This window comes from Pelecanus crispus, chromosome 4 (assembly GCF_030463565.1).
Source record: "Pelecanus crispus isolate bPelCri1 chromosome 4, bPelCri1.pri, whole genome shotgun sequence".
NCBI classification, from domain to species: domain Eukaryota; kingdom Metazoa; phylum Chordata; class Aves; order Pelecaniformes; family Pelecanidae; genus Pelecanus; species Pelecanus crispus.
This window is the reverse complement of record NC_134646.1, coordinates 80,777,121-80,915,410: the sequence shown is the minus strand read 5'-3', so window position 1 is coordinate 80,915,410 and position 138,290 is coordinate 80,777,121. Positions and strand designations below refer to the sequence as shown.

General features: G+C 43.4%; 5 protein-coding genes and 1 long non-coding RNA gene across 9 annotated transcripts; 4 read left to right on the top strand and 2 right to left on the bottom strand.

Annotated features, from left to right (window-relative positions):
- Positions 1-7,309: 7,309 nt before the first annotated feature.
- Positions 7,310-13,828, top strand: CD8A (CD8 subunit alpha). Its single transcript, XM_009492630.1, has 6 exons — positions 7,310-7,355; positions 7,940-8,308; positions 8,916-9,005; positions 9,575-9,691; positions 11,310-11,340; positions 13,774-13,828. Exons 1-6 carry the CDS (start codon positions 7,310-7,312, stop codon positions 13,826-13,828), a joined length of 708 nt encoding a protein of 235 aa, XP_009490905.1.
- A 10,577-nt stretch (positions 13,829-24,405) lies between these two features.
- On the bottom strand, positions 24,406-50,228 carry RMND5A (required for meiotic nuclear division 5 homolog A). The gene is made up of 9 exons (XM_075708958.1): positions 50,061-50,228; positions 44,752-44,894; positions 37,505-37,639; positions 37,233-37,333; positions 31,874-32,040; positions 30,963-31,128; positions 28,193-28,295; positions 25,870-26,024; positions 24,406-24,496 (listed from the first exon to the last, which is right to left on the bottom strand). The coding sequence occupies exons 1-9, from the start codon at positions 50,200-50,202 to the stop codon at positions 24,433-24,435; spliced, it is 1,176 nt and encodes a 391-aa protein (XP_075565073.1). The 5' UTR covers positions 50,203-50,228; the 3' UTR covers positions 24,406-24,432.
- A 766-nt stretch (positions 50,229-50,994) lies between these two features.
- Positions 50,995-55,331, top strand: LOC142593416 (uncharacterized). Its single transcript, XR_012831008.1, has 3 exons — positions 50,995-54,155; positions 54,281-54,396; positions 55,129-55,331. It is a non-coding gene; the product is annotated as an uncharacterized LOC142593416 (long non-coding RNA).
- A 654-nt stretch (positions 55,332-55,985) lies between these two features.
- Positions 55,986-74,158, top strand: RNF103 (ring finger protein 103). 3 transcript variants are annotated; one of them, XM_075708955.1, is made up of 5 exons: positions 55,986-56,211; positions 58,327-58,466; positions 69,815-69,930; positions 72,060-72,470; positions 72,798-74,158. In XM_075708955.1, the coding sequence occupies exons 1-5, from the start codon at positions 55,986-55,988 to the stop codon at positions 73,636-73,638; spliced, it is 1,734 nt and encodes a 577-aa protein (XP_075565070.1). In that variant the 3' UTR covers positions 73,639-74,158. The 3 variants fall into 3 exon arrangements, with proteins under 3 accessions (XP_075565070.1, XP_075565069.1, XP_075565068.1); XM_075708954.1 differs by having other exon boundaries at positions 72,060-73,212; positions 73,252-74,158; XM_075708953.1 differs by having other exon boundaries at positions 72,060-74,158.
- A 3,397-nt stretch (positions 74,159-77,555) lies between these two features.
- On the top strand, positions 77,556-91,955 carry CHMP3 (charged multivesicular body protein 3). Of its 2 annotated transcripts, none has more exons than XM_075708957.1 (6): positions 77,556-77,634; positions 82,340-82,400; positions 86,708-86,820; positions 89,554-89,643; positions 90,808-90,922; positions 91,783-91,955. In XM_075708957.1, exons 1-6 carry the CDS (start codon positions 77,590-77,592, stop codon positions 91,914-91,916), a joined length of 558 nt encoding a protein of 185 aa, XP_075565072.1. In that variant the 5' UTR covers positions 77,556-77,589; the 3' UTR covers positions 91,917-91,955. The 2 variants fall into 2 exon arrangements, with proteins under 2 accessions (XP_075565072.1, XP_075565071.1); XM_075708956.1 differs by having other exon boundaries at positions 86,708-86,887; positions 89,522-89,643.
- A 3,899-nt stretch (positions 91,956-95,854) lies between these two features.
- Positions 95,855-128,162, bottom strand: KDM3A (lysine demethylase 3A). The gene is made up of 25 exons (XM_009479743.2): positions 127,975-128,162; positions 125,209-125,364; positions 122,877-122,987; positions 121,138-121,240; positions 120,034-120,158; positions 119,464-119,536; positions 119,291-119,379; positions 116,931-117,082; positions 114,258-114,829; positions 112,782-112,983; positions 110,363-110,577; positions 107,174-107,326; positions 106,901-106,996; positions 106,449-106,576; positions 104,308-104,494; positions 103,664-103,833; positions 102,613-102,849; positions 102,030-102,201; positions 100,987-101,077; positions 100,274-100,404; positions 99,366-99,485; positions 99,139-99,278; positions 97,449-97,625; positions 97,232-97,366; positions 95,855-96,691 (listed from the first exon to the last, which is right to left on the bottom strand). Exons 1-25 carry the CDS (start codon positions 128,146-128,148, stop codon positions 96,611-96,613), a joined length of 3,990 nt encoding a protein of 1,329 aa, XP_009478018.1. The 5' UTR covers positions 128,149-128,162; the 3' UTR covers positions 95,855-96,610.
- Positions 128,163-138,290: the final 10,128 nt, after the last annotated feature.

The window sequence follows — 138,290 nt, the reverse complement described above, 5'->3', positions numbered from 1 at the left end:
AAAAAAAAGAAACAAAATATTCCTGGGGGCTGGGACTGTATATTCCTGCCCTGAGCAACAAGCTGCAAATGACACTGCTGTTATTAAAATATATGTCTCAAGTCATCTTGATGCAGGAGGAAACGAGTCAGAGCAGCAGTGGAACAGCCATCACTAAAATATATGCTTTTCCTCAGGTCATTTCATTTTAATCTGAGTCTCCCATTGCCACCATAGCCAGGATAATTTTGATATAATTTAGAAATATGGGTCCCAGCCTACTGCGCAGAGCCCAAGCTGCCATCCCCAAGGAGATGCCAGGGGAAGGCAGCTGCCACCATGCAAATTCCCCTGGTGCCCAAACCTGGGTCTCTCCTCACCTCCCCGAAGCTGGGACACAAACTAAGCCAGTTGGCCAGGGTCAAACATCTTTGCTGGCCATTATCCCTCTTCCAAGAGGCATCCAGGGTACCCTGGACTGTAAAATAGAGAAAGGAAAAAACTCACCTGCCTTCTCTGCCCTCTCCCAGCACCAAAGTTGTCTTGTTCGAGGTCCCAGGTGACCACAGAATTGCTCCAGTGCTGCCTGCTGGAGGGGTGAAGGGGTGTGATGCACCGAAGATGGCCATAGCATCCTCAGTGGTGTCACTTATGGGCGGACACACCGTGGAGGAGTTGATGATTTAGCCCTTTCTCCCTTCCCCGTGCCACTCATGGCTGCGAAGCGAGCAAGGGAGAGTCCCAAAGGGCTGTGAAAAGAGCCCTGTCCCACCACGAGCAGACAGGGATGCAGACACAGCGCCTGCAGGGCTGGGCGCTGCTGCCCTGAAGGGCTGGAGCCACAGGAAGCTCAAACCATCTCCAACCCATCATCTTCCAGCTCACACAACTGGAGACACAGGTTGGAAAGCCATAAGCAGTTCATGTGTATGTATCTGCTATACCCTGAATGTATACACACCCAGAAACCGTTTCTTTCTCTATGGTAACCACACGGAAGTGCTGGAGCCTGCCCTTTTCTCTCCCTGTCTGGGGTGCAGAGGACAAACATGCTGGGAGAGCTATGGAGGACCACAGGATCTGCTCTTGGGATAAATGTCCATGTGCAGGGCCAACAGCTAAGGAAGATTTAAGTGTTCTGCATTAAAGAATGAGATAATCAGAAAATTAATAGTGTTTCAGAGGAAATGGATGTGGAGCTTTGTAGCGAATGTCTTCCTGAAAATGACACATTGCAATGAAATCTCATAGTTAAGAATATGAAAATGACTGGTTTGGTTCAGAGCAAAGGTCTGTCTAGATGACTATTCTGTCTCCAACACTGGCTACAAGCAGATGGCTAAGCAATAATAAGGACAAGATAATCATATATGACACCTTAATATTCATCTATTTTTAACTAAAAAGTTTTCCTGAGCCTGTTGCTATCTATTGAGTAACCCACAATGGACATCTCTTCCAAACATTTGTCCAGGCTCTTGCATCCTCAGAGTCCTTTGGCAGGGACATCCATGGGTGAAGGACGACTTCATTCACTTTCAGCCTCACCAGCATCAGCTTCATCTGCTGCCTCTTACTTTCCATACTGGAAAAGGCAGCAAATAATCAAACCCTCTCCACTCCTTCCCAGCCACTCACAGTTCTGGAGACGTTTAGCGTATATCTACTTAAATCCTGTTTTCAAGCTAAAGAGTCCTAGCCTGCCTACAAAAAAAAAACATCTCAGACCTCTGATCATCCATTTTGCCCTTCTCTGAACCTTTTCTGGTCCTACTACTTCTTTTTTGAGTCCCCTCTTTGAGATGAGGGGGTGAGACCAAGACACAGCATTCAAGGATTTACACAATGCATTGGACCATGCACGGACCATGGATTGGAGCATTGGACCATACGATGACATAGCTGTGTTCTCTGTTTTGTACCCAATTTCTTTATACCTAATTGCTTTTCCTGCTGGGCACTGAGTTTCCGTGGTAATACCTGTCTTAACCCAAACTTTCACCCCGAATGGCAATATTTGGCTGCTTATTTTATAGCAAAGCCAGGACTGGGTTTTTTTGCATGCATCACTTCACATTCACCTACTCCAAATTTCACCTACCCTGTATTACCCAGTCTTTGAAAGATCTGTCTGCAGTTCTATATTTACAACACATAAATGCAAGTAAATTAAAGTGCATAAAAATAAAATTTACAGGTTATGTTTTAAACATTAATTATTATATGGCTACTGAGTCCAACACTCACAAATAGGATGGGAGTGGTACCTCTAGGAGAACAGGTATGGAAAGAGTAATCACACACTTCTCTTCACAGTCATGGTAGGGATCAGGCAGTTAAAAGTGAAACTCTTAACACCGAATTTAGTTTTTGTTGATGACGGGAGAGCATTAAACCAGCTGCTGCTTTTTGATGCAGCCATCTCTCCTCCCCTCTGTCTCTTTTGAACAAGGTATCGTGGCTTAGGGTTGTGTCTTACAGGTCTAATTCTACAGTGAGGGTTTGTTTTTTTTCAAGTGAATGAAAAATTGGGAAGAAATAACAAGTTGTACAAGCCAGCCAACACTATTAATATGACCATGAAACGGATGAAGCAAGTAATCTCAAGCAAGCCACGGGTTCCCATACTGCCAGCACAGTCAGCAGGAGGGGTGGATAATCAGAAAAGGGAACACTTCCTCCCTTCCACTAGCTTAACCAACTATGGAAATTAAAGTTCCCTCTCAAAGAGGTTAACAGTAAAGATGCACAGCAATACCCTGCTCTGGGAAAGTCCTCCTGCACCACACAGATGGGCCCAAAAACTCCCTGGGGTATGTCCACCAGGCTTTCCTGCCCAAGGTCTTCAGGGAAGAAGGTGAACGTGCAGCAAGGAAGGAGACCAGACGTGACAAGGCTCTGGATTGATGGAGACAGAAGTCAGCTCCCAGGGTATGAGACCCTGGGAGGGGGCTGAACTAGGAGGACAACTGCCAAACAGCTCCTCAAACCCAACAGAAATTTGATTGTCAAACTTGGAAGTGAGGTAACAAGCCTGGTTGACCAATTAAAGATGACTGGAACTGCTCTTTGGACAAAAAATTATACACTGGAGCTATACAGATGATTTTCCTTTTCCTAAGGGAAGCCCATATTCCGTGCTAGAAAATACAAAGGTTTCTGTAGTTCTGGACTAAATCTCTGTGGTATTTAGTAGATTGGAGCTGCAGAAAACCCAACCTGTCTACTGCCAACTCCAGCTGTGGCACTGGCAGAGTAAATTGTCACCGGTCCCCAAAAGATGCCATCACGGATTGCTGCCTTACCAAATGTCTGCACAAACCAGCTCTGCAACATCACGAGAGAATGTGCAAGAAGCCCGTGGAAGGAAAACCCTCAACACATTCCAGTTTTCTTGTATCAAACTTTCCACCTAGGTATCAACAAGCATGGAGATTATGGAGATTTTTCGACCCAGCAATCAGGTTAAATGTCCACACCATGGAGAGATGAGAGCGCAAAAGTGTTTGTGGTTTGTATACTGTATTTCAAGATATGTGAATTTTACACTAAGAGTACCCAGAAGAGAGTGCAGTATTGGAACTGCAGAGCTGGAAACATGCGGCTACAGTGAAAAGATGGCGTGTGAGTATCTGGTGCGTGACAATCACACTTGACATTCTCCAAACCCCTACAATGCTGCGGCTTTGCAAAGAAAAGGGGGCAGCAAGTTGCTCATAAACCACAGCTTCATTTCACAACGGAAAACTTGTATACTATAGTCTCAACATTTTTTCCCCTCTGTTTGAAACAGAAGTTTGTGATTTGTGACTAAATTTTGAAATCTTCATTAGAAGTTTCCATTCCTCCTTACAAAAGAGACCCTTCAGAGGTGAAGAACAGGAAGAATTGGCAATGCTGAAGCAAACACAACTCGGTGTCGCTCCCTGAGTTACCACTCACTGATCACTTGCAGGGATCAAGCAGCACCTGCTCATCGTCAGTGCCACTGCATCACTGCCTAGCAATGGGAAGTCCTTCCGAAGCACTACGAGGAGATACCATGGGCGACAGAAACAATGGACCTGATAGAGCACCGTCGCTTTGATGCTGCTTTTGTGTCTACCAACCATCACAGCGTAACACCATGTCCTGAGACGTGCTCCTGCTGGCAGTCACACAATGCTGTGAGACATCCATGCGATGTCTGATATTACTGATACTGAGAAGCTGAAGAGTTCCTCACCACTATGCAAGTCACTGATCCTTCCACAAAATGACTGCAGAATCAATCATATCTGAAACTCAGCACCTCCTCCAGCTCTCATGCCCCAAGCTCCCTCTCATTTCCCATGTCTTCTCTGCTAAATGGATGTAAATAAGCACAGAGAAAATTAATCCTAAACTCACCTCCTGCCAAGCCCCATTCCAAAAATGCAGATCCTTGTCAGTGTGTCTCTTCTCTGTGTGGTTTTGTCTCTTCTCTCCTTGCTCCTGTCTCCTCCTGTTTAATTGTTTGACATTAATTAAATACAGACCTAGGCTTGCCTTAGCATATAAAGATAAACCTCGGTCATAAGTGACTTAGGTTGGAGTTCACCAGCAATCAGAGCCCTGCAACCTTAGCTACGAGTAAAATGAAACTCATTGGTAGGTTTGGGAGAAAAAAGAAATTACCTTCTATTGTCTAACCAATCTGTCTGGTCTCCTGACATCTCTTATACAATGCTCTGCAGAAGTAACTGGTTGTCTGAATTTTTTCTTCCTTAGTCATATTATCACTGTGGCACTACAATAGAAATTACTAATAAAACATGTTAGTAATGCCAGTGTTTCACTGATTTGACTTAGGTCCTCAGTCTAACAATGACAAGTGTACTGCAAAATACCATCTAGAGGACAAACTGCCAAAACAGAGCATGCGAAACTCAAAGGGATTTCTTAATGAATCTCATTAACCACCTACCCCTTCCAGTTTTGGAGTAGGTCACCAGTGTAAAACATACATATGCTGATCTAAATGATTTATACAAGTGTTGACTTTAAATCAGAGCTTTTCCTGGAGGTCTTGTTTATGCCTGGAGCTTTCTGTAGTCAAATAATTGCCATTGCCACTGTTTTAGTTGTTTTACTATGTGAAATAGAAACAGCTTTGTGCTAAGCGATACCTAAACACAGAAGCCAGAAAAAGATGATCCCTGCTGCAGCTAATTTATTATTTAGGAGACATGAGATGGGGGCACAGGAAAAGGCCGGTTTCATCTGATCACACACAGAGGTCTCCATTGGAGCTACACTTCCCTGGTGCCCTCCCTGGCCAGCAAAGGGTGTGCACACTGAGAAGAGATGCAGGACAGCCCACTTACAGCTGTATCACTCCACTGACAATAAGCTTTTGTCTTGCCTTAAAAGGATGTCTTCATTCGCAGTTTATTGCAGGCAGCAGAAAGGAATAGCTCCCCCTGAAGCCGTCTCCTGTGACTCCCCCAGCCTCACCCTTGTCCAGCGCAAGGGACAAGTGTCGGAAGAGACAGGGGCTGGTGGTATCTTTCATTAAGTGGCAAGTCACAAAGCACTTCAGCAAATAAAAGCACAGAGGAAAAGGAGACCTCTGAACGGTGCACAGAGCCTGGGGTCTGAACGTGACACAGGAATCAGTGGCCTCGCATGGAAATCAGCTCAATCCGTGAGCCACGAGGACCAAGATCAAGGACACCTCTACTTCCAGAAGAGGAACCTCTGGGCTCCAGTTTGGTACCTGGGACTGATTCATAATAAAATTTACCGTTATTCAGAGGCAAGAGAGAAGTAAGATGCCCCTACTAAGAAAGTCAATAGCCCTTCATGGATGATCCGTTAATTGTATAGGTTCTCCCTGGTTCTCCCTTCCTTAAAAAGGGAGGAAGAATTCTACTTAGGATAAGGAGAATAAACTGCCTACTGAAACCAGGAGCCTATGCAAGTAGCATCACTTGATGTCTCATCTGGAGACGGCTGGAGAACCTTGAAAGAACCTCAAGCCTAATGTTCACATTTGCTTGATGGGATTTGGAGATCCAGATACTTGTAATGTTGTTTAATTAACAAAACCTATTTTCTCTTTATTTTACCAAAACCTGGTCCATTTCAGGTAGACATCAGAAGTATCACAGCTTCATGAAAGTATGAATTTCACATATCTCAGCAGCTTTCCTCACTCACCAGCAAGCTTTGATGCCCAGTGAAATAAACACAGTTCCTAAAACATTTTCCATAACACCTCTCTATTTAGCAGCCACAATAGCAATGGCATCAAAGTCAGCAGCACCTGGTTTCTGCTATGCTCAGGAAAAGGAGCTTTCTTTGCAAAGGAGTAATAGAAAAACGCCTCGCATGGAAAAATAATCAGCAGGAAAGCCAGGAAGTGCCAACCAAATAAATAAATAATACATCAGCCCACCGCTTGCAGCCTGGTGAAACTGTTGCTGTTGTATGTGCAAAGCTCCAGGAAGCATCACCCACACCCATGTGCAAGTGGTCACCTGGAGGCAGCAGCAAGGGCCCTCTCCGTTGAAGCACACACAGGCATTTTTAGCAGGGCGGAAGCCCCTGTGGTTAGAGAAGAAAACCACAAGATGTTAAAAAAAAAAAAAAAAGCATATCCCTGGGGCATGGGGCTTTCTCGGTGGGTTTCAGATCACAGACCACCTGCCTTGCACAAAGCAGCTTTTGCAGAGCAATTGCAAAGAAGAATTGCAAAGAGACCAATGGAGCACCTGAAGAACTCAGCTGCGTGTCAGCAATGCATGTGCTTAGAGATAAAAAATACACATGGATATATGCCATGAAACACCCGTATCTTGCTTGCTGGGTAATAAAATATGGTGTGCTCTGCCACCTGCACGAGACCCCTCGAGTGGGCGCAAGTGAAGGCAGCAGAAACCCTGCCTAGAAGCTCAACCTGGGGCCTGCAGCCAAAGCATGGGGCTTGTCCGTGTCTTCTGCAGAGCTGGAGCTGCTGTGAACCCCCAGATGGCTGGGAGACAGCGGGCTGCAGTGGCTGATCCTTCCTCTAGGCACAAGCATCATCAGTCTGAATGTCTAGGGAAGCCATCGAGGCAAAATCCTTGAGGCACTGTTGAGGACCAATAACGATAAATGAGCCCAAATTCTGGATCTGAACTTAATTTCTTCAGAAATCTTTTTTTTTCCCCTTCATTTTGCCTCAGGTGCTGAACACTGTGTCTTTACCCAAGAGGGTCCTGATGACATCACATCCTCTCCAAAGAGCGACACAGCCTCTTAAGTCAAGCGAGAAAGATCATCTCTGCTCCGCTGCACCATCCTGAAGGACAGCCACCCCTAGGAGAAGATGTCCGAGTGTCCTGCACTGCTCCTTCTGCTCGCTCTGGGGCTCTGTGAGTATGGACACAGGGTTGTGCATCACCTTCACTGGGGGGCGGGGCGGGGGGGAGGTAAACCTCTTCCAATAAATCCAAGAAATTGGGCTAAATAGTTAAAGGGAAATAAGAATCAAACCAAAAAGGCTGACTTTGAGATTTGCTCAGTAATTGTGGAGGTAAAGGTGGCATCAACTCAGCCAGCGTAGGGCAGAGGAGTGGCTGCAGCACTATACGCACCGGGAAGGGAGCCTGGTCAGAGAAGTTGTTCTGGAGGGGAGAGGGAAGGGGGAAAAAAGAGGATTTAGCAGTCAGTGTTTTTAGGGAGTCATGTCAGAGAAGCTGAGAAGGGGTGCCATCCCCAAGAAGGCAGCTGAAGGGACTTTCTGAAGGGCAGCACACATCTTTAAAGCCCGTGTGGCTGACTGCCGAGCACCCTCCACGCACGGTCCCAGCGAGGACGCCAACAGAACCTTCAAGGCACCCAGACAGCACAAGCAGCCTTTGCGCTTGACCTCACACCCCACGGACTGGGAACAAGGCTTGCCAGGAGGGAACGTGGCTCTTCCCAAGCAGTTCCCATGCGGGTTTCTCTCCTGCAGGCTGCCCTGGGATCTGGGGCCAGAGGTACAACATGAAGACCAAGTTTCGGGACAGCAGCATCAAGCACCCGCGGGTGGGACAGCGGCTGGAGCTGGACTGTCTGGCTGCCAAGGAGGACAGCGGCATGTTCTGGATCCGCCTGGACAAGCATGGGACCCTTCACTTCATCGTCTTCATTTCCTCCCTGTCCCGGACCACCTTCGAGAGGAACGAGAGGACATCCGCACGCTTTGAGGCAACAAAAAACGGAAAGCTCTACGGGCTGGTAGTGAAGTCTTTCACACCACAGGATGAGGGGAACTATTTCTGCCTCATGAACAGCAACCAAATGCTGTACTTCAGCTCTGGCCAGCCTGCCTTCTTGCCAGGTCAGCAACACCTCCACCCAGCCTTGCTTAGCTCTGCCAAAATGTCCAGCACCCCCTCCCCATGCCTTTTTTAATCAGCCGCCTTTCCCATAAACCCCATTTCCCTGCTTGCTTGCCCAAGGCATCTTGTGACCAACATACCCATCCTCCTGCCAGAGGCTCCCTGCTTGCCCTTTCTTCTCGTGGTATCACCCCCGTCCAAAGGCAAAGATGAACAGGCAGACCCAGCATCACCTCCCCATCCCCACTTCTCCATCCCATCCATGACTCTGAAGGGATGAGACTAAAGCAAAGTCCACCACCACCCCCTCCTTCCTCACCACACGTAGGTCCCCAAAGTCCTACCAACCTCAGGGTACTCAAGCTTTCTGAGAGTGGTGGCAGAAAGCAAGAAATAAGGAGCCTGCAGCTCCTTATTTGGGTGTTAGGAGACCCTCCTTGGGGGAGTCGCTATCCAAAATGGGCTCCATGGATTCCCCCCGGACCTGAGCCCTACACTGGCCACAGGAGCAGCTGTGCCACGGCAGGGGTGGGAGAGCAGAAGCGCAGGAGAGCGCTATTTTATTTTATTTCCCCATATGCTGTATTCATCCATTTTCACTTCTAGTCACCACCACTGCAGCACCCACCACACCAGCACCCACCGCCCAGCATAGCGTCACCGAAAAGGACCCCTGCCTGAAGACCCTGGATCCAGGTATCCCAGCTGCGGGGAGGGAGAGGGGGAGAGCTGGGCTCTGGTCCACTGATACCGAGGGGGATCCTGCAGGCATTTTGGGATGCGGGGAGAGGGAAAATCATTAGAGCTTTATCAGAGTCGGATACATGGGTATGTGCAGCTGGGAGGGCTAAACCCCAACGTTTCATCCCACTTAGGAAAGGCTAAGGATGACTTAAAAAGCACGAGCATGTCTCCTGGCTGGGCACACTGGGAGGAGGTGGAGGGAGGGCAGAGCCTTGGGGGCTGTGCTGGTTTTAGCCTTGGGAGGGGACATGAGAAAACTTTTGGCTGCGTGTCCTCCCTCAAGTCCCCAGGAAAGCACTGAGAGCAGCAGCACTAGCGAACACTCACCACTGGGCATGACAGCCATGCTGCGCTTGTGGGCATCCCTGGTGCCCACCTCTGCCTTTGGGGGCCGGGGGAAGCCCTCTGCCTCACCACCAGCCTCGCCCAACGCCAGGCGGGGGCCCCTTGGCTCCACCTGAGCTGGCCGTAACACCAGCCGCGAGCAGCTGGCAGACCTCTCCTCTTCTCTATTCCTGCAGACGCCAGCAAGGAGAAAGAGCTGAATTTCTTCTGTAACATCTTCATCTGGATTCCCTTGGCAGGCGCCTGCCTCCTGCTCCTCATCGCGCTGGTGGTCACCATCATGCTGTGTCAACGTAAGGCTCACCAGCAACCCCCTGTAGATACTCCTCTAGCCGAAAACAGCAGCCCTGTCCTTTAGGGGAGCGGATCTTCCAGCTATCCCCTTTATGTAGGCACCAGATAACCAGGAAACAGTTAACCCAAGAGAAGGACCACTGTTTAAAAACAACAAAAAAAAAAAAATCAGTGTCTGTATTTTCCTCATCAGTAGGCTTAACCTAAGAAACAATTATCAATTTCTATGCTACAAGGAAGCAAAACAGATTTTAAATAAAGAAAACTTACTTTATCAAACTGTATTGCTTCTACCATCGTTAAATTGGTGTATTGGGGGTAAAAGTACCAGAACCTGAAACACTTTGACAAAATAGGATAAACGTGCTCCAGCACAGGGCTTGCAAATTCAAATGCCAAGACTCCCATTAACAGCTTGAGCTGTAACCAACCAAGCAACTTAATTACACAGGTTCAGAGACGGCTATGGTTAAGGCAGTAATGCAAAATCTCTGGGTAGGCAAAAGTCCTCTGGTGAAATTTCATGTTTGAAATGTCTTAAATTACCCTGAGCAAGCAGTGAGTGCAAATGTATTTAAATCAATTTAACGCTCACTGAAATCAGTTTAACTTTCCTTCGGGGAGTTTCCCGGTACCCCCAGAAGTTATACCAATTTCATTAAACTGGCTCAGCTTGTTTTCCTGTAACACCAAAGTGTTTTGCTGCTGAATTAAGCTAGCTAGATCCTCACTGACCCCACAGCCTGGAGCTGATGTGAGATGAATTTGCCAGCTGACCCAGTTAAAAAAAAAAAAAATACAATTTTTCAACACCCTTTAGCCCTGAAAAGTACTAATCACTACGGTCTGGAGCAATAGAAAGGAATAAATGAAAAAACATTGATAAGTCACAGTCAGAAATCATTCTTCTCAGGGGAAATAGCTGATGATGCAGCAGAGCACCCAGAGTTGGTCCAAACTCCCTCTGAAGTCACCAGGAGCCCTCCACATGCACTAGGATTCCCTGGTGACCTGCAATGTCTATTAACCTACAAACGCCACTCAGTGATTTATTTCTGCTTTTTAATGCTGATGTGAATGATCAGTGAAAAGCCATTAGCTGCAACTAATTTCTGCAGCAGGCAGCCCGAACCCTCAAGGACAGGTTTTTACCTTGTGTTAAAATGAACGGCTCGACGTTGTATTTCACCGAATACATAACAACATAGATGCTAAAATGGGGAAGAGCATCGTTCAACTTGGTTGCGTGCTGCGTGGCATCATTGCCACTCATCTGTTGTAGAAATTAATTGCTGCCAGTGGATTTTCAGCAACATGCCAAAGTCGCTGGAGGCAGCAAAACAAAATAATTCACCATCAGTGTTCCCAGGCTGACCCTGCTGCTGTTACTCACATGCAAATTTAATTCATTAAAACACTTAAGTGGACTTCCAGGGAAACGTGAGCTGCAGCACTGCTCACTTGTATGGCTTTCCTCAAAAATAAGCTTGGTTTGTCTGTTGTTCGTCTTAAAGATAGCAAGGAGCTAGGAGTGCCAGCCTTACCTTACTGCAGCGTTTCTTTACTGAGCTGAGACTCGGTATCTTTGAGCTAAAAAGATTTCTTTTCTAATTTTAGGAACCAGAAGACGAAGATGCAGATGTAAGAGGTTAGTACGTGAAAGGTGTTGACACCTTTCTCTTAAACTCAGCAGCATCTCACCCTCGAGCGATGAAGCAGGCAGGTGCCAAAAAGCGACCTAAAAATACTTCATCCGATATACGGTGGATGGAAGGGGACTGTGAAGTGAATTAAGGGCAAAAAAGAGAGATAAGATTCTCTTCTCCTGCATTTGTTTTTTTAGTATCAAGTAATTCAAAGCACTGACACTGCAGGAGGTACTAAAGAGAAAGACAGGAGGTGTTGGTGGCAGCCTAAAAACTTTGGGCGTCACCTGGTGCTTATAGCTGACATCACCTTTGTGTGACGCGCTGCTCCAGCTCGAGCCGGGGCTGACCGTATTTCATCCCTCCCCTTCCCCTCCCCTCCCCAAACCGTTCCTTTGATTTCATCACTGGACCTTCAGCTCGTGCCCGTGGATTAGATGCAAGTTATTGCATCCCAAATCCCCGTCTGCGCAATTTCGGACCACCGCCACCATGGCTTTCGCCTCTATTTCCCCGACAGGCGCTAAGTGACAGGAGCAGAGAGGCTGATGCAGCCCTAGATGACTTTCCTCAGAAAGAGCAACGCAGATATGTGTAGCTTGAGAGTTAACCTATTTTCTGGGGCACACAGGAATCCTTTTTTCATGCTTTCCCTCCTGCCTCCCCAGCTCAGGATGATGGGTGCATCATCCTGAGTCACAGGAAAACACTATCGAATAAGAATTGCAATTTGCCAGTTTGGAAGAAGAAATCCTTTTGCCCGCGAGTAACACGCATTTTGCTTCCGCAAATCAACCTCCCTTGCCGCAGTTTCTTCACCTTGTCTGCTCTGCAGAAACCCACTTCTGCGCTTTTGCAAGCCTTGTGCCGAGAGTGCACCCTAGGGCTTGCGGCAGGAGGGTGCTCTAGCACCGAAATCCCCGCTACTGCTCCGGCCAGGCCAGCGCTGGGCTAGCGCTTGGAAAAGCTGGGTTGCAAGAAAGTTTGGAACAGCATTGCCACACCTCTGGAGCCTTATTCTTTGCAAATCGAGCATCTTTTAAATCAGACAAATTCAAATTCCTTGTTATACCTGCATGGGTTTCATAGTAAAAAAGTTAATAATTTTTCAGTTGTCCAAATTAATATGATCATTCAGAAGGAAGTGATGACTAGGAAATGCCTCCCTGCCCTTACAGTAACAGAAAATGGATCCCTATAATTTTTTTTTTTTTTTCCAAGGCAGAACGCCTCAGAAATCAGTGCTTGAATAATAACAACATTTAAGGGAAGAGGCACCGAGTGGCAATGCCTTCTGCCCTTTGGGTGCAACCTTTCTCTGTTTATGTCAGAATACAGCCGCCCCCACAGACCTGCTTTTTCTTTTACCTGTCTGAAAAAGGCAACAGCCTGTCATTTTTACATTGGATATTTATTATACCCAGCACTCTTCTGATCCTCGCCTGGCGTTCCAACGGCTAACCGATAACGAAGAGCTCTTCGTGCAGCCTTGTTTAGGACAAAGCCTGCATTCTTTGCTTATCTCAATTCCTGTTGCCAGCCCTGGGCAAAGATGTTCTGTCCCTGAGGGGAAAAACACGCTGCAGAGCTCTTCAATTTTGCACTGATGGAGCAGTTGGGTTACAAATGCCTCAGGAAATCATCTCATCAAGGACAGCTTTCCTTCGGCAGCGCTAACATGACAGGGTCCTGGTTTAAGCAATTGTAGCATATTTAAGCTTTTATTTAGAGAGGAAATTCCTGCTGCTGTGAGCTGTTCCCACTTATTGAAATGAAGCTCTTTGGAAGTTAATAGTGCAATTCACTCAATTAAAAAGTGCCTCAGGATCTGGCCTGGGATTCTTGCTGGCAGCTGAAGGATTCATTTTCCACCACAAATTAATCTTCAGTGAAAACAGGTGCCAAATCTCCAACTCATTAAATCAGCATAAAACTATCAGTTGCTGGAGACCAGTAATTTCTATCATTTTGGGAACACACTGGTATTCTAGAAAGCCCCCATTTAAACTCCTCTGCAGGAAACCAGTTTGCAACAAGACAAAGTCCTTATGAATTGATAACAGCTTCCCCCACTCCAAAAAAGCCCTGAGCTCTTCTTTCTTCATTCATTTCTGAATGTGGAGAAAGGCTTGATGAGAGGACAGAAGTGTGCAGAAGTCAGAGGAAAATTTTAAAAAAGCCCTTTTTTTTTTTTTAAATTAGCGTAACAATTGATTAACAGTGTATCTTAAGAAAGTCTTGCTACTACTGGCTGTCACCAGTTGAAATGTTGGCAGATCCTTCACTAGCACGAAGAGGCTTTAGGAACACTTTTCAGCCGGCTCTTGGAGGTCCCTGGCTGCAGACCAAGGCTAAACAAGCTGATCAACAGCCATACGTTAATTGCCTTCTTGCTCCTTTCACAACATAAATCAAAACCTTTTCTCTCTCTCTAGACCTGTAAATGGGAAGCCCGACGTGAAACCTAGCGTGCCAAACCGACACATATAAGCATCTGCACCTTCTGGCTTCTGGATCGTCTTCTGGGAGCTGTCACCGCGTAAGCCCATCACCTGCATTATCCCTAATGCTACTACTCCTCGTCTACTTTACCTTGACAAATTGAAAAGACAAGATGGAGCAGACACATGGACAGCAAACAGGCACTTTTTGTGTGAACTGGACGCTAGAGCACAGCTCCTTCCAAAACCTGTGGTTTTTCAAATTGATTCCCAAGGCCAAATGCCATCGCTATTCGCAGTGACAGAGCTCTGCGGTTCAGGCAAAAGAAACAGGTCAATCCCAATGCTGACATGTATCAGTGATAAGCTAATGAGAAATTAGGATATTAGCTGGACCTTTGCTCAAGAGTGAGCAATAATCCATTCTAAAATGCAGCCAAAATTTGAATTTGCTACAAAATTACTTAGAAATAAATGCCCTCACTTAACACACCCTCTTTTTGTGGTGCCACATATGTTCTAGGGGCTTTACTGTTTTGCAGACAATACCAAGCTGGGCAGGAGTGTTGATCTGCTGGAGGGTAGGAAGGATCTGTAGAGAGATCTGGACAGGCTGGATCGATGGGCCGTGGCCAACTGTATGAGGTTCAACAAGGCCAAGTGCCGGGTCCTGCACTTGGGTCACAACAACCCCATGCAACGCTACAGGCTTGGGGAAGAGTGGCTGGAAAGCTGCCTGGCTGAAAAGGACCTGGGGGTGTTGGTCGACAGCCGGCTGAACATGAGCCAGCAGCGTGCCCAGGTGGCCAAGAAGGCCAACAGCATCCTGGCTTGTGTCAGGAATAGTGTGGCCAGCAGGAGGAGGGCAGGGATCATCCCCCTGTACTTGGCGCTGGTGAGGCCGCACCTGGAATGCTGTGTCCAGTTTTGGGCCCCTCATGACAAGAAGGACATTGAGGTGCTGGAGCGTGTCCAGAGAAGGGCAACAAGGCTGGTGAAGGGTCTGGAGCACAGGCCTTATGAGGAGCGGCTGAGGGAACTGGGGTTGTTTAGCCTGGAAAAGAGGAGGCTGAGGGGAGACCTTATCGCTCTCTGCAACTCCCTGAAAGGAGGGTGTAGTGAGGTGGGTGTTGGTCTCTTCTGCCAAGTAACAAGCGATAGGACAAGAGGAAACGGCCAGGGGAGGTCTAGATTGAATGTTAAGGAAAATTTCTTCCCCATGAGGGTTGTCAAGCACTGGAACAGGCTGCCCAGGGAAGTGGTTGAGTCCCCATCCCTGGAGGTATTTAAAAGGTGTGTAGATGTAGTGCTTAGGGACACGGTTTAGTGGTGGACTTGGCAGTGCTCGGTTAACAGTTGGACTCAATGATCTTAAAGGTCTTTTCCAACCTAAACATTTCTATAATTCTAACATAACACAAGGCTGCACTGAGGAAGTAAATACGGATTAAAGGGCCTTACTTTTTAGGGTTTTACAGTCCTGGGGGCACAGGTTCACTGTTTCCCTCTTGCTATCCTTGTTCTGCTGCTAGCCCCATTTCCACCAATTTAAGCAGAAGTTTTGCTTGAGCAAGGAAGGTGGGATTTTTTTTCTGGAAGAAATGGTTGAGTGGTAAAAAAAGGAAAAAAAAAATGTCACTTGCTTTGGTTAAGCAGGACTTTTAGCATACCAACTTGGGACATGTTGATTGACTACAACAAATTCTGTTTTTTCACCTCTGTATTTGATGTATTTCCCTACTACACTTGTAAATCAAGAACTGAGAAAAAAAATAAAACAAATATTCTTGAGTCTGACTAGAACCATTTCTTTCTTCAGTTCCTAGCTTCAGAAAAGCTAAAATCCTTCGTGAAGATAATAAATGAGGGTTTGAGGAAGTCTTGGGTAAGGGAAGAGGCAGTGATTCACACACCAGCCTGAGCTTTAGGATGCCAGAGTTCAGCTTCCAGCTTACCACACTGCCTAAAATGATGTAAAATTATATTCCCAGGGACTTGCAAGATGGGCCCCGTAACACTCCCCCACCCCAGGGGAGTGCTGTGAAGGTGGATGAGATAAAGATTCTGGAGGTACTCGGGTATTCTTGCCAAGGGGCTGATAAAAACCTGGGAAAAAAAAGAATGAAAGAAACCCTTTGCTAGTCTCCTCCTCTGCAAACAAGCTGGGAAGGAGAGAAATTCAGAGAGAAACAAAGGTCTTCCAAACTTAGTTCCCTGTTATACTTAATAAAAAAAAAAATAATTAGGGACTATGTAAGTGTATCTAAACAATAGCAGGCAAATACTGAATGACAACTAGATAGATGTGTGTGTGTGTAGATACATAAGAAAGTCTTAACACTGAAATTCCTATGAATTCAAAGGCATTAAGAAACACTAATCTATTAAGGGGGCCTCGCTCAAGCCCCAGGTGCGATGGCAGGGAGAAGCAAGGCTCTCGCCACACCTGCAGTGCCAGAGCCTGCCCCGTCGCAGTCGGCCTCACGACCAACGTGCAGCTGCATTTTTACACCACCACGAAGCAGATCTACTCACCAACCTGTTTCTAGGCAGACTAGGTCCAACCTTTAACCCTGTTTTAATACACTACGGTTAACTAAACCAGTCCAATCTCATCCTATGGTCAGCTCTAACCACGCAGGTGAAAAGTTCATACCTTTTGTCTCTCTCCTATGAGCAATTTTATAATCAGCTCATCCTGGAGTCTCTTGTTGACCTAGTTTGAGCTAAAAGCTTTCACTTAATTCATAAAGCATTTCTGCAAAACAGCTTACAAGAGGTAGAAACATCACCGCCTCACTGCTAACATCCTCTACAGCTGTCTCCTTGTTCTCAATCATCTATCCTGGGTTCCCACATTACACTGGAGCTTTGGTCTGCATCGTGCCACGTTCCTGTGACCCAGGCTGTCAGGCATCGCTCCTCCTGACCCAGCCCTATCCCCTGAACCTCAATCCTCTTCCAACAACTTAGATGGTCTCCCCACTTCCACAGTGACCTTGCCCTCCCACTCAGGCTCTTTTAAATGGTTTTGTAGAAAGAAGGTGAAGTGATCTGACTGCACGCATCTGTTGTTGTTTCCCCACAAAAGGCCACGTTATGCATGGGAAGCATTTCCTTGAAAATGCATCTTCTCTAGCACAGTGGTTGAATGTGGCATGTGACACACACCACAATTAAATGTATAATGTTAAACATTGAACAGAAAACCTAGCAGAAGTATTTTTCTGTATTTTACTCCTTGTAAGCTATGCTATTCTTTCAAATGAAATTGTTATTTCATGGTCCACAGGTTAAATATTTATTGCTAGTTCTATTGCTATACAGCCTACAGAGGTAATCCTGTAGTGAAAACCAGAATATGGGTATTTAAAATCAAAAAGCATTTCAGTAAGATGAACACATGTACAACAAATTCCTTACTACAGAAGCCACATGGAATCCCAATGCAGGACAAACAGAGCAAAGTAACACCCTAAGCAATGTAAAGTGCATCTATTTGGGTATTACTAACGACTGACATTAGCAAGAGCGATGCTCCACCATGCAGCGCTGCACTAAGACGCTGGTCCTGCAGCGAGATCAATGCAGCCAAAGCGCTCCGGACACCGCAGATGAATGTAGCAAAGAACTGAAGCGGTATGCATGTGGGTTTTGTTTGGGGGTTTGGTGTTTTTTTTAGTAGTCTCCATTTGCACAGGAAGTCAACGTCTAGAACAAACCATTACAACACTGGCAGTTGTCATTACCCTCCTGAGTACAGCAGAAAATCCACTGCACGATGGGGGCTGCTGACTCCTGACCTGTCGTTCAGAATCACAGAACATCACTGATCTCTTTTAACCCCGATGCCAAACTCAGGAGGCTTTGGGATGCCTCCCGCCTGCCTCCGCGCGCTCTCCGTGCCGAGCCCCCAACCTGCACTCCGCAGGCACAGTTCCCACGGCGCCCGGGGTACGCCCTGCTCGGCGCAATCCTGGGGACCCAGCGTGCATCCAGGTATCCCAAACGCCGGTAAATACTGACCGCCACGCAACTGCCTGTGGCAACTGGTATCTACTGGTTCAAGCCCTGGTTGCACAGCCAGATGCCTTAAGAGAAACCCCAAATGAAATCTCATCTTTGAAGATAACTGGAGCCTTCATTCGTAAATTCATGAATCTAGCAAGCTCCCAGCAGTTTCAGCACGGCAAAGAAAGGACTTCCATTGCAGCAGTACTGCCTATACAACACATTCCCTCTTTAGGGGGTATGTTTCACATACAAAGAAAGTCCAGTTAATGCACGCATTACAAATCCTCCTGCCTGCCAACTTCTGCACAATGTCATCACAGCCCTAAGCTGTGAGGGCATGGCTTTTTACTGGGTATAATCAAGCTATTAAAAATACATGACTGTTCACTGAACTCTATTAGCAGCTTTCAGCTTCTTGCTACCTATCAGCCAGGTGTCATCTTCAATTCTTTATCTTCATTCGTATCTTTGCATCTCTTTAAAACACAGATCTTGGTGGGCTCCGGTTTTGGTTCCTAGATCTGTAGACGACCTGGGATACATCTGGGATGTATCACCCAAACTGCATATTAAGCTTGGCTGCAAACTGCATATAAAGTATCAGTAGAAATATTATCCCTCTACCACTGTAACAGATATCATGAGTTACTGTAAACCTATTAAGGAATTAATTTTAAGAGCATATCCAACTCTCCACCTGCGGACTTTCTGTGAGATACTACAAGTACATGTTCATGGACTGCTGTCCATCCCAAGATACCCAGGGGTAAAAGTTGTTCATCTCTTCTTACATGGGCTTTTCTATTTGCAAACCACTGCAATTTAAATGTGTTTTAGAAATACACTGAACTGCTGTAATTCAGCATTTGCCACACACCCAGCAAAGTCACCTCTGCAGAAGGTTAGAAGGCTGAGGGAACCAGAAGCAGCAGCTTGGGGCATGCACCAGAATAAGCACTTAGTCTTCTTTAGTCGCTGCCCCGAGTTTCATGTTGAATACCCCCAAAATGAGAACACCGCACGGGCAGACACATCTGTGAGAAGTTTGCTTCAAACCACCAGACCGACTTCAGCGAGAACCCTCCAGCAGAGGCAGTGGCACAGCACAGCTCTCCAAAGCAAGAGTTTCCTTCGCCAGCTCTTCCTTCCACGCAGTCCCACGATGGATTCACCTTCCAGCGCAGGTCAGCTGTAGTCAGCACTGTGTCTCAGGTTTAAACCTAGAGCTCAAGGAGGCCTGTTAGGTTTTCCATTTACATGTAGACCTGTTTATAACCAGCTTAATAAGACCTGAGCTTTCTTCACAAGACAAAACATTTACCTCTGCACCCCTACTGATAAGCTACTGATAGAAGGCAAGAACCAAACCACACCTTTTGCACCAAAACCTTAATAACCAGATGCAAATATCAGCGCAGCAGTGAGAAGGGAAGGAGCCGAGAGCAACTCCAGCCCCGCTGCAGAGGTGAATGACTAACACAGCATCAAGCAAGAAGGCACGTCCTTGCCTCCAGCAAATCAAACAGGTTCGAAGCAAACTGGCTGAGTTTGTGGTCAAGTAGCAACGTCTGGGCAGAATTTGTTGCCTTTGCTAGACACCTGCTTCTCCCCCATCCCGTGCTTCACTTACTCTAAAGTATTTTCTGAGTGATAAAGGATTTTGATGAGTTAAATAAGCTCCAGATAAATAATACAGCCAAGATGACCCCAGAAGAGCCAGTAACTGGGCTGGTCAGTTAAAGTCACTTTGTCTGTCCAAGCCTGTATTTGGCAGATGACCAAATGTCACAGTGAAGGCACCTAAGCTCAAACCCAGACTCCTCAGACTGATGCTGTGGTGCATGCTGTGCAAGTGCTGGAAGCCACGCCAAAGAAACCATACCCGTGCTGCTGCTTCTGCAGCATTCAAGACAGAAAAGCAGAGTAAGGTGAGGAAAGAACTACAGAAATCTCTGGAAGAACGGTAAAGAGGCAGTGAAATGGGACCTTCCTGTAACTAGGTTTCTTCCTTCTGATTCATCTGAAATCAAATCTATTTGACATGCAGGGTCAGCATGACCCATCCATCACTGGATTCCCATCCTGAGCTGCGCTGAATAAATTGAATACATCCAATTTTTGTCGTGGGAGACGTATCACATCTGCTTGTGCTCCATGATCTTGGAAACCTCGTGTAATTTAGAAACCCTGGAAAACACTGAAATTTACTCTCAGTTCTGAGGGGGAAAAAGTCAGACAAAATAGCTGCGTTTGTACATTGAGTTCCTCCCTCCACATGCAAATGTCTCATGGATGATGCTTAAGACTTGAACTGAGACACTATTTGTGTCTTCCCCATCCCTTTGTTTCTTCAGCCAAAGTAAAGGAAAAGCCACAGCAATAACTTGATACTTAGTGAGAAGAAAAAAAAAACAACAGCAGTGTCACTAAGTCTGCAAATAAACAGGAGGCAGAGGAAATGCAGGAGAAAAGGGGATATCCATTTCAAAGGCTGAATTTGGGAAACCTTTGCTCACTCCAGTCCAGGTCACAGCGCCCACCAGCTTCAGCACCGAGTCTTCGTTCCAGTCTGCACTGGAACTGTGCTGTCTGGCTACATTCAAAATACGCCTCTAGAATGTGAAAAATTCTTACTTCTAAAGTGGAATAGGAACTAGGCCACACTACCAGGGCTGTTGCATTTGAATACACAGCTACAGCTGTCCTGTAAAAATTACTCCAAGTCAGTGTGATCCGAAGACACCAGTTCCTGCATATAGGCCCAGCAGGATTCAGCAAGAGCTTATACTAGGCTATAAACAACTCCAGTTTCTGTTATTTCCCCATAGGACTGCTGATTTAATGCAAACATGAAGTCATTAAGCAACATTAAGTCACTCCTCTCACATATATACATTTTTGTAAACGACTCTTTCTTTATATATATTAGGGCTTGAATAAAATTCAGAATAGTGACACTACATCACAGCTCTACTCACTACAGATCATTGCTGCCACACACTCTTTTTTTTGTTGCTAAAGTGCCTCTCCCTACACCACACTCTCCTGTTCACAGAAGGAAAAGTGCAAGAGTTGGGATGGATTAAGCAGCATGAATTTTTTTCCCCCCCTAGAGACAAATCAACCCCTGCAGCGATAAGCATAGAAAGGAAAATAGGATCTTCCAGTAGGCAAACAAACCTTGCAAGGAAAAATGTAACCCAAACTTACTGTGTTAAACCTGGCAAGTTGGCTCCGAGTAGTCATAAATAACTTCAACCTTAAGTTTTAGCACCAGCCATCCCGTAAAACATTAAGAAGAATGAAAGCAACAGGATGGAGACAGGTCTAAGTTAACAGGGGTCAGAAGCTCTAACTCATTACTTGTAACACAGCTTTCACTGCAGCTTCTACACACGTTGATTAACCTGACTTACAGATAGAAGGCTGAAATCAATACAGTATTTCAGTAGAGAAACACTGATTTTTAGCAGGGAAGATTGGTTGTTCAGCCATGTCTACTTGCAATGTGTAGTGCTGAAGTCACTGCAGGAAAAGACTCTACTTACTGCAAAAATACTTCACAGAGCACCCAATCATCAAGAGTACTAACGGGAGGTGAAGACATGAGCTTTCTGTTAATGACAGTCATAGTACTAAGAAAATGATCAATACCTTTTGAGATCAAAAAGGCTATGTACTATTTTTATTTCCTGCTATGTTTTTAAGGTTTGATTATGTTTTATACCACAAGTCAGACTTGAAACCCCACAAGAACATAACACAATAGATTTCCTATTTAAGACATTTACAAAAATTGAAACTCATTCTACTAATAGATATAGAACTAACACTACTAACAAGCTGCCGCTACAGAAATCGTATTTATAAACAACCATTACTTTCAGAGCACCCATACACTAAACTAAACCTTTTATGTAAGTGTGGTCAAAAAAAAGAAAAAAAAAAAATCTTGGCTTAAGGCCCACCTGCATTACTAGCTGGTGCACTTGTTGCCACAGAGCTGCTGTTCTGACACATTTTGCAAAGGAGGGAGGAAGAGTTGCAAGCCCGATGCAGCACACAGAAGCGACACGGTGATCTCGATACAGACATAAATATGCTGAGTCTCTTTACTCTCATTATGCAGTAGTGTCATGAAAAGGCGCTTGCTGCACAAAGGGACTGGTTAAAGGCTTTACAATCTGGTCCAAAAGTGTAACACAGACAGACCTCAGATACCACCACAGCTTTAAAATCAAATATTGGATATTCCCAAACCCTGCTAGAGAAAACGTACACGTACGAGGTGCTAACTATATTTTAAGTATGAGAACCTCAGAGTATTATTCACTTTTCCCTGGGCAAGCACCTTCTCTAGCTACCAGAAGCGTGTCAGGCAGTAGTAGGAGACAACTTGCATCACCTCAAAGGGCAAACTGGATAGCTGTAACTACTAAAATGTAGACGTGTTCTACAAACACCCCGTACAACATCCCGTTACTGTTAGCACATAAGCATTCTATACTAAACTGCTAGCATCATCTGTTGGTGGAGCTTCAAAACTGCAAGCAATTATTTTTAAGTAAACAGACAGCTAGGAAAAGAATTGCACTTGCCCAATGAAAACAGCTGAGTTTTTGAATTAGCTATGGATCTATAATATGCACTATTTAAAAGGGAAAACACGACCGCTTTGTATTAAAAACATTCTAATATGTTAAGTTGAATTTGTACCCTATTGCCATTTAATAACTGTGCCATTTCTGTACTCTAAGCAACTGCATTAGAGGCACTATCAACACTAACCGGTGTTCACACCAACACCAAAATACCAGCAGTGTTAACACAGAAAGAGATGCAGCGCTTACTCTTCACGGTGGTTTTGGGGGGGGTTTGTTATTATTCTTTTTTAAATACTTCATATGCCATTTCATCTAAATCCAAAGCATTCAGCAATTCCACTCAAAAGAAAAGATAAAAAGCAATTTCAGCAAGACTAGGAAACCTACATGGAAAATAATATCCTCACCCGTTTATTGTTGATTTTACCACTTGGTAACGCGGTTGTTTTGAACTCAGTGTGAATACAATTTAAGTTTTGCAGAAAATCACACACCTGTATTTTTCACATGTATCAAACACATTTAAAGGTTAAAATTTGCGTGCCTTGACTTGCTCCTCTTAATACCTCTTCAGGGATGTCCACTGTCACTGATCCGATAGAGTCCAACTCAGTCTCTCAAGTCAGGTGACATACAAATTCAAAAGGTGTAGATTTCTCAAAGACGGTCTTCTCTGTAGTGCATTGTGCTAGTGCATTCACCCAGTGTGTCAGTATTCAACCATATAAGCTTGGGTTTTTTTTTTTTAACTACACAATACAGAAATATAATTTTACATGTAGCTTCGCATGCCTTATGGCTGCTTGCCCTACTATAGGACAGTGCAATAAATACAAATATATGCACACTAGAAAAGATTTAACTGCCATGATCTACATCTCATTTATGAGTACAAATTTACCTAGTCAACAATATGACAAATTTAGCAGAAAAAGTGGCAATGGCAGTAATAATCTACTACAAAAACAAGGCTAGAAGCAAAGTGTTCTCAATCTACAGAAAACTTGCTACCTCCTAATATATGACGTAGGGCCCAGTTCTGCCAAGTGCAGAGTCGTGATCAGTAGATTGCATCAGAACATGCTTTTCCCCCATTTAACAATGAATACTTCTACAATTTATTTGGTTTTGATAACTGTTTATAAATAGCACACTATAATGACTATTAAACTATACAGCAACATGACATTTATAGCCTAATCCTGAATACAAAGTTCAAAGAACATGACTACAAAGGCCAGAGAGCAAATGTCATCAACTAAAAGCATTTCCACTTCAGAATTTATTGAATGTTCTCTTACACAAACACTTCTCCATCGTGAAACCAAAGGAATAGGATTTCCTATTCCCTCTCTGCTCCAGTAGTAATTTAGCCACACATCACCCTTATAAATTAGTGATGGATTTTAACAGGTAGCCCCTTGGGGCTATATATTTTATATACTTTATATATATGCACATTTACTTTGAATTCTATGTAAAAGTTGAAAAAATGTTTGAAAGAAAAACTCAGAATATATCACAGCTTCTTCAGCGAAAAAAATACAAATTAGTTTTATAACCACTATTCAATTTATCAAACTTTTTTTTTTTCTGAAGTATTTACCTTTAATTATGTACACATTACAGGAAATAAAACTTTTTCCACAAACATTCTCTAAGGTGACAGTTATCAATAGAATGATAGAATAATAGCAGGAAGAATATTAAACAAATGGGGGTGATCAATTTCTGCTTTTAAAAAGTCACCATATAATTAAGTACAAAAACCTGCATTGAATGACAACTGCTGGTGTAGTAACTTGATCAGGTATGGAGACCAAGAGTATAGTAAAGCCCTATGGTAATAATATTTCTGTAGCATTTCCACTTGGTATGTATATACTAAATGTTGGCAAAGTTTCTGTAGCATTAGCTTATACAAACATAGGAGTCCTCAGTCTGCTGCATAAAATGGAACAAGTGTGTTTTAATTCTCCTGAAATGCACCTGAAATCCAGACTGTCACTTACAAACTGCATAATGGAACTTTTCTTCAGAAAAATATCTGTTTGGCATCTCCAGGGCTCTGTTCCATCGGACAATAGGGACATTTTAATCTGGGGACAAAGACAATGCGTTAGAATCGCGGCAATGTGTGACAACTGAGCATTAAGCTTTTTCATCCATTACAAAGGTATCGAGTTTGCAGTGCCGGTCCTTCTTCTTTTTTCCCCTCTAGCAGGAAACAGACGTACTCTTAAGCCATAATGCTTTACTTGGCCCCATTAAAAGTCACCTTTAGCTGAGAGAGACCTTATCACGCTTTTTCTTCTACTTATATTCTTTCTCACCTTTCACCCACACACCCCTGAATTATTAAATACCAAGCAATTACTCTTCATGATTAATCTATTATTTCTACTTCTGGATTAGTTTGTTGCATTTTAGTCCTGCTAGCTTTCACTTTGACTTCCTTGGCATCCAGTGCATTTTACTCTCTGGTTCCCAAAATGCTGTGATTTTACAACCCGCTTAGATGAGCTCCTGCAGGCTATGACTAAAGAGGTCAGCCTGGCCTCCCTGCTGAGGTCTCCAGTGATACAATTCCACCTGCTTACATTATTTCTTCTAGCATTGATCCATTTTACCCCATTCTCTAAGTTTGGGCCTTTCATCCCCCCCGAGTTAATATTGTCAGAGCTGTGCTGTCACTGAAGCTGATCAATGAAAGCATCAGGACTGAGCGATGGGTGACAGGAATAATGTAGCAGCGAGTTTCCTGGCTTAATACGGCTAAAGTCACCCATGAAGGCATACGGTAGGCTTTTCTAGCAGGGCAAAGAATCACTCAACATTTTCGTTCACATCATCACTTATTTTCACACTGGATTTCACAAAACAACTTATGGCTCTAAATTAAGCTGACAGCTTCCATGGAACCTGCATATATTCAATCCAAACACTGAATACTGGTTCTTCCTCAAGGAAATCCGTATAGCGCTCTCCCTCCCATTTCCTCCTCCCCAAAAGCCTGTAGGCACCCCACTAATATCTAAGAAGGAGTATTTGCACAGCAATAATTCAACTACCTGCTCAATTACTGAGCCATATTTCCCCAGAGGTTTCATTTTATTTTTAAGGGATTTTTTTTATTTTTAAGGCATTACTAACCTTGTTCCCAACGAAAACCTGTGTGTGTAAAGGCCTCCATTTTGAAATTCAGGCAACACAGTTTTCCAACTTACAACTTGGAAAATTACTCTGTTCATTGCATTCTTTCACACAATCTCACTTCTTACGACATCAGAGGGTTTATTACGCTTCTCTCCAGAGCATCAACCTGGCTTATCTGGTTTCTAAGTCATTCTCTAAGATTAACAAGCTCCCACCAATTATGTAATTATGGACTCAGTTTTCCCAAAACACAGTATTCTATTCTTAAGATTTGCCTTTGTCTGTAGGTTGCTTGAAGTAAAAGAATGGTACTTACTTGCTGCCATTAAACATTTTATTCAAAGCATCTCTTGATATAATATGACCACAGACTAATTTCATAGGTGGATTATTATCCGTTGTTTGCTGACGAAGAATGGGACAGGCAAATATTGAATGATACCAGCACTTTTTACCAAGGTCCACTTCAATCTGTGAAAGAAATTAACGTAACAATTTATCTTGGGAAACTACATTTCCAGACAATTATCCCTTTTAGGTCATGGCCCTTAACGGATTTCACAATTCAGCTGTGAAGGCAGCAAAATCCATTGTGTGGATGCCTGACAATCTCCCAGCCAAAAATACTTAATTGTGATCTTAAAATGGTGATTTATGTTGCTTCCTCCCATCCCCAACAAAGCAGAGTATTCTGCCAAAGGACAAATGCATATTTTAGTGCAGATCTATGCCCTGGCAGGAAAACTGAGCTGATGACCCAAAAAGACTTTCTGTATTTCCTAGCCAGTGATTTCCAAAGTGATTTAGACGATAGATGTCATTTGGGGGGGGGGGAGAAGATAAAAACCCTTGGATTGATTATATTAATGTTCTACAGCTTCTTGAAAGACTCTCCCAATACCTACATGTCATGTCAATAATGAAGTGTATCAGAATCAGAACCAGCACAGAAGACACTGGTACAGCACAACTCTTGCCATCAGGACCAAATGATTTCAGAAAGGGACATCTCACAGAGGAGAATGGGTCCGTGACTTCAGGAATCGACTGAGAAATGCAAAAATCACAGCTTCTGTACCTGAAGCTCCTGGCTCTGACCAGTCTTCAGTCCTGACAGGTTTAACCTTCAACAAAATCTGACGATATAACCTTCTCACGCTACTTGATCCCTGTTTATGTGCAACAAAATTAAGTCCTCCCATGCCCATACTGCCTTAGCAGCACACACTAGAGACTCTTAAATTTATAATATGCAAGGAGGCATACAAATACTAGTAACTGACCTGCATCTGACAGCAACCTTTTCCCAAATGGTCCCGAGCTAATCATTCCTGTCTGGACAGCAGGGCATGAATCTGTCACACTTGGAGGTTACGCTCTCAGTGTTACAGAGAACATAGCTGGGAGAAACTCAGCACACGTACTTACACTATAAATGAATCTCTCACAGCCACAATCAAAGAGGCTAACTCAGTTCATGCCCAGTTTGTACAAAATAGGTTTTCTTTCCAAATCAGGAGCAGGCCACTGCAGAACTGGTAAGAGCTGTAACGGGGAAGTGGGGTTTCATAACAACCAAACTTCATTTCAGCTGATACAAATGAGTTGTGCTGGAAGCATAACACACTGGATCCCAGTTCAGTTCTCGTGTCCCCAGACATAGCACTAATCCTTTCATCTCCTATCTGCCTGATAAAGAATTAGTGCAAAACAACTCACGGACAGAGCTCAAGCATAGCTAGAGGAAGTTAATGTTTCTCAGTGGGACACATTTCCTTTCCAGTTATCCAGCAACATCTCATACATTCAGTGTAAGGCTAAATGGAAGGTGCGGGAATCTGTTTTGTTAAGGTCATTTGATCAAAGACCTCTTCAATGCAAAAGGGAGTAACAAGTAAACAGGGGAGCAACAAACAAAACCGAGAAATATAAACCTAACAGACAAAGGTAATGGAGACAGTAACAAGAAACAACCTTGTCAGTCACACTGATTGATAGGTCAACAAGAAACTGCAAACTTGGACTTTGCAACAGATAAGAATGCAAACCTGAGGGTCTCAGAGGAGAGGGGGTTAGTAGAACCATACAAACTGCAGGAGGAATGTGCAGGGGAAGGGGATTGGGGAGGAACTGCCAGAAAGGGGTATAAATGGGGCCAGAAGGGCCATACCAGTATTTGAGGGTCCACGAATACGCATTTGCTTGTGAATCTAGAGTGGTGCTTGTGTGCTTTCACCAGCAAATTTCAATCTTTCCCAGCCAAAGAGGAGGAAGGGATCTTGGCTGTCTATACTTATGTTTTATGCGAGTCCTGTATGTGGGTGCTGTTGAAGGCAGCCCCTTGTCCGCGGCAACCTGTGTAGCCGGTTGTGTCAGCATCCTTTGTGTGTGTGTAGGGGGGGTGTCTGCGATTCATGCTCAGCTTTGCTACTGGCTGAACCTACAAACGGGAAACCAGCAGCCACGTCCATCGGCCTGGGACAAGACCGTGAGGTCTCTGTACAGCAGGAAGTCCCAAGCTCAGGAGCTGCTGGAGGTGCCGGCTGTGTGTAACAGCCCTTAATATTCAGCACAGAAAAAACCTGCAAAGAGCATTCAACGTTAGAAATCTGCCCTGGGATAGCTTAGCATCAACTCACCGGTAGTTCATCCTTCTGGTTCCAAACACCTGTGCACTGCCGTTGTTCAATAACTGCCTTGATATTAATTAGAGCTGGTAATGCTACACAACCTGCTGAAAAACTGCAGAAAAAGGAAATGTTAACATACGGCGTCTGTTAGGAAACCAGCATTTTTCGTATTTCTACTTGAAAGGTTATTGGGACACAAGAGTGTTGTGCTACTACATTCAGTTATTGTCTGTACTTCTAAGCTCCCTTCAAGTGTAACAAGCAAGAGTTTTGGGGCAGGTTATCAGTTACCCTGCATCTTAGGCTAGGGCCCTCACATACTACATTCTGGACTGAAAACAACAGTGAAACCCTGCTCTGAGACTTATAATGAATCGGTTTTCCTATACCACCTACTTTGATTTTGAGCTGTACAGGAGGAAAACATCATGTTAGCTTATATAGGTAGTTGCTCTCAACTCTGGAAGAGTACATGCAGCCTAAGAGTTTCCGTGTAACCCACACGTACACGCAACCCATAATCCTTTAATTATATGTAATTACCAAGTAAAGAAACATGTCTTTCTACCTTCACCTTAAATCAAGAAAAAAAATGTAGAAAAAACATAGGAAGGCAAGTGAAGGAAGGAAACCACAGCCTGTAACAAGAACGGCGGTATACAACTGACCAAAGTCAATGTCCCAACAGTTCAGCCTGCTCGGAGTTACTCATTACCAGAACTTACCACATTATTCTGAAATATTTCACTATGTTACAAAAGAAAGTATGACACAGTTTCCACAAATTAACAGACGTTTCGATGGATTTAAGTCTAGTGACAGTACTATAGGCCTGGAAATCAGCAGCAACAGAAACAGCATTTTACCTTGGTATCTGTTTCTTTGGCAGATTATTTTACTATTTGTGCAAGTTTTATTGTCTACAGAAGTCATGACCTTCCTCTCCACTCTGCCCCTCCAGATACTTGTTTTTATGTTTCCACAGCAACATTTTGGCTAGTTTACTTGGGAGGGATGTGCCTCAAACCTATGGACCTCTTGCCTAAGCTTTTAAATCAAAACAAAACAAAAAAATCATATTCCTTGCCTCCAACTGGTCATTTTAATCCTTACAGTCTGTTTTTTGGTTATTTCAGTGCTCAGTGTAATTTGTGTTAACCCTGTGGAAAGTTTAGACAAATAGTATTTGCAGAAATAAAAGCATTACTGCTTTAATGGTTCTCTATGAAAACATCTCTGGAAGAGCCCTTTAAGAGTACAACAACTCAAGTAAATAGTAAATTAAAATGGTGTCCTGTAGTCCTTCAAGACCCTGAACCATGACCTTCTTAGTACAACAAGAGCTCTCCCACCGACTCCATGCAATAACTCAGACCATGAGGCCTGTACAGGATTAGATACATACTAGAGAAACCAATCAGTCTTAAAAAAAAAAAAATACTGACTGCTACCCACGTTCTAGAAAGCAATATATTTTATAGCAGGGATTTAACGTCAAGCTGGTTTAATTTCTACAGGATTTGCAGCGCTCAAAGGTCACACCAGTTTAGGACAGTCTTTGTTTATGACAGGAGTATTGATACCACCTATACAGTAAATACATTTCAGTGCAATGGATTTCACACCAGGTGCAAAGCAAGTGTCCAACCAATCCAAACATCAGTAACAGGGACTTTCCACTTCACCAAAAATCTCTTGGCCATTTGCACTGAAAAACGTATTACAGCGTCAGTGCATGAGCAACTAAAATGTAAAGGACTGCTGCTAATTTGACTGAAACAGGAAAAAGATGAGAACCAAAAAACAGAGATATAAGTTTTAGGTATCTATAAAACCCTCAAACTGAAACTCGCAACGTTTATTGTAGAAAGACAATTATTCTGAAAGTGCTCCCTTTGTTGCTTCTGTTGTATTTTGTGACAGAGGTGCAAACAGAAGCAGAAGGCTTGACAATTTTAAGAGCTCTAAACTAAGCACAGAACTCTAATAGTAGTAACATGCAAACAGTAAAAAAAAAAAGAGCCAAAACAAATTAAAAAAAAAAAAAAAGATGAGGTAGCGAAGCTTCTGCTAAGTACCAGATCTAGCCCAGAAAGATACAGAAAATTTATTTTCTATTTAATGTCTGAAATGAAAATGAGAACATTGGGTGAGGATATTGGGGGAACTGGAATCCAAAGGCTAAATCTGTTTTATCTTCAGAAAAGCCAGAAAGAGATTACGTTGGTTTTTCTTCACATTTCCAACAGCCTCCTACAGATTTGCATTTTGTCAGATTAGCTACTGAGCTTGAAAGCGCCTCTTTCTTCTTTGCAAATGCAGTCCGGCAAATAACTTGGAAATTTTAGCAGCTGAAATCATAACATTACTTTTAAGCATTCTTCCAAGGAGAAGACAGGTAAAGTAATGTGGCCAGAGTCATGGCCAGAGTTTTGGGGTTTTTTTGCAGTTAAACAGCAGGGACAGTTTTCACACATTTGCTGTGGGAATAATTGGCTGATCGCCATTCTCATCTTTCACACCAATGTCTAAGCTACAGAAGCCAAATTCCATCCATGAATGCTTCCTCTTGAGCTGCAAAGGTGCAGGATAAAGCACAGCACACGGGAACCTCTGATTTCTGAGATTTGCAAATCTCAGAGATAATTGTAACCATACTCTTTATTTAATACAAGCTAGACGCAACTACTTCTCAAAAGCTGTTTCTTTTGTCCTCAACAAGAAATAGAAACTGAAATGCTATGTACCTGGTCTTAAAAGCAAGTGAAAAACAGCATACCTAACACTGAGAGGTGATTCAACCGAGAGACCCAGCAGAGCACAGGCATCTCTTGTAAAGATGTCACAGATGTCCGCCCACTGGTTTGCATCTAATAGATGAACGTACGGAGAGTTCTCTATACCTTGCCGCAGATATACCAGGCTGCCCATCAAAACCTGAATATCTGTGAGGGACCAGGAACAGTTAGTTATTTTATACTACATAAAAAAAGCTAGTGTCTACAGTTTTAGCTTTTACCTGGAAAACAGGCAGATACACCAAATCGGTAACACACAGCCTCACCTCTGCAAAATACAACTACAGCCGTCACAGAACAGATGTCTGCAGCTACGAGAGCTCCAGTCCACTATGGATAGACTGGGGCGTCGTCTGCCCCTCTAATAGGCAGCATGCCACGCTTGTAATTCGCTTCAAACAGGTTTACTTTTTTGTAAGCTTTCTGACACATACAGTACCCTAAAAATTAGGTTTTACTGGATTCAGTTTGAGATGGCTCACTTAACTTGCATATTCCCCATTTTTCAAAAGTTTCATTTCTCTTTGTATTACCCCACGCAGCAGAAAATAGCAGATGACTATTCCAAGAACATTTCTGTGCATTTTTAACACTTCACCCTGGCAGCAGGCCTATTCTAGATGTAATCTACATATTATTTAAAGAGTCAAAACCCTTAAATTTAAGCAAATGTGCAGACATATTGAAATATAACTTTGTGCCCTCTTTAAAAAAAAAAAAAGGGAGTTAATTCAAATTGTAAGGATTCAGGTTATGCACATTAAATACAAAAATAAGAAGCCTCAAAAAATGAAAATAATAGAGTAGAACACATTTGGAACATGATTTTTATTTTACTACGAGGTACCACATCCAAGTGCTTTAAATCCCCTTACTATGACCAAAAACTTACCTTTCTGATGATTTAGGGCGAATGGCTGGAAATTTTTCGCATACTGAAGTGCTTCTCTTTGATTTGCTGTTCCACCCATCAATAAACTAATGAAATATAATCTGTGCAGTTTAAATTCCAACGAACTATTCTGTGCCATAAGCATTTCTCTGTTGGATACCGCCCACCTGGAAGAAACGAGGAGGTACAAGGGGGCATGACACAAGAATAATCAAATGTCAGCCTACACCACATGAAATTATTACAATTATCAAACACCTATTTCAAGGAGAATATGACTGTTCCCTGAACTTCTATGAGTTTACGCAGAGCACGGAAAATGTCAAGACTCTTACAAAGAACTACACGGGGCACACAACACGTGAATGAACGATAGTACTTCTGGCACTGCTGCACAAGTTAACCTCTGCAAAAATTCAGCACTCACGGGCAGGAAGGCAAGACTGAATTAGGCACAATATAAGGTAGAAATAGCTAGAATCTACTGTATTTTGATTAATACCACTGTCACCGAATCTTTGCAATTGAAGATAGTCTTCAGCTGCATGTTGAAGAAGTTTGACCAAGCCTTTCATATTTTCCAGCCTCCTCACTCCCCAAATGTTTTCTCTAAGCCACTATGTTTATATGCATGTGTATGTTGCCCTGGAGAGGGGAAGCACGTCTATGGGAGCCTCGAAGATAGATATTATCAAGACCTTACAATGGGGGATAAGGAGAAGGGTAATCAGTTTAAATGTCATAGAATCGTAGAATCATTTAGGCTGTACTTTACCCTGCTTAAACTTTGCTTTCTGTGTTATTTTCAACTTGGTCAATAAAAATATTTCTCATTTTCTGGGTCTCATTCACCATGACAACGCTAATGTTTGGCCCCAAATAACACAGAAGAATTCCTAAACATGCACCAAGTAAAATGAACTGGAATTTTTAAAGCATTTCATAAGAACTTGTTTTGTTATTTAGATTTTATCCATCCCTTTCGTTTTTTTGTGGTTTGTGGGTTTTATTTTCCTTAATTCAATTTAGTCAGGCCTAAATCAATCCAATCTTTCTCTTAAGAACTTCAAGTTTCAATGTTCTTCAGTGCATCTGTTTCTCATTAGTGTTAATTAGTGATACTATTTTCACTGTGGGGGCCCCATTAAGCAAAGAGCCTTTCACTCTTCAGCAAGGAAGTGAGGTAGTCTGTTCCTTAAAAAGAAGGGATATGCAAGGCTTCTGTTCTTTTCAACCAATACTAAAATAAGAAATGTAAGCATTCTTACAGTACTGGTAAACCTTTCAATGCAAGTTAGCCTTCTGCATGAAGATGTAGCGTTAATGAGCAAGTATCTACTTTCAATTTGCTGTGGTGAAAGTTTCAGGAACATGACTTTACTGGCAAGGCTTTGTAATGACATCAGTAACCTTTCAGTAGGAAACAGAGAAAAATGTAGCCTTTGAACTAAGAACAAGCTCTACTGTCCCTAATTTCAAGCAGTTTCAGATAAGCAGCCTCAGAAGACTGTCACCACTGTAATCTCCACCAGGAGGTGGGGTGGATTGTTTTGTGGTTTTTTTTTTGTTTTGGGCATTTCTTTGGTTTGTTTTGGGGTTTTTTTTTCTGTTTGTTCATTTTATGATCAGCGTCCACAGTTTAAACCAGGTATAGTGGCAATAAAGCTCACTCCCAGCTAACAAAACAGGAGCCTGAAGTTAACAACCATAGACCAGTAAGCAGCTGAAAGACAAAAAACTATTATCAATAAACAGTAAGACTAGTATCAGTCCACAGTCCCCCAAATGAGATATTAATCCGTATTGCATCAAAAGAGCCTCCATCCTCTCCCTGCCAATATTTGTAACCACATGACACAGTACTTCATCTTGCTGAGATTGAGTCTATTTTTCCAAATTAGCTTTTAGGCAGACTTTCCATTTTTAGCTCTTTGAGTGGCAGCACAGATTTGTATCAGAAGAAAGCAGCCACAGAAGCAAGGCCTGAGGTGTTTGGTCTAGGACATGCTGTTCCTATTTCTAATGGCAAGACAAAAAAACCCAAGTGAGGTTTAAAACATTCAAACCACATCTCTCTACCACCACCCAAAATCATTAGTAATCACAACACCTGTCTTCCTATCTCCTCTCAAAACAATCCTTTCAGAGTGTTTTCACTTCTGACACTCAAATCCATTTTTTTTTTTTGAAGTTTACAGTATGCCATTCAAACCACAGGCACACAGAGCTCTCTTCTAGCTCCCACAGGGGATTTAGTTAAAATGAATTTCACAAAGTCTAGCAAAGATTAAATTAAGTTTAAACCACCCCCCAAAAGGTCCCAGCAAATACCAGGACCTGTCTGCTTTGCTGCCTGACAGACATAGGAGAAGACAATAGCTCTTCCCCAGGAGATTACAGTCAAAAGCTTTGAACCTGCAAGTCATTCCCACCAGACCTTCACATTGACACCCACCTGAGCTCAAAAGGGCCAGAATCCACCCAGAAAGAACCTATGGATTTCCCTCCCCCATCACCAAATTATAATGAGAAAAGTCATGAGAAATTATTGGGATCCTGTGGAGGTACAGAGATTACATGGCTTAGGGTACAGGGCCGGACTGGGCATCTACAAAGTTGCACACCCCACAAAAAAAAGAAAAATGTTATTGCCAGTCGTACCAAATTTAATTCTGAAGTATAGTATTTGTAAGTGTTGGAATTTGTATTAGTAAGAAAAACTGAAAAAACTACAATTAGGGTCTTTTTTTTTTTAAAAAAAAAAATCAGATACAAATACTAGCTTCTCTCTATCACTACAGCAGGACTTTGAAAGTCTTTTCAAGAAGCCATTAATCTGACAACTCCCTTTGGATGGCAGTGACCAGGAGCCAACCTGCGTTTGCTTCTTTTCCAACACCGACTTAAGCTGAGCACCAACTGCAGAGCACTGGCAGAGCCAGAGAGACAGGTTACTGTTTCCATCCCAACCTTCCGCAATTTTGCATGGGTAAACCCTGCTATACTCCCCTTCCTGGTTCGTGATACTGTGATTACTTATCCTTGTGCAACACCCGCTTTCTGTTTCAGCACCACGGTCACTAGCCTAGCCCTAGAACAGGCCAGTTTGGGACTGCTTTTAGGCACCCCAAAGCTGTATTTACTGATGCCAGTTTTAGCCATTTATTATCTTTTTGCCCCAAGACCACAATGCCACCCCTCCAAGCTCCTCTCACACAGAGGCTATCCCTCCAGCAGCAGTTTCTATCCCTCCTCCTGAACACCCACGTCTGCTGGGAAATAATATGGGAAATAATTCACCAGCACCAGCGGTTCTGCGGAATAACTGGGCATTTAAGGCATCCGTTACCTCCTAAACTGTACGGTTTTGTCACATTTTGATCGTCCTCACTAACAGCCATGTTTTTTACATAAGCGTCACTATAAATAAGGACCCTCTGTGCCCAGCAGCAGGCAAAGAGAAGCAGATAGCTTTTGCACTGAAGAGTTTAAACAGAATAAACATTATATAAACAGAAATGAGACTGGGTGGGGGAGGGAGACCAGCAGACAAACTGTGCTGACAATACACCCTATTCTCTGCTCATTCAGCTTGTCTTCAGAATAAGGGTTCCTTTGAAGAAGGACAATGCCTTCTCCTTTGTTTGAAAAAATATTTAACACCTTGCAGGAAGTACAAGATATGACTAAATAGCAACAAGTAAGGCATAAGGCCTAGCAAACTGGAGCTAAAATGAATTTAGTGACTTCAAGTGGATGGACGTAACAGCAAGTTACTGTTCCTCAGAGAGTATCCTTCACCACAGCTATGTTACTATTTGAACTATGAAAAATAGATGGTGTAGCTGACAGTAAATCCTGTTTCAGTTGTAACACCAGGCATTTCAGTGTGGCTTCCCTTCAAATGGCCAATTCAGTAGCAATAAACCACCTGAGCTTTCCACCCATGCAACTATATTCAAAGACCAACTATTTAGGTCAAACTTTGCATGACCCAGAGGCATAATCCAAGATTTAGTTTATGAACACCACGATTTGAATATCAGAGTATCCCTGCACTTAACTTAGATGACAGTGACCTCTGAATTGACATACACATGCTGGATCATGTTAAAGGCAAGATAAAACGTTTCTTCGTATGAAAATAAATTTAATTGAATAATGCAAAAAAGGTATTTTAAATGTATGAATTATACACTGGAACAAAACAGAAATTTTGAATTTGCCTTGTTTCATTGCTTCTACTTTTAAAAGGTCACTTCAAAGTTTTGGTGATTTTTGGTTGGGTTTGTTTTGTTTCTTTTTTTTTTACTTTTGAGACCAACCTAAGCTTACCAAAGCTCTCACAACCTAAAAAAAAAAATCAACACCCCCCCCTGCCCCCAAAGACCCAAAACCTTAGGCTGAGGGTTTGTTTGGGGTTTTCTTGTTTTTAAAATAAAAGCTGTTCTGAAATGGTACAGCACAGTAACATATCCACTACTGGAAATCAAAACAGTAGCTCATGAGACATTTCATTACGTTTCCCTCTTCTTACAACTAATGGTTGTAAAGTCTACTGAGGTCAAGAAAATATCCTGGTCTAAGGCTGACTGATAGACCTCAGATATTCCCAGACTTGGTTTTCGTCTGCATGTTCAGCATTATCCACTGACTTCTATGAACAGAACCGTTCTGTTCAGAAGAAATCTCACTAACAGATCTCACTGTCAGTCCAGGCTCCCAGCTCACATACCGCAGAGATGCTTCCTGCTGAGGAAGGGGGGACACCTCTCACCCAGCGTTAATCAGCACCCACCCGGTGGCAGCAGCAGTAGCCTGCAAAGTGCACACCTATCCTTTCACTCCCTCTTCCCACCCTGTGGTCCCTTACCTGGAAAGGGAGAGTAACTTGAGGAAAAGTGAGAACTTTGATCCCCAGTCAAGTTGTGCTCACCCCAAGGGCTCGGTGAACCCAAAAAGACTTGGTGATACCCAACACCTTTCATAAGCCCTGGATATCCTTCATAATTGAACCTTTTAAAGTAAGGTTCACTAATGATTCACTGTAAGGTTAAATACCATCATGGCAGACAACTGTTTCTCTAAGTGATGTTTCTTCCCAAAACCTTAAATCAGCATCACAAACGATTCGAGTTAATTCTTAATCTAAGAAAGAGACCCTTAGTTAAGAACTGCCCGTGGGGAAGGACACAGAGGGGAAAAAAGAAGAAGGTAGGGGTTCGCTCCGTAACTAGACCTCTCAAAGGACAAATGGGGACACATCAAAATATACTAAAGACAATGTTTAAAGTGAAAAAACTAAGGATTTGTTAAAAGCATTAAAAAAAAGGGGAGAAAAAAACCTGAGTAGACTCACTCTAACGCAGGTCTCAGAACTCTGACTTTTAATGCTTCCAATATTCGATTCAACTCCACAAACGGTTCTTTTTGACTTTGATCTATTGATAGACCAGATTCCTGAAAAAACAAAGGTAATTTTTAGTTGAAGCATAAGAAAATATGGGATTAAGCTGCTGGTTTTCTGACAGTTTAAATATTCACCTGGAACATTAACATTCAAATAAGGACGCTAACCCAAAGCATAATTGTCCATGATCAATAACATGCAACATCCACGCTTATCGTTACCTGACAAAGTTCCTCGGCTACATCCAACATCCCCTGCCGGAAGAAGTGCTCCACCATCACCTCGTTGAGGATTCGCTGGCTGTCAGCCTGCCAGCACCCATCTATCCCCACGCTGCTGATGTCGGAGTCAAAATTCTGAAATGTACAAATTAACAGTTAATAGGCTGGAACAAATCGCCCCACGTAATTTTTCTTTAATTATGCAGGACACCTATGTCTCTACCCTGGTGCTTTCTGCCTATTACTCAGTCGGCCCTCAATTACCTCCTGTTCAAAGTGAAATATGTCAGCTGCTTCATTATCTCCTGTGTACAGAAGAAGAAATCCTTTGGCTTGCTTGTTTCAAGTCTGAATATTATCCACTATAAGGAATTACACTGACAAGTTACAAGTCTAGCTAGCCAATCAGAAATCTAGCTAACTAATAAAGGGGTTTCCAGACCATGATGTGTTTTTGAAGGAAGCGTCTGCAGAACAGGCTTTTTCCATATGTAAAAACTGAAAATGCATAGAGAAAAGAAAGCAAAATCGCCTACACTAGAATCAAAATAGCATTATCAATGCATCACTGTCACTACAGCTCACCACATTAGAAGTAACAGCTTTAACTCAATTTTTGACATAGCTGGGAGGGTAGACAATGCTGAAAAAAGAAAATGTCACTTCTCCCCACCCCCAAACAACGACATTCAAACCTCTGAAGACCTCAATATCCCAGCAGCAGGATGAGCTTTGAAGATCTGAGAGATCTTTTGCAGCTCTAACCCCGATGATCCTACTGTTGTGTATTTTTAGGCCAGCGGCCCAGGGACATATTCCAGGAATAAATAAAAATATTGTCACGGTGACTCTTTAGTGACACTTGGCACTGCTTGGCACTGCGCCTCTTGGCAGCAGGAGAGCAACACTTATTCTAACCCAAGATATAAAACAGGATTTTAACAGCTAACATGTTCTATGATTGGGACAGGCAGGTTAATTTGAATAAAAATTATTACCTACTGCCTAAAACAAACCTCTTGCAAAAGAAGCAGTCTAGAAGTCAGTGTATTGCTTGCTGCCTGACCTGATGGCCTGGTAGCTACAGCTCCCTTCCAGGAAGGAACTTCAGAAATCAGAAGTTTGGTGAAAATAGTAGTGCTTCAGTTACAGCTCTGTGACAATCGACAGTCCTGCACAATATGGAAATACCTACCTAGCACAAATGCACACTTCTGTCAAAGCAGGCAGAGCAAACAACACAGAGTTGGTACGAGCTATCTGTCAACCACGTATTATCGGTTCCCCGTCAGCTCGCACAACGCTGGAGCGGCAGGTTAGCCGATACCCGACCTGCTGTAAGGTCTGCCAGCGCAAAGCTGGGTGACCAACTTCAGAACAAATCTGAGCAGGCGACGTGGGTTTACGTTAGATCGGCACTTTGTATCCCAGGGACGCGACGTCACCGACCTGCAGTAGGAACCCAAAGAGTCATATGTTGTTTTGTCAAAATACATGCCAGGCAACAGACGTTTGCAGAGCAACGCTGCCAGAAGCATTCAGGAGCCTACTATTAACCTGTTTCAGAAGTTAAATTGAGTTGGAAGGAGATTCTTAAATTAGAAAAGTAAAGAACAACATCATGGCAGCTTCAAACGTTCAGACCAAGGGGTCACTTTTGCCTCACACAAGTCTCTCTTGCACAGGTATGCCTTGCTGCTTTTTCCTTAGGAGGTATCAAATACCTAACCACAATTCAGATGTCAGCCTCAAAGACCGAAACTGCTGCCTTTATAGGCTGCCTAGAGGGGACTGAAGTGGCACGCAGTGATTAGCTACCATAAAGACAGATGCATGGTGGCACCTCCCACACAGAGGGGATCAGCCCTCCAGAGGCAGCCTTACCAGCAGTGAGCATGCCCACCTCTTAAATGGCAAGGGGGAAGTTAAAGGGGACACGGTAGCATAAACCTGTAAAGCTTCTCATTCTTCCTCCCAGTACTCTGCACAGCTCAGATTTGTGCCACGTCTTCCTTTTATTCGCCACTTACTAACTTCCTTCATCAGCCACCTCCACATCTCCTTTGATGCTGCTCCGTGTCATCGTGAGAAAGGGGCAGCCTTCTCACCCCTGCACGCGTGGCTCCAAAACCACCACCCCCTGCAGGTCTCTTAGCAGCCTTCCAGTAAAACATTAATCTTAGGCTAGCAAATTGTCTCTTCCATCTTTCAGAGATGGTGGAGCAAGATGAGCATTTAAATTATCGCCACTGATTCAAGTCTAATATTTAACAACATTTTCACTTGGGTGTCTTAACCTGTAAGCTCCTTGTCATGCTGCTCATCTTTAAGCTGGATCTTGAAAAAAACTTAAGCATCTTGAAGACTAAACAATACTGTTCTTATTTGTGCCAACCCTTCGAAGCCTCTAAGGTTTACCACCATTGCTGATTCTGGTATCGCTGTCCAAACACCACTAGCAGGTAACATAAATCCATCAACAATGCAGTAGAGAAATACCAGAGGCAGCAGCAGGAACACAAGCTTGCTTTTGTTCCTTAGGTTGGGGCGCGGGGGGAATCATCCGTAATCCAAAAAGAGTCAACTAACTTATTTTTCATGCAATTTCAAGTTCTACTGAATGTATAATCCCCTAAGAAGAAACTGTATTCTTCTGGGCAGTTACCAACCATTAGAGCATCGTCACATCCTTCTCACCATTTGGGGCAGAGGTGGTAGAGCCACTTACCTCAGCTCCTTCACGACATCTACACTTTGTTGTGAAACAACAAACCTATGAGCCTTGAGAACCTTTTCAAAACCCCATTGTAAATTAGATTTTTTTAAACCCCAGAAAAGATGGTAACAATGAGTCATATTATCCTAGATATGTTGTACATTCAAGTCACATCACACAACCCGAGGACCTCAATTTTTTAATTCTCCCCCTCATCCATTCTCCGACGGACCCAGTCTTGACCAGGTTCTTATTGCAGTAACTCTTCTTTTTTTTGGGTTTTTTTTAAATTATTATATGTGGGGTTCTACAGCTCTGCCTCCAATGGGTCCTGAGGAGCTTCAAGAACTGACTGTGCATATGACAGTGAGTGACTGTCACATGTCAGAACAAATTACTGTTTGCCTTTAGCTTACATATTTCATAACTGTCACGCACGCATGATATACTGGTGACTACACATCTCTCAGTTTTGTTTTCCAAATGCTAACAGTATGCTAACTGTAGCTTGTGGGGTTTAATAAGATTTCAAAAGTTGAAGTAAGTTACAAGCTCCAGAAAGGTTATTTTGTGCTTTTCAGGTTTTAAGCTTAGAAGAGTGTCAGTACTTCTGAGAAACAAGGCTTTTTTTAAGAGCCTAACTAGTAAGCCTAGGGCTAAAATGTAGAATATTATCTGCTAAGTATACCAATGATACAATGTAAAGTACATTACTGATAAATGCTGAAACGTGAGAAGGACTTCAAGATGCGCGCACACACAACACACAAGATGGACCATTGTAACCAATGTACAACCTTCCATGTTAGTCACAACGTGATATGAAGAAGGATGATGATTAAGGACAGTTTTACTACTCAGTTTCTTAGTTGAGATTACTTTGAGCATTCCTCCCTTCTTCTGAATTCTGACCCAAAATACAAATAAAATACATATGTTTACCTTATCTGTTCAGTTTGTTGGTTCATAAGATAAAGCTCGACTTGCAAAGACTCTGTATTTATCTAGCCATATTCTTCGCAGCAACATAATTAAATGATGTTCAGTAAAGGTTTTTAATTTGTTTGTATACAAGTTTTTACATGAAACAAACTAATTTCAGACAAAGTTTGCTTTCCCAAAACCAAAGACTGGATTAAAATGCTGGCCCTTTAAAAACAGGCTTAAAATTCAGGGGGGAAAAAATGGAAGGAGCTACCATTTACTCCACTTACTTTCCTGAATGAAGGCACTTAACCACTACTCAGACAGATTGCAGCTAGAGGGAAAACATTTACTAGCCCCATCAAACACGGGATGAATTCAAATCATTCTAGAAGAGTGAGTGATTTACAGGGAGACTGATGTGTGAGCTACCTGATAACAACTTGCTGAACAGCAGTGACTCGATCAGTTCTGGAAGCAGAGCAAATGCTAGTACAATAAAGAAAAAACTGGATGCAAACATTTCCTTTCAAAAGAGAAAATGCTCTTTGGAAGAAAGGGTAAACCCTCGTGGATCAGAAGCATGTAAACCATGTAGAACTGCTACAGAAAAAAGGTATAGCTTATTAAATAAACTTTCCAGGAACGGCTAACTGAAAAGCAACACACAAAGTTTTGGCATTTCAGACTTTAACTTAGTTCATACTTGATGCCACATTTGAACTCCATTTTTTAAACACTTAGGAGCTTCTGTTCTGAGATTGAACTCTGCAGGAAGACAAATCTAGGTCCCATCCAAGTTCATAAGCAAAATTAATACACTAACTTAAAAACCGACAAGACGAAACTTTACATATAGGTATAACCCTGCCTCAACACTGGAAAACTGGAAACCACAAATTTAACCTGAAATTTGCCACAGGTAGATAATACAGCAAGTTCTTTCAGAACCCAAGCTTGTTAAGTAGGAAGTATGTTCATTCTACGTGTAATAACAGCTGTCATTTGGATGCGTCACATAAAATTGGCACCAATATTAGCATGTTTCCCAATCTCAAATCAGGGAATAAAATAATGAGTTACATTTATCCGTGCCTGAGCATATACAGCTAGGAAGACCATAAGCAGTGTTCTAGAGATGTTAATCCATCTATAAAACAAATGAGTAAAAATGCTGGAACAAGGATTTACACATGACAGAAACAAAACTCAAATCTCATGAATCAAGGCAAGGACTGTGCTTCTTTAAATTCTAACGAGCATTTTATTTAGGAAGCAGTAGTATTTTGCCCAGAATGTGTCAAGAATCAATTCACTACATCAATTACACTTAATTATACTTCTATTGGTTTAAGCTTAAGTATATTACGGGGAAGGAATGGGGGGAGTGCAATTTCAATAGGTTATGGGAGTCAGATGCCAACAAAGACTTTGCTGGCAGGTTTCAAGCATATTTTCCAGCAGCACAGGGAAATCACATTAAGTACATATGGAAGATTTCCTTCAAATGTCACTGTCCAGGGAAGCATTAAATTCCACCTGGATTTAAACATTAAACATACTCATCTGACAGCCCAAGACTTCAGGGTACATTTTAAAGTAGTTCCCTTAAGACACTACAATCAGGGAAAACTAATAAAATTCAAACTACTTGCATTTAAAAAAAAAAAAAGTCAAACAAAGTTCATATTTAAGGAGACAATCCTAACTGATGCTCTGGACTTTATAAAAATACATCCTTCATTACAGGCAGGACTGGGGACACGGGCAGTTCCCACTGCTTCTAGTCTTTTGATGTAAACACCACCGACACTAAGCAAGATCGAAAAGCCAGCGTAATGAACACTCTGAATACAGCAAGTTGAGCTCATTTTTGAACACCTCACCGAAACAGCCCTTCTGATACTCAACAGGCACAGAGCAGATTATTGATACCCTTTCTGCTATTTTACAAAACCACACAGTGGATATTTTAAAAATGCTTTTATTTACAGCTATCCTTTTTCAAATAAAAATAGTAGACGAACTTAAAACAGCAGGACAAAAACAACACTGGAAAAACGATGCACATGACAACTGAAACAGCAATTTGGAGATTAGACTCAAGTCTAAACTTTACTAAGCTTGCAAATGTTGTTTTCTTTGGCTCTAAGAAATACTATGACCAATTTCCATTGAATATTCACACCCTCTATATACGAACTAGGGCTGCTCTATCTCAGAGTATTTAAATGAAAAAGGTATAGCCAAACTTGAAGCTTATTTGAGCAAGGTCCGCTTGTTAAAGCAAAATAGGGAAGTTTCAAACTTAGGACAAGATTATATAGATTTCTTTCAGGCTTCAAGCCAATAATAAGGATGGAATTTTACTCTAGTTAATTGGTTTAGATACAGCAGCAAGGATTAGAGACAGATGCGTCCTTAAGCTTTGGATAACAGTGGTGCTTGGATTAAAGCTATTAGTACAACGTTTGAGCTTTCCATGACGGTCAATCATACATATAAGGAAAAATGTAACAGTAGCACAGACATTCTGCCCAATAATGCAGCGTTACACACTTCGTCCCTTCATTGCGCTACTGTTGAATTATGCTTTAACATACATTCATTACTAACAAAGTTTAAATGAGATTCCCAAAGTATGAGTATTCTGTAATGCTGCAAATGTCTTCGTCCAGATGAAGACTCATCTACTAGTGTCTTCCTTAGTGAAATTATAAAGTGCACCTCAAACCAAATGTGAAGACCCTATCAACAGAAACATGTTCTGATATGAAACTATCACATAAGAATGTCCAAAAAAAGCAAGTACGAGACTCCTTGCCTACAAAACTACTTTATACGAAAGAACACACAGAATGAGAAAGCATGACCTTAAAGTATACATATGGCATCACTTACCACAAAAAAACACAAGTTTTAGCACCATTTCAAAGAACTGTTAATACTATCTACCCACAAAAATACATTCAGATCCCAGTTATTCTTGAGCTTGGAATTCATATAAGAGCGTCTCAAAGAAGCATCGAAGACAAGCTGCACTACCTTATTATTTGTTATGGCATAGCCACAGATGCCACAAAAAGTTTAATCTACTCTACTTGCATTAAGAACACTGCACATTATCAAATTAAGCCTTAAGAACCGAAAACACACCTGAAATATGTACAAAATGTCCTTCTTAAAAAAAACTCAGTTTTCAAGCTGCCTTCTAGAGCAGAATGCCACTCGCTACTGAAAATTAATTAGAAATGCAAAATACATATATAAAAAACCCCACAGTATTTCTTATTGAGACTGATATTGAACTAAACGTTTTGCTAAACTGATACAACACATACTATTACTAAGCCTAGTAATAGCTATAGGGCATATTCTCTCAGAAATTAAGAGATTGGAGCTGCCCCAAAAGGAGTACTCTGTATACAACGAGTTCTGAAAGCAAGTACTGTACACCCCGCTGCCTTGCCTCTGCCCCAAGCCTATGCTGCTGCAGTTGATGGGAAGATTTCATTAAGATTAATTGTAGTATAAATCCAAATTTTGCAAAGCAGAGTACACATGACAAAATATATGCGATAATACAATGAAACCACAATATAAATACCTTATCAATGGCTTTTCCAACCCGGGATACGCTGCTGTGAATGTCTTTATGATCGGAGGCCAGTTTTTGAACTGTGTCTTTTATTCTTTTACAACACTGTGTCATAACAAGTGAAATTGTCCCCGACAAGTCTCCATCTTGATCTAGACAAAAGAGAGGAAAATTACTAACTTTGTTACAAACAAATGACAACGTTAAATCTCTCAATATGCAACAACATATAAAGACAAGAAACGGTATTAAAAGAAAGAAATGCTATCTAGAGAGTCCTTGCAAAGCAAGATCAGTTTAAAAGAAGGAAGATGTACAGGACACAGCTCACCCGTGGAATTAGGAATCCAGTCGGGTGCACAACAACACTGAACAAGTGCAACAGTTTAAAAAAAAAATAAAGATCTCATATGTCTCAGTCACAGTAGATTAATGAACGCATCTCAAAGAAACACCCCACCCCACAGATCTCACAGGATGTACCAGGAAGCTATTGAACCTACTACAGGATCAGTTTTCTTTCAGACCCTGAAGATATGTCAGACCGTCACGTTTAACTTCAGCAAGGTGCAAACAAAATTTGGATTAATGAGAGCCAAATTCATTCTCGCCCCGCAACCTACCCTTGTATGTCAGGCTCTGTTTGCATTTGAGCTGTATGAAACTTTTGTTTCCTGACTTGTGGAAACAGCTTTAAACAGTTCAGCCAAACAGTCTCAAATTCTCCTCAATGGACGAGAAACAGCCTGTAAGGGACCTGACTGTGAACATCAGATCTGCTCTTTCTTGTTTTATTTATTTATCTTTATTTATCCTCTAGAAACTGTGACATTTTTAAACTGATGTCCAACTGACAGGTGCAATGCTGTATGATGCATTCTGTGAACAAAATAATAAATACAAAAGGTTTACAAGCCCCTGACCACATCACTGCACTTAACAGTTTACACCCTTTGGTGCCTCGACTCAAACATCACTCAGTAGCTTTAGTCGGAAAAAAATTATATGTTTTTGTGCTTTACTCCAGTCCTTTCTTCCAGCTTTTGATTTCAAAATACAAGGAGAATCTCTTTTCCAGTCTTACCTCTGAAGGTCCCTCCTTCCTCAAAGCTCATTCTACACAAAGAATTTTTCCTTTAGGGATACAGATTTAAGCAGCGTTCAACTGCACAGGAAGGCTAATTTGTGGGAGAGCAGCCCAGAAATGCTTCCTTAACATTCAGGATTCAAACCCTTCACATGAAAAAATAAAATCCCCAAAATATCTCTTTAGAAGAAAGATTTAAAAAGCAACCACGTTTTCCATAAAGTTTGTTCCTTTCTTATTTCATATTTTAAGACGCCTTTGGTTTCAGCGGCACTTTAGAGTCCAGTTTCTGGTATTTCATGGAGAGCAAAATGCAGGCCCATCAAACTGCTGCTGCAGGACCGGCAACCCAAGAACAACAGAAAAAAACCAGCTCTTACAGCGTACCCTTAACAATGTGCCTCAGAGAGCAAAGGAAATCCAGAGAAAAGCTGTAATCATAGGGGGTAGGTAATAATTTACCACCCACTTATTCTAGATACCTTCCTCCATGCATTTTAACTCAACCCAGCTGTTGCTGACGTCAACAGCAAAAACAACCTTCTGTTGTTACGCACTAAAACTAGCTCGTCTCTAGAAAAGTGAACAGCTCCTGTTCATCCCCACAAGCCCCGGCTGAGGAAGCTTTAAAAACACTTTTGCAACAGCCATAGCTTTTAAGAAAATAAAAAACGCTTTACCTTTTTTTTCCTCCCTCCTGTCCCACAAAGCTAATGATCACCTCTCAGGCAAACAGCTAATAGGGCTCTACGTTTTTCCTAGTAAATGAGTGATGAGTAACAGAACTGAAACAGTCTCTTCAGTGCACGTTCACCAACTTGACTCCCTGCGTCCTAAATTGAAAATGAAAATTTCACTCAACTATTACATAAATTCACCTCCTAAAATTGTTTCAAGAATAAACATTATTTCTTGGCTGCTTTTTTATTTTTATGATAGACATATAAAAATCACATGAACGCTCTTAAGTAACTCGCTCGTGACTTTTGCCAAGACAAAATGACCAAAGATTACGCAACAAGCAAAATGGAAATACTCATTCCCCAATAAACAGAGAGGTTAAAACACACTCTCTTAATAGCCATTTTTTGCAAGAGAAGCCATTAAGCTAAAACCCAAACAACTTACATGAGTAACTGTTTTTACCCCAAGCAAGTGAATTACTGGCCCCTAACACTTACTGTAGCAGAAACCAACTACAGTAAAGCAATGAAAATGTCTACACAGGAAAAGCCATCAGAGCTATAAGAGAAAAGATTTCCCCCCTGCACCCATCTGTTTCACCTTTAATTAAACGATGAGCTACTTCTAATAAATCAGCAGCAGAAAGCCTGCAGACACTCCTACCAGTAATTCAGTGTTCACAGAACTCTACAGACCAACAGCTTCGCTCTGTATCGTGCATGTACAGTCACAATTTAAAAAAAAATACAGCAGACACCAGGCACAGAGCAGAGTCCAAAGCCAAGTTCACTCAGCCAGACACAGTTATTCCATCCAAGAATACACAATCCTGCCTTGGCTACTCCAGGATCATAGAATCATAGAATCATAGAATCATCTAGGTTGGAAAAGACCTTTAAGATCATCCAGTCCAACCATTAACCTACACTACCAAGCCCACTCTAGACTAATCAAGGGTAGACCAGACTAAACCATATCCCGAAGTGCCACATCTACCCGTTTTTTAAACGCCTCCAGGGATGGGGACTCCACCACCTCTCTGGGCAGCCTGTTCCAATGCCTGACCACCCTTTCCGTAAAGAAATTTTTCCTAATTTCCAGTCTAAACCTCCCCTGGCGCAGCTTAAGCCCATTTCCTCTTGTCCTATCGCTAGCTACTTGGGAGAAGAGACCAACACCCACCTCACTACAACCTCCTTTCAGGTAGTTGTAGAGAGCGATAAGGTCTCCCCTCAGCCTCCTCTTTTCCAGGCTAAACAACCCCAGTTCCCTCAGCCGCTCCTCATAAGACTTGTTCTCCAGACCCTTCACCAGCTTCGTTGCCCGCCTCTGAACACGCTCCAGCACCTCAATGTCTTTCTTGTAGTGAGGGGCCCAAAACTGGACACAGTATTCCAGGTGCGATATATTAGGAGGTGAGATATATTAGGGGAAGAGAGAAGAAAATCAAACTGGGCCTTCCTATTCACAGGCCTTAACATAGGGCTGTTCTGTACTCAGGCTTTAATACAAAACCAGCTCAAGAAACATTAAGAGACTGGGGAAAAAGAAAACAGTTGAATGGGGAAAACAGTTTAGAGGTTGAAGCAGCTTCTAACAGTTTCTTTTTCTCTACCCACTTCCTTTTTACGTCCACTGCCTTTTAAGGTCTTTTCATAACTTCTTTGCTCTCAAATCTTGTCCTACAGCATTAATTTCTTCTTCACCAGTGAGGGTTTTCTTTTCTTTTCCTTTTAAATTATATACACAAGCATATTTCTGCAGTTCAGACCCCTGAACTACAGAGCTCCACATTAAGAAGTCTGGCTCCTTCCACTTCCACCAATTTTCAAAAATACTCAGGATACAGTATATAAAAGCTGCAAATACCTGTTCTTATTAGACAGTGATAAAAAACATGTTAAAGAAAAAAATAAGAATTCTGCCACACGTGAAGCCAGCTTACCCTCAGATGCCAAAATTCAGCAGAGTCCGCAGATCTTTGAGGGTGCACTAATAACATACTGGCTTTATTCTAGAGTACCTACTAAAAGAAAGCTCTACTTGGGATGTACTCTGCTGGGACAGCATCACCACGTATTTGGTAAGAGCTGAAATCATGTCCAAGGCCTTCACAGGACAGTCCCAAAACCTCTTAATCCAAGTCTAGATGGAAAACCCAACGAGGACCCTGAAGAAACTGCATACTGGAACCTTTTAATTTTATTATGAAGAAAGTAAAAACTCTGGACCCGCAACAGGATTCTCACAGACACAGGATTCTTTACAGCCCCACAGAGTCCTACGAAGATCAATACAGGAGTAAGGGTCACGCCATGCAGCTTTCCAGGCAAGGTCAGCAACTCAGTTTGTGAAGACGCGCATTTTATTGACTGTCCTTAATGCAAAAGCCCAAACTGTTTCAAACACCGCGAAACACGTTTATCAAAACACAGCTCAAAACAATACCAAGAAGACTGAACATTATTTCATCCCAAATAAATGCCTTGGAACTGGAGTTCCATGTTTACTCTCTATGGAAATTGCTGTGTACACACAGCAGCTCCAACACACTCGTGTTTATGTTCCTGGAATTATACGCACTCATGAGCTTTGCACCTGTATTTGTACAAGGCTACAGAAAACACATTTTTTGCTGAACCAAACAAAAGCCGATTCCGCAAAACAGCGAAACAGCACAGTTTGCTCTCAAGTTTGGGCTCAGCAGCCTGCAAGTTCCCATTTTTAATTCCTGAGCTATCCTTCGCTTCCTGCACGGCCTTGGGTAAATCACTTCAGCTGTCTCACCATCCCCTCCCACTCCACCAATAAACACCGCATTCCCCCCAGCTCAGGGATTTCGCAAGGTTTAAATGTCTGATGTTCACAGCACGCTTTGGCCACCCAGCCCGCCTGCGCAAGGGCTCAACATGGGCTGTAAAATCCAGAGGAGACGCAGGAGGCCGTGTTTACTTCCGCCTGAAGAGTGGCTTCACCCTGAACGCTTCCAAACCTAGCCACATCAAAAGAAGACAACTGAGAGACTTAGAGGAAAAAAAAAAGAAGAAAAGCAATAAGAGGGGGCAAGAAAGCAAACAGGGCAGCCCCGCTGTTTATTTCCCCTGGGGCTGACCAGCTCCGGTCGCTCGGCTGAAGGTGCAGAGGGTACGGAGAGGCTGAGCGGGTCAGGCCGGACCTGCTGACCGGGGGCAAGCCCTCCTCCTCGGCAGCGCACCCAGGGCAGGCGAGGCCCGGGAGGGCCCGTACCTGCTCCTACCTGTAACCGTGCCCTGCCAGAAACGCACACAAAGCTGCGACTCCGGGGGGTGAGGGGGGCAGAGCTCCAGCTCAGCCCCCCCCGGCAGACAGAGCTTCCCCGGGGCCGGCCGTGAGCGGGGCAGGAACCCCCCGGGGGCGGGGGGTAGGGGGGTGGGGCGTCTCCCTGGAGGGGTCCCCCAGCCCACAAAGGCCCGAAGTCTTGGGCTTTTTAACACCAGAGGAAGGAGCCGGGCCCCGGCTCCTCAGGGAAGGGGTAAGGGGGGAACGGGAGGGGGAGGTCTCCACGTACTCTCGGTCTGGAGGATCTCCCGGCGCAGCCCGCCCGCGTACTGGATGAGCTCTTCCAGGCTGCGCTCGCAGAGCTGCCCGTAGCCCGAGAACTTCTGCAGCACCTTCTCCAGCTCCCGCTCCACCGTCACGCACTGGTCCATAGCGGCCGGCACCGGGCCGCGCTCCTCCTCCTCCTCCTCCGCCGGGGCCCCCTCTCTGCCCGGGCCCCCCTCTCTGCCCGCCCCACCCTCGCCGCCCTCCGCCAGCACCGTCCCGCCGGCGCGGCCCGGCCCGGCCCGGCCCGGAGCGCCGCTCGCTCCCAACTTCCCGGTCTCCCCAGGCTGCGGCAGTTGCGCGCAGGCAGCGCGGCGGGCAGGCGGGGGCCTCGCGGCGCTGGGCACAGGCAGCGCGGCGGACGCCTCAGCCGGGGGCCTCCCCTCGGCCCGCGAAGGGCGGGGCAGCGATGATGGCGCAGGCGGCGCGGCGGGCAGCCCTCGCCTGCCGGGGGGCGGTGAGGCGGGGGGGTTACTTCTGCCGGTGCCCCGCGGTCCGGGATGGCCTCGCAGGTCCCGGGCAGCGCTGGGCTTTGGGCTGTTCGGTTAGGTGGCCCACGGGGCGGGCGGTGGGGAGAGCGAGGGGGGTCCTTGAGGGGTTACGGCTCAGGCAGGAAGCCGGGCAGCTAAGAGCGGGGGCCTGAGGCGGGGCGCTGTTGCCATGGCGACGCGGGGCCGGTGGCGGAGCCCGGGGAGGCGGCGGGGCCGGGCCGAGACTGGCTGCTCCCCGGGCTGCCCCGGCGCCGCAGGAGGCCTCGAAGGGCCGGGCCGGCTCCTCTGGCTCTCGGAGCCGGGCTGTGCCACCCCTCGGGCCGGCGGCTGGCGGCGCGCAGCAGCTGGGAGGCGGCAGGCCGAAGCCTGCGCTAGGGCCGGTGGGGTGGGTGTAGTGTCAGCGCTGAGGTAAACCCTGGGGCGGCGGGAAAGCGCGGCGGGGGGCCTGGCGCAGTAGTGTGGGGCACCTGAGGTAGGAGGGGGATCACTTCCCGTCAGGCTGTGGGGAACGCATGTCGCAGCTTCCCTAAACATTTCACAAGTACATACCGAAGAGCGGCTTTAAACAGAGTCAGGGCTGCGTTAAGAAGCCTGGCGTGCCGGAAACGGAACATGTAGCCTGTCATTAGGTCGTTAACTCGGTCAGTAAGCTTCCTCTTGACTTTTATGTTGACTTACAGACTGAAGTCATGCATCTGACTGGCAAGCTTCTTGTAAAAACGCGCTTGAAAGAAATGTCTCAGCTCGAATACCACTTGGTTAACATACTTGTTCCAACTTCAATATTTGGAAGCGGCAGCACAAGCCAGATATGACTCCGTTTTCTGTAGCACCGTACGACCAAAGCGCCTAATAAACTTGGACAAAGTTGACTGCAAAACCAGCGTTTGGTCTGAGTCTGAAACAATGCTGCTTCATCTGTGCCCATACTACTGGAACAGGACAAGAAAATAGAGAAAATTGTGTTCTCGTAAGAACACATGATGTGTAGATGCTTACAAGTCACTGTCATTCTGTCAGATTCAGGCCCAAACTCCTGCTTTTGTTTGTAGTCTTGCTCCTCATATAATCATAGATTACGTTTAAAGACATGCAGATATCTTCTTGTTTCTTAGGTCATTAGCACACTGGTTTAATTTGTTAAGTTCTTTACTGCAGTGGGCTCCTTGGCCATCTCAGCACATTCAGGCAAGGTCTCCTGATTTTGGTGTTTTTTGGTCATTAAACAGAGCCTGTCTTCTCCAGACGGCAATAACTGGTTTTCACTGTTACAAAAAGAGGCAATGCCAACTGCCTAGAAAAAAAGCGCTTTATATTTCAAGCTTTAATTAATGTATTCTGCTCCTGTGAGTCGGTTTGGCCTTGACTGATGCGCATTTCTGTGCTGTTGACTACCGCATGTTTGTAGGCAAGGAAAATTGCCACGAGAGGAAGGGGTAACTATCAGATAAAACCGTAGACTGCGTAAAGCCCTGAACAACCTGCTCTGGTGTTGCAGCTGACCCCGTGTTGAGCAGGAGGTTGGACTTCATAACCTCCCGAGGTCCTGTCCAACCTGAATTACTGCCCGAACCACTGCTGGATCACGTCGGGATTGCCTCACCCAAACAGCCAGTGCTCTAGCTGAGGCGTCAAATGCTGGCCATTGTGCTGCAGAATAACACCTGTATATTAAATCTACCTCTGTTTGGCCACTTGTAGATAGCAGGAAACGTCTGATTTAAAATTCCTCTACATGCAACAAAATAGCGTCTGGCCTGTTGTCATCTTGCTTTAAGACCCTCATACAGGCTTGCTGGTTTATTTAATAATTATCAGGTAATGGCAAGTAGTCACGGTTCCATATCATGCATAAAAATGTGTTGAGATGCACCTATGTCACTTAAAAAGTACATCAAGAGACTATGTTAGTGAACTCCTAGCAATTGTAGCTGCAGAGTTGGCTGGCTCTTAGGAAAACTGGGTTTCAGGTAGTTTAAATATTAGTTTGCTGAAATTTATCTTGATATATGGGAACATTAAAACTGTCCAAAAAAAAAAAAAAAGGGTATGATAATATTTTAACACGGTAAGGGATTGAATTAAGATTTTCAGTCCTTGGTTTTACTGACTGCAAAATGACAATGCTTTTCTTAATGTTCCCCATAAAAGTCTGGGAAGTGGATTATTGTCGGTATTCCCAGGCTGCGCAGTCAGCAACTGCTCGTGGGAGAGGATGGGGGAGGAGAGGGAATCCTTGCCATTTATCAACGGGCAGCAGTGACTTCAGGTTTGGCTGTCTGACAAGAAAAGATGGCTGTCCCAGTTCTCGGGATCTGATCTCATTCTTTCGTAAATCATAGTAAACTATTTTTGCTGCCGAAATTGTTCAAAAGCAGATCCCTGCTTCAGGTTTTTGTTTAAAGGTGGAATTTATATTCTTCGTTCCCTTCACATTTGTAATATTTGCTCTATGAGCACAGGACTGACTGTCTGATGACTGTTTAATGTTGTTAATTAGGTACAGTTAACCCTGGGGTCTTTAAAAATGTCAGCATGTGTCATCTTTGTCTTCAGCCCAAATGACTTTTAATTCACTATTAAGATATTTAGATTTTCCAGATAATTAAAACTCCCAGAAAAATTGTTTGCAGGTGACATGTCAAAGATGTTCTGAGTTGCAACTGGAAACCAACAAGCGATGGCTGTATCTAGAAAATACAACATTTTTCCAGTAGGGACAGCTTAGTAAGTCAGGGATGTAAAGGCAGGGAGGAAAGAGAGGACCAGAGAGCCTGGGAGAGGAACCGAATGGGTTCAGGCTTTCTCTGCCAGGCCTTTGGTGAACTCATCGCCTGCAGTTCTCTGCCGTACCCGTCCCTGCTCTTCGTTTGCAGCTCTGCCCCATCCCGTCTTGTTGCCTGGATGCTTCTGTGTCGGTAGCTGCTTTGCTTTCGGTTGTTGTGGGGGGTTTCGAGTAGTGGTTTGAAACATCATTTTTACTTTCTTGAAACGACTCCAGGGTTTTGAGTTTTGGCAGATGATTAGCTTCGTCTCTGCAGGGGACTCGTCATCAGTTACCACTGGGGAATGTTAAAAATTGATTTAACGCAGCCCATGAGCATTAGGAAATGACATATTGGTGACAGCCTCCCCAGCAGTTGGTGTTGCAAATAGTTTAGCTGTGAGTGTGGACTCGTAATTGTTGCTAGGTGCTTTCCTGCTGGAGGAAGCGAGGGCATCCCCGAATGAGTTACAGGGGAGAAACACAGGGGTCGGGTGGAGAGGGGTCTGCGGCGCTCATTAAAAACAAACCAACAAAAAAAAAACCCAAACCCTAACGATAAGTTTTCTAACTGAAGTTAAATACACAAGGTTCTTCTTCAAAGACCTAACTCCCATCTCTTCCTCCCACCTATCACTTCACATACGCTCGAGCTGCTCACTTGAAACAAAAGGCAGAGAAATCGGGCAACTTCTTGTACGCGTGACAAAAGAAACGGGCCGTCACAGAGCTTCTGGAAAAGAACTGTGCTCCCGGGGTGCGCTTTCTGGGCTCGGGGAGAGCCTGCCTCTGGCCCTAATGACAGGTGATGCTAAGCGTGTGTTTTACTGAAAGTCCTTTGGCTCTGCCAGCTGTGACAAGCAAGCCACTCTTGGTTTTTGCCAAGGGGAAAGGATGCGTCTTACTGATGCTTTGCCACTTTCTCATCAGGGAGATGGGCCCCGGCTCTGTTGAAGCGGGAGTTTACCAAACTGCAGCGGCTTTGAAGGGGAGAGCAGCACTTCAGCCCGGCCTCCCGCAAGCTCCGTCACTGGACTGTGCCTCCGGTACGTTCCGTCCCAGCTGGACCTCCCGCCCGAGGCTCGCTGCACACCCAGCCGAGCTGCTGAAATCCCTTTGTGTTTAATCAAGCAGCATCAGCGCAGCTGGGGTTTGCAGTCCACCTCTAATCTTTACCACATAAAAATTCTGAAGAATGTTGATTTATGTGGCTCCCAGTGCCAGGCACGGCATTTCCCAGCCCGTAAGGGCTTAGTTCGTGAACAGCTACTTCTGCAGTCCCTCCGCTCTTCCCCTTTCAGCAAACACCATGAGCCCATTGCCGAAGAAAACGGTGTCATGATTTTCCTTCTTGAAGAGGCCACGGTGGCTGTGTGACAAAACGGGCTGAACCTAGGTTGGGTTTGGGGTTTTTTTCTTCCTTTTTAAATCATATCAGCACGCTGAGAACCCTGTAAATGTGTTTTAAAGGCTCAGAGGAGTACGGCCATTTAAATGCTTTCTACAGGTCAATATTAATGTGTCTTTTTGAAATTCAATAGTACAGAATTACTTTGGCGTGTACACACTCTGGGGGGTTGTCGGTGTTTTTAAAATTAAGCTGCGCTATTTTTGTGCTCATCTGTATGAGTCGGCAATTTTCATGCAAATTACGGATTCTTAAAATAACCGAACGCACAAAAGAAATGTTGAGTTTCCTTCAGAGGAGAGCCTTCGTCTCACAGCAGCAGCTTGATTTTAGTACATCTTTTGTAGCAGATTAAATCGCGTCTTTGCAGCCTAACACTTCTGGTATAGGCCGGGAGGATTATTTGTGGATCCACTCAAACGAGGATCCACGCCGCGCTCCAAACGCTCCCGACTGGAAGAGCAGCCCCAATTTCAACCCTTGTCCGAAGCCGCAGTGCTGCCCGCCGGTTGCCTTTTCCCCTGGGTGCAGCCCAAGCTCCAAGCGCACGAGTGCCAAGGCAAAGCTGCAGAATCCCAGTTTCCATCCCCGCAGATGGATTTCACTTTATTCGAATCCGCTTTGGCGGCAGCGAAGGGCTGGGCAGCGGGGCTGGCGCGCAGGAACGCGGAGTGGAGGGGCCGTGTCCGCAGCTGGCGGCCCGAACGCAAATGAACCGTCTCCATTAACTGCCCTAAAACTGTCCAAACACATCCACTCAATCCCGGCTGTGTAAATGTTTTTCTTCTGGTGAGAAACGTCGATCGGGGGGGTTGGATCGCCCCGATAACTGACATCCGAGGTATTTATGTGTGTGTGTAAATATATGTATATATATATATATATTTTTTTTTTTCAGGAAGCGCAGCCGCTCGGTCCAAAGTCGCTGCCGGGGGCAGGGAGGCCGCTGCCAGTGGCGGGGCCGGCCCGGTGCTGAATCACCGCGGGGGGGGGGTGGGAAGGGGCGGTGCCGGTCGGTGCCCCCCCCCCCCGCCCCCGGCCGCCCCCGCCCGCACACGTCACTTGTTATGTCTCCGCCGGCGGCCGCTCCGCCGGGGCGGGGACAGCGGCAGCGCGGGGGGGCGGCGGCGCTGAGGGCCCCCCCGCTCGGCTCCGCGCCCCGCCCCGCCGCAGCCCGGCCCCGGCTCGGCTCCCCCCGGCCCCGCGGCGGGCAGCCCCGGCGGGAAGATGTGGGTGAAGCTGTGCTGCTTGCTGCTCTACTTCCTGGCGCTCTTCGTGCTGGCCAGGGTGTTCGAGGCCGTGGCGTGGTACGAGAGCGGCTTCCTCGCCACGCAGCTGGTGGACCCGGTGGCGCTGAGCTTCAGGAAGCTGCGGACCATCCTGGAGTGCCGGGGGCTGGGGCACTCGGCGCTGCCCGAGAAGAAGGATGTGCGGGAGCTGGTGGAGAAGTCAGGTACGCGGGGCCGCCCCACGCGTGGGCAGGGCAGGTCGGGCCGCTGCTCGCCCCGCCTGGGGAAGGCGAGCCCCGCTGACCCCCGCGGGGCTCCCGCCGCCCTTGGGCTGGCGACCCGGGCGCCGCTTCCCACGCCTGCGGGCCGGCGCCTTCGCAGGGTGAATTTGGGAGACGGGCTGGTTCCCCCCAGCGAGGGGCGAGCCGCCGGGGCGGCGCGATGGAGGAAGGCAGGGGGAAGCTCGGGGACGGGAAAAAGCTCCGCGGCGTTTTCAGCCCGAACAGGCTGCGGGGAGGGAAGGCCTCGGGCGGGCGGGCCACCGGGAAGCGCTTCTCCCCGGGGGGGTACCCGGGGCCGGGACGGCGCCGTGGTGGGCGCCCAGATGAGGGCCAATGCCGTCTGCCGCGGAAGACGAGGAGGAAAAGAACCCGAATCCAGGCGGTGGGTTGCTGCTCGCAGCTGGGGCCGGCCTTTCCCGTGCGTCCCCCTCCCCGCCCGGGCGCTGGTTTTGTGGCAGGCGATGCTCTCAAGATGGGCACCGGGGAAAGCAGGGCTGGTGGCCGAGGAGCAGAAGGGGTGGGTGCCGAGGGACGCGGGGGGTCTGTGCGAGAGGAGCAGAAGTAGATGCTACCTACAAAAAACGGCTTGGAAAAAGGCAAGGAGGTGTTTGGGAAGTCGGGAAAACCAGGTGGAAGAGGCAGGCTTTTGGGGGGCGATGAACAGCGAGGGGTGAAGGCCACGGAGCATGAGGAATGGCACAGGTGCCCCGCGAGTCCGGGAGCTGGCCCGAGGACGGGGAGATGGGGCTGATGTAAGAGCGGTGGTGCCGGCCAGGCAGGAAAATGGGGGTAGCTGCTTTCAAATCCGTGATCGAAGGGCCGCTCGTACAGGAGAGAGGAATCCCAGCGATCGGGATGCACGGTGAGGGGCTCGAACGTCCAGGCAGAAGAGAAGGATTTGGATGAATATCGTGGGTGCCATAACCTTAAAAAAGCTAACTCCTTTTCAATAATTGATATTAATGCTGGGCATTTAAATCTAATTTGCTTTTATTGTTCATTGTTTATTTATGTTGTTTATTCGCTTTGCTGCTCCAACAGTAAAAAGCATTAGGCGATTTCACTTTTGTTTCCAATCACTTTCACTCCTTGGCTGTCAGGTACTTTCATGATGTCACGATGTTTGGGTTGCAAATGCTGCAGGGAAGTGTTTAACTCCAAACAAACTGTATTAACCGACTTCTTCAAATGTCATGGAAACACTTCTCGTGCTAACAGGCTTTGCAGCATTTTTCCATAATTTTTTTTTTTTTTTCTAAATTCTGTCAATACTTTTGGAAACCCCTCAAGGGTTTTTCAGCTGTAACACTTTTTTGATTTTGTATTTTGAACGAAACAGCCTTTTTGGACAAGACTTAATTTCTTCAAGCTTAATAGATTAGTTACTAGAATGCTAGTTGTCATTAACAGCGTTTGTAACGATTGTGAAACAAAACGTGAGAAGGAAATGAGATTACAAAGGAAACATCAGATGATTTTTCTGTGAGCTCTTTACGTCGCCAGGATTGGCGTTCATGGGAGCTTTTTCCAACTGTGCAAACAGAAGCCAACAGCTGAATTATTCTGCCCGAGATTTTTACTTGCAATGGGACAATCAACACGTTTATTTGGTACAAAATTATTGATTGATATTTTGGAAGTCTGTTTGAATTACCAGTATTAAGAAGTCGGTTGCTGCAAAATTACTATCCTGTGAAATGAAAGCAAAGATTCATGAATTAAAATTGCTCTCAGCCACTGAATATTGCTCTTCTCAGAGAGTGAGGCTTAGAAGATGTTCATTTATTCTTGTGTGCACTCGGTTGCATCTGTGGTACACCTGTGTAATCGGAAGCATAGCGTTAATGTCTTCTGTGGTCTGACAGCTAAAGTCAAATTGTTCATAGTCATGTCACTATAGATGGAGTTAAAATAACTTTAAAGTTTAGCGACTTTCATACTGAAAAGGTTCTCTAAGCAACCATGTAAAATAGAGTTAGTTACACTGTACTAGAATTTATGAAGCGATCTTTCTCAAGTGCCATTTTAATTGAATTTCTCCAATTGTCTCTTTTTCAGGAGACCTCATGGAGGGAGAGCTTTATTCTGCTCTCAAGGAGGAAGAGGCCTCTGAATCAGTTTCCAGTACGAACTTTAGTGGTGAAATGCACTTCTATGAGCTTGTAGAAGACACAAAAGATGGGATCTGGCTGGTACAGGTATAGAAATTTAATCATTTATTTTTATATATTTATCACATCCAAAATGCATTTCAAAGGAGGAGTTTGTGAGGGTAGTTAACTAGTAGTAAAAGTGTGTAACAGAGAGATGGTGACAGATAAACTACATCAGGGAGATCATAAGGAATAAATCTGTTCAAAAAACCAAGAAAGGCTGGAAGTGACAGAGGTCCTATACAGACAGGAAGAAAAAAAAAACCCTGTTGTTCTGTGGATTGCTTTTTGAAAACCAGGTACTTTAGAACCAGGAAACAAGCAAAGCAGCAGACACTTAAGTACACAGACTATGCAAGTACTTGGCCCTGGTATTGTAAGCGCTTGTATAATGTGTGAAGTAGGTGCATTAAGTGTAGATGCTCCCAGCTGGCACCGGAGAGGTGCCTCTGGTGTTGCTCTTCCTTTTGGTTGCATTACATGCTCAGACCCAACCAGTTGAAGTTTCTGTTTATTTAAGGGGCTTAGAGCACTTTTAAAATCTCCGCTGCCTCTTCACGAAGGCGAGATCTCAGCGTGCTACTTCCCCGGCTAGCAGGCTGCTTCTGCAACGTATTCCAGTAGCTTAAAGTTAACCTTCCCCCAAACCTTGTGGGCCCACTGATTTTTAGAGCATGCTTCCCCGGGGCTGCATGAGAATAAGAGAACATTTAGGAAAAGAAAGAAAGACTTTTGTAAATAGGAACCTGAAACAATTTATCATCACTCCTGAGAACATAAGTAATCTAGACCAAAATGTAAAAATGCTTTTCTGCACCAACTTCTCTATTGATAAGAGAATTTCTTTTTAGGCCTAAGTTCTCTGCCAACAGCCACATCAGGCAATCATAATTCTCCACCAGACAATTAATCGTTCAGCTGACAGTTCTCCTGCCTGGTTTGTCTGCTCTCCTCACTTCATGTTTTCTATTTAAATAGATTATCAAGATTTAATGGCTTCCTGTTATTAGACCTGCACTGTCACCACATCAGATCTCACCCTAAAATAGACAATGAGAGGACAGACGACCTTCACAGTCAAAGTGGCATTTGTGTTTTGGGAAAGATGTATTTGGGGTTTACTGAGTCTAAGTTTCAGGTTTAGCTCATACAAAAGGGGATTATTCAAGCAGAGAGAGAGTATTGAAAGGAAGTTTACACATCTCCAAGCTAGGTGACAAATACGAGCATGAATATGGTATGAAAAACCTGCCCTCCTCCCCCGGCAGCTCAAAAGAGTAAAATATGGTAGTTCTCTGTCTGTTGCTTCCAGATTTTTAATCGTAGTATCTTTTCAGCTAGCTTCATAATAGCAGATCAGATAGGCTGCGCTTTGATATTTCTAGTGTGATGAATGTTGTCATCATTCTGGGAATATTTGCACAGCTATTCAGTTGGTCACAATAGCTGCGGAAAAAAAAATTAGTGGAATTTACTGAATAATTTACTTGCTGAGCGCTATTTGTCTGTTTCTCCACAATAAAAACCACTAGACATGTCAAATTTCTTTTTTTCATTCTTGCCTTTCGAGTTTTCATCACTTCGAGTTTTCATTTGCTCCCTTCCTCACCATAACTCCTGTCTGGGTAACTCCTGTGCTGGATTCTTTGTGTCCTTTCACAGGTTTTCCCATCCTCTTCTTAGACCTCATCCCTGCAGAGCTGTTTTTTGTCATCACTTCCTTGTTCTAATTCTTGATTACCCTCCCTTGCCCATTCTTCTTTACCATTAGGCATCCTGTGGAAACTTTACAGCTAATTAATCAGCTCGATGCTTAAGCACGGGGGAGTATGGGAGTGAGGATGCCTCATGGATGGGTTTGGTGACCGCAGACAAGGTCCCAGCATTCCCCTGCTCTGTTGTTGCTACCAGCTGGGAAGCAGAAAGGATTCCCAGATCTTTTTCAGGATCCTGCCCCTGAATCTCTGTTCCACGGGGGCTGCTGGAAAGCAGCGGAGGGAGAGGAACAGTTCTGGCTCAGCTAGCACAGCGGCTGTTGGTTGAGTTGGTTTTGAAAACTTTATGATGATGTATGGGAGGATGGGGACTCTGAAGATGATTTTTATTTTCCAGTGCATGTAAATGAACTTTCTGGAGTGGCACAGGCTGGTAATATGATAGCCATCACTGTCTGCAGAGAGTCAAAGGAAAAAGAGGAAACAATTATTATTTCTTGCTATCTTTGACCCAAATTCGGATGTGAGTTTATCATTTACAGCCAGCAAGATGAACTCCTTGAAGAAAGTTGCAGTCCATACACAAGCATTTCGTCCATACATGTGGCTTCATTTCTTTATTTTCTGGAAATGGACATGCAAAGCATCCAGGTTCAGTGGTAATTTGTTCACCAGTGTAGCTGTTCACAGGTGCCCTCTGCTCTGATGTGGAGCTTCCGTAGAGCCACAGACAGCAGCATGTTCTCTCTCCTATTAGCTCATGATCTCATCACCTTTCCTTTTATGCCTTTCTTCTTGCTTGCCAGCTGCTGTTGTGCACTTCTTTGGCTGGCAAGGAGGATGAGTGGTAGTGGTAGCTTCTAGAGCTGCTTCTCTTACTGGTAGAGGAGTAACACGTAACGTTCTTGCTTTTCCAGACTCTGCTATGGCTTGTGCTCTCTGGTTAGTCTCCAGAAGCCTGTCACATCCAACAATATCGTAGTCATTATGATTTTTTAAAAATGTACAGTAAATGATCTACAGCTAAAAATCCTCTTTGAATGAAGTTAAAATCTAAATCAATGGATACTTTTAATTAAAAAGTCCCTACTGTAATGTAGTGGTAGAGGGAAGTAAAGGGAACTTTATTCCGGGCATTGAAGTAGGAGGACAAACATTCTGATCGTGTCTGGTAGAGGTACAAAGGACATCATTATGGATATAAAATGTTGCAGTCTATTCTGCATCTCAGCTTCTTGTTCAAGTGGTGTAGTCATGGAGCGAAGGATGTGCCTACAGGATTTTGGTGGTGGTTTGTTCGTTCTTTCTTTCTTTCTTTTCCTTATGTGTAGGATGAGTAATTTTCATATTTGCCTTTTTAATTTTGCCAGGTGATCAGTTCTTCTCGCTACAAGGAAATCAAGTAAAAACACTCAATTGTTTTAAAATACACCGTTCAGTATTTGTGTCTTTTCAGTAGCCCTTCAGGATCATTTACCATAGGATACCCGATTTTAACTTTTCAGTATCCTTCTTGAGAGTCTTCATATTCAGTCAAGGGTGCAGAATACCGTCAGCTAGAATGTAATAGTTCTCATATTGTCTGCATATCCGTGTTAATTCATTAAAGAAGCTCGTTTATTCTCAACCTCTGACTTAACTGACAGCTTAACTGAGCTGTTCAGATTGGTGCATAGATCACCGCACCTCCCTTGAGAAACTACACGTAATTTTGAGGCAGTTAATTTTTGCATGCTATGATGGATGTAGTCTTCTGTCTTTGCCAATTTTGATCTAATTTCTTATGGTCTCTTTCTCAGAAAAGAAAAGCAAAAAATCTCCAGATATCTTTAATCCATATGGATGGCTTCTGAACCAGTTGTGAGTTCTTAGGAAAGAGCTACTATGGAGAAATTCAGTTTCATTAGCACAGCGCCTAATCATAAACAGAGTGAGATGTCTCAGATTTAAAGTACAGATAGTCCTGTAGAAACTTATTAGTGTTATCTGGAATAAGTGGACTTTTTTCTGTGCTTCCAATAAGTAACTCACCAGGCTGTTGATAAGTAATTGTATTTCTAAATGAGAATTGTCCAAATATTTTTACTTGTGTTTTATGTATAGGATAGTTTGCAACATAGCTGTTTGTTTTAAAGGGTTCTATGAAAAGCACAAAAGGAGCTTAATTAATAGACCAGGGTTTTTGAACCTTTGTATCTTTGTGGATCCCTGAAGATCCTCCCGTGAACGCATGGACTCTTCACAGCAGTATCAGGCTTCCTTTGCTCATTTCACCTCTGCAGGCACTGCGGAGGAGTTCCTGGGCCTCCAGGGGTCTGGATCTCCCAAACTGGAAACTGCCAAACCAGACTGGCAATTCTCGCATACATACAACCTTACCAGTTCATTAAGTAAGCTAGAAAACAGTTTTTACCTTTGGCAAAATCACACAGGTTTTTTCCGATTCAAAGGTCCGTACTCCTTCATGCAGAGACTGACTTGCTGAGGCTGGGCGAGGACTGACCGCTGCCGAGAGAACTGCCTGTATGTGTGTGTGCACAGCAGGAAATGGTGTCTCTTATTGAATAGGTTTTGTTCTTCCTAATGGCTTAAAGCCTGTCACAGTGCCCTAGTGCCCAGAGTTGAGCGTTTGGAGTTGTTGTCTTTGTGGCTAAGCTGTAAAACCAACTTTTGACTATTCATGCATATTCAAAATTGTGTGCTCTTGATCTGAGCAGGTGTGCCTGACACCTGGTGTCCTGGCTAAATTCCAGCTTAGATAATGCCTGAGCTTCCCTTGGCTCTTTCATTTGGACACAGTTTTCTCTTCCTTTCATGGTACATACTCCTAACCCATAAAGGCTGAGAGGTGCTGGCAATGTGAATATTTTTCCATCACAAAAAATTACATGTGCATCACTTAGCTCGGAGCTTCTGCTGTATTGTAATGCTCTTACAATTCTTGCTTTCTGCTTTGAATTCTTTTTTTAGTGTTGTTCCCATCTCTGGTGCAATGTAACAAACGCAAATGGAATGACTCTTAATCAAACCAGCAAGGCACAAGGGCTGTCAAACATGCAAAGCAGACAATTCATCAGGATGTTTTTCCCTTTAGTGCTACTGAGGTTACTTTAGATTCCTGAGGCCACTAGAAGGAGTAATAACTAGTTTTAAGGGCGGGTTTTAAAATGTCCTCTTTAAAAAAGCTATCTGTCAAGGGTGTTCAGGTTCTGTGGGAAGTTACCCTTGCGTATACTGTGGTCCACAGAGTACTCGCGTTGCTTCAAGCTGTTGGAGTGGAGGCAACTTGTTAAGAGTGTTGTTTTTGTCCAGGCAGTGTACCTGGTCTTGTGCATGGTACATTGTGGGGATTATTCCCCATTAAAAAAATACCAGTTAATCCTATTTTAGTATCTTTGCTATGAGGATATGTGTAAGCTCTTTCCCCATCATGCTGTAATTCTTCTTACGCATCAAATGGTTAGAACGTTTCTTTCCTCTGTATAACCATAGGAGAAAGCAGAGAAAATAATTGAAGGAGCTAGAATTGGTTAAAATAATGAGAGTTGAAATACTGTGAAGTGTTGTTTGTTCTGCATTTGTTGATCTCTGACTTCCGTTCTCATGCCTTGTGACATTTGAACATTTGGTTGTGAGTAAGCTTCGGAACTTACCGAGACCAAATCTTGTTACGGTGACCTGTTTTGAAATCTCTACATACCTGTCTAAAACCGATTGAACAGTATCTGGTTTAAACGAACAGAAAATAGGAGAATGCTCAAATAAGGCTACTGTCATGTTGTACTGCTGGAGTACCAGAGCAGGAATCCGTCTTTGCATATCGCATTGTGACAGCGAACTCTTTAACAGCAGCAGTGTTTCCCTGAGCCACTTCAATTTCTGTCCCATCTTTTACTGGTATTTTAAGAATGTATGTTTCATAAAAGAATTCTAAAAAAATCCTTAATAATAACTGGAAAATTAAGGAGCAACTGCATCAATGACAGTTAGGAAGTAGATATTGCGATATCTAGGTATCTACCTGTGACGCTTTTGGTTTGGATTAAGCCAGAGAGGCAAAGTGTCTTGCTGATGCTGTCCTATTTTCCCAAGTGTTTATATCTTTCTGTTTCTGGGGTATTTGCTCTTAAAGTCTGTTTGCTTCTTTAATGTCATAACTATGACCATTTTAACTTACAGATCAAAATTATTCTATTATGTTCTTGATTGGCTGCTTTTGGGACAGTTCTGTCTAATTCAAAGTCAGGAGAGCTCTTCCCATGCAAAAGCTACCTACGCAGCTGCCTGTTGAAATCATCAGGATTTCGACGATTTCCGTATTATATGTCCCTAGATGAATTCTATTTTAATTTTGTTTTCTGTGGTATCTGGAAGCCACCTTTTTAGGTATTGATGGAAACTGAACAAGAAAACTCAATCAGAACATGTAGAAATAAAGGAGATTTCCAAACACCCATCTTTCCATTTTTACTTTGTACATCTTGGTGGCATAACTAACCTGCAGTATTTCAGTGTCGTCGGTTGAGAATCTCCTGACCTTTTGGGATATTGTGTGGTCCTCCCAAATTCACAGATGGAGTACAAAGAAACTTGTGCCTGAGACTTAGAGGAAGTTTGTGGGTGGATGTCCAGTGAGGGCCTGGCCTTCTCTGCAGCATCTTCTTCCACTAAAGGACCCAGTAATTCATATATAGAGGAAAGATGGTAATTGAGACCCTGCAGTTAGAGCCAGTCCTCTGGCCTGGATTAGGTGTTAACTAGGGAGCAGATCTGTTCCGTGATGTGGGACTGTTAAATGGCAGGGTTACTTTGATCCTGTTGGATTCTCTTAGCCCATTAAGATGATTAATGGATTAATTCGGTTATCTTCATTGTCTTATTTGTCACTCTGACGTACGATATTTTGCAGATTGTGGATGTAGCTAATAATAAGAAAGGCTTGAAGGGTTTGTGTTCCTCTAAACGTAATGTTTGTTTCCCAGCTGTGCTAGCTGATCTCATAAAAGATACCTTCTTCTATAAGCTTTTTCTTTATTTATTTAAAATGAAATAGAGCATATGACTCAAAGGCACCTTGATGAGCGAGTTCAGCTCTCTGCTAGACTATGGAATATGTGTTTATAAAATAGCTGGCGGCTGTCTAAATCAAGTTGTCTGAGTGTAATACTCGTATCACTGTTCCCTCTTCGTGGAAACCTGTATCTGACTTCTGGCCTAGGAGTATTCATGGCTAATTTGTGCCTCTTGCGCTTAAATTGACATAGCCCTTTAGTTTTACTGACTCCTGAATGTCCACCCCACTACTCCCAGTATGTGAGGTCAATCAACCAGTTTGTTTTGTTGGGCATAATATATGCTGGGCTTTGTTTCTTTCACAGGCAGTTAACATTGATGGCTTATAGTTCCTTTTGGATCAACTAATAGACCCAAGCTTCTCCTCCCATCATTGTTCCTCACTGATGAACTCCCTGAGTGTCCTGTTCATTATTGAATTCAGTTTCATTTCTGACATTCTGCATTACAAGATTTGTGTGGCTCTTCCTGTATGGTGTTATAATCCTCTTTTGTACATAGACGTGTTTCCCAATTTTATGTCATCTACAAACGGTTTTGGGAGACTTCAAGTTTCTGCAGGAAGGGCATTAGTAGGAATATATGCTGAACTGAGCTCTAAGGTAAAACTATTAAGTCTGTTTGCACCTTTCTGGCATTCTGATGTTTTCTTGCCTTAGCCAATTTCTTACTCACTTTAAATTTTTTTTTTTTAAAATAACTCACTATAAAAGCTTATCTCCAGTTCTCATGAAAATTTTCCATGTGGCACAACACATGATACTCTACCAAACTACAGACAGGGTACTACATTACCTTTCTCTTGAAACTTGGTTCTTTTCCTCCGGGAAAAGATGGATGTTTAACTCTCAACTTAATCAGGAATGATACACCTTTAGTAATTGCATGCTGGAAAGGGGTGGAAAATTCCACTGTCTCTGCACCTTTAAAATTTGTTCTACAGTTTTCCATACTGTTAAGATCAAACTGGTGGGATAATTTTTTCATTTGCTCTTAAATATAGATACTAACTTGTTACTCTCCTGTCAAAATGTAAATTAGTCTGACAGGGGTTTTATAAGAAATCTTTGCAGGTTCATCTGTGATTTTGGGTGCTCGTTGTATTACAGTTCTGGGATGAGGATTACCTGCTTACTCTGATTTAAGTGTGTTACGTTATTTGAGTTTTGTTTCCATCTTCAGGTGATGCAGTCTCTTCTCATAAACCTACTAACCTGTCTGTGGCCAGCCATCTCTCCTCTTCATTGAAAACTGAGTCAGAGCATTTATTTAATTTTAAAAAGAAAATTATCTTACATTTCTATCATATCTTCATTGTATGATGATCCTGCTGCTTTTCCCCCTGTTCTATTCTTATTCATATGACTGAAAAACCTTTTGGTGCAGCTTGTAATACTCTTTGTATGGTCTAACTTGAATTGCTTGTTTTTCCTTACTTTTTTTGATTTCTTGCATATCTTTCTTTGCTAGCTCTTCCTTCTGACCTTTTTTCATTCCTTGTAGATTCTCAAACTATTTCTAACATCTTTTTGGAAGTGCTTGCTAGGAAGAAGTGCAGAACTTGACAACTTTTTTCCCCTTGCTTGAAATATAAAATCCTGATGGCTTTAACACCTTGGACTTGAAGAACTTCCAGGCCTCTTCCACATTCAAATTCCCGGTCTCCTCAGTCACAGGTTTTTAAGCTAAATTTCTTAGCTTATCAAAATTCACACTTCTTAAATAAAACCTGTTACAAGTGTTTGCAAGTTATCGTTCATTTAAACTGAATTACATTGTGATGGCTTAACCTGCAGTATGTTCTCAGACTCCCTTATCCACAAAGATGATGACTGCTTTCCAAAATACAAACCCATGCCTCTGTGTGGTGAACTCCCAGTGTTGTAAGTGGGTGTTTGTCTGCAAGGAGCAGCTGCAATGGACATGTTTATCTGGGTGTTTTTTTGCCATAATGACATAATCAAGGGTAGAGCAATAACTTCATGTTTCCTGGCTTGGTGGCTGGACTACCTTTCAATGAAAGTAAAAACTGCAGTCATTAAGGTTGGAAAGGTTCTCCAACATCATCAGTCCAACTATCAACCCAACACCACCATGTCCACTAAACCATGTCCCAAAGTGCCACGTCTACCCACCTTTTGAACACTTCCAGGGATGGTGACTCCACCACCTCTCTGGGCAGCCTGTTCCAATGCTTGACCGCCCCTTCCATGATGAAACCCCTCCCAATATCCAGTCCAAACCTCCCCCAATGCAGCCCAAGGCCACCTGCTCCCGTCCCATCGCCAACCACGTGGGAGAAGAGACCAGCACCCACCCCACCACAGCCCCCTCCCAGGTAGTTGCAGAGAGTGACAAGGTCTCCCCTCAGCCCCGTCTTCTTCAGGCTAAACAACCCCAGTTCCCTCAGCCGCTCCTCATAAGACCTGTGCTCCAGGCCCTTCACCAGCTTTGTTGCCCTTCTCTGGAGATGCTCTGGCAACTTGGTGGTTGGACTGGATGATCTTGAAGGTCTCTTCCAACCTAAACGATTTTATGATTCTAAAAAAGCATGAGCCCAAGAAATTTTAGAAAGCTTCAGTGTGCAAAACCATAGTAGGGTTCTCTCTATCTAGTTACAAAATACAAACTGCTAGTTCTGTCGCTGTCCTTCAGCATAAATAATTTGCTCCAAGAGGAAAGACTTTTTTATAGGATGGGAATTAAACTGGTATTAAAAGATCCACCAGTACAAACAGCGAGATGACAGTAAAAAATACCGGTGACCGTATTTGCAACAAATCTTCTCTTGATGCTTAAAGTGACTATTGTAATATCAGGCAGAAGAAGCAGCTGAGCAGGAATGGTCCTCCTGCACATAAAATTAGCATACTCTCAACAACTGTGCTAGGCTTTTTCAGAACATGCACACAGTACTTTGGAAGAAACCGATCTCTTGAGTAGTTGTACCAAAGAGTAATCCAGTTATCAATATTTTACTTTTATGCTTACTAATAAAATGTAGTGATTCCTTACTATGTTAGATGCATTTATCATGCCGTAGCAGCTCTGGGGATATTCTGGCATTAAGGTGTCTTTAGGAATGTGGTCTCTTTTAGGTGAAGTACATGAAAGGAAGACGTTTCAAATATCCAAAGTAATTGTCTCAGTTACATTGGGTGATGTAAAGAAGCCTCAATAAAACAGCAGATTTCCCCAGCTGGTTGTCTTGGTGCTTGAAGGTTATGTTTAGCTAATCAAAAAGGCTTTTCTATGTGATGTGTGTGTTTTGGGAATAACTTGAAGGATTCTTATCTAGATGTTCACCTCTGGTTTTATTTAAACATCTTGGGCCTAGTGGAATGGGAATGTAATCTGTAACTTCAGTTTAACTTTGTTTCCCTATGTAGAATGTTCTGCTTAGTGAATTCTCTTATTTTTAGTTTCTGAGTGGATGCTACTTACCACAAAGCAAATAATTTTTTTTTTTTTGAGTCTCAAAGGCCAGATGCGCTTTCCAGCTCTGCATCTCAACCTGTACACAGAGAACTCTTGATCATGGTGACAACCTAAGTTCCAGGGAAAAGCTGACATTTCAGGTTATTCAGTCAGAAAATGATTGGGGCAAGTTTAATGGTGGGTAAACAAATACCTAACAAATGGAAGTTTCAAAACTTAATTTAAAAATATATTTTAAGTGGTTGCCAGTAAGCCTGCAGAAGCATGTGAGGCATTTCTAAAATAGAAACTGCGATGGCTCATGGTATAATGCATGATCAGTCATGTCATTCAAAATTACCTGTCAACTGCAGGCAGGCAGGATTTTCTTCTTTTTTTTTTTTCCTTCCCTGTACAGTTACAAGTCAGAGGATGAGTGCTTATTCTTTGTCATTTGTGTCTGCAGAAGCTTACGTCTAGGTAACCTGAAGTACGACTTTAATATACTAGGTTAGAACAAATTAGGCCTTGGGATATATGACAATGAATTATCATCCTGAAATGGCAGATAGGACATTGGAGTTGGTGAAACAGTCACGTAAAGTTACAGAGTGAGTCACTGGCAAAGCTGGAAGGAGTCAAGATTTTTAGGCACTATCTGGGAGTTTAGTCACTGGTTTCCACTGCTTAGAAATGGTTGTTGGCAGTCTAGTCTGGTACCAGGTACATATGTTCCAGCTCATTTTACTTGCTCTGAGACAACACTTCTTTGCAATGTTGTAACTTTTCATGGAGAATTGTGATAAAATAATGGTCTTTTTTACTGCGAAGAAGAGGAACCTGCTGCACCCTCTTCCTTTTTCCCCTACTATGAACTGGTTAATGATAGTTTTGTTATTTTCCCAAGGTTTTTGTTACCTACCACTGATTATCGTATCTTAACAGGTACTTAAAATGATGATGCAATTTTGTCTTTCTGCAGAAACTACATTTCTGTCTTACAGTTTCACTCTCCAAAGACACTTAGTGTGACTACCAGTTGTATATACTTATTGTGTGTCCTAAGAGAAGGGGAAAACAGTGAAGGGGAAAACAAGGGTGACTAGATCTCTCTTTCATGAAACTTGCTCTTTATTTTGCGAAGCAAACTTACTGTGATACTAAATTACTGTTTTCTTTTGGCAATAGGTTGTAGCAAACGACAGAAGCCCACTGGTGGGTAAAGTCCACTGGGAGAAAATGGTGAAGAAAGTATCGAGATTCGGCATACGTACTGGCACTTTTAACTGTTCCAGTGACCCAAGGTATAGTCTTAAAGGATTATCTAAATCCCAAGAATATCTTAAGGCTTAGTTGTGTTCTGGCAGCAGGGCTTGCTGTGTTGTAAAAGTAGCTATGACAGAAGGTGGCTTTATTCATGTTTTTATCTCTACTAAAGTCTGTTCAGAACTCTCCATTACATTATTTATCAGCATCAGAAACACAGATCTGCAGCTTCCTAAAGCATGATCTGGGAAATACATGATTAGACTACGCAGAGTGCGATACAGCAACGGAAGGGAATGAGTACAAGAGTCTGGCCTTATAGTCCAGGCCTTCGGGGACAAGAACTGTGCTTGCTCAGGACAAAGCCGAATATATACAGCCCATGTAAGAGAACTGTATCAGTTGCAGAGTTGTTACATTGCCATCAGGAAAGGAGAAACGCAGGTTAGCGTGAACCTTGCAAACAGTGCCTGCTTCTCAGGATTACTGACAAATCCTGTTCCCTGACAAATGTGTGTGTTTATATATAAACTTGCACACACCCTTTGACAACATACAGTGTGCTCTGCAAGATTCATTGTTGTTTGCTTATGATTTCGAACAAGGAAGAACAGCAGAACCAAAGAAGCTATTCATAATTCTGTGCTGCCGTAAAAATAATTTTTTTTTTAATATTTTTGTTGGAAGCATTTGCTTCACATGACAGGAAACTTTGTCTAGAATTCCAGTGGCATGTGTGGATATGCACATGTCTTAAACAGCTTAAGTCCTACATGTTTACAGAAATCTCAAAGTTAATCGTAAGAGAAAATTCTTAGACTTTGCAGTGCTTATGCAAAATAATCTTGTATAATCAAAAGACTGGTATTTGAACATCTTAAAAATTTGGCAGTGTTTCTCTTTGCATAGCTCCTAACTAGTCTTAATGCTATGATCAAATATTGTGTTTTAAATCAATTCATTTCTTCCTAATACAAGAAACGTTTTGTTGAGTAAACTCTCATGAATCATTTTCATCAGGTTGCAGCTGAAATTCAGAAGAACACTGCATGCTGCATACCTTTATTAGTAGGGTAATATCTTACACTCCTCCTAAAAATGTTCCGTTTAGATTCCTGACATGGGGAGTTGTAATTGTCTAAATATATGTTGATAGACCAAAACCAGAGAGGATGTAGGTAAGCTAGCTAGTGAATGAGGCTGATGGCCCCTATTTCAATGTGCAGGGTTCTCAGAGACAGTTTGCATGCCTGGTGGCGGTGTAATGTTTTGATTGTTGAAACTTGCCAGGCATTTCCTAAAAGGAGGACTAGATAAATTGGGTGGCATAGTGATGCTGGTAGAAAAGATGCATGAGAGGAGGCATCTTCTGAGTCATCAGACTCGTCCCATAGTTACTGGGGTCTGGACCATGACTCAGGGTTCAGCCTTGAAGGGTCTGTTCTTTTAGGTACGATTTGGAGTTCATCCCATCTCAGCACTCTGTCTGCCAGACAGTGGGGGTACTCTTTTAGCTCAAATCATCCAACAGCATGTGTCTGCTTCCTCCTCCGCTGGTTTTGTGGCGAGCTCTCTCACCACACCTCTTGGCCTGTCTGCATCCTTCCAAAATGGCCCCAGTAGGAAGTGGACACTTGTCAGCTTCGTTAAAGCAACTGCAAACAGACCAATGTCTTGTTAACTTCACCCCACTAGTGCTTTGCAAAACTAGGACAGAAGGAAGCACTGGGAAAGTTATCTGCAAGCTCGGGAAAGCTGTGGGACATCGAGTTACACTGTAGTGGTTATCTTCTTGGCTGGAAGGCCAAGGAAAAGCAGCTTCTAACACTAAAGCTTTATAGTGAAGAGTCAGCTTGTGTGTTTTTCAAATCCAGTTACAAAGCATGAATGACTCTATGGCCTTGTTTAGTAAATGAAAATTAACACTATCCTCTTCCTGTTTTATGGATACGTGTCTCTCTACAACGTATCTGTGCAATAGATAACAAATGTATTATAAGAATAAATACGCTTTGCCAGAGAATATTGGGTGCCTGTATTTCCTGCTCTTACATGTAAAGATTCCCAGGTGCTCAGCATGTCTCATTTTTGGGCTCTAACAGAAACTTAAGGACTGCAGCTCCAGGGTTATGAAACTCTGTAATCTAACCTGCCATTTTCTTTGTAGATACTGCAGGAGGAGGGGTTGGCTGAAATCCACCCTCATCATGTCGGTTCCACAAACCAGTACCTCCAAGGGAAAAGTAATGCTTAAGGAATACAGCGGGCGCAGAATCGAAGTGGAGCACATTTTCAAATGGATCACAGCCCATGCTGCTTCTCGGATCAAAACCATCTACAACTCTGAACATTTAAAAGAAGAATGGAACAAAAGTGACCAGTACCGTGTGAAAATATACCTGTTTGCCAACCTCGACCAGCCTCCGGCGTTCTTCTCTGCACTAAGTGTAAAGTTTACTGGCAGAGTAGAGTTTATTTTTGTGAACGTGGAAAACTGGGACAATAAAAGTTACATGGCAGAAATTGGTATCTATAGGACACCATCGTACATACTTAGGACTCCCGAGGGGATTTACAGGTATGGAAATAACACTGGTGAATTTATATCACTACGTGCCATGGATTCCTTTTTGCGCTCGTTACAACCCGAAGTTAATGATTTATTTGTTTTAAGCTTAGTTTTGGTTAATCTGATGGCTTGGATGGACCTGTTTATTACACAAGGCGCTACTATAAAGCGTTTTGTGGTTCTTATAAGCACTTTAGGGACGTATAATTCATTATTAATTATTTCCTGGCTACCCGTGTTAGGTTTTTTGCAACTACCCTACTTAGACAGCTTTTATGAGTACAGTTTAAAACTCTTCAGGTACTCTAACACAACTACTTTGGCTTCTTGGGTAAGAGCCGATTGGATGTTCTACTCTTCACATCCAGCCCTCTTCCTCAGCACGTACCTTGGTCATGGTTTACTAATTGATTACTTTGAGAAGAAAAGAAGACGCAATAACAACACCGATGAAGTAAATGCTAATAATCTGGAGTGGCTGTCAAGCCTGTGGGACTGGTACACCAGCTACTTGTTTCATCCTATTGCTTCTTTTCAACACTTTCCTTTTGACTCGGATTGGGATGAAGACCCGGATTTGTTCTTGGAGCGGCTGGCCTTCCCCGATCTTTGGCTTCACCCTCTGATACCAACTGATTACATAAAAAACTTACCGATGTGGAGGTTTAAATGCCTTGGCGTCCATTCTGACGAGGAAATGCTGGAAACCTTTCAAGACAGCGAAAGTGACTCTGACAGTGAAAACAAAGAGGTCTTCAGTAGTGAAAAAGACGTCTCGGAGGACGATGAGCTAAACACGTTTCATCGGCGCAGCGAAGGAGAGCCTCGGTGCGGTGCTGAGACCTGTTCGTGTGCCAATAAATATTGTCATCACGAGCCACATGAACGGAAAGCGAGATCCTACGGCTCGTACAGCACCGCAGGTGACATGGAGCCAGACTGGTCAGCTTGGCCCTCTGAGATGTTGCACTGTACAGAATGTGTTGTGTGTCTAGAAAATTTTGCAAACGGTTGTCTCCTCGTGGGCTTGCCGTGCGGCCACGTGTTCCACCAGAATTGCATCGTGATGTGGCTGGCCGGCGGGCGACACTGCTGCCCCGTCTGCAGGTGGGCTTCGTACAAAAAAAAGCAGCCATACACACATCCGCAGCCTTTGTCGAATGATACCCCGTCTTAGCTGTGTGCTGCTGTCCTTTGTAAGCTTTCAGGATATTACTGCTTGCCTTTTAAATGTTAGTCACTTAAAAGATTATGTGGTTTGAAGTTTTAGTTTAAATGTTAGTGCAGTGAACTAAAATATACATGATGCTAACGTTAACGACAGAATCATTTGGTTGCCTTGTATGTTGAACTGAATGCATACTTATCGTACAATAACTTTTTCTTTTCAACATCTGGAAACTTGATGCTGTTTGTGTAAGCACAAAAATCAAGCCTACCACAGAAGCGTATTCCAGCAAACGTTTACAAGTTAGGATGTGGTTGAAATTGAAATTCTAATCAGAGACAATTGCTTAATTTAAGTGTTTCTTATTTTAGAGTCTGTTCAGCACATCTTTGTTGAATAATGTATGTTGTAAGACAGTACCATTTAAAAAGAAATCAGTGAAATAAATTATTTTAAAAGGAGATTTGTAATGTTAATTGTTTTGATAAATATTTTGTGTGTATGGTTACAGATGTCTTGCTGGTCTGATTTATCTGTGAAGACAATAAAAATATAACACAACTTTTGTGACTAATAAATCATCTCCTAGTGATGCAGGAATTCATTGCTCCGGTGTTAGCCACTGGCGAAGTGGAAGGTGATGGTGTTGCACTGGGAACTACTTGCTTCGTAAATGCCCTGCGTTGAGCTGCTTCTCTGCTTGACCAGTGGTTTTCCAGTTGATTACCAGCTGCTTTATCAGATGGAGACCACCTTCTACCAGCCATCTCTCCAGCACCCTCATCTGCAGACATCTAGGAAGACTTTAGGGTAGCCCCTCTACAGCCTCAAAATAAACCATTGTGAAGTAGCAGAATATTGTCATGCAGTGACAAAAGTGGCTTGTAAAGGTAAAAATTGCCAGGTTCCAACTGCTGGTATTTTGAGGCGATTTCTGATTTCTTGGAGAAAAGTGATACTTGTTTGATGCCATAAAAACCTGAGTCTGTTGTTTTCTTTATATTTCAGTATGAAACCGTGGGTTTGGTTGTACCTTTCAGAAATCACCTGGCTGAAAATCCAGAGAGGAAATGTTGGTTGGAAAGAAAAAAAAGGTGGGGGGGGACAGGATCTAACAAACATATATGAGACAATGTAAGTAGAAGAAAAGGCTAAACTAGAAAGGTGTTTTCAATTGTGGCATTGTTTTATTTCTTTTCCAGTTCTTTCCCACGTGGTATGAAAGGAGGATAATTAAATGAAGATGGCAATAGGAAACGTAAACGCAGGTCCCTCCTGCAGTTACGATCCCTCTCTCTCTGTGCCTTTACAGAGAGCTGGGAGGCTGGCGCTCACACAGCTGTCTGGCATTGTTTTCTCTGTCCAGGCTTATCTGGGCACTGTCTTTTTTTTAATAAGAAATGTTTCATGCCTCCAGTCACCAGGTATCCTCCCAAGAGGATATTCTCCTAATTATCGGAAAAAATGGTTTTAATTGTGAGTACTTTTTCCTCTCTCGTTTCCTTTTTCCTATTGCAGTACTGAAGCAGGGAGGTAGAAAGGGCATAATATCACCAATTCTCCTGTGGTCCAGAAAGTGATTTTTATTCCAGTTGAGGCCTGGCAGTACATGCCCTTTATCTGTCATTACAGCTGCAGCAGAGCAGTGGAGAGGCATAATGAGGGCAAAGAGCATTTGTGCTTCCAGTTTGTGCAGCAGTGTGACACTTCGCTTACGTGCTTATCATAAGCAGCTGGGGTTGAAATCCACACTGTTTCAGGACCAGCTTGAAACCTGCACTGAACTGAGGCCTTGCCATCTCAAAAGGGGAAGCGGAGGAAAACTTTCGTGAATGTAAGTAAGGCTGTAGTTGATGTCCTGAAGCACACAAGCGAAATCCTGTACCACAGTCCTTTCCCTGGTACCTCGGCATTTTGCCCGACACTGTGAGCAGTGAAGTTCAAGCGACGCCGTGTCCCCGGGGCACCGCGTGCTTCTGGAGCGCAGCTCTGCTGCTGAAAGCTTGCCCTCCTCACGCAAAGCCTGGGCCCAAGCAGCTGCTGCACACAGGTTCAGCCGTCGCTGCAAACCATTGTGCGCACCTGTTTCAGCTGAAGACTTGCTTTAATGACCTCAGTTGCTCTACTAGTCCAATTCTTTTTGGATGAATGATGAATGACACAAACTGCTGTTTAATTAGCAGGAGAGCCACAGAGAACGCATCCGTACGAGCAGATAATTATGACCAGTAGAGAGCTGTGACTGAAGGTTCATTCCCCTCGTGTCCGCTAGCCTGGGTTGTATAAATTGTTGTGATCCAGTTCCTGGCGATGCATCTGTTTCAAAATCTACAGCAGCTGGTGTAGCGTATTGGTAGTCCCAGCGGGAAAGCAAAAGCCGTTGGATGTATTTACTTTACGAAACGCTCGTGTCAGTAGCAGCAGAGGCATCCAAGTAGGATTGTTTTCTACGGAGTGCAGAATCTCAGACAGCCCTTACCCAACGCGTTGACAGTTTAAAATCCGGAGAACAGAGCAAAGACTGTGCCTGTAACAAGGTCAGCAGTTCCGCTGCTCGCTTGTTTTGCCTCGCTGGGCTGGGTTGTGCTAGTAGTTGTAAAGTGTCTGGAGTTAACCGAGATGCTAAGTGTTCCCAAAGTAGTGTGTTTATTCTCTGCGTGCCTGAAAGCTGGAGGCCAACTGTAAACAGAAAATGTCAAACAATTGATCTGAGGTTACTTATGTCAGTAGGCTTAATGAGGGCGACTGGTGTTTTGTTCTGCTATTAAGAGACGATGGACTTACTCTGAAGGTCTCTGCCAGTCTCACTTTCAGCAATTACTGTTTTGTTACGCTGGCTTTCCCAGTGCTGGTACCCAGTCCAAAATGAGAGCTCTCCTTTCCAAAGCATATTTAGATCTGTCTTCATTGTGCATTAGGTTTTTGAAGGAAAAAAGATGAAGGTGAACTGTACGTTTCTGTAACTGTTAAAACGTCTTTCTCTGGGAATTAAATAATGAAGGGAAGTATAATTGTAAGGTATTAGATTAAGCTAATGGCACCTTTTTCTTCTTAAGCTTTTGCGCTCTTTTCTGTGCACCGGTGATTGTTTCTCGTCCTGTGCGTCTCAGCTTGTGCACTGGGGCGCAAGGAGGTGGAGCGGCTTGCCAGAGCTCACCCCGCAGCACCCAGCAGGGTGGCTCCAAGCTGTCCCGTTAATTTTGGCCAGGTTACCCGCCCTTTGCCGCGCAGAGGATGGCAGAGGGTGGCGATGAGCCAGGCCTTGCTGCTGGGGCATCTCCCAAGAACCTTGGTAACCGAAGACGAGGCAGGCAGCGTCTTGTGCGCCGACAGCTGCTTCTCTTCGGGTCTTCCCTGGGCTGCAAGAGAGGGATGTGGAGTCTCATTTGAGTCACGCCTTGCATGACTACACTTTATAAATACTCTTACTGTGCCTTCCTGCAAGCTGCGTGACGGGGGAGGGCAGGTGGTGACGTAACTTGCCCTGTCATCTGCTTTTATTGCTCTTAACAGGTACGGCCCACCACAAACTCCTGCCGGCCCGCTTCGCACCGCCACCGCGCGAACAGTGCGAGCACCGGGCCAGACCCTGCCAACCCCTCCGTGCCCCCTCAGCCGCCCGCCCGCCGCGCACACCGCGGCGCGGGGCCGTGTGCAGGGGCCGCGCGCGGGGCCGTGCGCAGCGCTGCGGAGCCGTGTGCAGCGCGGCTGCGGCCCCGCCCCGCGTTGGGACCACGCCCACGGGGGCGGGGACAGGCGGGGCTGCGAGGGCTTCACCCGCCCCTCGCGCGCTCGGCAGCGCATGCGCAGTGCCGGCGGGGGCGGGGCGGGGCCCGGCGCATGCGCGGTAGGAGGGGCGGGGCGCGGCCGGCGCCGCATGCGCAGTGGGGCTGCCCCGCCCCTGGCAGCGGGCGGGGACGGGAACCCGGAAGGGCCGGGCGGCGCGAGGTGGCCGCCGCCATGGGCCTCTTCGGGAAGACCCCCGAGAAGCCGCCCAAGGAGCTGGTGAGGCCTCGGGGGCGGCGGCCTAGGTGCATGGCGTTGCCATGGCGCCGGGCGGGGGCTGCGGAGGGGCCGGGCCCGGCCTGGGCGAGGCAGCGCGGCGCCGGGGGCCTCGCCTGACAGCGCCCGGCCCGGGCCTGAGGGGAGGCGGCGAGCCCGCGGCCGGGGGCAGGAGGTTTTGGGCGGGCGGGGTACCCGGGCGGGGTATCGCTGCGGCGGCCGGCCCTCAGCAGCAGGTGGGGAGCCCCGGCACGCCGGCCCCAAGCGGGCTGGGGGCCCCCGCGCTCGGCTCCTTCGCTTCTGAAACGCAGCAGCTTCTGAAGGCGCTCGGCCTGCTGTCAGCGCTCCTGCGCCCTGGGGGTGTGCGGAAGCTTGGAGGGGGCTTCTGAGGGCCACCGAAGCAGTAGCCAAAGGAGCGATGCGTCCCGGGCGGTGTGGTTTGGGGAGGCTTCGGCAGTGGCTCCTGGATTCTTAGTTCGCTGTTAGCTGTCTTCTATAACTGCTAGCCCTCCGGCTTCTTCAGGGGATGCTAGCTGCTGTTGCAAAAACAGGCTTAAAAGTACGAAAAGCTGAAATATTGGGACTTGGTGTTTTTTTGAGTCTGCAGGCAAACTTTGTGAGCCTTGCTTCTACCCACACATTTATAATGGCACAGTGAAATGAAATCATCGAGATACTGATGGATTTCACTGTTGCCTTTCATAAATCATTACTAATATATCAATTAAAAAAAACCTGTTTGGTGGGGGGAAAGACCAAATACGTTAGAGGTACTAAAAAAGCAACAGGGAAAAGGTGACAGATACTGACGTGAAGGCTCAGAAGAGCTGCAGTGTCACAGGTGTTCCCTGCTGCTGTGTAGCAGCCAGCTCCCACGGGAGCAGGCTGTAGTCATTGCATGTTGGGTGACAGCATTTGATGAGGTATACACTTCTGATAGCGTACTTCCCTTTCCTCCTCTACCTGTGTAGAGCACCATGCAGGCTGGTTATAGTTTCCTCCGTTCGTGAGCAGTGTTGGAAGATACCACAGAGAAATGGGGTTTGGAGACTGCTGCTCTCGTGGTGGGATAAAACAGCAGACAACCGCTTAACCTGCACGATGGGGTTATGCTGCACTGATAAGTTCTCGTTTCATGTCTGATGACCACTCTTCCCTTTCCATAACTGACAAGCTTGTCATCTTTTGCAGTAACACAGTGTGTCTGTGGGTCATCTTGGAGCTGTTTGCAGAAAGGCCTGCAAAGGCGGTAGAAAACAGGCGTGTCTGGCCCGTGGGGGGAATCTTGCTGTCATGAGCACACTCTTGGGTTGCAGGCTGGTATGATGACTTCACAGGTCATAACAGCGATATTGAGAAACCCATTAATAGTAAGAAATTTCTCTCCTCCTGTATCTGACTGCGCAGCTTTAAAAGGAAGAAGTTGTTATTTCTGGTTATTAGATGATGGGGAAACAGCACCTCTTACTTTGTGCCTGCCAGCAGCTGTAGACAAGATACTGTCCCTGAGCAGGGCTAGAGAAAGCACTCCGAGCACCACGGGAGGTGGCTGATGATGGGAAGAAGTTGAGATTTTTGCGATGGCAGTGAGTCACCCTGGGTTTGTTTGCATGCTTGCTGTCTGGCGATGGGAAGGAACTTGTTGGTTGAATGATACAAGACAAACATCTTCAGTCCTTGCGAGGAGCTAGTGATGCATTTCAGCCTGTCTAAAGCTGGGGGTCAACTATACATTTAATGCCACATCTGGACTGTTTGAGCTTAAAAAGTGGTTTTCCTCCAGTGTAGCCCAAGTGGTTTATTTCAGCTTAGCGTTTTGCTGGCTGACTCTCTGGTGTGAGGCGGTGCTGTGAGAATGACGTTTTTGTTTATGTCAGAACTGGAAGCAGAATAGCTTCATGGAGTTGCGCTCGGAGTAGTTAGCCTTGCTTAGATGATCAAAGTGCTTTTATTTCCAGCATTGCTACCTCTGCGCTGCATTGTGCCGTGGTTCGTAGCCTTCTTCCTCATGTCCTGCATGAGATTGGCAACACAACTTCTTTACTGCTCAACAAATTGCTGTCTCGTGTATCTGGAAGCTTGGAGTAGTCTAGATGAGTGTCAATGGGATTTCCCCCTCCTCCTCTTATACGCAAAACTGGTGATGTGTGTTGGGAAGACCAGGGACTGAAGAACCACGCAGGTCTGTCTTTAGGAAACCATTGTGTGAAGCAGCTTATTCCTGGGCAGTATGAGGGATGAGCCATCAAAGAGTTTTCTGCTGTCAGAGTTAGCAGGGATTGATGACAACGTACGGCCAGTCGTGTTTTAATGGTATCTTTGTGCTGGACTGTGCATCACAGAGACAGAATCTCTGAATCCTGTTGTAGTTCATTTGACAGTTGCCAATTGTGCTTGTACGTGAAGGCTTAATACATGTTGGTTTGTTGTAGAATACAACTTGTAGAACAAATCTCTAGAAGATGTTACATTTGAGACGTGACAGTTGGCCAACCAGAATTCCGTCATGCTTTACCTCAGTCTCTTTCCTCTCTTCTCTCCATCTAGTGTAGGCATGCTCAAAAGAGGGACCTCCTTAGCCTCTTATCAGGGTTGAATTTACATGAGGAATGAATCTACATGAAATTTTTTTGCCCTATTTAGAACGGCAAGAGTGGAGGCTGCAGTTGGTCTGGCAAAGTTGGTTTGGGTTTTTTTTTCCTGTAATAAAACAGGATTCAACTAAAGGTACAGGAGCTTTCTGAAACCACTTCAGAACTTCTGCACATCCATAATGTGTACACACAGGGCTCTGCAGGGGTTTTGGGTTTTTTTGCAGCAGGTTTTGTGCTTGGGCAACTCAGATGGTGGTTGTTGTCTGTAGTCAAAACATGGTCTTGTCCATCGTGACTGATAGCATTTCTTTTGAGGCTGCTAAAAGTCTAAGAATCCGTCCTGCTCTGCTGGGCTAGTGCACTGAAGAGCATGCTTTTTCCAGTGCTGTTATAAAGGTTATTGAGGTAGGCAAAGCTTTTTATTTGAATAAAAAAAAACCCACATAAAAATCAGGGTGATTTTCATGTGAAACTATTCATAGAGCCAACTAGATTTCTTGAGCAGCCTGTGCACCGACATGTACAGTGTGCAAGTGGATCCGTGAACTAGAGTCTGTCTTAATGCTTAGGGTTTTTTTTTCTTTTAGATACTGTGCAAAATCTGTGCTGCTAGTAATAAAAGTAGTATCAGAGCTCCACAAGCATTTGGCACTCTGTATGCCAGTATTATCTCCCAATTCTTGACTCTGGTTCTACAGCCCCTCTCTGCTTCTCTGTCTGCCACAAGCGCTTCCAGTTCTCAGCTGGATGTCTGGCAGCTGCTGCCTCTCGGATGTCTCCGCTTCCCCAGAGAGGTGGTCGGGCCCAGTGGTGCTCCCCGCCTCCTTCAGCGCCCTGTGTTGGGGGAGCCAGGATGGGACGGAGAGATCTTGGCGGGTCCCGGGAGGGAAGCTGCAGAGGGGGTGACTGCGTTTGAACCCCACCAAACGCAGGGGAAGGGAAGCTGGAGGGCAGAGCTGCCGTGTAGAGGGACCTGAGCAAGTGGGAGGAACGGGCCGGCAGGAACCTCACGGTGTTGAGCAATGCTCGTTGGGTTACGTACGTCAGCCGACCGTCCCTGCGCGCAGGGGTGCGCTGGCTGGGCAGCAGCTCTGCAGGAAAGGACCGGGGCTTCCCGCAGATAGTAAATGCGAGTTAGCAGTGCGCCTTTGCAGCGATGAGGGCAAACTGGGCGGCACTAGTGAAGTGTAACCATCAAGTTGAGGCAAATGGTTGTTCAATTACCCTGCTGCAGTCGGCATTAATGAGGCCACATCAAAACAGCGTCCTGGTTTGGGCGCCCGGTTCATGAAAGATATCAACAAACTGGGGAGAGTGCGGCAGAGGGCCACCAAGGTGGCAGAGGACTGGAGCCTGTGACACAGGAGGAAAGGCTGAGGGAACTGGGCTTGTCTTAGCCTGGAGAAGAGAAGGTGAAGGGGCAAGAGTCTGAAGCCTTTTACTGCCTTTAATGGGCTTGTAGTGAAGAGAGGGCCAGGTACATGTCAGGTGTGCCCAGTGACAGGAAAGAGGCTACGGCCACAGGTGGCCAGAGGAGAATTTTGAATTGGACACGAGGGAAATTCCTCACTGCAGGAGTGATTAAGTGCTGGAACAGATGCCCAGAGTGGCTGTGAAGTCTCTGGCCTCAGACAGTGTCAAAACTCAATGGACGAGGCCCCTGAGCAACCTGTCTGAACTCTGAACTTGGTCCTGCTTTGAGTAGCAGGTTGGCTTGGAGACCTCCTGGGGTTCCCTCTGACTGAAACAGGTAGTAGCACTCCTGGTGCCGTCATCCCGTGCCAAAGTTTCTACCTTGTGCTGAAATCCCTTGCGGCAAGTTCCCTCTGCGTCGCTGTGATGTGGGAAGTTAGCCAGGCAGGGAGCGTCTCTGATTCACAGATCGCATCCTCCTTAACTCCATGTCTGAATGTTAAGAGGAGTGCAATAATTGGTGGCATCTCTGCAATGTTTTTTTTTTATTTAAATAATGAAATATTTAAACATGACTCATAACTTAAAGCGTGTGCATTTTGAAGTGCTTCTTCTGATATTGAATGGTTAAGTTACATGAAAGTATAAAAGCATCATTTTAAAGTTGGAATTTCAAGTAACTGTCACTTTCTCTTTTTAAGGTCAATGAATGGTCCTTGAAGATAAGGAAAGAAATGAGAGTGATTGATAGACAGATCAGAGGTTTGTACTTATGTCTCATTTTTTGTTTTTCCTTTCCATGTCTGCCTTCAAGGTTTTTTTGCTTTAATTGAGGGAGGCTGTGAAATCTAATAACCTGGGGGTACTCTATGGCATCTGTAATAAAGGAAGGTGAATGTGGTCCTGCGGCCACTTAGCCTGTGTTACAAAGTGACGGCGCTGTGAAGTTCTCCAAGTAAAATTTTCAAAAGAACCTGAATATTCTGTGCTTCCAGTAAGACATAATGCTCTTAAATCCCATTTGATAAGATGGATTAGACTTATTATCCAGAACTTCAGCCGTATCGATTTAACGAATAGTATCGGTGTGATATGTAATTCCACATGTAGAAGTTCCGTGGGTTTGTACTGGCATGAAGTGCACATGCTAAACAAAAGTAGCTTGCTGGCAGCTTGGGAAAACTGCAAACAGGAGAGAAGGGGCGGGGGGAGACTTTCTCAGTGGGACTTTTGCTATTAAATTATGGGCGCTACAATTCTGAAGACCAGAGGAGTTTCTCATTATTCCACTGCTGCTAGCTCAATTTCTTGTTCTCTCTTCTGCCCGCCTTCCCAGAATCTGAAAATAGGTTTGGGGCAGATTCTGTTTTCCCCTTTTTGTCTTCTGCCCTGCTCTCAGGATTAGTCCATGGGATGTGCTGGTAAAGGATATTTTGCGTCAGCGTCTGGTTCTTAGGCACATGCCCGTTTTGAGTGACTCCTCAAGGAGTACATTCTGCCTTCTCCCTTTGTATGAGTTGGTTGGAGAGAGATGCTTGTGCAGTACAAAGTCCGCCTTTGTCCTCGTCTGTGAAATGAGGACAGGGTTTATGCCTCTTCCAGGAAAACGACGCACAGTGATGTTCATTTTGCTTGTGAATTGTTTTGCATTCTCCAAGGCACTTTGTGTGGCTGTATTGGGCACAGAGCAACCAAAATGTGGCTGATCTTATTAGCAGGGTATGTTTTAGAGGTCGCATCTTCCATGGGAGCAACTACCCACATGTTCGCTATTGATGGCTTCTTGAAATTTTGGTTTTCTCTCAACTTTATGCATGCCATAATACTTCTAATGGCCTATTTAGATACTGGGTTATGTGGTAGTCTGATATTTTGACGTGGATGTAAATCTAATTATTGTAACTGCTCTAAACATCTCTGTATATGTATTTCAGAGTGTTACATTCAAAGAAATACAGTTCAGTACATAAGAGCTTAGACTAACCATCAACCATCTGCTATTCTGATAATTCCCATTAAAATACAGTACAGAATATCTTTGTAATGCCCATATTGTGCTAGGATTTCACATCTTACCAAGTGTCGGCTGTGGAAGTACATGGTTCTGCTGGACACTTAGCAGGCTAGCAGGCTACTGCTGAAAGATGATGGCCATGTGCCACTAAAGGGTTTTTTTTCCAAAATTACCCACTGTAGTTGGATTCTGCCATGCTTTATCATTTCGATTGAGATCTACACAGGAAATCGCTGTAATCTTTGAGTAAGGATGCTGAGCTGGGACCTGTCTTAGTTTCCCTGGGGAAGGCTGTGCTGGGTGTGTTTTGATACGGCAACACTCAGATCCACTTGGGATGAACTGAGTGGGCTCGGATCACTCGAACACTTGGCTCGCCCAGTCAGCGCAGTTACTAATATAGCAACACACTGTTTCAAACCATCTGTTGTTGGACTCTTGCTGTTGTCATGATTTCTGTTTGATGTAGGTTGCTTTTGAGGGCTTGGAAGGTTTGAAGAAATGAAAGGTATCCTTGTGACTCAGAATTGAATTTTTCAAATTCATATAGCTAATACAGTAACTTTGTGCTTTACTGAGCTTGCACGTGCCTCTCGCAGGTGCTTTGAACTGCTCTGTGCCTTTCTTGTGCTCAGTAGTGCTGCAGAGGGGACCGGTGTAGTGACTTTGGCTCACTAGAGGCACATAGCTGGCATTGACCTTCAAAGGTGGAGTTGGCCATTCTTGCATATTTTGTGCCACTAATCTCATATTCAGCAGTTCATCATGCAAGTGAAAGCATTCACTCGAGCATGGGGCACCACTACTCCAGTTTAGATGTCGTAACACAACACTTGTCATTGGTTTTAGCCTGACAAAGTGAGTGTTGTAATTCCTCAGTACTGCTGGAGTACTCCTGGTACTTTCTGGTTTTTGCTGTAGCACTTCAGCTGTTTCTCACCTGTTCTGATACGCTGGGGCTTGGCTCACTCCCTTGTCTGACATACAGATGTCTTCAAGCGTGTGACATTTCTGCAGATACTAGCGGGGAAGCAGCAAGGAGTACATTTTTCTGGTTATGATCCTACAGATTTCTGCCAGTCCTTTACAAAAAAGACGCCATTGAATGGTACTGAGAGAATGACTCATCTTGAGTACAGGGTTTGCTAACTCCCACGTGAGAAGCTGCGTCAAAGTCTTCAAGTTGGCCCGTGCCAAAAAGTGTGCTTTGATGCCTTTGTTTTTATAAAAGGGCAACTTCTTATTCTTGCCTATGTGTAACTTCTGTCTGGTGTAAATCAAGAAGACTCAAACAAAAACAAATTTGAACAAAGCCTTTGCTAGAAATAATTGTTCTTGTGGTCATTTCTTTCAACTGTTTGCAGGAACGTGAGCCTGACCCTTACCATCTGAATTCTTTATTTACTTTAGGATAATTTTTTTGCGGACTCTGAGATCCACATTTCATCAGTGGCTAATTTATTGCTGAGTCTGGAAGGGGAAGGGGGTTGATATAGCCCCTGCTTGTTGCTGTATTTCTTACTCTGAGCTTTTTGAGGTACCTGGCTTTTGCTGTACACAGCCAGTGTTACCTGACAAGGCAAACGTGAACAGTCACCCCAGATATGCTAGAGAAACCTACATTCTTTAAGGAAGCCTATTTAGTGTATAATATTTCAAATCCAACTATTTAGTGCTCATTTTGTACAGGCTTAGTTATAGAATCATAGAATCGTTTAGGTTGGAAAAGACCTTTAAGATCATCCAGTCCAGCCATTAACCTAACATTACCAAGTCCACCACTAAACCAATTAAGGGGAGAGTAAGTAGTTCAGTATGCCTGTTCCAGCATGCTCTTATAAAAAGCTGTTGAATGAAGCTGGATACCAGCAGAGTCTGAACAGGCTGCTTTAAGTTACATCTAACGATTTACCAGCATGCTAGTTTTCACTGATAAATTATCCATAGCTTTGGCACCAGCCAGCCAGCTTATAATTTGAATGTGCTAGTCTGTACAAGCACCTAATGCACGTGTCTTGAAGTATGAGCGGTATAAACTCAAGACCTTAACTCTTTAAGTACAAGTATAGACTTGGCTGGGTATCCAGTTGAGGCTCAATTGGTTGTGCCTGACGGGAGAATAACTAAGTCTGTCTGCAAGGATGAAGGCTGCTTTTGGCAGTAATTAACAAATCCATAGTTCTGAGTAACTCTTAAAGTTGTGGACACACCCTTACAAATTCACTATATAAATGGTTATGCTTTTTTTTTTTTTTTTTTTTTAAAGGCAGTGTGTATCTAAAACTTTCTAACCTCCGTGAGATCAGCCTTCTACAATTCTTTCTGAATGTATTTTTTTCAGAAAAAAAACCACATTTCGGGGATTTAGAAAGAGTGAGGACTGTTTTGCCTACAGCAGCCCTCAAATTCACTTGAAGGTGGGTGTATGGGTCAAGCTTTGAATGTAGTCTGACAGGTATTTTTGCTAGGAAAATGCCTGCCTGTCTTCTGAGAGTACTGGTTTTAAACTCCTTGTGACAGCTTTGTTCCTTCCTGGTGAAGGGGGGCTGTCTGCTGATGAACACAGAATAGGTAATCTTGTAAGCAGCAAATCAGTACAGGAGTCTTAAACTGTGTGTGTATATATTATATATGTGAGTATGTATTTTTATGTATATCTTTATATCAGGCCAGTTTAATAGTTGGGAAGTTATTCTGAAGTTGTAAGTCAAGTAGGCATCTCAGAGCGCTTTGTTCTTACTGGATCTTTTTTGCTTCTTAAGAATTCATCTTAAATCAGCTCAGCTTCATGCAGTGATATTCCTGGACAGTCCTTTACAGTAGTCTTAACTGCAAAGGAAATTAGCTGGATGTTTAGTAATGAGAATTTTCCTATTAATATTTAGTTGCGTTAATCAGCTGACATGCAAATCAGCCTAGAACAAGGTCTTTGAGTAACAGAGGGGATCTGAAATCGAGCAGAAACGATTCTTTGCATTGAAAATAAACCCCAACAAATGACTCTTCTAAATCCTTAGCAGTTTGTTGCTATTTGCTTTGCTTTTCTGTACTCCAGATATCCAGAGAGAAGAGGAGAAGGTGAAACGGTCAATAAAGGATGCTGCCAAAAAGGGTCAGAAAGATGTGTGTGTGATCTTGGCAAAGGAACTGATCCGCTCGCGAAAGGCCGTAAGCAAACTCTATGCATCCAAAGCTCACATGAACTCTGTTCTCATGGGGATGAAGAACCAGCTTGGTAAGAACAATTTCTAAGTGCTTCTAGCTTTAGAGGCGAGGTCTAGGTTTCCATTTTCAGAACCAAGGTCAAATGCAGGCAGAGCTTGAATTTGGAAGCAGCCCTACTCTTGTGAAAGGCACCTGATTCCAGTGGGCTTCAGGACCCAGGGAAATTCCTCCCGTCACAGGCCCAGAGGCGTGAGGCTGCTGCAGGTCCATGTCCCCGCATCCAGCTAGGCTGAGCACCAGGGAAGACCACAAACCGCAGGGACCTACAGCTCCAGGTACCAGCGGCTCAGGCAGAGGAAAACGTCTGGGGCCTGTTACGTGCTCGCAGCAGCGCCTTTACCAGCACCTGTGCAAACATATGCAGCTTCCACACAAATGTGAACAGCGCTGACAGCTCAGTCCTGGTCTTCCTCTTCAGCTGATTAGGACTGAGGTCTGCTAGTGGAATACCCATATACATGCACATGTGCACAATATATGGGTTGTTCCCATAGCTGTTCTCGGTCTAAGCTGGCCGGCTATCCGGTAACTGGCCCCAGATCTTCGCCTCTGCCTGAGCTGCTGGTACCTGGACCCGTAGGTCCCTGCAGTTTGTGGCCTTCCCTGGTCCCCCTTCAATCCCTCCCTTTTTCCACTTTCAGTCCTTCCCCTGAACATCCAATAAAAAGTTTCTCATGTTCAGTCACATTCCTGCAATCCCCTTAAAAAGAGTCCATAATAAGTTTTTCTCGGTTCAAAAAAATGCTCTTTTCCCCCACATCCCATACCAGTTCCTACACAGCTGTAGGCAATAACCCCCTTCAGTCTGCAGGGTGTTCTGGAGACTGTTTCGCCACTGCCCTGTCTGGATGGGTTTCCCACCCTGGGCTCTGGAGTAGCCAGGGAGCTCCCAGTTAGCTTCCTGGGGTTCCTACCCCTTGTTGTTCCCTAGATCCTCGCTGGCTCACTGTGTTTCCTCTGATTAGCTGCTCAACAGATAACCCAGCACCCGTCCTCAGAGCCTGAGGGTTGCAGTGACGTGAGAATCACGTGCTCTGAAACAGAACTCCCAGTAATTTGGGGCACGTGTTCAGCGTCTGTTCCTAAATGGTTTGAATGCGTGCCTAATATCCCTGTATCCTTGTGGAGCCTGTTGCTGTTACTGATTTTGACAGGATCTGCAATGTGAGGTTGATTTCCTTCAGTAGAATTCCCTTCATCTTGTAAATTACTGTTTCTCTAGCGAGACTCTTGGGATGCTTCCTAAGCCCTAAATGGAGCGGGCGGGCAGTGTTTGATTTCCTTGATGTGGATGAATCGGTTTGCTCTGTGGCTTAATACCAGCTCTCAGTAAACCCTTTGTGCTCCCCCAGTACCACCGTATTTCCCTCATTCCATCAGAACTCTGTTGTAACAGGCTTCCTGCGGTATTTTCCATACCTTAGAGCATTCCAGTCTGCAAGGAGAGCAGAGCAGAAAGCATGAAAGACAGGGAGGGACTTGGTGGAGGCTAAAGTGCACTGAAATGTCAAAGTGTTTTCCCCCACCCCAGCATTATCCAAGCTAGTTGCTAGGAAATTTTAACACTGGATGAGTGATAAATCAGGAGTGGCAATGTGAACCTTAAGCGTAATCTTACGGTAGCTCAAATGTGGCTCCCCAGGTACGTCATTCAGGAAGGGGAAGCAGAGGCCATCCTTGCAGCTCGAGGTGTCCTTTAAAAGGAAAAACTCCTTATTACCGCTACCGGCATCTTCATCTTACTGGGAATGTTCTGATAGACTTGCCCAAGCCATGGGAAGGAATCTAGAATTCAGTCGGGGCTTTGTGTTCACTTGCTTCACCTTGGGGAAATGACCGCTAAAGGCAAGATTTCTGTGAGTTTGCTAAGGGTAATGTTCTTAAAGAAATTAAATATTAAAATGAGAAATAATATATGCTATACCTTCATTTTGCTTCATTAAGCAGTGACCAATTTATACACAAACAGGTAAGTTCTCCATGGCTAGGAAGCTGTGAAGTTAGATGGCACAATTCAAGAACCTTAAAGTACCCTTAATTATTGCATTTTGATCTTAATGTATCAACATATATGAGAAGAGCTTTTAAGAGTAGCCTCTGGAAAGAGTGCTGTTAAATTCAGTTTAAACTACACGTTTCCAGCTTATCTGCTTCAGTATTAATTTTCTAGCTTACTGTTTGCTGTGAAACTATTGCTCTAGAACTTCTGCCAGCGTTCGTTTCCACTACCCAGTGCGGGGCGGAAGGTCGCTGGTTTGGGCAGCGGTCAGGCGTGGAGCTGGGCTGTAGCTCCACCGCTGAAGCCCTCAGCAAGAGCTCTGGCTGCTGAGGGGCACAGGCAGGCGCTGCTCGGGGATCTCTGGATGAACGGCGGTGCAAGTGGGTTGAAATCTCTCTGCAGGAGATCTGGATTGCTCCAGCTAATCAGACAGGGCCGGTGTCTTTGCTAGAAACCTATTTTGCCCCATGTGGGTAGGAGTTGAGCTTTTCCAGGAAGGTAGACAAGAATGAAGAAGCAGGATGCCCGTTTCTTTTTTTAATTAAATTGCCTAAATGCAAACAAATTTCTGTCCGCATAGATATAATTCTTCTGCTTTTGGTGGTGTGTGGGTCCTTCAAGCTTTTCCATGCCTCTCCTTCACAGCTGTCCTGAGAGTAGCAGGTTCATTGCAGAAGAGCACAGAAGTCATGAAAGCTATGCAAAATCTAGTGAAAATCCCTGAAATCCAAGCAACGATGAGAGAGTTGTCCAAAGAGATGATGAAGGTAAGATCTGTAACGTAAATAGGACTTGGGTGAACAAGAGGTGGTCGTTAGCGTGCACTGTGCAACCGCGTCGGTGGCCCCTTCGTCAGAGGGCTTGTGTGAGCTCTGACAAAGAGAAATTGAAGTAGCGCATTAATAGCCGGGGACTTTCTAGCAAGTTGCCGTATGTGGGGCAAACGCTGACTCGGTGATAGCTGCAACACGTTTGGTGTAAAGCTTGGAGCCGAAAACAGCTGCTCAGGTGGAGGGTGGGAGGAGGAAGCCTGGTCCCCGTGCAGAGCGGCTTGGTCACCCTCGTCCCACGGGCGGGGGGGACAGAGGCCCGAAGCAGGGTTCACAACTGCGCCCAGCGACTGCCCATGTCCCCAAGCTTCTGGCTGCTCTGGCGAGACTCCATTTCCTGCTTTCAGGGGTGAAAACGTTCATTAAGGAAGACCCGCCACAGCCTGTTGCGGAGTGGGAAGCTGAAAGTCCCGTCTTGGGCAAGATGGCTGTTCTGGTACTGGGTTTAAAACACCTAGCCGAGTGTCTCCATCTGATCAAAGTGCTCTGGTTTTCAAGTGTAGTGATTCTCTGTCGTGGCTATTATCTTTTCAGCTACCAAAGTTGTTTTGCCTCTTTCCCCCTTACCACTCTAGACTGATTACATCAAATCAGCTTATTTCTTGATAATTCTACCATCATGTACCAGAACAATTTGGCCATATCTAGGCTGCAGGCCCTGCAGAGGAATGTTTTCAAACGCAGATAGAAAAAAAGGGAACCCATGTCAAACACTAATTTTACAGCATGTTACACAATTTATGCTTCGTGACTGAAGTTTGCAGTTGCATTTCACGTGCTTGGAGCAAGCTGGCTTGTCGGCATTTAGACAAGGAACAAGGAATAATAGCTCGAGGGTTTCAAAGCGAGAGCGCGTGTATGTAACCCTCAGCTTTCTTACCGCTTTTCCTGTGCGCCAGCCGTACAGGTACATGCTTAAGCTGTAGGCAAGCACGTTTCCAGCCCTCGTGCAACGCACAGCCTCGATCGGGAAGGCTCGAGCAGGAGCGAGCGGTTGTTAAGTGCCTGGGTAGGCGTAACCTGGTCTTGGAAGTAGGAAGCGCGTCCCCTTACTCTGCTGTTTCTAAGGGCATCAGGCGCTGCCTTTTTGTTCTCTGCTAGGCTGGTATCATAGAGGAGATGCTGGAGGACACCTTTGAAAGCTTGGAGGATCAGGAGGAAATGGAAGAGGAAGCCGAGATGGAAATTGACAAAATCCTTTTTGAAATTACAGCTGGTGAGTTTGTGCGTGCGCGCCGAGAACGGAGCCTTGCCCCGGCTCTGTTCAGTAAGACGCAGCGATTTAAATCTTCGTCTGTTCTGACTTCGCGGCGCGCTGCCAGGGCTCTCCTTGCTAGTAGGCAGCGCGCTCTGACAAACCGGTTCCTCAGGGAACGCTGGCTGAGGCGGCCGGTGCGGTTCAGTAACGTGTAAGTAACATGCATCAGGCGGTGTCTGTGCAGCTCTGGGACTGATCTGTAGCAAACGGATCAGTGTTTGTCCAGTGGATCCTCTTAACAAGGTGAAATTTATATGATTGACTAATGTTAGTGAGGCCAGGAGATGAGCTCAGCTGCATTGCCTTGAGTCTTAGGCTGTGTTGTGATTCCTGGCTGTAAAATGCTGTCTGTGTCTTGAGTTGTTGGGGAAAAAACCCCCACAAACCGAACAACAACAACAAAAAAACCCCTAAAACCAAACCCCCCAACTTCTGCCTTCCAGCTCATGGAGTAATGATCTACTGGTTTAGTTATTTGACTTAGCTAATGCTTAGCATGCGCCTTACCTGAATTTCATGTGACAGATGTAAGCACCAGCGCTGCGTTCAGCTGCAGCGTGCAGGAAGCGCAGTTCCCCGCTCCTGCCCTGCTGTTTCTTGCCCTCTCCTGTTTCTCACATCCCGCTTTGCTTTTTTCCCATCCCGTGTCCTGGCTGGGAGCGGCAGCCAACAGCCCGGGCTGGCCCAGCCAAACACTGCCTGTGTGTGACCTCTACCCAAAGTGACAGGGTGAATTATTTTAAATACCTGTACCTGAAAGCTGCTAATTATTAAGTGAAGACCTACCGCGTGCTAACGGGCCTGCTTGTCGTTTGCAGGGGCCTTGGGCAAAGCGCCCAGTAAAGTCACAGACGCTCTGCCAGAGCCTGAGCCCATGGGAGCGGCCGCTGCTGTTGACGAGGAGGAGGACATTGAAGCAATGCAGTCGCGATTAGCTACCCTGCGTAGCTAAGGATGAAACGAATGTGTACAGTTTGCCTTTTTTTTTTTCTTTTTTGCAGTGGAATATTCTTTGTGTAATATATATGTATTTTTTTTTTTCTTCCTGGGGAGTGCATTTTCCAAGAAACTACTGTAATATACTTCTTCTTGGGGAGTGCGGTCTGTAGAGATTATCTTACCTTTTTCTGTTCAGCCCCTCTCCCCCGTGAGAGGCGGTGGTGAAATGGCAGTGGTGGTGTCATGTTCTGTATTTTTAGATACAAAGTCCTGAAACACATTCTTAGCTTCTAGTACCATCCATCTTTCCCAAAAAGGCACTTTGGCTTAATCTGCTACCAAAAACCTTCAGTGGTAAGATCTCTGTTTTTCTGAATCACTACAAATTTTATTAAAGCTGCTCTTAACAGTTGCTTCTGTGCTTCCGTTTGGTTTGCATCACTTAAAACTCTTTTCAAAAACGCCATCCACTTCTAACAGCCCCAGTGTGGTTTTATAGCAACTTTTTTTTTTTTTTTTTTTGTCCTTCTCTTTAGCACATTTAGGGCCTTCACAGCCTGGACTCATAGAACAACCCAAGGTGGAAGGGACCCTGGCAGCTCATCTGCTCCAGCCTTTCCTGGGAAGGGCAGTCTGGATGAGATAATCTAGCACTCTGTCCAGCTGCATCGTGAAAATCTCCAGTGATGGGGACCCTGCCACATAGCAGGGCAGGCTGTTCCAGTGAGTGATTGTTCTCACTGTAAAAAAATTTCTTATCTTGAGCTGAAGCCTGTCCTGGTGCAGCTTGTTCCTGTTGCCTCTTATCTCTTCCACATGGCTCCTTGTGAATCGTTTGTTGAATTGGTTACCAGACCATACAAGAAACATACCAGAAGTTTCTGTAAAAATAAACTCTCTGGCAGACAGCTGAAGTTTCATGACTAGTCTGCATGAGACAATCTTTTGTCTTTGCTAAAAAAAATAACATTTTAAAAAAAGCACTAAGCATTTATTTTTCAAATGTAAATAAACAAATTTGCTGGTAAGATCACTGCTACCCAGCTGACACTTTACAGCATAGAAAGGTGTTCAGTCAGCGCAGCTGTTCAATAGCTGCTCTCTTCAGGCCTTATTTAGCAAAGGCAGCTGGGGCTGCCGCCCTGCTGCACTGCGTTCCCTCCCTCCTTCCCAGCCGGGAGCTCTGCCAGGGGCCAGAGCCGCAGCTCTGCGGCCATGGGGGCCCAGCAGCTCACGCTCCCTGCCCTGCTCCACCGAGGACAGCCCCAGCAGCGCTCCCAGGCCCACACAAGCCCTGCCCTTGCCCTTGTCATCTTGGCCACGGCCAGAAGCTTTTTTTCTTTTTTTTCCCCTTTCCCCCCCTTCCTTTCTCGCTCCCAGGCACAGGTCAGCCATGCTCCTAAAAGACAAACGCCAGTCCCACCATCTCCGTGCTCTACAGGAGCTGAATGAGCACAGCCCCAGAGCAGGGTGAGCAGCTCTGCTTTCCTCTCCCTCAGCCCAGCCTCTTCAGGGGCAGGAGAGGGCAGCTGAGGCTCACAGGTGGAGGGAGAGGAGCACTCAGGACAAGTTCACATCCCCATGAGTGAAGAGGAGGCATGAGCCATGTCTTCTCTACCCAGTGCCCCGCACCCCTGGGGAGAAAGGAGCCCAGCTGGGGAGAGCAGCCACTGGGAGAGCCAAGCATAACGCAGCCGGCATGACCAGGAGGGGACTTGTGCAGGCAGAGCCTCGCTGGACCTGGGCTCTGCCAAGGGAGGTGACCTGCAGTGCCATTGCAGGCAGCACCTGGTCAGAACCCACCCCTGTCATTAATTTTTATAAAAACAACTGAAAAATGTAAACCCCGGTACCCCCCAGGCTTCTGAGAGCAGCTGCTGAACAGTGGCATTTGTTGCCCACTCCACTCCTTTGCAAATCCAGTAAGAGGGCACAGGAGCTTTATGGACAAACAGGGACTGGGCAGAGCTCCTCATCTGGTATTGCGTTAGCCCCTGAAGCACTGCACCAAGAGGGAGGTTTGCTTCCACTAGCCTAATGTTTTCTTAATCACTCCAGGTACTGCCACTTCACTGTCCCCCAACCACATGCAGGGAAAAGCCATCTGCTGCTTAAGTGGCACATTTTGGGGGTCAGAGGAGACACATGCCTCCTCTCAAGGAAAAACTTCAGGCAAAACTGACACTGTGACTCACAAGGGGCAGTTTGCAAGGCCTGAACATGTGAATGAAACAAGAGCCTGACAAGCAAAGGGAAGTGTTTCTGATTTTAAGGAAGACTTAGCAAAAGCAGCCTAAGTCTGTAAATAATTGTTCCAGCAGCGAGGGTAGAAGAACAGACAAGGAGCACCCACAGCAGGCAAAGCAACCCCAGTGCTTCAGGGCTGTGCCCTCGCTCGCAGAGCAGCACTATTGGGGTGTTCATGTCCACCCCAAACGTAACAAGAGGCAGCAAACAGGACAATTTGTTTCCTGTGGTCTTAAAAATACAGAGAGCAGATCAGAAAGAAAAAAAAAAAGAGCAGCTGAAGAGCAGGTAAGATCAGGTAGGTAACAGCTGCAATAAACCCTGATCAAGCAGTGGCACAGTGGTAAGAAAGCTCCCGATCCAACATCAGCCACCATCTTTTCATACACACATGTGCGTGCGTACGTGCGAGACCAGCGCGACTGGCTTCCCTGGCCGGGCGGCGAGGGACCTGCACGCCAGCTCCCCTCACACGCCCCAGCTGGCTCCGAGAAAAGGAACCGGGCTGCTTTCTTTCATCGACTTCAAACTTGATACTGCAAGAACAAACGTTCAGCTAAAGCCTTGCCTTTAAGGACACTTAACTAGTTCAAGCATGAAATGCCAAATCAAGGGTTTATTGCTCCTCTTTATAATTATATATAATCATTTAGCTTGGAAAAGACCTTTAAGATCACCCAGTCTAACCATGCAGAGCTAAAGCTGGTTGCAGCGACTCGAAACAAGCCAGGCTATTTACTGTCGGGGGCCTCAGCAAGCAGTGGCGGAGGCAGGTTCTCACTGAACAGAGCACAGATGTGCTGCTGAGCCAAATCTAAGCTAGCAGCATAAGCCAAGTGAACCGGAACGTTTCCCCGCACAAGGGGAACACCACGGCGCCAGCTGTCAGCGGTCACCTGGAGATGCACAGCTCCTGCGGAGTGGGCCGCTGCGGCCAGCCACAGGGACTGGGCCAGGCAGTCACCACACCTCAGCTTCGTTTCGGGTTTGGTTTTGCTGCTTGGTGCCTCCTTTTGTCTCAGTTTTGAGGGGAAGCAAGCAGATGTACCTGTTGGGAGGAGACAAACCTTTTACTATCCCACTTTATTCTAACTGAAGAGGCTCCTACTCCCTGCACGTCACCGCAGTCCCCGCTCCAGCTACCGAGGGATGGATAAGCAGAAGTTTCTTTGAAAACAATACTGTCACCCGAGACAGACTCCCACAGTTAATGCTGATCCATAGTAGCAGGTGAAGTACTACAGGGAGGGGAGGTTGCAGAGAGTTTGTCCATTTGTTACATGAAGTTCAGAAAAGTGACTTTTGGCTAAGTAGGAGGTTCCCCTCCTGCCTGGCTCTTCCCAACAGCTCTGCTGTGCGCTGAGGGACAGAAAGGTTCATTTTATCTCAGCTTACCTTGTTAGATGAGAGATGCACTTTCCCAGTCTTGACCCCTCTGCCTGTTTGAAGTTTTATGATGTTTTCAGTCTTTATCTAAGCAATTTTGGAGCAACACGTGGGCCATTTAAGACTGAGGCTGCAAAACTCATTCGACACGGACTGCAGTACTGGCAGTGGCTGAGAAGCAGTAGTCAAGCTAAGCCACGTTTTGGTGAACCAAAAAAAAAAAGCCGTATAACCAAAACAAAAAAAGCCATAAGCAGATCCATCACCAAACTCAATACCCTAAGCCTTCAGATACTTTAAAAAACAGTACGAACAGTATGCGATACACAATTTTCTTTTGCATTTCAAAGCACTGCATCAAATTAATTACATTTTAAAGAGTCAATTGAAGAAGCCAGGCAAGGAACAATATCTGAAATAGAAGAATTTTATGTAGACCATTCAGTGTTAAAAACTGGAGAATCAAACATCAGTTGAAATTAAAGAGCAGTTTCAAACAGAAGACATTTGATTAAAAGTTTCTTTTAACATTTAGAAATTTAAATACATTTACCTAAAGATGGTTAACCCCCATCTCTATGTTACTATACAATAGCTTAAAGCTACTTTTAAATGCTAGTTCTATGTTAATGTGAAATTCCAGAACTGCATTCTTATTTTTATGTAAATTGGTTATTAAATTGGGTGACTCCGTACTTCCTCCCATCCCAAAATACATTTTAAAAATTGGAGCTTTACACCGTCTTGAATAATATTGTTCAAATGAGTAATTTGGAATAGTTTCCGACAGTTCTATAGGAGGTATTTTGTACAGTTTGGAGAGCAACTCCATATAAAGTTCTGTTGTAACTGAGCATTCACAGTATGCCCCAGTCCATACATATTACTACATATACATATCAGGTTTGTAAACATTGGAAGAATACACAGAACATAGTACCACGATCCTCTGGTACTGCTGAAAGGAAGATGAGGTAACATTCATATAATCTCAAGTCCACAGAGGTCCTGACTGAGTAGTTAAAACAGCTGCCAACGCTTCTGTTTCATAGTGTGTGGTTAAGGCTTTCTACTTCACGGTCTGCTAAGGCTGGATTCGTTCGCTCTCAGTATCCCAACTGCATCTTTAACAGCGTGGTATATGACATTCTTCACCTAGGAGGAAGAGAAAAGGCGTTCAGTTTTACAAGTAAACAGCACAGTTCGGGTCAGGTTGGAAGCCCCCAACACACGGAAGACACCTGCACAACTCTCCCACTTCCCCGCACCCCGTCACGCAGCTCTGCTTTCGGTTTAAACGCGCTCATCTGCACGAGCACCGCTTAAACCACAACTTCTGAAAATAAGGTTCAAATTGTAACAGGGTATAAACTGAAACCCTGGAGCTTGAGGAGGGTATTTTGCAAGCTCAGCTAGAGGGAAAACAAAAGAAATGGAAGAAAGAAACATTTCAAAAAAACCTCAAGAGAAACCTCAGAAGGCTTCCTCAAAACTACTAAAAAACTGTAACTATTCAAAAAACCTGTGGAAATTCCTCTTCAAGACCCAATGCATTAAAGCTGATCTGAACACAAAAGTTGTGTGGACTCATCCCTTACAGGTTTGGCAAGGGTGGTTTGGTGGGTTTTGGGGTTTCTTTTGTTTTTTTGAAAGGGTTAAGACGGGCAGGATTCATCTTGAGTATCAGTAAGTTACCTGCAATTTATCTTCATGGTTCGTATGCGTATGCGACAGATATCTAAATTCCTGAGTGAGCCAGAAGCAATGTTTGACATGCTCTGGGGATACAAAGTCTTCTGCAACTTTAATACAACTGTACAAATTATGAACCTAGAGAGAACAAACAAGCGTTAGCCATGTGCTCAGAAGTCTGCCCAAGCACTCAGGCTGCAACAGTGGCCCCGGTCCTTGCCTGGTGTGGAGCTCCTGCTGGGATGAAAACTACATCTCCTAGAAACTGTACAATAGCCCAGCCTTGGACTCCATACTCTTGATGAAGGCGTTTCCTTAGCGATCGGTCCAAATACCAACTCTGATCATGAATGGGATCGTGATCCACGGGGTTTTCTTGACCTTGTTCTTCCGCAACCTGGAAAGTCACAAGACGACAGGTATTACACCGGTCTCACTGGACAATCGAAGAGTATCTGTGGTATTCCAAACACACGCACACCAGATCGAGCAGCTTGCACCACGTGTTCAGATGTAAGAGTTACACAATGAAAAGTTTGGATTCTTATTCAGTCCTTAGTTTGTCAAGGCTTCATCATTTCTCAGTCCCTCTTGCTTCACGGACGCATTGCAAATGTGGATATAGGAAATGCAAGTAAACCCAAGTTACAGTAAGAGGAAACAGACGGGTTAAGTGACTCGCCTGTGTTCACAGTGGGAACCACCGTCCCATATGGGACCGGTACGCTTACACTACTATAGCCTGTAAATGGAAGAAACCACTGAGTGTGGAATTCAGTGGGTGTCTGCCCTGGGGCCAGCATGAGTCAGTGTGCTCACTGACCAAAACAGAGGAAGCGTGCTAGATGTTCAGGAGGAGTGAGGCTGGAAGTCACAACAAGCACTTTAGAAGAGAAATTTGAGGGCTGTGGAGAGACAATTTCTGCACAACATTCCAGTATAAATCCAATTAGCTGTGGCAATCGTTTACACCCAGGACTGTAGCCCAAAAACTCATCCGACAGGAGCTCAACAGCTTGGTTCTCCCCCAAGACAAGCTGCTGAAAGCCTCACACCTGCAGGCAAGTATGCTACAAGGGAGAAGAGGTGTGAGACACATGTCAAAACTCAAAATGCCAACGCTTATCAAATTCAGTATCATGTTTACTAAGTATAAGGTTTGTTCTTTGTTAATACTAAACAAATCTGCTGGAGCCTCTCTAGGCTTCCACCCAAGACAGTAGTCAGGCTGACAAGGCCAACAGCTGTTCAGATCATCCCATTTATCCTTTTAAACATCCAACATATTAGCTCTTCCCACTTTTAGAGCACCAAAGAAGTTCCAGAATTAAGACCACCAAGAACTCAGGACCATTTGTGGTGAATTTAAATACTGAAAACAAGCCCTTTTGGATGTAGTATCACACCTCTGCTAAACCTTTAACTCCCATGACATCACCACCCAACATACCTCATGCTTCTTCCATAATTCAAACCTCATAAAGGTATGGAAAAAGGTAGAAAAAGGGAGAGAACAAGGAAGAACTTTATGGACCACACACTGCTCTGACATTTCCCAAGAGCGTCTCATGTGCATGCTTTTAGGAAGGATCTAATTTAAGATTAAGCTGTGGTTTTGCTTAAATCTAAACCAGCTACTTTTTTGTTCATTACATAGCAACATCATTACTTGTGCTATAAGAAGCGTGGGCAAAAGCAGCAGATCTACATACAGGATAACTTCAAGCTTCCGCTCGCTACCCTCCTCAGATCCTACAAGATTCATAGCACAGGACAAGTTTTGTCTTGGATACAACTCAAGTACATTTGTTTCCAGAACAACTGGGATAGAAATGAGGAGAAGAGTCCAAGGATACATATTTGCAAGCCTACACAGACAGAAGATCAGTTTTTAAGACATAACAGCTTACCTTTTTAAGGAATTCCCGGATCTTCTCTGTATCTTTAGCAGCATAAATGTGCCACAGAGCTCCAGGTTTTTCTCGACTTTCAGTAAAACGCTTAATTGTCAATTCATCAGAATCACCATCTTGTATAGTTTTAAGCACTTCTGTTGAGAGCAAACACAAGCTGTTACACTAAAGGACCTTCCCTCCAGCCAGAGCAACAACCCCCCAGAACACAAGGCAGACTTTACCTTCTTCTTGATCAGCCTGGCCTTTGGGGATACCCACATAAACCATAACATTAGCTGCATCAGACACATCTAAATGGAGGTTTGTTGTGCCGTACTTTCTGTCCTCTGGTGTTATTAAGCCTGGGGGGGGGGAACAAAACAAACAAACAAAGAGTAGCAGGTACATTAGTATGACAAGAAAAACCCTTGTGCCACTCTCAGCAGCACTGAGAAGACTAGAGAGCTTTTACTTTTATCAGCAAATGATTCCAGTACAGCAATATACTTTATAGCCAGGACCTTGCCCCATCTTGTTTGTGTCTTCCCAAGTGATCAGTTTACAGGCTGACACATTGATCTGTACCCATGCCTAGCCTGTTTGATATACAGAAGTCACCTTTAAGTCCTGCCAGAAGAGGGTTTCTATAGCAGTTTAGAATAAAGCATTCTCAGAAACAGTCTATTTTTCACTCTAAAAGGCAGCTGCTACAGCATTTACTAGCCATGATCTCTTTACTGGCCATGATCACAGTTAGTTTTAAATGCCTTTTGAGTGACAGCAGATGAACTAGCCACGGAAAGAACTGCTCAAGAGATTCAAAACTAAATGATACAGCCCAGAAAGGAGAAGCAGTAAGAGTGATACAGCCAGAAGTAGCAAAACAAATATATGTGGCCAGCTATAGGAAAGAGAGGGTGTGTCTACACATGTAGACCAAGTTGATTGGAAGACTGGGAATAAGTATTATTGGCTTGAAATCACCTGGACAAAAAACATTTAATAAAATTATATAATGCTCTGGAAAATTACATTTTCAGATCAATGGGATTAATCAAATTGTCTACAACAGCAAGGATTCATTTAATTTACAGTACATTTTAGTTTGAATGTGTGGTCAACATGACCTTTAGACTGAACAATTCCTTACCATATGCATTGTACATCTTGGGGCCCAAATCCGGCCGCACGAAATAGTTGGGAAGTCGAGAGGCAAGGTTGAGCTTGCCGCCTCTCCTAGTGTATTCTGGCAATGGGATATTTTTCATCAAATCATCAAACCTGAAGAAATACAGCGCAAATTCATGTTAGAAACTGATTGAAAGTGCAGAATAAACCAGACTGCAACAAAAGCTTTCTTCAGTCGAGAAACTGTGCTCCTTCACCCAGGGGGTTTACTAGACACCACAAAAAGGAACATAACAAGCAAGACACAGGAATACAGCAGATAAACAAATCTAACTGCTGTGGAGTAATGCTATTTCCTTGTGTAATCATCTCAACTAATATCAAATAGAGCAAGTCAGAATACTTAAAAACGTTCTGCAAAAAATAAGCTTCAGCTGAACTTCAAATTTCAAAATTACTCAGGCTTTTAGGAAGTTTCCAAAGTTCAACCAATCATTAGCAATTTTAGGTACTCGCTTTACATGGCAATAAATACAATGAACTACACAAAAATTTATCATAAAACTTGTTCAGCATTTCCAGTTATGTCAGGCTTCTCTGAGAAACAAAATGGTTCACATGTGACCAACTGCTTCTCAAAGCTGAAGCAGGTATCAAAACGTAACAGTATTCCCACGTTCCATTATTTTGGGATGTACTACACAAACGATGAACAGCTTCTTCGTAAATTCATACCGAGAAGGCATCATGTCTCTGAAGTCTTCTCCTGGAGGCCAGTCTTTAAGCTTCAACACCATTGGCTCTCCTTCTTCTGTTCTCAGGCGACCTATTGTCAAATATTAACAAGTCTTAGTTTTTAATAGTTGTACAACTCAAAATCCAAAGAATCAAGACAAAGAAATCCTTATCTTAGTTTAAAATCACGTTCATTCCACAACTATTTATGTAGAACCAAAGACATATGAGTTCATCTGACACTAGCTGGGCATTACTGCTGTGACAAACACGTCACAGCAGGAGATTTCAGACTAGACAAGTAGCCTTTACCAGCTCCCCTCCTCAAGCACTTCCTACAATTTAGCTCAGGCAACTGTTCTGTGTTTGAGGCTAGAGTAGCTGATGATAAAGCCAAATCTTTTACGAAGATCAAGTAACAGAAAAGAAAGGTTTAAGGGAGCCTTCCAGCTCCCACTCTTCTTGCCCCAAGTACCAAACTCCATAAGTTTACATCATGCAAACAGCTGAAGCAGAACTCCAGATGCCATGGCAGGTATTAATTCTCCTGCAAAAAGTTTGTTTTCACCTAGAAGTGAAAACAATGCCACACCTCATGCTTGCCTCCCCTAAACCTGTTTTTATACAAAATAACTTCAGTTCCTTAGGAACAAAAGGCACCTGCAAGTTAAAACAGCAGAACCCAACTACCTTGTGAGCACCAACACTACACATGCTCTTTTATGTTTCACTCAACTGGGAAAAAAGCTGACAAGTGAACCTACTCGCTAGGAAGATCCCAAACTTTCTCAGAACACTTCCCAAAAGACTAGAAGGCAGCCAAACATACTCCTGAAGGAGAGTCCTCCATGAGGCTGACAGTTTCTATCCAGTCCACCATCCCGCAAGCAGACATGGTGAGAATACATTGCAGACACGCTGCCCAGGATGATGAAAAAGCCTGGAACATCTTTTACGCTGCTTAAGGATGACAAATTTGTGCTAGGGCAAGATTACTGCTGCTGAATATTTTACCTATTGCAACAAAAATTCACACTACTTACTTGATATATCTTCAAATCCATCCCAGAAGTCCCCTACAGTAGCTCCAGTAATGATTTCATTGGTCCTGCAGTTAACCAGATCTACTTCCTGTTGGCCAAATTCCTTCCTAAAGGACTCCGGTCTCCAGAGGTCTGCGTTTAATTTGTGATGCACTCCTGACACCATTACAGGCTATGAAGAAGAAGAATATATTCTGAAGAATTATTAAACACCAAAAATTCTAATTCCAAACAGAATAGGGTAATGCATAAAACACACTGAACACAGGCACTTTGTGAACACTGTATTTTGCAAAATAAGTGCTGAGCCTGCCTTACCACAATTACACTGTGTATTTGATCATTCTGTATTTCAAGCTATAAGGCAGCTTTTTATACAGAGCCGTAAGTCCAGCAGCATGTTTTGAAACTCATTTCAAATAGTAAAATATACATCTTTTTATCCAAGGGTCTAACAGCATTTGGGTAGTACATTTCATGAAGGTTTAGCGTTGTTTAACATTACAGTAAGTTTGTACCTGCACTTCAGTTAAAGGGCAAAGCACATGAACTGAAAATGGAAAAAGCAGAAAAACTTAAATACCTGTCCCTGCTTCCAGCACTCCCTGAAGACATTCCAATTACTTTCATTATTGGGATCTTGAAGACAGAGCAAGCGGTTATCACATAACCAGTAGTGAGGTGTATCAAAGCCCATTATCGTAGGCTTTATAGTCAGTCCTTGAGGTTTCTTAGGCAAGTCTGTAATGGTTCTATTTTGCACCAGGGAAGCAAAAATGTCATCAAGGATTTTGGGTGTACTCTTGAGTCCATTGTCTGTCTGGTTTTAAAAAAGCAGAGAGAAAGAACAACAAAAAAAGAAGTTGGTGCACTTCTCTGTTGCTTTGTCCTGCAGACTTTGAAGATGACATTTGCCACTTTCAAAATTTTTTCACTTGAGCTCACAATCATGTAGAGAAACAAAAACCTGCTGAGCTTTGCTCTCTAGAAACTCACCATCACTAAATGCCAATGCCATTTCTGACACTTTGTCTACAGCATTCTGGCATAAGAAGTTCTGCTCTGATTTGCATTTCAGCAATGCTGCAGAAAACCATGAAATGCAGCATGGAACAGGACTTTCTTTGATATAAAGAACAGAAATGCAGTTTCAGCAAGGAATTCTCAAGGCCAATATTTTACCCCACCATTTTGAAGTCATATCTGTAAGAGCAAACAAAGCCCAGGAACATCTGAAGTGAACCAGTCTGCAAAGGAGGTATGAGAAACATAGTCACCCACCACAGAATGTTTTCCCCTCCATCTGTAAGTTCCTTGATGCTTCTTTTTGGAGTCTAACAGACATGCCAATTAATGCACCTGCCAGACACTAGCCTAAGTAGCTTCATCTGCTTTATCGCTTGGTTCCCAATCCCTCACCAAGCAAGACTTGCTGATAGTACCACTAAGCTACCACTCTAGAAAGCACCAACTGGAGCACTGCAACACAGGCACCAAATTAAGTCCTTTTTCCCCCAATGAAAACAGAATTCTACCTACTGTGACAAACATCTGTGGTAGCTGTTCACAGGTTTAGAACAGTAGTCTAACCCTGGTATCAAACTCAAACCTGTGAAACAAAGTTTTTCATATACCTTTCCTCCAGAAGAGTTCAACAGATTCCGCAAGAAGCCTGTGTTATTGTTGCTCACAGGTGTTAATATTGCACTGTTGAATGTCTGCAGGGCTGCAGCAGGCTTAGCTAAACTAGGGAGTGTCTGAAGAGGTTTATTTTCATTCTTTGAAATAGGTATGAGGAGTTTCTCTGAAATGAAGAAAAGAACATGTCTGAGAATGAAGCAAGGATTAATCCTCTGAACCATGAGAAGTATGCGCTTTGGATTTTTTTTAAGACAAGAAGATACTCCTATATGTGTACATGCAGGTATGTACGTATCTCATCTCTCAATACATGCAGACGAACTACTCCTTTCAGTTAACTTCCTTCAATACTCCAAAGTTTTTGAAAGCACATATTCTAAAATACAAACATTCTCAAACTGAATTTAAGAATACTTGCACCAACGGGATGTTAATCTGGTTTTCAAAAAAGAATACGCTAACCCTGCCAGGTTTTACTGCAAGTTCCTGCCATGGACCAGTTCTGCAGTACAGTCACTGAACGCCCATCCCAGCAGGCAGATTATATCTTTCTCAATGCAAGGTATTGCTGGGTCTGATCTGCATTCTTCTGACAAACAGCCACTAAGGGTTTACTCTTCACTGGTTCTGCACATACCTTTGTTTTCTTTATTCACGTTTCCACTTGTTAGATTTGACAGCCAACTTAATGAAGGAGAAGTAATTACTGAAGCAGTTTGTTTACTTCCGATTGCTGACTTTAGAGGAGGATCGTGTGTAGTGACTTGCGGGCTCAGGACAAAACTGTTATGTTGAAGGCTGGTCCTCTCTCCAGGTACCAAGTTCTGAAAAAACAAAGTGAGAACTTGATTAGACACAAACACACTCTGCTGAGAAAGGGGAAGCAAGTAATAAATAACGTGGCACTCTAGGACATGGTTTAGTCTAGTCTACCCTTGATTGGTTTAGTGTGGACTTGGTAGTGTAGGTTAATGGTTGGACTGGATGATCTTAAAGGTCTTTTCCAACCTAAACGTTTCTATGATTCTGTAACATGTCCAAATTAATTCTTTTACCAAAAAAATGGTTTGGCCCTTCAAAAAATATCTGATCTCCACAAGAGGTCAGCATTGCATCTCAGTATCAGCCAGAGATGATGATCCAGCAGGATTTGGGATCTCCCGACTTTAAGAGCAGGCAACAGAGTCCATCACCCCTCAAGACAAGCACAGAAAGCTGAGTTTCCTGGATGCATTTTCTGGGACTGCTTTGGGAACCAGCTGCAGTTTTAGTAGCAGTGCTCTCACAATTCCAGTGATAGCTGATGTTCAGACCAGGGCTAAGCTGGAGGTCTAGTTCAGTAGACTAAAACAAATACTTAGAATTCCTAAATTTTTATCTTAAGGCAGCAGCAAAAGTCCACTCACCTGCCAGGTCTAAAATACACCTGCATATGCATGCAGCACCGGCCTGGCCAGCACAATCCAAGCACAGGACTACTGTACATCTCCTATGCAGCCGACTTATCTACTCGTTTGGAGATTCTAGGTAACAGACTAACCAGAACTACTGCTTTGGCCTGGAGTTCCTGCATGACTGGCTAAATTTCTTCTCTGCTCAAATATTTTCCAGTCAAGAAATTATTCTGCACCTCTATCTGTCTATTGCTACATTCTTATTTCATCTCTTAATGACTGCTGATGCTTGGTAAGGATTCTAAACATGGCATAATACAAAATGCTTCTAACTTTAATAAGCTTATCCTCACACAACCAGTGCAGTACCTAATTTTACAGGAAGAGAGGTATAAATTTCAATTCAGCTGTTTGTCCAGGGTCACAGAGGAAATCTTGAGAAACAGAAGACTGAAGCTGGGTCTGTCACAGGCTAACTTTTGAATCACATAACCACCATCCTCGCTTTTAACGCTTCACAATATTTTTTGTCTCTTCTGTTGATTACCAACACCAAAATCAAGTTCAGCCTGCTTCTTATGCTTAAGATAACACATTTATTCTCAAAATAAGTTTACGAATAAGCATCCAACAAAATTAAAATTACTTAATTCAGCTGGTTTCTTGCAAGATGCTGCAAAACTAAGCCATTAATTTGTGCTCTATTTTCAGAAGCAAAAAAACCACTACATCCATTTATAAATAAACATATTGTAGGTTTTTGGGGTTGGGGTTTTTTGGTTTTTGTTTGTTTGGGGGTTGTTTTGTTTTTTGGGGGTTGGTTTGTTTTGTTTTTTTTTTTTAAATATAATGAGCAGCAAACTTCCTTTCTACCAGGATTCTCAGAGAAATCAGTGCTTCTCCATACTGCTGTAGCCCTCGCAATTGTATTCATGTTTAGTTCTTTCATGAATTCCAGTGCTCTTCCACCCTACTTATTCTTTTAGATGCTGCATGTAATAGATCTCCAGGACCCAAGGGATAGCCTACACTTTGGAACCATTCTCACTAGTCTGTTCTTAAGACTCTTCTCGCAAGGATTCTCTCAATCGAGTCCTATTTTTACACTAAAAAATCCTCACCGAGCACTTTTCAAGGATAGGTCACTTACTGAGGTGCTAGCATGTCAACAGGACACAATGAGATTTTCCCCAAAACTTAAAAAAGAACTGAATCAGAAAGATAAATACTGAATACAAATTTTGAACAAAAACCTACATGGTGGGGTTATCAGTAGTGGTCAGGATGACATACCTACAAAGTCACTTACCACTGGCTTCTAATATGGGTGGTAAAGCGAGGCAAACCTATACTACACAGACATAGTGTGAGACAGTAGCAATACCTGTTTTGAATCCTCCTTTAGAGTTGGCTTTGACAGTGCCTTGAACTGCTTATTTGCACAAGGACAGTTTGCCTTTATTCCCCATTTTGTTCTTACGGAGTGAACAATATCACCAACATCATAGAGAGCTGAAGGAAGAGAGTCATTAGTGAGCTCACATGTAATGAGAACATCCAGCATTCAATAGGACTTTTTAAGAAATTGTGTATGCTATGCTGGTAAACAACAGTACATGAACACAGTTCATCATTAAACAAGTTTTGCTACTCCTTCGTAAAGGTCAAAGATAATAAAATAGTACTAACTACACAGGCTGTTCCAGTCTTTAGACAATAAATACTAAGATTTTACTAACTTCATTACTAAAAAAAACCCCTCACTCAGTACAATTATCAACAACGTACAAAAGACAAAAGCCTACAGCATTTTTTCATCCCAAACATTTAAAATACCTTTTCCAGGAATTATTTGTGTAGGCATTAGATTCTCTGGTTCATGCACCTGTCCCTTCACACATTTAAACCAGGAGAAAGTATCTGAGTCATCATCTGTAAAACAAAACCATTGAATTGTTTTATTAGTGCATCTTTCATCCTCCTCTGGAAAGCTACATATGGGGAAGGCTTATTATCTTGTTGTTTAAGGTTGTTATTGACTTCCAAGTTCAAAATACAGATTCTTTCCCCTCTCCCCACTTTGTTTAAAGTAGCAATATGCATTCTCACCTTCATGTAAGCTTTTCTTTTTCATCCTGTAACAATCCACACACACGCCAAAGCCGCACTTAGAGCAGACCCAGTGAAGGTTGAAGATTGTGGTGTCACAGACATCACACATTTCTCGAACTCCACGAACTGCACGCTTCCAGGCTACCTGTCCTGTGATAATTGACAGATCAGTCAAAGTGTTAGTCTAAACAAAACAAAATATTTGCATGTTAAATATAGCTACATTAAAATCCTTTAGTGATGTAAGACTCAGACTTGGTTTTGTATTGGAACTCCAAAACAAAGCCTTTGCTGTTACAGATTCAGAAAAGCAGATCCAGAACAGAGTCTAAGCAGTCAAGACCATTGTGCTTTCTCCTGTGCAGCACCAACTACATCTCTTACTCCTGATGCATATTTGCCCAAGTTAACATGCACGCTGCTGACGTTCTCCTACATGGAAATTCCACAGCCACCCTAAAAAAAAAATTAAGTTACTACTGGCAAGCTAAGCTTAATATCTAGCTTGCCACTACCAGCTTGTCCTTGTCCTCTATTCAACAGCATAGTGGGCAAGGGGTTCTCTTCCTTTTAGTAGGTGGTTCTATATGTTTACAGGAGTGTATCAGACCTTCTCAGAACGATCACTGCCCAGTTGTTCTTCTCTGAAGAACTGACCACTACTGTTCAGGTTTCTTAGGTACCCATTATATTCCACCTTTCCTCACCCCAAGTCACTTTCTTTTACTGAAAACCATCCAAAACATTGACAGTATCTTCCAAAAATTGCAAGCTCTTCCAGGGCTGCATTACGTACAGATTATTTTAGACTGATCTTCATTTCATTATGTCATCAGCTAGAAAACTAGACTAGACAAAAAGCACACATCTGCCTCCTCCCACCTCCTTCCACACTTGTAACTTCTCTGAAACTTTTCTGCCCACAGCACTTCTTAATTTTAAAAGCAAGTTATGAGAGACCATGTCCTAACGTATGCTAAAAAAACCACACCAGGATCCAAGACATCTGTTGCTTTCCTTCTGTATAATGCCCATTAACTATGTATGGAACAACAACTAGAATAACTTGGCACAATTTGTGCTTAAGTAGGAGGTAAAAATTGTTTGACTACTTGCTTCAAAATTCTTCCAGGAGACAGGTCTAAATATCACCAGTTCTATTCTTCTCTGCCTTTTAAAAACATGCAACATATTTCCCTTTTTCTAGGCCAATCCTCCAATTTCCCCAAAACAGGATAAAGGGATTTTTTTTGTTATGTTTTGCATGTCATTTCATATTTCGGTTTTCTGAATTTTGTCTTTTTCCACTCCTCCTATTCTTTTGTTTCCTCTTTGTAGTTTGATCCCATCTCCTCTTGACACTTGGCAGCTAAGGAGCAATGTGACCTAACAAGCTGTTCTTTCTACACTGGTCAATCTTTTACTACACATGGGTAATTTCACTTGTGCTTTTCTATCAGTCCTTTAAGGAACTCTCTTTAAGGAAGCTCTCCCAAATAATTTTGTCCCTTGCACTTCTTTGTCTTGCAGCTCTACCTACCAGTCTGATAAAAGGGAGAAGGGCTGACCCTGAGACATACTGTGCAGTGTAAAACTATTAAAACATAAATGATCCCCTAAAAAGTAGTATCTGAACAAAATATTTTGACATTTTGGAAAAGGTCAGTTTGTCAGAGACAGAAATTTTATGAAAAGGTATCATTTCAACCGAACTCTGCCAAGAAGAAAAAGTTTACTATAACTTCAAGTTGTGGCAGAAGAATCTACCTTTTTCTTGTGCCAACTCAGTGAGCACTTTCACTGAACTGTTCAAAGAAGAATGCGTATCTGGACTGTAAATTACTTCTTTCCTACCCAAGGCATGAAAAATATCCTTCATTTTAATGAAACTGAGTTCCCTTACTCCCACTAGCCAGGGCAATAAACAATCAAAGAGGAATTAATGACACTTTTCTCCTTTCAAACCAGCTCCAGAACTCACATGTGTCTTTGTTTTTTTTAAGCAGAGGATGTTTCTGGTAGGTGTGCTAACAGATGCATCCTCTGCTATTAAGAAACACCACACCTCCCCTTTGTTTCATGAATTTCACCACAAATTTCATCCTTCTGAAAGTGTTTTGGTATTCCAGTCTGTACCTCACTCTGGCTACTGATACTTTGGCTCCATAGGCCTGAAATTGTGGCAGTTCAAGCAAGAGCAGAGCTTGCACGTTCCAAGTAGTCCAGGGTAAAGACCTCACAGCAAGCATTTCTCAAGTATCTCAAGTCTTCCCTCCCCTTTTAAAGGGCATTCAAGCCTGTTCAGGTTTTTTTTTAGTTCTATTCAAAACTTTGGAGTGACTGGTAAACTGATATATTCTTTATATAATGTCAATACTACCCAAATGCAGAAGACATTGGGTAGACAGTCTTCTAAAGTGTACTGCATCTCAGTCATGTAGTTATAATCAAAAAAAAAAAAAACCAACACAGCTTTAAGAGTCATTCTACTCCAAGTAGTGGTTATGCAAGATCACAACCTTCCCCATCTGCCTGCTCACGTTTGCTACAAAAAGGTTCCGACATGGCCAAAAACCTGTGTTCGAGGATGCAAACTTTGCCCTGTCTGCAGCGATGAAGCTCTACAGTCAGTTACCCCATCAATAGCACCTCTCTGGTCTATTCCCGGCAGGGCTTTACATATAATCACTTGAAACAGTCCTACCAGAAAATTTCAGGTGCAAGAAAAAAAAAAAGGTTTCTTTGCTGACTTGACAAGCAGCATTAGGTCCATTATGCAAGAACAACAAAATAGAACCAAAGTGATCTAACAGAATCTGTGCAGTCAAATTGAAAGCTTTATTTCATTTACATGCTAAGAATAGCTTGTTGTCAGCTGCCTGCTTTTTTTTTTTCACTTTGTTTCATAACAGAATTACACTCTGCAACAGGAAAAGTAATTTGATAAATTGAGAAAAGTCTTATGACAAAGAAGGGTAGAATTACTTTTCCCTTTCCCCTGCCTGTGAGCAAAGAGTTGTTGACACTGGATCTTAACCATTACCTCTCTCTGAGAAGAGAGGGGAAACACTGAAGTATTATATGACATTTCCAAATGCATGCAATGTATTTTCACACAGATCAGAAGCTTAAAAGTTTCACATAAAGCTATAAAATACAGATTATTTTAATACAAATTGATCTTACTGTGTGGTTCAATTGTAGACATAACTTCCTTTTCAGATATCACTAGCTGACAAAAGTGATCTCCAATGTTGGCTAGAATATACTTCGCTGTGTCAAGATCTAGACCCACAACATTTTTTGATAAAGGTAGCCATAAGCTAATAGCCTCGGGGTCATATTTATTCGGAGTTAAGAAGCCTTCCTCACGCAGTATTCCATGCTTATTAAACTGCAACCTGTAGAAGAAGGGGGAAAAGGAGGAAAAACCCATCATCTCAAATGTTTTATTACTTTTCATTCATTCTGATGAATCAGTGCCTGAACTGTAAACACATATACTGCACACCAATGAGTTTAACACTTAATGGTTGCAACAGACATGGGTAAACATACTTGTCATTAACATTAAGCATGCTTAATGTGCTGCTTGTTTAAAAAAGAAAAAACCCTCAAAACATCATGTTTTATAGTAAGGCAAATTTCCCAACTAAAGATTTTTTCATTTGCACAAAACCAAATCAGGTTCCCGATTTTTAAAATGCATTGGCATTAAGGATCACATCTAGAGGAGGTAACAGTAAGAATTTAATCTAGAACTATGTACAACTCACAAGAGACGTTAGAACACCTTAAAAATACAATAGATTTCAGTAACAATTAATTTGGAAGTCGCTGCCAAAAAAAATCCATCAGAATTTGATTAAGATATTCTTGAGTGGCTCTGAGTAGGTGGAAAGAATGAGATCTGTATTGTTAGTAGTTATTAAATAAAAAACATCAAGACTTCTGCTCATGTTTTCAGAAACCTTTTTACTAAATGCTGTAGAGGGAAGTTGACTTCTGATGACAACATGTGCTCACTATAGTGTTAAGTGTGGCAAGACAACACGTGCTGGCAACTGATATCACCAGAAAAACACCATCTTCAGACTTTGCAGATTTCACATTCAATAAAAAGAGACAGCTCCATCAGCTTCAAGTTCTAAACTGAAGAATTCAACTGCTTTGAACTGTACTGCAAGTCTGGATTTTTACCCTGAGAAGATGAATTAGCATAGTCTGTTGTTACTCTGGTCTCACACGTTTTTGAGCATTTCAATTAATGTCAGATTATCCCAAGATTTACTATAGTAAAATCTCTAATCTGAGATTAAATAACAGATTAGTAGTACATCTTCATTTTTTTTTTAAACCTTTAGCTACAAAACATGCAAGGGCAGGCAGTGTTACAGTGGAAGAAGACTAAACCTCAAGAAACAAATGAAAGAGTGAAAAAGTATTTCCCCCCGCCATGATCTTTGTAACATTTCTGCTTGTACCTTCTTCCCATAAAACACAGTCCATGCCTCAAAGCTTAAATGGGTGTGGGGGGAAATAAAAGGAGGCATGCAACAACATCTGGACACGAGATCAAATAGTTCATGGAAAAAACTTACACAACTTGAAAACAAAGGAAAGGACATGTTAGAAAACCAGCCAGACACTGCAGTTTGACAACATCTACCCTGTGCTTACAGATAGGCTTCAAGGAACAGTTTAACACTTTTTGAAAGGGTTCCTTATAGTGTCTTAAGACCTAGAGAGGAAAAAAGCCATCAAAAGACCTTGACTATTCAACTCAAGAATCAGGCTCTGGGAGTATAATAGATCTGAAGCTCCAGATCCGGTTTGGAAAAGCAACCACCACTCCACAGTCACCAGGTTTTCCTTAAAGTTGCCTTGCTGACCCTCCCCATCTACCCTCCCAAAACTCAGTGAGCATACTGATTAAACATTTCTATGGCAAGCTTAAAGAAGTGACACAAACTCGCAAGTGTAAAGAGGAACAACGAATGGAGCAACACGATGTAAATTATTATTTTGCCCGTCACTATTCCATGACTCCAGCTGAAAGCCCCTGGCCACTTACTGCAACTCTTCCACAGCTGTGGATATATGTCTAACATTTCATGTGTCCAACTGCTAAACTTTGGGAGACATGCACAGAATCTACCCTCTCACTGCTATCTCCAATACTACTAAGCTGTAGCACTCAAACTGAACTCATGTTATCCCACTGGCACTCAGCCCAGAATAGCAAAATAAAGAGCTCAAAGTCTGCCAAAATATTTTTTTACTCAAATGAAGCAGTTAAAAAATTCCTAAGGGCTAAAAAACCACAGGCAACCTCTCATTAGTTAGGTATATTAGACTTATAGCTTAACAGCTACACACTGACATCTAGCAATTTTGAACCAGAGACCTGAATGAGACCACTTCAACCAAATAACTGTTTTTTCATCTGTCCTGGAAGACGAAGATCCATGCTATAGCTAACAGTGAACACTCAACAGCTCCCCTTTCAGAAAGGAAAAAAGGTTGTATGGGCAACTCGGATGTGAGGCATGTTATTCGCATTTAAAGAATATCAAGGTCTATATAGAGTCAAAATTGTTCTTACCTTCTAAAGTGAAAGAATCGACAAAAGACAGTGGAGTCTCTTTGCTCTTTGTTCTTCCGATAACTGTCCAAACGGCATTCCCTGCATTTATGCAGGTGAGGTGCGATATTATTGCAGGAACCATCCTGTACAAATGCTTCTCCACTTTGCTGCAGCTTCTTCACTTTAGAAGCATCTGCTAAAATTGACTTGCGAACAATTACTGCAGGGAAGAGTAGTGTAGATTAGACAAGCTTCAGTTTCTCATATAAAGGTGCAAGCAAATGTATTTCAGTGAAAGATCCATGTCAACTATTCCTACAAGTTTCACATTACACCGAAACAAAGTTATGCTAAAATATTTGCAGTTGGCAGAAACCTCTTAGGTCAGTGGAAACTTTCTCAAGCTATAGTTCCACTGGAGTCAGTCTGTGGACCCAAGCTGAACAGCTCCTTTTGCTCCTCCACAGAAGAATATTTTGAAAGAACGTCTGCTTTTAATGAAAGCCCTTCAGCCATCAGGGCTGGTGTACCTGAGCACTGAGTAGACCAGGGCATGAAGCGACCCCATTCCACAAGTAATGAAGACAGAAGTGCAACCTGGCCATTTCTCAGTCCCATTTTCACCCTTCACAATGCAATGACGGCCTTCAGCATCTTACTATAACAGATGCCAAACATTTCTCTTCCTCCCACATTGCGGGTGAGACCTAGCAGGGCACAACAGTGACTGCTTGGCTGGCTCTGTACCCGTGTTAATTATGGAATAGCACATGGTAATCCAAGACCAAGCAACATGAGATTGGAAAGAAAGAAGAGGTGGGTGTGTAGGGAGATTCCCACAACCCTGAATGATCAGCTATACCGCCTGATGCGCAGCACAACACATAACATCAGGAGTCCAGCTCCTTAAACAACGACAGCCTTTCCCATTCTGTCCCATGTGGAAAGCTTGAAGGGCTCACCAAGTGGAACTGGGCCATAGAAAACAGAAACAAGGTGGGTTGTTTTGAGGTTGGGTGGTTTTGATTTTTTTTTCCCCACTTGGTTAGGGGTTTTTTTGTTTCATTTTCAGAACAGTTATTAAATGAAAGCCCCTCTTGAACAAAGCTTTGTTGAGAACAACTTCCATCTCCCACCCATGCTTACAAAATTTAGGACCATTGCTAAAAAAAAAAGCAGTCTCATTATGCCATCAGCATTTGCATTCCAAACAGAACCTTGTTTTTGTAACCCATTTTGCCATTCTGTTCTTGCATACATTTTGTAACAACTTATTCTAGAAATTAATTGGTCTTTTTCCTTTATCAGGAAAAGACATTTCTCTCAAGTTTATTGCATTCCCCTTGTAAAAGAACCCACAAATGACTCACATTCCAGATTCACTCACACGATTTAAATTACTAATTTTGCATACGTTACAAAGGACCTACTTGTATGCAGTTACACAGAAACTACAAGGACTTTCAAATGACAGGAAGTTTTAAAAATACTTACTATTATCCTGGACCTTGGCACTTCCAGTCCAAAAGCTTTCGTTTTCATTTCTGTCATAAAGAATCTCATTTGAATTTCTTCTAATAAAACACTCCATGTCTACAAGTTCATCAATCTTGTTTCCTTTGTGGCTGTTGTGGCTACTGCAATTGCTTTGTGATTTAACTCCAGACTCCGCAAAAGAGTGAAGATGAGCATCTGAAGTTGAGGGTCTGCAATCTAAAGTCCGCTGCAGTTCAACAGTGCTGCTGACTCTGGGTATTGCTATGGAAGAGTTAAAATGTTGCAACTGTTTTACAGAAACACACTCTTTTGCAAAGTTTGTTGTGGGCTTCACAAGAGGTTCATTTGTATTTTTCAGGTTGGTTCCTTTTTCATTAGCTGACTCAGTCAAAGATGAAGATCTTGAGGTTGTCAAAGAGGTATATTTACCATTTTGATCATTAAGATTTTGCGTTTGTTCCTTAGATATAAACCCCACTTTAGGAAAGGCCGTCAGATCTTCCTTCAATGGTTTAATTCCAGTATTAAGACAAGAAGGATGAGTTTCCGGTAAGCTTCGTCTACATGTGCTGAAACACACAACATGCAATAATTAGACAAAGAATAAGGTGTCAAATGAATTCAGGCATCAGCTGCTCAATCTAGTCACATTAAAGCTTGAAAGAAGAAATTCAATCATGTACTTTCAATTCTAATGTTCCAAGACTTGTGAGGTTAACTAGGTGTGTGGTTTTGAAGGGTTTTTTTTGTTTAGGGGTATTTTTTGGGGGGGTGGTTTGGTTTCTGTGGGGGGTTTTTTGTTGGTTTGGTTTTTTTGGGTTTTGGTTTGGGTTTTTTTTTTTTTTTTTTTTTAGAGTTGGACAGAATGATAAAGCTGTACACACATATAGGCACATTCAAATTTACATACTGCAGCTACTCCATTACCTTATCTCACAATTAAACAGTCACTGTCTCATTTTCTCCATGCAACAGCTGTATAACCAAATGCATTTCACTTGCATATCTGTGTAAACAGATTCTAATACTCAATGAACTTCTGGCTGGCCCTACAAGTCTATATTGGAGGCAGTAAAATTGCTCCCATAAAAAAAGCTCAGATAAAAAACATCATCTTTTACACATTTATCTTGTGAGATAAATACACAAAACTAAGTGGAAAAAACCCTATACCACTTATTTTAAAGCTAAAACACAAAATTTGAGTTTTCCCATCACACTATTTCTACCATACATGTTGATTTTTGTGACAGAACTGGGGGCACAAGCACAATATGCTTATGCTAACCTTCAAATTATGCAAGTTAGGAAGGAGCTGTGATTATACTCGAGAACAGTTACGTGGTACGACACAGTTCCCATACTTGCTATGGTCAGAGAATTGAATAAAACATACCCTTCATCCCAGGCCCCTGACTGCCTTTCCCCTTACCACAGCTGTTATCTGACTGAAAAGTGCATTGACAACATGACTTCTACAGATAGATTTATAATGGAAATGCAGTATCAGCTCAAATTTGTTCAAGGAGAGTTTGGAGTGGGAAACTCTGTACTGGAAGGTTTTGCACCCAGCTGGACATTTTCCAGCCTCCTACCCATAACAAAGAAGTTTAAAGCCACTAGTGTTCAACAAATACAATTGAGGACCTGTACTTGATCTTCAAGAAGCTAGTGTACAGGAGACCTGCCTGCCTGTGTTCCATTTTTCTTGGGGGCAGGGGAGGAATGCATTTGACAAAACATAGGCACCACACCTGTGTATAAGTGATCAGTTCACAGGTGGGTACAATATAACAGTAACATTGGCTTGTGACATTGAAGGGCAACTACCTCAAAGATAATGTCAGCAATGTGCGCTCACAGCCCAGAAGGCCAACCAAATCCTGGGCTGCATCAAAAGAAGCATGGCCAGTAGGTCGAGGGAGGGGATTCTGCCGCTCTCCTCCGCTCTGGTGAGACCTCACCTGCAGGACTGCATCCAGCTCTGGAGCCCTCAGCACAAGAAGGACATGGACCTGTTGGAGTAGGTCCAGAGGAGGGCCACAAAAATGATACGAGGGCTGGAGCACCTCTCCTACGAGGACAGGCTGAGAGAGTTGGGGTTGTTCAGCCTGGAGAAGAGAAGGCTGCGGGGAGACCTTATTGCAGCCCTTCAATACTTAAAAGGGGGCTTATAAGAAAGATGGGGACAGACTTTTTAGCAGGGCCTGTTGCAATAGGACAAGGGGTAATGGTTTTAAACTAAAAGAGGGTAGATTTAGGCTAGATATAAGGAAGAAATGTTTTACAATGAGGGTGGTGAAACACTGGCACAGGTTGGCCAGAGAGGTGGTAGATGCCCCATCCCTGGAAACATTCAAGGTCAGTTTGGACAGGGCTGTGAGCAGTCTGATCAAGTTGAAGATGTCCCTGGTCATTGCAGGGGGTTGGACTACATGACCTTTAAAGGCCCCTTCCAACCTAAACCATTCTATGATTCTATAAAAAAGAAATATGGCATAAGCAAACACATTATGTATCCAGGACAATTAAGTCTAACGCTTTTCTATGCCAATATTACAGAAGACTAGTTACTACAGTTTTTTTTAAAATGACTTCTAAGTTTGTTTTGCTAAGAACTGGAGTTATTTTTGGAGGTAAAGTCTGCATAAGCATAAACTGATTCCTTACCCCTGAGGAGTTTCTGCACCAAGATTGGGTGGTGAGTTAGCTGGCAGGGGCAGGCCTTGATGCCTTTGGTCTTTATTAGCAGGAGTACAGCCTAGCAATGCTTCACCCAACACCGTCGGTACAGACTGCACATGTCCCTGACCAGGAGAAACCTGTAAGGGAGATTTTAAGTTAGGAAAATTCAGGATAACATAAATACTGCTTTGCAGGGTTCAGCTTGAAAAGGAAGATACATTAATGTCCTTCCCACCATGTTTAATAAAGCTTGTTGAAGATCATTCCTCAGTCAGTCCATAAGATGAAGAGATCTTAGTAGTGTCCTTTTAAACCTTACAGGTTCCATGAAACACTGTTCATGTTAGTTTTCCACCAACTAACAAACTTTTTGGGGGGAAGGAAGGTGTATTAAGAAGGTGGAAAGGAAGATAGAAAGCTCAGCTCTTCATAACTGCCAGTGCAATGATCTTTCTAAAATAATTGCAGTAATCAGAATTCAGAAATAGCTTTTAGAGTTCATCTGAAAATCTTAGAGAAATTTAAAACTGTGAAGTTAGTCTGATATTACCAAAAATCTAGATGTGAACTTCCCTGTAGTGAGAAAAATCTTTGTACCAGGATTCTAGAAAGTGTTAAATAAAGAAATCCTGTGCTGATTGAATCACCAGCCTTACAAATCTACAATTCTTTCATGAATACAACAGGCCTACCAAATTCACAAGTGTCTTGGAAAACAGTAGTTTTCTGTGGGGCTCCTTCCTCAGCTCTAACATCCATTTTCCACTCCCACATGCTCAGCTTACTGCTGCAAGTTACACTACAGACTCATTACCATCAACTCCAAAAATATTTCTTTTCTGCTTTGGTGTAACACAGCTGTCAGGCATCAAGACAAGCTCTCAAAATAATGCTGGAATTAATTAACTCCATATTAGAAATCAGAGTACTATCACATACTAAGTAAAACAAAAAAATATAGCTTCAGCTTATCACTCCCATATATTCACATCCACCAAAATCAGAGAAACAAACAGAGCTTCTATTTTCCTTATTAGAACGTACACTCACTTGTAACCATTTTGAGAAAATGGTTGCGAGACATTTCCCAGAGAGTACAAAAGCAATAAAGGATCCAGTCCTTTGAAGGAAGGCAGATTAGAAAATTAGAAGTAACTAACTTCGCTACGTTAAGGAAAAACCATGATGAAACAAGCTATGAATTCAGATCACAGTAACTCTTCTGCAGGAGATTTGGAATATGACATGAAGACCAGCTTTGCGTGTATCAAGCAGGCTGCTCAATGGCTGAATACGCAGGAAGCCAAAGACTGGCAGACTGACCACCTGAAGGATGCTAAAGGTACTAAAGCACGAGCTATAGAAACAACATAAGCAGAGTACGACTGCAATGCACTAGCTACTTCATGCTGATTTGCTACATGCTCTTCCTCAGCAGTAAATACAAGATAGATCACTCTTTTCATTGAGGAGTCTCATCCTGTACTTGCTACCTCATGCTGTATCTTTGTGAAGCCATTAAAGATTGTTGATAATGATATCCAGTCATCAGCCAGATCTACACAGTTGACTCGGTGCAGGACTGACCGCACAGAAGCCAAGAACACGAAGCCAAAAAAACGAAACAAAACCCAACCCTCCCACTCCACCACCACTCCACAGCTTCCAGAAGGCTACTCCTGCCTAAAATGCAATTTTTGGTCTGAAACACTGGGGCAAAATTATAGGGCAAGTTTGAAGTACTGTTCTTCAGCCAAGCCATTGTTTTTCATTTGCATTTCTATACTTAAGTTACACAGATCGTCTTTTGACCTTTGAGACGGTTTTCTTAGATCTCAGTGCTACTTGGCAGGTCACTCTCAAAAGAAATAAATGTAGACATGGAAGTGCTAGAAAAGTGGTCAGATTCCCTTTTTGTACTGAAACAACATTATTCTAGACTGCTGCTTGCATAGCTTGAATCCTTAAAGGACACAAGTGTAGCTGAAGGTTTGGGGTTTATGTACAAAATAGTTAAAGAAAGAACATGAAAAGCAAAGGTTATAAACTTGAGAACTGCTTTGTGTTTTCTCCTGCTAGAGAATACATGACCAGGCAGGCTAACTCCTAAGCAGCAGGAGGGGGCAAAAAGCACAGTAAAAAAAAAAATCTTCAAGGCTCAGTAAGTTTTTCTCCAGTTATCACAAGGCAAGACGTTTTCACCCATGCCTAGACAAGTTTCAAAGAACACACCCTCCCAGGGATTATATTTATTATTCCATTTTCCTATCTAATCTTTATTTAAGACTGTTCTGAGAAATGACATAACCATTACATAAGTCATATATAACATAGTAAGACATTACCTCTGGAGAAGATTTTGTGTGTTTAGCATCAACGCTTCCACTATTCTCAGATGACTTCCTTTTCACGCCCCCAATTCTTTTAGATTTATCTGGAAGAGAAGGTGATCAAGATTAGTCTATTTATTACAAATATGCTACTTAGTGTTCGAAGGACAAACAATAGCAGGTCTTACCACATTTTCCATTGTTGTCATATATGATTTCAACGTGAATTAATTCTGGATCAAGAGTTTTTAAAGCTGGAATCTTGGAAAGGAACAAAAACACAGAAGCAGCCATTTAGAGAGGTGACAGTTACTGTTTGAATGTATTTATCTTAGATGTTGTGGTACAGACTAAGCTTAGACCCTTAACTTCTAGGTTCTTTGAACACCAAGCTGAATTTAACAATGTATTGTTGTGACAGTGTCTCTACACAAAAACACACATATAAACTGGTGCTTCAGAGCACTGTCTACACAGCATAGAAAGCAAAGAAACCAGGATCATATGTTTGCCTCACTTCAAGTAAAAATTCCAGGTGTCCCTCATTTTGTGTAGAAGGCCATTTGTTATTTGATAATTCTACCAGCAGCACACAGAAACACTTTGGGGTAATAGATTATTTTGCACTACACTGATCCCCATTTTTTTTAGCTTATTACAGTAAGGGCAGAATTAAAAATGGTGTTGGTGGGGATGTAAATACAAGTTCTCACCCATTCCCCATCTCTGTAAACCCACAGCAACTGACAGTTGCTTACCTCCTGACAGTTGACTTCTAGAGTTCTTGTAGCTGGATTACCATTGACAACAACTGCTGTGAACCACTGAGTAGATGGATCCAGGCTATAAATTCTAATTTTTGAACCAATTATATTTTTTCCACCTTAAAAATTGAAAAAAAATTACAGGAAAAGGGAGTTTAAGAAAAAGGGAGCACGAAGATCATCACAGTTACCAACATGAATTTACCAACAGTACTGCATGCAAGATGCAAGGAAGCAAAACAAACTGAGAACCTTGAGACAACTTCCACATAGCTGAGGGAGAGGAAAAAAAGCATGATAAAACTATGTTCCAGCTACCTCCTTCCTGGAATAGAATCATAGAATCGGTTAGGTTGGAAAAGACCTTTAAGATCATCCAGTCCAACCATTAACCCAACATTGCCAAGTCCACCACTAAACCAATTAAGTTCAATGAAGTTTTCTGGAGGCTGAGATATGCAGCCAGAGGCCAGACTGACCTCCAGATTTCAGACAGTGAGGCAGATCAGTGGACAGAGAAATGGAGGTTCAATGATTAGATGTGAAATTTTCCTCTCTACAGTATTGGAAATGACAACTCTAAATTGCAATATTTACCTTTGCATAAAAGCAAGGCATTTCTTGCCTATGCAAGCATATGACTACAAATACACTTGTATGAACCCAGTAATTAAGAATTTGAAGCTGGCAACTATAAAAATAACAATTTTACCTTGACTCAGAAAGTAGTCTCTATATAAAACTTTGGCAGTTTTTATAAACAAGCAGCAGACTGAAAAAAAACCACCAAGCAACTTGAAACAATAAGCAACTTCCAATAATTTCAGTGAGAACTGCTACAAATTTGATACCTTTCAAAAGTGCTAGGCCATCTATATGTGCCTGAATTATCTACTCACTCTTACAAAGGAAATACTTGAAACTTAAATCTCTATAATCCTTCACATTTTGCATTCACTGCTGCGAAAGTGGAATCAGTATTTTTAAAAAAGTTTTTCTCTCTAAAACAGATTACTGTAATTTGCACCATCACTGCAAAGATTTCCCTTTTGACTCGAGTATTTATCACAAGTTTTCTGCTAGAGAATATGCTTGTACCTTGTACCAAACGTGTTTCATCTAGGTGTTTCTTAACCAAAGCCTGAATTTCTTCATTAACATTTTGATCATCTTTCAGAGGAAGCCTGGAACTGTCCACATCCTATGTAGGACCAAAAAAAAATTGGTATCAAGTATAATGCTTTTGATAAACAAAGAGACATTAATATTTAGAAACACAATAGCAGCAATTCATACAAATCTAACAGCTTCTCATCACTCTCTATTCCTTCAGCTCCTAGGATATTGTATTTCTTGAGGCAGATATCATTTCCTTACCACTAATCTGGAATGACCATCAGCAAGGCAGACTGAAGTGAGCAATCTGGACTAGATGATTATTGTAGGTCCCTTCCAACTGCAATATTCTATTCTGTTCTCTCCAGGTCCACTTTAACACTGTTCTGAAAACAATCTGGCTTTGTTCTACTACATTGCAAATAAGCATTAAGTTTAATGGAACCATCCATTTTTTAATTTAGGATTTTAAGTTCTCAGAAGCAGCAACTTATAAGCAGTCCTGGGCAGATGTAAATGCAAATATTTTAAGTTTTATGTTCCTATTTATGATAATAATGCCAGCATCCAGTCCCTCTCAAGACACCATTATAAAATGTTTGTATAAGACAGAGTCAGCTACATCTAAATCATTCATAACTCTTCAGCACCACATACTTATATTGTAGGGTTTTTTTTCCTTTCTATTGTTATCTAAAACAAGTTGCTTGACAACATTTAGAATTGATTCTGAAATGGAAAGTTTAGAGCAAGTTTTCAACAATGGCTCAGACTGCCATTAAAAGAGGATTTTTTTCTTTTAAATCCCAAGCACTGCTCTGGTGTTTGTAAGAAGCAGAAGGCTCAAGAGCTAGGAGTCAAGAAACTAGATGCCAGAAAAGCAATCTTCTCCATTGCAGTACCGAGATAAGGCTTCTACATAAAGAAAACTTTACTCTGTTTTTGAGCCGACACAGACAAGACAATCTAAAACTCAAATTTAGCTTTAAGTGTTTTTGTCAGTTTTTCAAAATGACTTGTCTATTTGCTGACTGTTAACAAGTCAAAGTAGACCATGATGGCACTACTAGCAGTCTCAACATGTGACATCTATTACAAGTTTTATTCAGACTGCTTATAGGTCTTGAGAGTAGTTTTCTGAAAAGGTTAAATTCTTTATCAGTAGCAGATACTATTCCTCAAAATGCCTGACCAGTCAGTCACACAGGGCAATTGTTTCAACCTGTCTCTCTGTCATTTTCACTAACAGGCTTTCCTCTTGATGCTCAATAAAGAGACTATAATTCAACCATTTACATCCTGCCCAGTTCCACATTTGGTTAGGTTTAAAGTGATCTGTTTGTATTAAATAGCAAGATTTATTCCAGACATCCCTGCAACTCCTTTCATAGCAATGACAGTTGTGTTCACAAGAACAAAGGGAAGCTATTCCAGATTATCCCCACCATCAACATGACTCAACTGCTGTCACCTGAGCTGAATAACTGTCCTAGCACACTCCCTCATCCAGCTCTCAAGTGACCATACCCTGGATCAGCTTCAGAAGGCTTTGAATCAGACACATTACATTCAGAACTGATTATTTATGAGTTATGGCAGTAAACACCTACTCCAAGTTTTTACCCATCTAAAGTTTACATTTAGATTATATTAACTTGACATATCTTAAATACCAAGATAAAAGATTTATCTTCCATCTTTATAATGCCATACAAGGTTACCTGAATGGGTGTCAAAAGGTCTTTAGAAAGAAAAACACATCTCTCTTCACCGAGATAGCGTACTGAAACCATTGATCCCAAACCAGCTTTGTCCACTAGGGATTTGTAAGTCTAGAAAAGTGATAAACATTTTCTCAGAAACAGAGTAAGATGATGTCATCATTCCTCATTTGCATTTAAAAAGTTATTTTAGTTTTGCATCTATTTCTCTGTTAAAATACCACATCTACGCGCAACTCTTGAAACAAAGCAAGTTTCTAATAAAACTTCTAATACATGCCTAATAAAGGGAGTCACTGGACTATACTTGAAGCTAATTTCATTTATTAGAATGAGTTAGGAAATCAGTTCAGGTGGCTGTCATTAACAATCATTAATCATTCATCTCAACATGAAGATTTTACTAATACTAATGAGTTCTAATTGTGGATATGTTAATGAAAAACCCTCCTTATCGTAGATTGTGGGAATAACTAGCAAATCAATGAAGACCTACTGCATGGCTTACATTAAAGTTCCCAAAGCTCATGCAACATTGAGAGCATACTGAAGCCTTAGTTCAGGCATGTACGACAACTCGGGTAGCCTCATAGTTGTTATACCACTGCAGTACAACAATGAAGTTGTGTTCAGGTATACCAAAGGCTTTAAGAACAGACAAGAAACAAAAATTTCCTTTAAAAGCTTCTGAACTCTTCCTAATACATTCAAGGTTAAATTTTGTCTAGTCCTGCAGTAACAGGACTGAGCGGGTAGGCATCAGGAGCCTGGAACATCAGAAGTGGCCAGAATAACTCCCCCCTATGCAAGAGGTACATTTGCGCCCCATTTAAAAGAAAAAAGGAAAATAATTCCGATAGAACACGTGTTTGGGTTTCCAAAGGACTGAGCAAGCAAACAAAGACTTTCTTCCTCTTTGCTGTTTTCAGTTCAGTTAGGGCAGCATTGGCAAAGGGGCAGTATCACCATAAGAGGAACAAGAGTCTCCAGGAGTGACCAGACATTACAAGAGTTCTGCAAAACTACTCCGTTTGTCAGAAACACACTCTCCTGTATACTTGAATCAAGAAGTTGTTATCAAGATTTAACAAAATTAATCACACACCTCTTTTGTGACCCCTTCTTTCCTGCCTTCTGTGGTGGTAGAGGGAGGAAAAAGTCTTTTTTGTGAAGGCAAGCTCCACTATTGTGCTTTACTTTATCCTACATAATTCCTCTGCTAAATGAGCTTTGGAACATGTACACTGCATGAACTGACACGTCAAACACATCGTGAGGAAAACCTTATGCATAAATTGAAGACAAGTATCCAGTAAGAACTGTTCAGACACTTGGAAAGGGACAACAGCTAAGTTTAAATAAGCAGGTTTTCAGAACATTTTATCAGCAAAATCTACTAGTAGAACTGCTGACATTAATGCACAGGTCAGGAAAAAAAATTAAGGATTCATCTTTCCACTACTTCTCCCATCCTATTTGGCCCTACTTCCAATAAATATCCACTTAGATTAGCTTCGCTTAAGAAAAAAAAGCTCAGCTAAAATGTAGCAATATGAATTACACTGCATACTTTATACCTAGCGAAGTTAATACTCTTAAAACATGGACTACAACTTCAGCATAATTAATGTACAGCAAGTTTACATCTCCATTTATTTCGCAACTACTTTTATGAGTAGCAATATCCAGAGTAGTCAAGTAAAACTATACTGGCTGAATACATTAAGAAATGTTCCCTGTTCACCTCTACTGGCTAATTTGCCTAGCCAGCCATGCATGGCAGTTGCAGAAAGCTTAGTTCCCTGGCTTGTACAGTGTAGCTCAGGTTTTTACATGCACAAAATCCAAATCTCACAAATCATCTGTGCCAGGCAGTCATCACATCAGAGTCATTCAAATTATTTTAGTCTCGGATCAAGAGTCACCAAAGAATTAACAGTACTTGAGGTAGAGAAAACAAGAATTTAAGATAAAAATACAGGCTATGCTTAGAAACCTATTATTTACCCTTTTCCTCTCTATTCTTAACTGCAATTCTGTGAAAGAAGGAAGAAACATGAGACTAGAGGGAGAAGGAATTAACATTGTACAGAACAGTGGTTTGGGAGGGAATCAAAGTCATAAAAATACATTCCGGTATCTCCAGGCACAACATACCAACTTCAAATGCTTACAAGCTCTGCCTAGCTCTAGCTGTACAAAGAGATTTAGTCTCCCTTCAGATGACACATAAGAGTACACGAGTGAAGCTGTACTTGAGAAATTCACACTTGTAACAACACTGTCCTTGGAACTGCAGAACCAAAGTGAGTTAGGCCAAGCGTATACTTGCCATTGCAGGCCACTGGACAGGAGACATAGAAGTGGCATGAGATTTTCTTTCAGCCAGTACCAGCTTTTGCTCCACCAGGAATGCTTTCATTTTATGGCTGTAGACTTCTAGCCATCTTCTTTTTTCCCATGACTCATCATCAAATTCGACACAGATCTACAGAAAGGAAACAAAGTGAAGGATTGACTAACCATACAACATGAAAAAGGATAAACGCACACCAATTTCCTCCAAAAGGAAAAAAAAATCATTAAAAGTACTCATAACGCAAACATGATTATTGCCTTTCGGTCACACAATCAAGCAATCCCAGGCTGACCTAGTATTTCATAAGTGATAGTCAACATTATCTGGTTTGTCATCATTACTGTTGCATAAAACATTAATATTCCTATTTAGCTCTACAACTCAGAAAGTCCTCTGCCACTCAAGGGCAGTTAATTCTGCCGCTGGTGTTTACAATCAGGAAAAAACACAGCAAATCCCCCCCGAAACTTTAAAGGACTGTACACAGTAGTGGCACAAGCATTTTCCACAAACTCTGGAGTACTTGAATAAACAAGCTGTTTTTCCAGAAATATTTTAAGAATAATAGTCCCAAAGAATAACTTTAGTTAATTTATTGAAAGCACAAATGACAGTACACCAGTAAAGGTGATCAAATTATATAATGTGAAGAAGGTCACTTGCTGCCCCTTTTAACTGGTATTCATCTTTACGAATCTCTGAAGCTTCTATACAAACTTTTCAAGAGGAAAGCAGTTGCCACTTCATGGCAAAAACATGGTGGCTTGACCAATTTCTTTGGAATGGCATTACCCTTCTTTCGTAGGCAACACAGGGAGATCAACAAAGGCTTGGGAAAGACCACAAATACAACTTTGCCTGAATACAGGAATTGGAATGTCTTAGTAGAAAACACTACTCTCAGAAAAATCACTCCCTCTTCCCATAAGATATAATGATCCAGTCTAAATACATCTAACTAATTTACTCTAACAGCAGAGAAACCTCAGTTGAGTGAATCTTCGAAACATTCCCTTGTGTTTAGCTTCCCTCTAAGGGGAAAGGCAAGTAAAAGCATGCACACAAAACAGCACTACCACAGACAGTAGCTGTAAAACTAATGGGTGCAGAAATTAATTTAGTGATTTTGAAGTTCACGGAAACAATGAAAGAGATAAGCAAATAACACAAGTACCAGAACCAGAATGGCTTGTTTTGTCTACAGTATCAACACTGCACAAACAGGAACATACAGTTGAGAAAGTACTTTCAAAAGTAGTTGACAGTCCTTCCATTCTGTAGCTTGCTCCCAACACTATGCAAAAAGATTAAACATTTCTAACTCCTTCAGAGACTTCCCCTCCCCCTCAATCCATTACTATTTCAGGTCTAACTATACATTACTCTTCCACAGAGCTGCGAGAGGAAAGGAGATGGCATGTGTTTCGGTACAAAAGCTCTCTACGCCTCAATTGTCTACTTTGCAACTTCTTTAACACTTTCACTGGAGAATGCATTAAGTCAATCGCTTCTGGCAGAACCGTAACCAGTTGCAAGGCTCACAGTAAAGTCGCCAGCAGCCACCTGCTCCTTGTCCTTTTAAATCCCAGAGAAGGTCCTTAAGAAGAGTTTTCTGCAGCAGCAACATCCTCTTCCTTGCTCCAAGTACAGCATGGGCACAGCCCCACCGGCCAAAGATGGCGAAAACTCCACCCCTGCCGCAGACCCACAAGAAGAAGCTGGGCCTCTAACAACTCAGGACTCTTCATTAAAAAGTCTACACTTTCAAAAAAGAATTAGAAACACACAGGATTTCTTCTTGTTTGACAAGGAGCAGGTGCTTCTTCAGTTAGTCAGAGGTCACAAAGTTCTTCCCGTTAAAGAAAAAAACGGCAAGGGAACAATTTTAATTGAAAGACAGTACTCTTCTTGCTGTCATAGAACAGCCTGCCACCAAAGTCCCTCGTACAAACAAATAAGAGGACCATGTAACAGGATGCCGTTACTATAATGGAATTTTGACCTTAGCGAGTACTTTGTATACTATAGTAATTGCCCAGACATGGTTGAATAGTTTTACTGACTACTGTTGCCAAAGAGCCCCTTAAGAGCTTCACAGTCAAACTGTGAAAGTCACTTGACTTCCACCCAAAATACACAGTTAAGCTTGCAGTAATTGATCGCGTGCTGGAAAATCCTGTCGGTAATCATTATTAAGAAGTGTCCACCATGCAAGAAGAGTCCGAGAAACCTCCAACAACATACATGAATTTGGTATGTCTTTTAAGACAGTATTGGTACTTGTTCATTACCAGCTATTTCAAAGAGCAACAAAGAAAAGTCACCAATCCCATCAACACAAGAGCGTTTCCGTTTCATAAGTAACTGCAAGCTCGGGGAAAAAAAAAAAACCTGTTCACAACTCACAAGGTCTTAAATTACATTTAGGAAATACGCAGAAATAAGACCTAGGCAGAGCGGGTGCAATAAAAACCTCAAGTTTTCAAAATGCTGGTGGAAGAAAGCGCATTCATCTTAGTTTGAGGTAATTGCTGGCATTAGTACAACCACATTGGGGGCTTTAGCCAGAGATGCACATGTTTTCAAGCACGATAAGCAGGCAAGTTGACCAAGACAACCTCTCTCCACCAACAACAGCACGTGCGTGTATATATATACACACACGCACGCACGTGAAGTTTCCAGGTCACAGGGTAAGCACTCTCGTTTTAGAAGGTCTCTTTGAAAATTCCCGGTTACCTTGAGGTCTTGTTTGGATATGTCTGTGTGTGAAACCGCTCGGATCCTGCCCGACTTCCAGGGCCATTCCGAGACGCGATTGATGTCCCACGACCGACTGTCGTCTTCCTCCGACAGGCTGAGGAACCTCTTCCCCACGAGCAGCGACCAGCTCCCCTCGAGCCTCAGCACCATTTTAACTCATCGGGAGGCCTCCAGGGAGGAAACCGACGGAAGGAAGAGAGAAAAAAAAAAAAAAAAAAAACAAAACAAAACCAAAACAAAACCGACGCGTCGGTCAGCTGGCAGGCCGCGCCAAGAGCCCTGCCGGCGGGCTCGCCCCCCGCCCGCCCTTCCTCACGGCAGCCGCGGGGCCTCCCCGTCCCCCCCCCCGCCCCCGCCCCGTTTCAAGCGGCTCAAGCCGAGCCCTCAGACACCCGCAGGATGCTCCTTTGCCCACGGTCTTGTTAATCATTGCCTCGGTGGGGGCGGGTGGAAGGAAATACCAGAAGCTGCTGCAGCGCAGCTCCGAGCTGCTTCCAGCCCGGCCGGCCGCCACCCTGCCCCCGCGGCCTCTTTGTTCCCTCCCTCCCAGGAGCCGAAGCGGGGGGCGGCAGCCGAAAGGGAGGCAGGGAAGCCAGCGACCGGGCCAAGCTCCTTCCGGACGCCCGCTCCGCCTCACCAACACCCCCTCCTCCCCGCCCAGACAGCCCTCCGGCATCGCCCCTGCCCTCACCTGCTTTCCCCGCCCCGGCCCCTGCCGCCGGTCCCCACCCGGCGCACCCCGCGGTCCCCCGGCGCCCGGGCAGCGGGCTCCGCGAAGGCGGCGCTCCCCCTCCGCAGCCGCCGCGGCCAGCGCTGCTCCTCGGCCCCGCGCTCGCGCACACACCCCCTCACCCGCGCGCCCGCCCCCCGCCCCGGCCCGCGGCCGGCCCCCGCCGCTCCGTCCCTCGCTCCCATTGGCTCCGCCGCGCCGGCGGGGCGGGGCTCGCGGCAAGCCTCCCGCTGCGATTGGCCTGGAGGGGCGGTGCCCGCGCTCCCGGCCACGCCTCGAAACCGTTGCTCAGCAGATGGCGGATTAAAAAAAAAATTAGTGTCCTTCCGCAAAGCTGCGAGAGAAGGAGTCCGCCCGCCCGCCCGCGCCCACGAGAAGCCCGAGGGTGGGGCCAAATGGAAAAACAAACACGCTTTAGGCCGTAGCGCGCTTTCAGGCTTATGTTTCTGCCTCGGGCGAGCTGACCCTTAAGCTATGAGGGCCGCCTTTGGAGTCGGCGGAGGGATCTGAGGGAGGCCAGAGGCGTGATGCGGCCGCTTATACGTGCGGTACGCGGCGTACTCAGATATAGCACAGGGGGAGGGGGCACCCGCGGGGCGCTTCTGCGCAGGCGCACATCGGCAAGGTGCACCTGCGGGGGCGCTGCGGACAGCCTTCTGCGCAGGCGCAGACGGGGAAGGGCCGGGCACCTGCTCGGGGGCCGCGCCTGCGCCTGCGCAGTCGGGGCGCGGCGGCGCCGAGGGACGGGCGGGGGCGAGGCGGAAGCGGCTGAGGGGCCACCATCTTGTTTGGCGGCCTTGGAGGCTTGGGGGGCCTGGGGACAGCTAGCTCCTGCGTGGCAGGAGAAGTTGCAGGAGGAAATAAAATAACATGCGCTAGAGTTTCCTTGGGAGGATGGCAGGCCTTGGAGAGGCTCTAGTTGTAGCTGAGATGGGCCATGTAGTTCTGTCTACAAGCAAATGTCTTCCACCACCTCACGTCCCTTATTCTTTTCATGCAAGACCTGTGTGCTCTTATGAAAGACTGTAACCAAGATCATAAGAGAACTAAGTAGTTAAACTGAGAACATGGTAAAGAGTTAGCCGGTCATATTCTGCAGTGACCTAGCAAGATGAGTCCTCTTTTACCACAAGACTTTCTTACCAGAGGGCGTAGGAGGAAGAAAACCAAATAGGAAGAAAGTACACAAGGCCAAGAAGCTGTTGAGTCATCCAGTTTACTGGAACTGGTGATGTTCATCTTACGCTTTCTCCAGGGTTCCTCCCACCACAAGAGATGTCTGGGCTCCAAGAATCCCCGTTAAACAGCAGCAGCGGCTCTGCTGCAGGCGGGGTATTCCTGCCACCTTCAGGTCTTGTCCTCCATTTTCTCAAAGAAGCCCGTCCCGCGTTTGTGTTAAATGCATTTTTAAAGCTTTTCTCACCAATTTGCTTCAGGACTCTCCACTGAGCACTTGTCTACTGCTACATTCAAACAAACATATTCATGCATGAAATCAAAAGGCACAAAAAATTCCTTGTGCAGCATGATCGGGGAGTTACTGTCCTTCACACCATGGAAATCAGGCAGCCCAAATTCCTTGGTAACTTTAAGGCCTCTTCAGTGATTCCTAGCAACAAGATGAACCTAGTAATATGTAGCATTTTCAGCAGGGAAAACGAACAAACAAACAAAAGTGAATAATAGAAAATGGGTTTAATATATCAGCAACTGCATGTAGCCTGAAGAAATACTCATTAGCAGGCTCTGAAAGGAAAAACAGGTATGTTTGCTTCTCAGATTTGGATATTTAATATATAGACTAGACCTACAAAATGGAATTTGTGAGAAGAGATTGTATAAAGCAAGCTATGTTTGAAACTACCAAATTGCGTGTTTCATTGTAGGTCTTAGGCTCTTGTGACAGCAGCTGTACAACGTATGCATCCTGCAATATAGGTGTTGTATACCCTCCTTATTTAAAGCCCTTAGTTTTTATGCATACACAACACTTTGCCTCGAAGAGTAGCTGATTAATACATGCAGGAAGAGCGATGATAGGCAACAAGGAAGCAATATTAATTGATACAATAGATGAAACTGTTGGTAGCACTCCAGTTGCCTAATGGTATTTTTTTTTTCCATTAGTACCAGAATAAAGGAAAGCTTTAAGGAGAGATTTGAAAGACAACAATGTGGGTTTTGGGAATGAGCAGCTCTCACATGCAAAGAGTAACAAGAAGGCTGATCAAAGGTGTTTTAAAATTTAATAGTTTGGGTGTAGAGGGCTGAGAATAAGAGAGCAAGCACAGGGTGATAGCTACAGTGACATAGTCCGTGAATGACCTTGAAAATAAACTTATATAGGAAATGATGCTAGAAGAAGAGTCATATGATCAAAATGTGACATCCTGAATGTATATGAAGTAAACCAAATTAGCAGAGACCAGAAGAGAAAATGGTAGAGCCAGTGTACAAGTTGGCAGGAGCCTGGACAAAAATCACGCATTCAGGGTGCAACCAGGCTTTAAGTCCTGAAAGAGTAGAGGTATTCAAAACCCAGGAACTAGAAGTTGAAGCCAGATAACTTAAGATTTTTTTTATTTTTAAGCAGGGAAGATAATTAGCTACTTGCTTCAATTCCGTAGGATTCTTCATTCCTTGAAGAAGTTAGACAAGGACTGAATATCTTTTTTAAACTATCTGGCTTCTTTAAAAGTTATAAATTTGGAGTAATCAGTGAAGTCCTGGGTCAAAAAGTCAAAGATATAAAACTTTAAATTATGACTATAAACATCTCTGAATTTGTTGCATAGTTTTAGAATATATTTCCCAGGATTTTAACCATACAATACACAAAAATAAATACTTGTGTTTTTCTTACCTGATTATTTTATCACCACTCACAACAGTCTCCACAAAATCTGATGTCTACTAGAGAAATTTGGGGTATATCTGCCCACCCTCACACAGTGTATCAATAGAAATATCAAAATGTTCAGGAACAGCTTTCAAACAAACGCTATGATAACGGCACAGATGCAGCTAGCGATCTCTGGATTATATACATGTCTCAAGGATTAAATGCCATTCGAAGTACCTGCAGAACAAACTAGTGCTGTAAATACGCAGAACTGATTACAAAGCAGCAGATTTCAACCTGTTCTGCCTGCAAGAGGTTGAACATAATTTTTTACAGCCGCCTCTACCTACTGGGTTGAACTGCTAATAGGTAAGCCTTTAGCTCCTATTTGAGAAAGGAGTAATCTCTGCAAACAAGTGCTCTTTAAACAGTAACTTCAGAACACACTTGAACAGATTCTTCCTTTCAGCCACCATTAGGTAAGTGACACTACTTTTCTCTTGTACGTTGTATCACTAGGAAAAAAGCATAAGAGGCTTTGGGTGAAGAGAAATATGAGTCTTAACAATCCATGCAGTAAAACTCAATAGCCAATTTTATAACCATCGATGCCTAAAAAAATTCCACATTCAGGCATTTAAGCCTACTTCTCCACATATAAAATCTGGGTGTGCTATTCAAATATTTGTACTTGAAAACTGGCCTCCCACCATCTAAAAGTATTTGATATCACCAATCACAGACACTTTGCAAGAAAGGGACATTTTATTCGGAGTAGGGCCGGTAGCTAACATGAACTATCATGGCAGTATGTTCTTGGAAGATGTTTTCTGTGGTAAGTGAGGGCAGACTCATTTCAGGGCTCTCCTCCTGCGTTTCCAAGATAAGCCTACAAGTTTGTGTGCGGTTTACAACAAACGATGGTCGATGCGAGATCATCATGGATACTGTTTTTTAAAATCTCTACTGCAGCAACATTTAAAGGTCTTCATTCTCAATCAGAGCCCTGTTGGAGGCTGTACAAACACAGAACAGGAATATAAAGATCTTCTAATGATTAATGATGAAGGTGTAAGGATGTGTAGTTAAAGTTGAAAGTGCTTATGGTCAGACTACAAAAAACCAGCCGTACTAACTAGAGACAGGGCTTTGGAAAATACCTAACAGTTTCATTTCTCCAGTATGTCTTGAGATACAATGCTGAAAAATGAGTCATAACAGACTAGCAGAAGCTTTGTTATTCATTAGCACCCAAATTGATGTAGTTTAATTACTCCTTAAGCAGCTAAAGTAGCTTGGTTACTACTCCTATTCAATCTAGCTCCAGTTACAGCATGAAAAGGTAAAAGCCTGTATAAGCTCTTTTCTCAGGTACGGTCGTGTTACCTCAGCACACCTCACATGGATCACCTTTGCAAGACTAGCAGGACTAGTTCTGTCTCTTTTTTCTATGCTTATCTCTTTACCATAAGTTAAAATAAAATAATTTATGTCTTACATTAGTTAATATTGTCTCCTTGTCTAAAGCTAAGGGAAGCATGTATTTTGACACAAACTACATTGTAACGCTATGCAATTAAGTTTACTTGCTGAAGGAAATATTCCGTAAGAAATGCTGAACTTACTCTTTTCCACCACCATACATACTCTGCAGTGGGGACTAATTTGCTTTTCTTTTGCTAGCTAGGAGTTAGTAGGACTTAGATTTGCTATCACAACTGTAGAGACAGGAAATTGTGAGAGGGCTTTTAGATAATAAATCAGGATTGGCTATTAAATTTTAATTAACTCTTAATTTAACATTTAATGATTTAATTATTTAATTGGATGTTAAGTATTGACTGGGGATTGGGATTGGATATTACATTTTTTCAGATTAATTCTAAGGTTGAACAGGTACTTATAGATAGAGCGATGCAATAACCTTTAAAGAATAACCACAAACAAGCATTAAAGTGTGGTTTTGTTTTTCCTTGGCTCCTCCAGATGAAGAAGGCCAGTTTTGGAAGAAAAAAGCCCTTTCCCTACAGGAGTTAATTATTCAAAGGGTTCAGGGTATCATTCTTTTATTAAAGAATGCAAATCAATATTATCTTGCTGGATATAGCTGAATCAAGTCTTAGAGACCACCAGCGCAGCAGGAATGTCTTGGTGATATTGCTACCCATGTACAAAAAGAGCCACTGAAAGTTAGGTAAAGCTATGCAGTGAACTTTAAGCAACATTATCTAATGCACTGAGGAAAACTGTTCTTTGTTAATTAGCTTTACCTCCAAAAGCCTCACAACAAACAGAAAGCACATCATGTTTTTCATATTCTGCTACTTAATAATGTCCAAGCTCTTTCGTCACGGAAATAACATAACCTGGATTTGGCAAAGACCAATTAGCCTTTACACCATTCCCTGCCAGTGCCAGAGAGGTTCGTGAAGTTTATTCCAAGTGCTCCCTGCTGCCTCTTAGTTTTAAATACATCTGTCTTGTGATTGACCTTCTTCCCTTGGGAGAAAAGTTACACCTTTCTCTTGTGGATCTGACAAGAAATTGCGGCAACTGGGGCTCCTGGGCATGCGTAGCAAGGTGTCAGGTCAGTGAATCCTAGACTAGCGGATAGAAATTTTACTAATATTGAACTGGCCTGCTACATACTTTTCTAGGATCATTTGGACCAAATTCTCGGTGCTGCTTTTGTTTTTTCAAAACCACATGTGTATTCTGTTGAAAGTATTTGGGACACTTTGGTCTCAGTAATTTAATGTAGTTTTTGACAAAATAGTGAACACAGGAAGGAGTAGAGATTGTTGTGAGTTACAAGTATGTGCAATTTGGACAAGAACTTTGGTTGTTCTTGAGTGTGTATTCACTTAAAAAGAGGCTCAGCCTTTTGACTCGGATATGTGAAGAAAGCACTCGGGAGTGATCTTGATGGGTGGGTTGTACGTGCTTGAGTCTTACCCAATGCACTGCAAATCCTTCCCCTCCCCGCAGAGAACGCTGGCTTTCTTGGCTCTAGTTCTTCCGTCCTGCCACTTACCAACTCTCCCTTGAACTGGAGTGATGGGTATTTAGCAGAGAACATTGTATATTTTACCTGCTAGTGTAGTAACCCTGATTCCAGTAGGAAAATACAGTATCTTTTCATGTCAGGGGTCAACTGAGAAATACGTGGTTTGTATTTGTTTTTTTTGAAATTCTGCATGTTGTGCTGATACAATGTTAACAAAGCTAAAGTAAGCTATTAGCTTCAGTATCACTGAAGCTAAATTTAAAAAAAAAAAAAAAAAAGAGAGAGTGAAAGGTTAAGATCCCAGATATTGGTGAATATAGAGCTGAGAATTTTTAAAAATCGTATATTGCTTAATGTGACCTAGTTGGTATAGCACAGAACTGGGAGCCAGATCTGGAATCTAACACTAAGTGTGTCATTAGACAGATAATTTAATTCACCTCATTTCTCTGTAAGATGGGGATAACAATAATCGTTCTTATGAATTGCTTTGTGTTGTGCACCTGAAAGATGATGAATATTATAGCTACTAATTAAACATTCTTTTAATCCTCAAATTGTCTTTTCCTTTTAAACTTTAATAAGTGTTTATGCTCCCTAATGCCAGGGAGGAAAAAAGCATGATTGCGAAGCAGCTGCTAAGAATTTTTCCCAGAAGATATTTAATATTAAATCAGGATTGAGTCATCTGTTTCAGATAAAGGGACAATGCAAGAAATAATATATAAGCAAGAGTAGAGATTTTGGGTAAAATATATTCGAAGCAAAATCAAAGCAGCTGACACACCCGTGCCTTCAAACTGGCTCCCACCTTCCCTGTACTCTCAGTCCAGAAACTGGAAATGAGCATTGTGATTCCTCTGCAGCTTAATTAGAGCAAATGCAACAGTATCACTTAAAAAATAGGTACAGCTGTAAGTTACAGGTTGTTACTGATGCTCTTTCAGCTCTCCTGCCATGTGCTGAGGCCTCTTCCTCTGCACCGCCAGCCAGCCCGGCGGAGGGGAGCACAGGACAGTTGTAAGGCCACTGGGACGGCAACAGAATTCCAAGCTGAAGCCTGCCATGCAGCTGGGCATGGATACTGGCACTGGTAATTACAATATGTTTCACTGTATTTCACTGTAAAGCACTCAGTAATTTCCTACTCCTCGCTGTAAAGCTCCCAAGTCAACTACATGTCGGTAAAACTTAATAGTGTCTTTTCCCTAACCGTCTCTCTTCACAGTTGTCAAAGACTAATGGCTGGCCTCCAAACCCTAGGCTTTGGCAGTAGAGGTTTGTGCCTAAAATTAAGACAGTAGTTCTAAAGCAAATTCTTGACTCCAGTGAAACCAGGAATTTCATCCACTGTTTTTTTTAAGAGATCGTATGTCAGCCTTGTCTTCTCATAAGAGGAAGATTGCAATCTGTCTTGTCTCTCATCTCTTCTAAAAAGCATAATAAGGCAAAATTGAACTTTTCTTCTTTCCCAATATCTAATGCCCTAAATAGCATAATTACCTAACTGCAGTTGTCCAAAAAATGGAAACGACATTTTCCAGTTTCCTTTGCAGAGGAACTTGTGCTGCAGCATAGGTTTCTAGTGCGGCTTCTTACTCTTATTTCCTGTGCACAAATCGTCATAGAATAAAATCTACAGCTGCAGTTTTCTAATGAGAATATAAGAGACACAGCCAAGTTAATCCCAGCTGTCTCTGTTGTCCAACAAACTTGGACACATAAACAATGAGGAGTAGCTTAAAACCTGTTTGTCTACCTTGGGGATGGATTTGTTTCAAAAGCAAGTAGGAAAATATTTTAGGTGATTGAAATAATTGGCAGAGCTGAAAGGGATTTTATAAATGCAATGTAGGAAAAAAAATTCAGCAGATCACTGGAGGACTTTGAATTTTAGAAGGCATGATTGTATGTCGGGTATTAGTTTCCCTGACTCACACCACTGAGATGATTAGCATTATGCCTCTGGTTGCAGCAGAGGTAGGATGTGTCTCACTGTGTAACATGTAGGTCAGAAAGTGCTAATACAAAAAAAATGCATTTAATGAACTTCATCCACCAGCAGGCATCTCGTTGTCTAGGCTTACTCTGCAGGGAATGAAGAGAAGCATCTCCAGAAGGAGATTCATACTAAAATAGGTGTCTAGAATATGTGGGACAAATTATCCCTCAGAGATGTCTGATCTTCCTCATTTGCTGTAGAGGTGCCTGATTATTGACTTAGGTTCCACCCTTTCTTTTAGAGTAAATGCTGAACTAGATACAAACATAAGGTGGGATGATGTCTGTGCTACTCTTTGGTTTACACATTGTTGCCCAAATTAGGTAGGCATTGAATTTTTTTTTTTTCTTTATCAAAAGCTACTGCAAGTGAATGTTAATATGAGGCACTGATGAGCTAATAAGCAGTACAGTGTATGTTCAGGGTTCACAGGTTTCCAGTGGTACAAGTGACCTTATGAGCATTAGAAGAATAATGTCTAAAGACAGGAGTCGCAGGAATTGGTTGTGGCCATAAAGGATCTTTTAAAGAGGGGGAAAAATGAAAGCTTTATTCTTAAAGTTCATTATTTTATCAGAGTGCTTTAAACACATCTATTGCTTGTACACAAAGAATGCAAAATAATAATTTACGAACACAAGCTATGAAAGACACCAGATACATTATAAATGGTTCAGAATACTTACATTTGACTATTCCATAGAACAGTGTGTTAGACACGCTACAGTGCAAAGGAAAGAATGATCCCTTTTCTAGGTTTGCTGTCATAAACCATATGCTTGCTACCCAAATATATTTTATCATAGAATCATAGAATGCTTTGGGTTGGAAGGGACATTTAGAGATCATTCAGCCCAACCCCCCTGCAGTGAGCAGGGACAGCTTTAAATAGATCAGGGTGCTCAGAGCCCCGTCCAACCTGACCTTGAATGTTTCTAGCGATGGGGCCTCCACTACCTCTCTGGGCAACCCGTTCTAGTGCTTCACCACCCTCATTGTAAAACATTTCTTCCTTATATCCAGTCTAATTCTATCCTCCTTTAGTTTAAAACCATTACTCCTTGTCCTGTCACAACAGGCCTTGCTAAAAAGATTGTCCCCATCTTTCTTATAGCCCCCTTTTAAGTACTGAAAGGCTGCAATAAGGTCTCCCCGCAGCCTTCTCTTCTCCAGGCTGAACAATCCCAACTCTCAGCCTGTCCTCATAGGAGAGGTGCTCCAGCCCTCGGATCATTTTGGTGGCCCTCCTCTGGACCCGCTCCAACAGGTCCATGTCCTTCTTGTGCTGAGGGCTCCAGAGCTGGACGCAGTCCTGCAGGTGGGGTCTCACCAGAGTAGAGGGGCAGAATCACCTCCCTCGACTTGCCGGCCACGCTTCTTTTGATGCAGCCCAGGATATGGTTGGCTTTCTGGGCTGCAAGCACACATTGTTGGCTCATGTCCAACTTGTCACCCACCAGTACACCCAAGTCCTTCTCCGCAGGGCTGCTCTCAATCCCTTCATCCCCCAGCCTGTGTTGATATCGGGGGTTGCCCCGTCCCAGGTGCAGGACCCTGCACTTGGCCTTGTTGAACCTCATGAGGCTCACACAGGCTCACCTCTCCAGCTTGTCCAGGTCCCTTTGGATGACATCTCGTCCTCCTGGTGTGTCAACCGCACCACTCAGCTTGGTGTCGTCTGCAGACTTGCTGAGGATGCACTCGATCCCAC

Coding starts and splice junctions, on each gene's coding strand:
- RNF103 (XM_075708953.1), top strand. CDS start 55,986: ATGTGGGTGAAGCTGTGCTGCTTGCTGCTCTACTTCCTGGCGCTCTTC. Junction 58,467..69,814: donor ATGGGATCTGGCTGGTACAG/GTATAGAAATTT, acceptor TTTTGGCAATAG/GTTGTAGCAAACGACAGAAG. Junction 69,931..72,059: donor AACTGTTCCAGTGACCCAAG/GTATAGTCTTAA, acceptor TTTTCTTTGTAG/ATACTGCAGGAGGAGGGGTT.
- CHMP3 (XM_075708956.1), top strand. CDS start 77,590: ATGGGCCTCTTCGGGAAGACCCCCGAGAAGCCGCCCAAGGAGCTG. Junction 82,401..86,707: donor GATTGATAGACAGATCAGAG/GTTTGTACTTAT, acceptor TCTGTACTCCAG/ATATCCAGAGAGAAGAGGAG. Junction 90,923..91,782: donor CCTTTTTGAAATTACAGCTG/GTGAGTTTGTGC, acceptor TGTCGTTTGCAG/GGGCCTTGGGCAAAGCGCCC.
- KDM3A (XM_009479743.2), bottom strand. CDS start 128,148: ATGGTGCTGAGGCTCGAGGGGAGCTGGTCGCTGCTCGTGGGGAAGAGG. Junction 106,997..107,173: donor AAAGAAAAGCTTACATGAAG/GTGAGAATGCAT, acceptor TTTGTTTTACAG/ATGATGACTCAGATACTTTC. Junction 102,850..103,663: donor TGAACTCTTCTGGAGGAAAG/GTATATGAAAAA, acceptor TTTTAAAACCAG/ACAGACAATGGACTCAAGAG.
- RMND5A (XM_075708958.1), bottom strand. CDS start 50,202: ATGGACCAGTGCGTGACGGTGGAGCGGGAGCTGGAGAAGGTGCTGCAG. Junction 37,640..44,751: donor TTGGAAAAGCCATTGATAAG/GTATTTATATTG, acceptor TGTACATTTCAG/AATTTTGACTCCGACATCAG. Junction 28,296..30,962: donor GAATCACCTCTCAGTGTTAG/GTATGCTGTTTT, acceptor CTTTTTCTGCAG/TTTTTCAGCAGGTTGTGTAG.
- CD8A (XM_009492630.1), top strand. CDS start 7,310: ATGTCCGAGTGTCCTGCACTGCTCCTTCTGCTCGCTCTGGGGCTCT. Junction 7,356..7,939: donor TCTGCTCGCTCTGGGGCTCT/GTGAGTATGGAC, acceptor TCTCTCCTGCAG/GCTGCCCTGGGATCTGGGGC. Junction 9,692..11,309: donor CACCATCATGCTGTGTCAAC/GTAAGGCTCACC, acceptor TTCTAATTTTAG/GAACCAGAAGACGAAGATGC.